This window comes from Triturus cristatus, chromosome 7 (genome assembly GCF_964204655.1).
Source record: "Triturus cristatus chromosome 7, aTriCri1.1, whole genome shotgun sequence".
Classification (NCBI taxonomy): Eukaryota; Metazoa; Chordata; class Amphibia; order Caudata; family Salamandridae; genus Triturus; species Triturus cristatus.
The window spans coordinates 93,725,460-93,869,638 of record NC_140590.1 but is presented as its reverse complement, the minus strand read 5'-3'; the positions used below and the strand labels follow the sequence as shown (position 1 = coordinate 93,869,638).

At 44.6% G+C, this 144,179-nt stretch overlaps 1 protein-coding gene across 1 annotated transcript; it reads right to left on the bottom strand.

Annotated features, from left to right (window-relative positions):
* Positions 1 to 48,965: 48,965 nt before the first annotated feature.
* LOC146808903 (phospholipase A2 inhibitor and Ly6/PLAUR domain-containing protein-like) lies at positions 48,966 to 127,800 on the bottom strand. The gene is made up of 5 exons (XM_085615715.1): positions 127,672 to 127,800; positions 112,668 to 112,787; positions 92,792 to 92,941; positions 76,602 to 76,751; positions 48,966 to 50,579 (listed from the first exon to the last, which is right to left on the bottom strand). The coding sequence occupies exons 1-5, from the start codon at positions 127,721 to 127,723 to the stop codon at positions 50,419 to 50,421; spliced, it is 633 nt and encodes a 210-aa protein (XP_085471841.1). The 5' UTR covers positions 127,724 to 127,800; the 3' UTR covers positions 48,966 to 50,418.
* Between the last annotated feature and the right edge of the window lie 16,379 nt (positions 127,801 to 144,179).

The window sequence follows — 144,179 nt, the reverse complement described above, 5'->3', positions numbered from 1 at the left end:
CCTCCCTCCTGGGATCGAAGCACTCTGGGGCTTGGAGTCCCCACAACAAATTTCGGGCTGAGGCAAAGGCACGTCCCCGTCAAGAGTTATATCAAGAGGACCAGATACTGACAACCATACAGAGTAGTGAGGCAAGAGATACAGAGATGAGGATGATTGACGAGGAAGCCAAATTAAAACTTGAGGAGGAGTTTAAAATGGAGGAAATATGGATAGCAATAACCTCGCTATCCAATGGGAAAGCTTGTGGCCCGGATAAAATCCTGATTGAAATATATAAACTTCTTCAGTCAGAACTGGCTCCATTAATACTAGATCTATTTCTAGATGTACAATATCGAGGTATTCCACCCAGCTCATGGCAAGAGACGGATATTGTTGTTTTTTCAAAAAAGGACAAACCACCAGAGCTACCGGGTTCATATAGACCGATTGCATTAATAAATTCGGATGCAAAGCTCTACTCTAAAGTCCTTGCAAATCGGTTACAGAAAGTGATTGCTCAACTAGTCTCGCCATGGCAACATGGCTTTATCCCCGGCCGTGGAACTACAGATCACATTAGAAGGGTAATATCGTTATTGGATATTGCCGAGGCCAACAACGAAAAAATAGCTATAATTTTTTTGGATGCCGAGAAGGCTTTCGATCGTGTGGCCTGGCAATATCTATGGGATGTTCTATCGGCAAGGGGGTTTGGACCACGACTTTTAACAGCTATTCGAGCAATGTATTTCAACCCAATAGCTAAATTACAAATTATGGGCAATACTTCAACAATCATAAAAATAGCTAGAGGAACAAGACAAGGATGTCCATGTTCTCTGATTCTCTTTGCCCTCTATCTAGACCCCTTTATTGAACAACTACTCAGAAATGTCAATATTAGGCCTATGAAAACTAGTGGGTATGAAACAAAAGTACTGGCGTACGCAGACGATATAGCCATCACGACGTCTGATCCAGAGGTCGCAATAAGAGAAATTGAAAGGATGGCGGAGGAATTTGGAAATAGATCTGGATATCTACTTAATAGAACTAAGACACAAATTATTTGTTCAAAGAAATGTAATATTTCAGAATGCACATTTCAGTGTTAAGAGGACAGACTGTATGTATAAAAAATGTAAACTTAATAAAGTTCAGTGTGAAAAAAAAGACGACAGATCCCTACTGCAGAAACACAAGGTAGGTTTGCCAGCTTTATTTAGTCTGTGTATTTAGTTTTGAACGTACATATCAATTACAATAGCTATCAGAAGACGTTCAGAAGCAGAACTTATGAGCAAAATGGTGTTTACAGGTTTGGTTACTGAAACAAGCATTGAAAAAGCCTACCAGTCTGCTCTTCAAAAGCTTGCAATTTGCAAACATATGCAATAAGCATCACACGAAGTGCTTTGCCAATAGTTTTTAGTGATTCTGAGGCAGTATCTCTGATGTTGTGCAGCATTGCTAATGAAACAAGCCTTGGCCGCGCGGCCGTGAAAATGACACGGCCGCGCGGCTCGCGAAAGTGAAAGTGATCGCAAACACGATCAAGCACAAGCATGGCGGAGTAAGACACATGGTGGCTGCGCACGTGCACGCTCACGTGCACGCAAGCTTTAGGCCACCAACAGCACTTGGAAAATCCACATACAAAATGTCTCGGCCAGACCAGCGCATGCGCTGGATCAGGCGAGACCTAAAAAGCTGTTGTATATTTTAAAATTGACTCGCTCACCTGCACGCATCTTCCCAGCCCAGCTGCTGCTGGCTGTCATGCCCACTCGATAGCCAATCAGCGCGAAGGGGGCGGGGCTAAGGCTGCCACCGGCTACTTCACACCGGTCGCAGAGCGGGAGCGGCATTTTGGTGTGATTTCCTCGCTCGCAGAGCTTGGGATTGGGAACTGCTTGCTTTTAACTAACTTTGCTGCTATTTTGTAAAAAAGGTGCTTTATATTTTAAAATTTACTCGCTCACCCGCATGCATCTTCCCAGCCCAGATGCTGCTGGCTGTCACACCCACCCGATAGCCAATCGGTGCGAAGGGGGGCAGAGGTAAGGCTGGCACTGGCTACTTCATGCCGGTCGCAGCGCGGGAGCACAGCGGACGCGCGCAGCGTACGCAAGCCCGTCTGCGCCCTTCCGAGACCTGGGGCCTCTTACTATGCTCAGAAAATTAGCTACACCTCCATTGAATTGTTAGCACTTCACAAAGTTTCTGCTAAGCTCAATCCCCTTACATATTCTAGCATTGTGGAACAGGGAATCTTGGAATCTAGAACTATCTTTACAGAAATTTGTAGTGCCCATATTGCTGGTCCATCTCGGATTCAACATGGCCAGGGTCATAACACAGGGAAGCTCTCTGTTATTTACCTGAACACACGCTCGCTGGTTAAACACCAGTTGGTTATCTTTTTATTGCTCAAATGTGAACAGCCCAATCTTCTCCTGCTTACTGAAACCTGGCTATCTCAAGAGTCATCTCCTGACATCCTTGCGGCACTACCCTCTGATTACCACATTATCCAGGCCAACCGTCCCCTGGGGAAAGTGGGCGGAGGAGTAGCTGTTATAACACACCATGACTGCAACTATACGGCTCTAACCCCGCTTGACCTACCCCTAGTGGACAACATGGTGATAAAATTCGAGTTTGAATCTGGCACTGCCCCCTTAGTATGCGTCCTGCTCTACAGACGTCCACAAAGGATGCCTCTTTTTCCCCACTCCTCGGGTGCGCAGATAGCTCACTTGGTAACCAATTTTGGGAAGTTTCTGCTGATTGGCGATTTCAACTACTGGGCCAATGATATCCTTGGTGGCCCCCAAACTGCTGAGCTGACCAAGCTACTCTCAGGACTAAACCTCACCCAACAGGTATCCACAGCCACACATATCAAGGGACACACTCTTGACCAGGTCTGGACCGTCAACATCACTATGTCTGATCACCATATAATTCACTTCACTGTTCAAGATAACTTTGTGAACAAAAACCCTAGTCTAGTTGGGTGCAATCGTAGGAACTGGAACAAGATCGAGAAATCTTTATTTTTTGATTCACTCACAAATTTGACTCCTCCAGGCAACTCATCACTTGACCTGGCTGATGCACAGCTTACTAGCTGGCTTTAGGCTGCCAGCGACAAGTTTGCTCCCCTCAGGAAGATCCACGCTCCCCGCCGCCATGACGCTCAGAAGTGGTTTTCCACTGAGCTGAAACACCAAAAACTAGCCCTAAGACAATTGGAAAGAAAGTGGCGAGGTGACTATAAACCTGAAGACAAACAGTTCTACTTAAGTTTCTTTAAAACTTATAAAAAGTTTATTTTAACGGCCAAAGCGGCGCATTTCTCATCTGTGAGCCACTAATCATTCTCAATTATTGTGAATGAGTTATCCAACCCCTTAAGAACCTCATGTAAGCCCCCCCACCCAGACCTTTTGCGATCTACTGTATCTTTTTTTGTATTGACAAAATCAAAAAAATCAAGTCCAGCATCCTGGTTAGTCAAAAGCTGACCCCTAGGCCCCTTCCCATTTCAAACCACAGCACTTTCTCGCATTTCCTCACAATATGTGAGCGCACTTTTATTAATCTTCTTTCGAAAGTTAAATCTGGCTCTCCCTCCGACTGCTGCCCTTCTAGCCTTCTGAAGGAAATTTTTACTGCCCTTCCTAGCCCTGCCCTAAATCTCTTAAACAAATATTTATCCCAAGGCATTGTCCCTGCTACCTTTAAAGAGGCTATTGTTGTTCCCCTCTTAAAAAAGGTGGGATCTGATCCATTAACTTTGACTAATTACTGCCCAATCTCCCTCCTTCCCTATTTGGCCAAGATATTGGAAGCATATGTCACAGGCTGTCTTACTGAGTTCTTGGAGGAATCTGAATTCCTTGATCCTCATCAAGCGGGCTTCCATCCAGTGCATTCAACCGAGGCGGTAATCCTCACAGTATTGGAGACCCTCCATAGTGAGGTTGACAGTGGCTCCTCACAGGCCCTTGTCCTGCTTGATCTCTTTGCTGCCTTCGACACGGTCGACCACCTTCTTTTAGTCGACCGTGTGAGGGATGCTGGAATCTCGGGCCCTGCCTTCAGCTGGATCAGCGCCTTTCTGGAAAATTGCTCTCAGGCAGTCTGCACTGCCCAGTTTACTGCCCCCAGAGTTAAAATCTCTTGTGGCATCCCTCAGGGCTCTTCCCTCTCTCCCTTGTTGTTCAATCTTTACCTCCTCCCTCTTGTCCGAGCCCTAAAGCAATGCACAGTCTGCACTTTTAATTATGCAGATGATTTTCAACTCATTTTTTCTATCAGTAACTCTTCTGAGACGGTCCATGCTTTTCAATCCACCATGCTGTTCATCAGTCATTGGATGAACGAGAACCATCTGAAACTTAATCCGGACAAAACAGAGCTGGTTCTAACAGGTGGCACTGCAAAAAATCCATGGGGATCCCAGTTTTGGCCCAGAGAGCTGGGCCAGCCCCCCGCTCCCTCTAGTTCGACTAAAAGCCTTGGGGTGGTCATCAGTCAGGATTTTACTCTGAAGCCCCAGATCAGATCAGTGATTTCCACCTGTTTTTATCAACTCCGCAAAATAAAAAAGATCTGTAGATTTCTCACCCACGACGCCCGGATTCAGGAGATCATCGGCATAGTCATGTCCCATGTCGATTATGCCAATTCACTATACTTTGGCATCCCTCTCTATCTCTTAAAACGTTTACAGATGGTACAAAACCAGGCTGCGCATCTGATTGCTTACCAGCCTAGGCACCATCACATCACTCCCCTCTTGAAACAACTTCATTGGCTTCTGGTTGCTCAGCGGTGCACCTTTAAGATTGGATGCCTTATTTTTAAGTCACTTAACGGAAGGAGCCCGACATTTTTAAACAATATGATTAACAAATATGCTCCCACACGTAACCTTCGCTCTGCGCATAAAAATCAACTTCATACCCCTCATTTTAGATTAAAGCGCACCGGTGGTGCCAGGTTTTCTACCTTGGCCCCCGTTTTCTGGAATTCCCTCCCCTCCGAAATCCGTCTCGGCACCAATCTTCTTGGTTTTAGAAATCTCTTAAAAACTTGGTTCTTCCGGCAGGCTTTCTAATCCTCTCTCTGGGACTTGGATTTCAACCAAATTAGCGCCATGAAACCTCCCCGGTGTACACGCGCTCTACAAATTCTTTTTGACATGACATTACATCACATTACATTAAGGCAGAACTAATTGACTTGCAGCTGGCATGGCTTCAAGGTGTTTTTTTACAGTTTGATTTTTTTAAAATTTTAAAAAAAAATTATTTTATCACCAGCAAATTAAATACATACAAATTTCATGAGGATTGGAGAGAAGACATACAGCAATCTTAGGGTTAAACATATGGCATACAATTTACAAGATAACAAATTCATTATTATAGAAGACAATTACAAGTAACCTGGAAGATTAGGCATCTGTCTTTACAATATTCCGATAGAGTGCCGGTAATATACTATATACATTTAGTTTCCTTCCTTTCATCTTTTAATGGGGGCCCAGATGTTTTCCCCCAATCTTCTAGCTTTCAATCCCTTTTTTTTCATATACCCCTTTTTCTAAATTGTAGATGGCTAATAGCCTCCCTAGTCATTGCTGAAATCCGGGTGCCAGGGGATCCAACCAAGCTGAAGCGATGCATATACTGACCAATGCCATAGCTATAAAAGGAAAATTATGGTGGTCTTCTGGTGCATCATCGTTACTAACTCCCATCATTATAGGTTGTGTTGTAAGGTTCGTTTTTATGTTCAGCTATAACTTCAGGAACTATTCAATTTCTCCTAACCAGGTACCTAATAAGGGGAAAGTCATGAACATGTGCACTATGTTGGCATCAGTACTATTGCAGCGGGGCATGAAGTCCCATCCTGCCTGTTGGACAGGCCACATGAAGGGCTTGCTCCCTCCCCGCACGACAGGAACTCCTGCCCCCGGACATCCATGTATCATGGGGCCGAACCACTACCGGCTCCCCCGGCCGGATCAGCCGCCATCTTGGACACTGCGCCACGAGGCCGCGCGGCCTCAGCCCGACCCTAACCCTGGGCCTGGCCGGCCCCGACATCCCGGCACCACCATCCACCCAGGAGGTGAACGGACCACTTGGCAGGTCAATGGGAGAAAGAAGCGTCGAGGGCTCTCCCCCGCCAGGTGCCGATCACCCTCCAGCTCCCCCAGGCGCTGGCTCCACCCCCTGCTGGGTGTCTGGACTCCCTCATCCCGGACCCCCCGACCTCCAAGTGCGAGGGTCCGGACATCAAAGGGCGCCAGACCTATAACTAGGGCAACTCCAGAGCAGGAAGGCAGTTGTATCCTGGAGTCGAGAGACACCGAGAGAACTCATCCTTGACGGACTACTGGCGCTGCCGTAGCCCTGCCTTGTGAACTATCGTCCTGCCTGCTGGCGCTGCCGCGGCCTTCTGCAACATCCATCCTCGTCGGGACCTGCTGGCGCTGCCGCGGACCGTTGTAACGACCACCTTCATCGGGACCTGCTGGCGCTGCCGCGGACCGTGCAACAACCATCTTCACCGGGACCTGCTGGCGCTGCCGCGGACCGTGTAACGACCATCTTCACCGGGACCTGCTGGCGCTGCCGCGGCCTGTCCAAGCTAGAACACCGAGCTCGAGGATTGTGAGCTATCCACCATACCATCTCAGCTACCAGACTGGTAACCAGACTGTCCCGCTACCCCCTTTCCCCAAACCAAGAGACTCGAATCGAGGGGACCCCTGAGTCCAGACCTCCTTGTACCATTTCATCGTACCTTAAGAAATCACCTATAAAGAACGCTAAATCTTATCCTTGTGTGGTGTATATCTGTGGGGGGGAAGTTATTCATCTGTACGATCGCTGGAGACGGCTCTCCCCGGAGACCTCTCCCCTTGTCCTCGGCCGACCCTCCCGGTCCGTCTAACATTGGTGGCCAGCGGCGCGATCCGAATCAACGCGTAATCGTACAGAGAGTAGCTCACCCCACGACAAAACCACGATGTCAACCAAAGAGAGCGGTTCCACCGAGAAATTCCAGATGGATAAATTGGAAGAGTATAGCCATCGCGAACTTAAACAATTCTGCATGGAACTAGGCATTGCTACCACCGGCCTGAGTACCAAAGACGATTTGAAGCACGCCCTTGAGTCGTGGGCGGAAACCGGGGTCGCCGGATCCCCCGACCAAAACGGTGTAGCACCAGAGGGGAACGCCACAGCTCCCGAGGAGCGAGGAACGGGCCTCTCGCAGGGAGAGATCCAAGAAAGAGAAAGAACCAGATTACATGAGTTGGAAATGGCACGACTCAAGATGGACGGTGAACTAAAGTTAGCCGAGCAAAAACTAAATCTAGAACATCTGCGGCTCCGAGAAGAACGGGAAGAAAAACAGAGGCAGAGAGAGCTCGAAGAAAAAAGACTAACATTCGAACACGAGCGCAAACTGGCGGAAATAGAACTTCGGAAACAGAATAAAGAACCGGGGGTGCCTGAGCGACCGCACACCCCGGGAGCAACCGAGAAGAAAGTCCACATCCCCAAGGATGTTGTCCGAGAGTATGTCCGAGAGGACGACATACAACAGTGGTTCAAAGCCTACAAGATCGCCATGACCTCCCACCGGATCGATCGGAGTGACTGGGGAGCCGGCCTATGGGGGAGGTTCGTCAACGAAGGCCGCGATGCCCTACTACAGCTCCCAGATCATCAGATGTCATCCTATGACCACATGAAGGCTGCCCTCCTCACCCGATATGGGCTCACACCCGAAATGTACCGCCAGAGGTTCCGAGACTGCACCCGGATCCCGGGTACAACTTGGGTGGAATACGTCAACTATTTCAGCCGAGCCTTCGAGGGTTGGATCAAGGGAAGCCACGTAACGACCTACGAGCAACTCTTTAATCTTATGGTGTGGGAGCACCTGTCTAACAACTGCTTCGTCGAGCTCAGGCAGCACCTCCTCGACAGTAAATTGACTGGCCCACGGCAACTCGCCGCCGAAGCTGACCGGTGGGAAAGCACCCGAGTGGGCCGGAGAGGGCCACACGAGCAAAACCGAAACCACCAAGGTCAGCACCGTCCCCGAGGAGGAGGAGGAGGCCAGGGGCGAGGGAGAGACACCATCCCGGCCACTCCCGCGGCCAGCACCCCGCCCCCGGCCGGCCGGGGCAACCCCCCGATGCGCCCGGGGTTCCGAGCCAACGTCACGTGTCACCGATGCCAGCGAGTCGGCCACTACGCCAATGACCCGAGCTGCCCGCAGAACCAAACGCCAAAGCCCCGCCAGGTAGCTGCCGCCGCCCTGGGGGGAGAACAAATCTCCGAGGAACAGGAAGAATATGAGCAGGCACAACAAGAGTGGGAACCGGCCGCCATGGTTCTAGCGTGCCTAGGGGGAAAAGACATGGTCCCGCGGGCTCCCCTACCCGCCAACACCCGGAAATATGGCCAGTGGGTGAACATTAATGGGCGCCGGGCCGAAGCCCTACGTGACACAGGGGCCAGTGTGACGGCCGTCCGCTGTCACCTGGTGAAACCAGAGCAGATCCTGCCGAACATTCTCTGCCCCGTCCGCTCAGCCGACAATTCCGAAAGTCTGTGTCGGATGGCCTGCGTCCCCTTCGAATGGGGAGGGGTCTCCGGCATGTTGAAGGTGACGGTCCGGGATGATGCCCCGTGGACTGTCTCCTGGGGAATGACCTTGAGAGTTCCCCGTGGGCTGCCGTCGAAAGAAGAGAGTACCTAGGGTACCTTTAGTGGTTTTCAGTTAGTCACTCAATTGAGAGTATCAGGTAAAACAATAGCAAGCGGGAATCCCACACGTTGCACACCAATTTGAGACGTTGGCCTGGTATATGCTGTCCACTACTTATAGTGGGCACCCTGTACCAGTCCAAACAACCCCTTATTGGTTATAGGTTAAAGACAACCTTTATTGAAAGCTATCCTAGTGGTAGCTATGGAGAGCAGCCTTCAGGCTAAGTCTTGAAGGAATGTAAAGCAGCTTGTTTTACCAGTCTATAATCTCTTGAGTGCCTAAATGATTGACCAGGGTTGGAGCTAATTAGGTATGCCATCCTTAGTGGGGTACCTGCATAGTCATAATCTTAAAATGTATCCCTCATATATGCTGGAAAATAGATGGTCAAATAGGGCTGAATGTGCAGAGTCTGAAAAGAATTAATCACTGACCAGGCGTTTATTTTGCCGCTAAGGCCTCATTATCCGCAATACAATAGTTAGTTTGCATCTGTCTATTTAAAAACTGTTTAAAACTAGACTTATTCATTTCTGAAAACCCTAACTGCAGGCCAAAACTCTGGAAACATGTTAAAATATAAGATCTCCAAGCGCCAGCATATTCAGAGTGATTTATTTCATACCACCAGTTATTTACTAGGAAGCCATGATCAGATAAAAGCAAAGAGTATGACCCTTGCTCCACTAGGGACAGTCTTCAGAGGCCAAACTCCAAACAGATTTCTGCTTGGCCAGTTGACCTAGGAATTTCAAAGACTAACTTACACTCCATAATAAATCATAAATCCAATATTTTAGCATCATTTCCCCTGATGATATGTGAGCCATATTCAATAGTTGACGTTCACTTGGCTTCCTTGACTTTAAGAAGGTGCTCTTAGGATTGGCATCTCAAATAATTATGTAGTGATTCAAAAGGATACATTAAAGATGACGTTTTTGCCCTTAAAATATTGAAATGTCTTTTAAATGAGACATTCTTGTCAAATAAAGTACCCAAGAACCTGAACGTCTTTGCAGCCTCAATTGGCCTACCTCTCATTATCTAGTCTTAAACTTCACTGGGCCAATTTCTTTATTTTTTTTTTCTTAGCATTCAGCTCCAAACCATTAGCTAGAATGTATTCATCAAATGCACTAATTATTAGTTGTAGACGTATCGAAATTTGATTCAGCAAAATAGTGTCGACAGCATATAGAAGATATTCAAGATGGCCATTAGTGAGGGGGGATGGGCATTAACAGTTTCGAAGTGCTGCAACAAGAGGACGTAAAGAGATTAAGAAGACAGGGGGCAAGTACACAGCCTTGTTTAAGACCATTAAAGGTTTTAATTTTCAGAGACAAAGTAAAACCATCACCTGGCTTAACCTGGAATTAAGTATTTGTCTATAAAAACCTATTCTAGCACTAAGCAGACTTTGGGATATACCCCATCACGCCAGTTTTTACCATAATATATATCATGGGACAGAATCAAATGTATAGGGTTTGCTTTTTTTTTAAAAGTCCACTCTGCCAATATAGTAAGGGTCAATAAATTATTAATTGTAGATGGCCATTACGAAATCGCTACTGTTAATTGGGATTATTTCCTGTGATATTTCCCAATCTTCCAAATCAATCAATAATCAGGACGCAAAAACCTTAGCTTCTACATCAGTTAGGGCAATTAACCGATCATTTGAAGGATTATCTGCTGGGCCAAGTTTATAAATTGGCTGCACAATACTTCCTTGCCATGACTCTGGTAAATATTAGTTGCTAATACCTCATTGTACAAAAGGGTTAAAAACCTCAGTCCACATTTCAATGTTAGAATGAAATATGGCATTAGGGAAGCCATTTGGGCCGGGATCCTCATTTGATCTAATATGGCTCAAAGGATAAGGCATTTCTTTAATACTTGTATGGCGCCAAAGTTGAGCTGCTCCCTATCACTACTGGTGACTTACTAAATGTCTCATGCTGATGGCTCAGGTCAAAGCTACCTATATTGGTAACACTAGAGCCATACAGGATAGCAATAAACCTCACCCATACTTCCTCCATAATGTTGACATTTTAGGCCCTGTTACCTCCTCTTTCCAATTCATTAATGACCTCCCAAAAAGCTTTAGCATTATTAGACTTAGGGGCGTTTAATAACCTACGCCATAGCAATGCTCGATACTGGGATTTCGCCATCAATACTTCCTGTCTATAGGACCTTCTCAGGGACCTCATTTTTTATTTGAGAGAGTGATAAGATGGCCAGTATCGATGGTTAAAAACTTCCCTTAAAGCCCTATTAAGTGACTTTTACAACTTAAATGAATACCACTTATTAACAGTGGGTTTCAAGGGGTTTGCTGTTACTGAATTCCGTGTGGTAAATGTCTCCACCAATGATGCAGAACTATATATAAACTTGGCCATCATCAATCCTCCTCATAGTGTACCCACATCACCATGATTGATCAAAGCTTCAGCAAACTTCAAGATTTCTATTTGTTTATCCGAATGCCAAACCTTTTAAACTATATGTCAAATGTGCTGTATGTTTAAACACATTAGCTTTATAATTACAGCTTATTGGAAGATGAAGAGTTAATGTTAGGAGGTTATGCTCACTTTCTATTCTTGGGAACACCTTATAGTCAACAATTTTAGGGCCCAAAATGTCTGATATAAAAGTATATTTGATAATTGATCCATATTTTGAATGTTTGAAACTTAGAACTTCCCTTAATTTACACGGATGATTCATTTAGCATAATTAAGCCAAACTGCTGTAAATTATAACGACACATCTTAGTGGGACTATTACTTGACCAGAGATGATTAAACCGCCCATTGGGTATCGAAGTGCTAGCGTTTTTACTATGTCCCACAGGGTAACCAACTGAGTCATTTAATTACTTTTCCTCGCACTTAGGTAGACATTCAATATTACATTCAGATAAGAATCAAACTGCACAACTATATTTTCTAGTTGTGACTTTAACTCCCCATATCTCTCGTAGTCTGCACCTGATCTAGTTTGGGCATCCAAGATGTTTTCAATGGTTTTCAATACTTTCCCTATATTTCTTCCTTATATAAGAAGCTCTGCTCATAATACTCCCCCTCCAGAAGGCTTTTAAAGCATCCCACATAATGTGGATTTCCGTAGAATCTATATTTGCCTCCAAGAAATACCGGGTCTCTAATCGTAGAAAGTTGACCTCCTCATTTTCTAAAAGAATAGTACGATCAAATAACCAAGAAGTATGACTATGTTTGTGTCCTGGTTTCAATATAAATGAGATGGCCGAATGATCGGAGAGATGTGAGGACCATAATACCCGACCATGGTGAAAGGAAAGCCATCTAGCATAACCCTTACAATGATCCACCTGCCACTCCTATCCTCCCTATACTCCACAATTTGTGCTTTTGCTTGTTTTTAGAAAATAAAAAGCACCCCCCTAATGTTTGCTGATTGGTCGGTGCAAGTAAAGTTGTCTACCCATTTCTCCTTTTTTTAAATCTCTGCTGTTTCACCCTTGAGGAGGCGTGACTCCTGAATGACTATGACCTGTGCCGGGGAGTCTTTCAAGCATTGAAAAATCTTTGCTCTCCTACTCCTAGCGCGCGGGCCATTGACATTCCAGGATAAAAAGTTTAGCTGAGTCATTTCCTCAAACAGTCATCACCTCCCCCTACCTCTTCCAAATTCCCTACCACCTTATTGTCATATCTTTCTCTACCTTCTTTGGGGCATGAGACCAAAAAAGTCAATCGATAGGCTAGACTGTTTACAATAAAGTATCTTTTGGGCTCAGACATTTGAGGATTTTTTTTATTTTTATCCTTGCCACCCTGTGCAGCACCCTCCCCCCCGGAAAACCCTACCCGACCTACACTGGACAGATGTATTGGCGTGTTTCCAGGCCTCTGGGAAAGTGGCAGTTCTAAGGCAGTTGTTGAGTATCAAAGTGAGTGTGGTGCAGATGGGTGTGAGTACTTTGTTGAAGATGAAGTGTGGGCAGGAATCCAATGGGGTCCAGTGTTAATGGATTGAAAGGTGGAAGTGTTTTCTGTCAAGGTAAAAGTGGTGCAGCATATCATGGTGATGTGCAGGGTGTCCGTCTTGTCAGGAAGGAGAGCAGCAAGGATGGAGAGGTCCTTTAAGGGAGCAATTTGTTGAAGCATATGGTGTTAATTCTGTTGCTGACATAGGTGGAGAGCTGGTTACAGAGATCCTGTGATGGGGGACTGTTGTGGAGCTGGAGGTGGGAGAGGTGAAGTTCTTAACTATGCCCAAAAATATGTTTGCATAGTCATAGTACTTCTTTCCTTGGGGTGTTGATGGTCTTTCCCAGGGCCAGGATGTGTGAGCAGAAGGTGATCCATGCATTGAAGTTATTGATGGAATTAGAGAGTTTGTCTAGGTGCAGCAGGGAGCAAATTTGGAGCACTGTTGTCCAGGCCATTGTGATGTTGTTCAAGTTGCATCAGCCATTTTGTTGGGTGCAGTTCTATGCTGGTGTAATAGGTGCAGTTTGAAGAAGAAAAGGGAGTGATTTATTCAAGTCACAAGGGTGGGCTTGTCCACTTTGTCTACTGTGATATCAACGGCCTTTGTCAAAGAGATGTGGTCAAGGAGATGTCCGCTGGTGTGGATGGGGTACTTCACTCACAGGGCTAAACCAATGTGTTCAAATTGTCTAGGAATTTGTTGGTGTTTGAGTAAGTGAGGTCTTCCACGTAGTAGTTGAGCTCTCAGAGGAAGATGAAGGAGCTGAAGTTCAGCGCCAGTGAGGCAATGAAGTCCATGACGGTGCTTCTGAAGTTCGATCCCAGTTCGAGGGAACTGGCAAGTAGTGCCTCCCCTAAGGCGGTATTGCAAGAGAGACTGAGCTTCGAGGAGGTCATTAGAGTTTGTGAAGGTCATGGAGTAGTGGATTTTTCTTAGATGATGGCTAGCCCTCCTCTGGGTTTGCAGGTTCTGTCCTATCATGCGATCACGAAGTGGGGTAGTTAACATAGAATAAAATCTTATTATGATAGCTAACTATAATTTGACTTTGACCTACTTTTGTTTTCTAATGAAAATGGGAAAATAGATGACAAAAAAGGGAATGTTGGACTTAAGCAGAGGCATCTCTCTCTAACTATCTGTCTGCAAAGGAGAGCCATAAGCTTGCTGCCCACTGCTCCTGGGGGACCCTTTGAACTTTACAGGCCCTCTCCAGTGCAGTTATCCATTTGTGGATGTCATCCCCACTCTAGTAGGGAGGGACAATCATATTCAGGTTTCTATGGTCATGAGACCTCTCCCTATCTCTAGGGATGTTGCTGCCACCATGGGACTCTAGTACCAACTTTTTTCTAGCTCTGTAGAGCTCTAGGGCCTCCTTATCAACGGCTACCTGCTTCTTTCTGATTTCAAGCGGAGCTTCCTCATACTTAAGCAGTCTCTCCCTCCTCTCCTGAGAGGTTTTCCTCTTATGAGAAGAGATAGAGGTCCCTATAGATGAACCAGAATGGTTAGACTCCACTGATGGAGAGCTAGACCTTCAAGGCCCACCACCAACTCTTCCTGGAGGGACAAAGACGGGGCCAGTGTGGCCCTCCCCCTCATCTTCCAGGGGAGCTGGGTTTTGCAGGTCAAGATCATTGTCATCTTCCTGGTCAGCATTAGAGGTCAGGTCATGGGGATTTTCACCCCTATGCCCTTCCTCATGTTCTGTCCCACCCACTCTGCCTACCCCTTCAGACCCTAAAGGTCTTCTGAGATCATCCAGTCTGAGTACCTCTATGAGATGCTGGGTGGTTGGATTTTTGCCTGTCCTCAGTTTCCTAGCTGTGCATACTGCTCTCAGTTCCATAAATGGGAGGTTATCACACTTGGAAACTAGAAGCCCATTGGCTTCTGGCAGGGACCCACTGGTTCCAGGCCTTGAAGACATTACTAGTGAGGTGTGGTGCATTGCACTACCTACTCTAGTGTGGCCTACTAAACTCTCTTGAGTTGTAGAAAGGGTGTGCTAAGTCCTTAACACACAACTCTAAGTTCAGTAGAACTTACTGTATTCCAAAGCTTGTATTATATGTACCTAGGGTACCTTTAGTGGTTTTCAGTTAGTCACTCAATTGAGAGTATCAGGTAAAACAATAGCAAGCGGGAATCCCACACGTTGCACACCAATTTGAGACGTTGGCCTGGTATATGCTGTCCACTACTTATAGTGGGCACCCTGTACCAGTCCAAACAACCCCTTATTGGTTATAGGTTAAAGACAACCTTTATTGAAAGCTATCCTAGTGGTAGCTATGGAGAGCAGCCTTCAGGCTAAGTCTTTAAGGAATGTAAAGCAGCTTGTTTTACCAGTCTATAATCTCTTGAGTGCCTAAATGAAATACAACCACACCACCTATATATATAAAATATATGTATTTATTACTAAACACACCCTCCTAGTCTCTTTATGAGAGGTCAAAACACATAAGTTACACCATATACTAAAATAGTGGTATAAGAACCACGACGTAACTAGACACAAGGCCTAGACCCTGTAGAATCACTGGGACCCCAAGGAACCACCCAAGGTAGTGACACAGGGGACCCATGGGGGCCGTGTGTAGTGTGAGAACACAGCAGCGAGCTCCCGTTAGCTTCTATGGGGAAAGTCACGGTTAGATTTTGAAAGATTAGGGACACTTAGAAATGAGTCAGGATCAAACCCTTTGGGACTTAGGAAGTTCTAGGGCCAAAACCTACGGGATCACCAGAGTACTCATGTTACCTCTCCCAGGGAAGCCGGTTGCATAGGTGTTAAATGGTGTCAGGTCGCGTCTTCGATTTCAGTGGGAGCTGGCAAAGAAGTGCTGCTGCCGGGGAGATGCGAAGTGTCCGAAGAGATCCAAGCCTGGATCGAAGAGGAGAAGAACCTGAAAGCAGAGGGGACAGAGTCTGGGTCACTTGCCAGTGACCAGGAAGGTGATAGGCGGATGCCCACCTATGTCGGGTGATTTCAGGTGAAAGAGGTGAAGCTTGACTCTTCAGCCACGAAGACCAGGGGGTGTCGAGGATGGCCACGAGCTGGATTTGAGCTGTACCACAAAGGATGTCAAGTGCTGCAGCGTCGGTGCCCAGATTGGACACAACAAGCCTTGGCAACGGCAACCCACGCAGAAAGGAGAAAGATGCTTCGGTGCAGACCAGCAAGGTCTAAGGGACTCACCACTTGGTTGGTAGTCGGGGCACGTCTGGAGCAACTAGGGAAGCCCAAGGAAAATCAAGTGCTGGACTGTACTGACTGTTTACCAGTAAGGACAGAAAGTGTGGATGTAGGAGCCTGTGGCCCCAGCAGACCTCCAGGACAAATGGAGTGGCCCCCATACAATTGTTGAACAGAAAGGGGAGGTCACCTACTTGGTAGACCATGGAACCCCTGGGAATCCCCACAGGGTACTTCATGTCAACAGACTTAAACCATATGTTGACAGGGCAGACATGGGCTTGCTCATGGCTACTGATGAAGGACAGGAGGAAGAGAGTGACCCACTCCCTGACCTGCTTTCTCAGAACCCTGATGATGGGTCAGTTGATGGTGTAGCCTTGGCAGGCAGCATCACTGTCCGGCAGCAAACTGACTGCAGAAAGCTTCTCAGCCAGTACAGACATATGTTTTCTCTGACTCCAAGTCAGACCACCTGGTGCACTCATGAAGTGGACACTGGGGACAGTCTGCCTGTGAAGAATAAGATCTACAGGCAACCTGACCATGTCAGGAACTGTATAAGGACAGAAGCCCAAAAGATGTTGGGTTTGGGAGTCATTGAACCCTCAGATAGCCCTTGGGCTAGTCTAGTAGTCCTGGTACCTAAAACTCACACCAAAGATGGCAAGAGAGAAATGAGGTTTTGTGTGGACTACAGGGGTCTCAATGCAGTCACTAGGACAGATGCCCATCCCATCCCAAGGGCAGATGAGCTAATAGAAACTTTGGCCTCAGCCAAGTTTCTAAGCACATTTGACTTGACAGCTGGCTACTGGCAGATCAGACTAGCTGATGATGCAAAGTCAAAGACAGCATTTTCTACCCCTAGTGGGATCTATCAATTTGTGGTAATGCTCTTTGGTTTGAAGAATGCACCTGCCACTTTCCAAAGGTTGGTGAATCAAGTCCTTACAGGCCTGGAAGACTATTGTGCAGCATATCTAGATTATATCGCTGTCTTTAGCTCCACCTGGGAGGATCACCTGGTCCACCTAAGGAATGTTTTGGAGGCCCTGCAAAAATCAGGACTAACTATCAAGGCTACCAAGTGCCAGATAGGGCAGAGTCAGGTTGTGTATGTGGGCCACCTTGTAGGTGGAGGCCAGGTTCAACCATTACAGAGCAAAATCCAGACCATTATGGACTGGGTTGCTCCCACTACCCAGACTCAGGTGAGTGCCTTCTTAGGCCTGACTGGGTACTATAGAAGATTTGTCAAGGGGTATGGATCCATAGTGACACCCCTGAATGACTTAACCTCTAAAAAAATGCCCCAAAAGGTTCAGTGGACAGTTAGCTGTCAAAAGGCATTTGATGACCTGAAGCAGGCCATGTGCGCTGCTCCCATTGTGCAAAGTCCTGACTACTCCAAAAAGTTAATTGTTCAAACAGATGCATCTGAGTTGGGGGTAGAGGTTGTACTGTGACAGTTGAATGATGAAGTTCAGGATCAATCAGTAGCTTTCATAAGCAGAAGGTTACCCCCTCAGGGACCCACCAGTCGACGGACCAGGGATCGCGAAGGGACCTCGAGAGGAAACACAAAATGGCAGCCCATGGGTCACTCGGGGTGACCAGGCCAACAATCTTAAGTGGATCTTCTGCTCGAGGTGGGGGCTACAAATAACCCCAAGCATGACTTCAAGAGACGTCGAGAATTCAATGCACTTGCAAAAGTGCATGGTGACCAGGAGTTCCGGTTCCACGCTGCTCACGAGGGCTGCGGGTCTCAGCTTTGCTGGGGACTTGGTTCCTCCTCTGAGATGTCTGGAAATCCTCTTCCTGGGCTGCAAATACATCGGAGTCCGGTGGGAGCTTCGGAAATGCAGACCGGCAAATTGCTTTGTTGGTGCCTGCCAAGCAGGGAAGTCACTCCTTGACCCCAAGGGAGATTTCTTCAGTCCTCTAGTCTTTAGTAGAGTGTCGAAGGTCCAGGATGTAGCTTCAGAGTTTCGTCCAGGGATATCTAAAGTTCTGGTTACAGAGGCTCCTTACTTATACCTAAGGAAGGGGTTGGACTAGGTCTAGGGACCCACCTATGGGAGGGTTTGGAAAGAGGGGTGGGTACACCCATTTCCTTTCTCCAGTTTCAAGCCAGAGCAGGGGCTGGAAGCCCCTGAACCAGTTTGAGCTGGACTATGCACAGGGACACCAAATGTGCCCCCAGTGCAGGACTTCAAAGCACTCTGAGAGTGCCCCCACCCAGCCCCAATACACATAAGCCTGTCTGTGACGCAGGTTTCAAGTGGCGTAGGGCTTTACAACGTGACGCATCTCCCTAGATGTGTCACGTTGTAAATCCCCCGCAGCATGGCGCTAGCTTTACGCCGCCGCTGCGTCACAGAAGTGACGCAACAGCGGCGCAAAACTGGCGCACGGGGCTTGTAAATCTGCCCCTTTATATTTAAATATCCACACGTAGGCAACAACATCCAATATATATGACTCACCCGCACTTAGGGGCAAATTTACAAGCCCCTTACTCCAGATTTGCGCCGCCGTTGTGTCACTTTTGTGACGCAGCGGTGGCGAAAATCCAGTGCCATTCTGCGGGCTATTTACAACGTGACGCATCTAGGGAGATGCATCACTTTGTAAAGCCCTGCGCCACATGTGGGCGTTCTTGCACGGGGGGGGCGTTCTGGCCATGCTGCATCAAAACCCTGTGCCTGCTTGAAGCAGGAGTAAGGATTAACGCAGCATGTTAGGGATAGGGGCCTTGCTGGAGCTGCGTCACGCTTGCGACGCAACTCCAGCAATGCGCCGCCTTTCCACGGGGGGGATGCAACACACATCTGCCCATCTGTGCGCCACGGTGCGCCGCATTGTAAATGCGGCGCACCAGTAGTGGCGCACGGGTGGGTAGATGCGTCGCGACACTTCTGGCGCATCCCTGCTGATTAGCAGAGATGCGCCAGAAGTAGTAAATCTGCCCCCAAGACCCTAACGTTAAGCTTTGCTCTCCTCGGCATAACAACTTCTGCACCACGAGATACATGCCTCATTAAAATACACTTCCCCAATTGAGTCAGCAAGTATAAACAGATTCTTCTTCTGTATGCCACCATACCACAGGTCTGTTGTCTATTTCCATTTAGGATGCTAGAGCACCGAGTTACATCGACAGAAGTAACAATACAGCCAGGTCTAGTTTGAAAATTCAGTGCGTTTCTGGCGGGAACACAACCCCTTAAATACTCCCAATTAATCCCAGGCCATTAGTCATTGAACCAAGTAGACAGACACACGCTCTTCTGCTATGAAGCGGTCGAGGTGCAGGCCAAAAGAGAATTACGATCGAATAAGGTGAGAAATATTAAGACATTCGGGGCATATTATCAAGGCAGGCAATAAAATTATCGCCATTTAGAAAACTGCAGCTAAAACAGCGATAATGGGCTTGATAATATGCTCTATGGAATTCCAATTGAAGCTCAGGTTAGATGGCCTTCACATCTAACATGGGCTTCAATTGGAATTCCATAGAGCATATTATCAAGCCCACTATCGCCGTTTTAGCTGCAGCTTTTCTGCCGCTAAAGCGGCGATAATTTTATCGCCTGTCTTGATAATATGCCCCTTAGTTGGTAATTCCTAGACAAACAGTGCCACCCAGTGGGTTTTAGTGTGCTCAGCATCTGATTTTCATTATGCCTTTTATAGAATTCTCCACCAGATGCAAGTGACAATCATTTTTAGGGAGACGGAGCGGCCGCCCCTGCAGTGTCAAACTGTACCAGCGTGTTTCAGTATTTAATGAAGAAGCCTGCACTTCCAGCTAATAGACACACAGTCTAGCTAAGCCTGTAATATTAATGTTAGGCGTCTAACAGCTCACACAAGTTCTAGCTTTACTTGAAAGTAATAGCCCTTTACACATGGCTCCTCTTCACAGAGTACGCGCACGGACTGCACATAACCTGTGCTTTTCTGATCTGTGCCCATCACGGAACCTTGCCAGCCTACCTCTACCCTTACATGGGGTAAGTTTCTTAGGGGCATATTAGCAAGGCGAGGCGATAGAATTATCACCGCTTTTGCGATAATTTTATTGCCTAATTAGCAAGCTCATGCTAACGCGTGAAAACTTGCGTTAGCGTAGGAATTCCTAACGCCCAGCTTTGCATCTCTAATGAGATGCAAAGGGGTCGTTCCTGACCTGACATGACAGGAGAAATGTCGCTAAGCAACATTTCTCCTATCATCAAGCCCCACGCTATGAAGCATAGCGGCAAGAAAAGTAGCGATAACCCCTGTTATCGCTACTTTCCTTACGCCTGCTTCAGGACTGACTTAGCCATGATATCCTATGGAAGGTGGATATTATGGCAAAGTATGTGAGGCCCTATCAGCAAGCTAACGCCACATTGCGTGAGATTATCGCTGGGTTTCCAGCGATAATCTCACGTTAGGCAGTTAACGTGAGGATTTGTATTGCTTTTGAGATAAGCGTTGCTAATAGCACGCTATCTCAGCGATAAAAATCCACGCTAGCCGGCGATAATTATCCTAGCGCTAAGTGCGCTTAGCGATAATTATTGCCGGTTGTTGCTGATATGCCCCCAAGTTCTTTGTACCTCCTCAGTGTAGTGTTGTATCACTAATTTATGGGCCTGGTAACAACACGCAATCATTATCTTACATGTAAAGCGCCCGGCTGGGTCCCATGTAAGTATTGTGGCAACACTGCAGTTTGCTCAATATTCTTAGATGACACACTCGTTCACACACACATGCACAAGAACACACACACATACATCAAGGTGCTGTATGTCACATGGTGTGAAGAGCTCACTCAGGCCTTTACTAACTGATCTCTCTGTAGAATCAGTACAGACCCAACAGTTACACATCAACATTTTTCTGCTAAGCCCATTATTCCCATATGAAACATAGACTCCCAGGTATTCATTTAGAATCAGCTTTATTCATCGACATAGATCAATCACAGACAAAGAAACAAGGCTTTCATTGCCCTACATTGAAAGTTCTCAAGCATGACTGGAAGGGTTTGGGCGCCCATCATACTGCTCACGATTCCGGTTGAACTCAACAGGTAATTCAACATAAAAAGGGGGGTGAGGGGGTTTGTAATATTCCAAGTCATGGTCTGCGATAGGCCACCTGACTTCTGAAGGATGTGGTAGAAGAGAACAGAATATCTTATGTCAGTCACAGAGCCACGTCATGATATTCCTTTACAGCCACATCTCAGAGGCTGGCTTTGATTCAAGGGCGGAGCAAACTGTGTTAGATCAGGGGACTTTCTCCAACTTTATGTGCAGACTTGTAGGACATGAGACTAACTGTGCCCCAGCACTGGTGGATGTTAAGTGGAACCAAAAGGTATGAAATCCTTTGATCCTTGGAACTGCAAAGCTGCAATAATATGCCCGCTCTGGGTGAAGCCAGGAGGCAGTGTGCAGATTATCTGTAAAATCCTACCTCTTGGGCGGATACATGAAGTCCACCCTGGAGGTAGTATTTTACAGACAATCTAGGAGTCAAGGACATTGAGGTAGTATTTTACAGATAATCTATGGGAGTGAACACATTTTTGGTTGTCTCCAGTTACCAGGTCAGCCCACATGATTCTGCCAGCTACCACCTTCTTGGCACCTGATGACAAGTCAGACGGATATTTGAGCAGACACACCTGGTGGCTGGAATTTCACTTTTCGGATGGAATCTCCGCACATTTATTCACTTTTCCTACTTAAACTCACAGACTGGGCGATTAACAGTTCCAACTCAAATGTCCCCGTGGAGTGAGCAAGTGCCAACCGTGACTCAGGGCAACAGTGCAGGGCGAGTAATAGGGGAAGAAGGCTGATAGAGGTGTAAGATGCCAGGCAAGGCTAAGCATTAGATGTTTCTCCCTTGCTACAGAAGGTGATGGAGGGGGCAACAGCGCATTTATAATGGAGCTGAGTAGATTTCCCCCCAGCTTGTCATTGGGGCCTGAATGCATACAGCAGGACTGTGACAGATCAAGCCAAATACATACATAAAGCAGGGCTTTGCCTTGCACTTGGTGTGTGTGTGCCTGCCTCCTGCTGGGTGTGCAGAAAGCAGCATGGAAGCTATGTAGACCTCCAAAACAAGAGCTATGTAACCTCCAGGCCATATTGTAAAATGTAATGTCTGCAAGCAAAGATGCAGTTTAATTTGCATGTTTCCTATTAGCAATAGCACTACTCCTGGTGACTAGATATTCGTTTTCTCAGCACTGGGGTGGGTTTTAGAGGCTGGTCTGCACTTAAACTCAGCTTCAAAAAGGATCACTTTTGTTCCTGGCAAGACAGGCATGAGAGAACAAGCGTTGGGTGTTGAACATCCTTTAAAGGAATAGGACCTCACATCCAGTTCTGCAAAAAAGAAAAGAAAGACATTTACTCTCACCTAAGTATAATACAACACTGTTAGAACTTTTCATCATTGTGTAACACACTGCTTGTGGAATGGCTCATTTTATTTGATTCTGTGCTCCAATATTTGGGTGGAAGTGCAATATTTGGAGAATTAACCAAGGGGTATTATGCATGATAAAGTTACAGTTGAAGTTGTTACTGTTAGAATTTGAACTAACTAATATTCACATTACAAAACATGGGTCTGACTTAGAGCTTGGCAAGAAGAATACCATATTGTAGGAAGCTGGATTTCTGTTGCCATACCACTCCCATACCAATTTTCCCTGGTATTGGATACAACTTTGACTGAAGTGTACTGGATTCCTGCTAACCAGGCCCCCAGTACCAGTGTTCTTTCCCTACAAACTGTATAGTTGTTTCTCAATTGACAAAACATTTAGCACCCTCTGTAATTCCCTAGTAATGATACCCTGGTACCTAGGGTCTGATATACTTAAGAGGGTCTCTAAGGGCTGCAGCACGAATTGTGCTACCCAAAGGGACCCCTTCCCAAGCACATGCATGACTGCCATTGCAGGCTGCGTGTCTTGGTGCAGACAAAACTGAAAACACATGTCACACATGCCTTACTACTGCATATTTGTAAGTCACCTCTACAGCAGGCCTCACAGCCTGTGCTCGTCAGCCCTATTGGCTGCCAGTTCATGTGACCAGGTAATCCATCTTAAACCATGTACTAAACACTGGTGAAAACGAGTTCCCACAGCTACATGATGGCTCCACTGAAAATGGGGATGTTTGATAACGAACATCTTTTCTTGATAAACCTACACTGATGCCTTTGTTTGGAGTTATCAATACATGCACCCAGAGTTCACCTTAGAGGTTACCCATGAAAACCTACCAGTCTCTGGTGTGCTTGATGAATGGATTCTGCCAGACCGCCACCGGAGACATTGTTCTGACCTCCTAGGGTGAGAGCCTTAGTCTCAGGAGATCCATAACTAAAGCCTGTCCGGGAAGAGGGTTTAACACCACCTCCAACAGGAAGGCTGCTCTCACAGGAAGGGAAGCCATCCTCAAAGTCCAGAGCCCACTTGGCACCTGGACAGGTGGGAAAACTGGCTAGTCAGGTAGGCGTGCCACCCCCAGGCTAGTACTCCCCTAAGATGGGCTAACTCCAAAGTGGATACGTTTTTTTTAGATTTAGCCATCTTTGTGATGGCATACATAGGAATTCTGGGGCAGGGTTATGCTCACTTCCCACAGGATGCGGTCATATAGGCGGCATAGTGACCCCAAGGGTCAGTATCCCATTGGTATCTACCCTACACTTCCTTAACTCCCCAAAATTCTGAATTTAGGTGAGCCCTGTCACCAGAGAAGCAGACCCTGATGACCTAAGAAGAGAGCCGCGAAAGAAGAGAAGCCTGAAAAGAGCACCTGACTTGGCTACAGCCCTGCCAGCCTGTTTGTAGCCCTCATGGAAAACTGCGCCAAAGTCGACTCGTCCTGCAGCTGCAACTCAAGAAGCCTCACATGACTGCCTGCTTTGAAAAAACTCAAGACCTACCGTGAACAGCTGACCTGTTCAGAAGAAACTCTAATGAAGAGAATCTGAGGCTTCCAAACTTCCAAAACCCAACAGCTGAAGCAACCACTGCTCCCTCCTGGTCTCCTGTACATTCTTCACAGCCTCTGCGCACAGCCTCTGCTCGAATGCGATTGCTAAGGTAAGGACAAACCTGATGCCTAAAGGTACCTCTGCACCCGTCGCACCTAGGCCTTGGAAAAGAGGATCAAAGGTGTCCCCCTGAGCATTGCAAGGCCTGAGCCTGCTGGTTAAACCCGACTGGCTTCCTAGCCAGAATCTGTAGCCTTGTTTTACAGAGACCATTCCATATTAAAAGGCATCGTGCTCCCAACGCTGATTTGCACCCTGCACCCAACTGCCCTGGTGCTGCTGTTGGTGTACTGCTGGTGCTGCCTTGGACCTTGCCCAACACTCACCTTAACTCCTGGGGATTGGTTTTGTAGGTTGCTGTACTGTACCATAGGATAACATCGCAGAGCTCAGAAAGTGCAGTGTCCACTTTTTAAAGTGAAAATAATTTATATTTGTAAATATACATACCTGAACAATTTGTCTATGATGCCAAATCATATATAATGGAACTATGTATTTTCATAAATTGATGTGCATCTCCTTCTTGAGTTGTATTGTCATTTATTTATCATTGCTTGTATTTTGCAAATGTCTTACGCTTGTGTTAAGCCTAAGGCTGCTCGACCACACTACCCCCTAGTAGAGCACTTTGGGATTGTTTACCAAGCCCTACTAGTACAGGAACCCCCTATCAGACTAATGATATAGCAAATAAAGAGACAGCTTTACACATATTGTAAAGAAATAAATCATTATTTGGGATGGGAGGTTGCTCACCTCAAGAAATATTGTCACTAAGGGACAGATTTACCGGTATCTAATGCAGTACAGTGCAGCAGCTGCAAATGTACAGAAATATGGTACTCTTCTCCCCTTCCCTTCTGTCAGGTCTGAAATCAGCTGCTGTGTGCCACGGAGACACCTTTGCGCCGTAGTGCAATGGTATCTCTGTGAGTCTAGCATAGGTTTTGTACTAGAAGAATAACCTTCCAGTACAAAATACTCTCCTTAGGGGTAATTTTAAACATTTTCCCACTTTATATATGTGATGTACATTGCAGCACACATGCAAAGTAGGAAAATAAAGGAGAAAAAAGCAAGTGTGCGCTATTTTCTGATGCTAAACCGTGTCTACGTTTTTAAGTAAATTGTGTTTAGCAACAGAAACCTTGGGTGGTTGTAAGGGAATGTCCATTCACCATCCATGGCGCAAAGTAAGGTTTAGGGCTGGTATATACATTGGAAAAGATGATTTTGCGATGATTTGCGTCACTTTTGCGACACTTAAACAGCGTAAAAATCTTAATAAATGGCACAGAGCAGACAGGCTTAACTTGGGCAATGTGTAAAGTATTTCTGCAGCTCCAAAACAGTAAACAGAATACAAAATACTAATTAGAAAAAAATAATTTTCTAATTAGAAAAATAGAATGAATTTTAATGAACAAAATGACAGCAAAACAACAAAAATCCATTTACAATTCTAAGTAAAAAATTTGCTATTAAGCATTTAGTACCAATGAAAGTCTGTGGAAGTGGTGGACAGGGACCTGGGCAATTATTTCAGGCTAACTTCAATGAAGTGCTGGTAAGATACGCCAAGCAGGTTCATCCTGGTGAAAGATTTCACCTTCTGACTTTGTCTCTCTTAAGAAGGTCATAATCCACTAGTGAGGAAAGCTGGAAGCTGTATAAAAGGTAGTTACATCAAAATCCTACTCCTTAGAGATTAGGTCCTCTGGGTGGCTCTGAAAGTCTTGAAAGTGCAAAACGTTCCAAATTTTCACGGTTTCTGGAGCAGCTCCTCTGGAACACTTCTAAGGCTCCCAGGAACCAAGGTCAGCACCTAGGGGGCAGGATTGATTCTAGCAGAGGTCACCAAGAAGGTTCAGTCCAGGTGTAATTATTACTGATCAACAAATCACATTAGAAACAAGGCTTCTGGATGCTTGATGTATCCCTTTACCCACACAGGAAGTATCCTAACTGCCCCCATTTATTTTTCCTGGCTAGAAGAGGGAGCAGGTCAAGTCCTTCAGGTTTCCCTCAAGTCATTCCGGAATTCCTGCCGAGCTGAATCCTGTTTACCTCAAGAGAAGGATGGTGCCGCACTCTACACCAAGGCGGGCTTTCAGATTAAACATGCCCCTAAGTACATTGGGAGTTAGATCACCCTACAGTGATTCTGGCAGATTCACCCCCCTAAGGTATACTAGGATAAGGAGCATAACTAAAACTATTCTCATAAGCAAGCATTTAATCTATGTAACAGCACAATGGTTGAATTGTTTGTTTTCTTTACCATTCTTGCGCTGCTGGTTACTTTGTTTGATTTCCTTCTACTGGTAATTGCAGCTCATGTATTCTATACAAGAATCATATTGCTTCAATAAATATTGAAACTCCAATTTGAGTATTTCTTCTATCTCTTTGGTCATGCATGAGTTACCAAGCAAAAAGGTTGTAGATCTTTTACCGCAATTTCCTTGGGCAGTCAGTATTGTCATGTTCTGAGGTTGCGCATACCACCTGTTACCTTTCTAGGGGGCATATCAACAAGGGCTTTATCTCTGCTTTTTTGGCTTTAAAAGCCAAAAAAGCAGAGATAAAACTAGCACCCTATCAACAACAGGGTGCTAACATGCAAATTTGCATGTAAGCATCCTTTTACTCTACGCTTCCCCTTGCATCTCTAATGAGATGCAAAGGGGGCGTTCCAGAGTAAAATAATAGGAGAAATGTCGCTAAGCGACATTTCCCCTATTATCAAGAATATCGCTAACCCTGTTAGAGACAAAAAAAGCAGCGCTAACCGCGGTTAACGCTGCTTTTTTACGTCTGGTATTTTTCTGACTTAGCCATGATATCCTATGGAAGGAGGATATCATGGCTAAGTTTGTCTGTCCCTATCAACAAGCTAACGTGAGATTATCGCTGGGTTTCCAGCGATAATCTCACATTAGCCAGTTAGCGCCAGGATTTTTATCGCTGATGAGATAAGCGTTGCTAATAGCACGCTATCTCAGCGATAAAAATCGGCGCTAGCCGGCGATAATTATCCTGGCGCTAAGTGCGCTCAGCGATAATTATCGCCGGTTGTTGTTGATATGCTCCTAGGTTAGGGGTACAGATGGTGTACTGTGAGTTAGCCAGGACCATGGATAACATATCCTGATTGCGTGTGTGGACCTGCACAGTTTTTATTTTTATGTTGTTCAGCAAATGAACAGTTTTACTGAGAAAGTATAAGCTGTAAGGCAAGAGGTGTCACCGTAAAAATGAGTAGTCCCTCTTCTGTGATCACTCCGAACTGGTTACCTGAGCAGCTTTCCTTCCACTGGGCTTGGTGCCAGACTGGTCTTCTTGTATGGGTAAGAAAAAACTATGTTTGCTTCTCCACCCGGAGCAGTTAGTTTTCATACCTCATTAAGGACAACCACTGACTGGGCAGCAGCTCAAGAGTTAAAGCAAATTCGGCTCCAGGAGCTTTAGGCAGGGAAAAGCTACATTTCTGAAAGTTACTCTTCTTTAATGTAAATATTTATTGAAAATCTAACTTCATCAATGAATTGAACATTTATTAAATGGAAACAGTCTATTAATTTATTTTAATTTTATTTGAAGAGTTTTATATCAGAGCGCTTTACAATTGTTAGAGAGAATATAGTTATGCAACAAAACTAGGCATAAGTAGAGCATTACAAGATACAGCGGCACTGGAAAAAACAATATCAAAATTATCAAGTGTTAAAAATGGTGTCATAAACTAGAACTGTACAGTCTGAAATAACAACCCGGCTGAGGGTAGTATCTTCTCTGTGATAGGAAAATTAGATCAGGCAAGACAACTTAAAAGGAGGCAATGATCATAATATCATAATATAGCACAATAGAGGATTCAACAGGCAGCATTACCAATAATGGAGGGGTCCACTCATTGTTGACACAGAGAAATCATAGGGACAATAGTTAAACAGGCTAGCAGTAATCTTCAGGTGTGGTTGATAAGTAGAAACTGCTACTAGGGTATAGGGCAGACATTTTTTCATGAGTAATAGTTTAACTCCTTTCTTGAAGGATTCCAAATTCTTGGTGCGATACCAAAGAAAGATCTGTAATAGCCTTTCTTTTTAAAGAATCTCTGAGGTTTTCAGTATTAAAGTGCTGGAGTTTTTAGAGAATCTAGGACCTCCTGAATGTTCAAGCTTCTTAGCGAGATAGCTAGGGGTATTGAAGTGTATAGTTTTATGGGTAATGCAAGCTATTTTCAATTGAATTCTTGCATCATAGGGGAGCCAATTGAGGGCTTTCAAATCAGGGGTGATGTGATTGTTCCTTTTTGAACCTGTGAGGAGCCTTGCAGCATATTTAAGAGCCGTTTTTTATTTGGGGAAGACCGCAATGAGTCGCACTTCCATAGTCTAACCTGGGCATCACTAGGGCTTGGACGGCACACTTAAGGTCATCACAGGGTAGGAAGGGTTAATAATTTCCTTAGGATGTTCATTTGATGGTTTGTTCCTTTAGTGACAGCACTGATGTGTTTCAGCATATGAATGTTCTTATGAAGGATTATTCCCAGTGATCTTAGTAAGTCAGTAACTTGCTGTAGGTATTTGAAGGATGATAATTTCTTCATCCATTCATTAATGATGGGAGATGATATTGGGTGGGGTGATTAGGAGGTATTCAGTTTTGAGTATGTCAAATTTGAGGGTTGCAAGTTAGCCAAACTTAGGGTATTTTAGTAGAGTTGTGTTTAGGGATAAAGTTGGACATCCTTGGCATACATGTGATAGTAGATGTTAGATGAACTTACCATTTCCGTTAGTGGGTCCATGCACAAGTTAAAGAGAGTCAGTGGGAGAGAGGAGCCCTGAGGAACACGTAATGTGACCGGAGCAGTCTTAGACAAGGACTGATTTACCTTGACTTTTTGTGTTCTGTTATGGAGAAACAAGGTGAACTAGTTTAGGATGAAACCTGAGATTCCCATCCTGCATTCCAATAGATCTAGTAAGTAGTCATGCTTAACAGCATTGAATGTGGAAGATAGGCTAAGGAGTGTTAAGAGTCAAGATTGATTTCGATCTATCCTTTTTAGCGCATCATCCACTATGTGTGTAAGGGCCAATTCAGTGCTGTGCCCCGGGAGGAAAACTGATTGGAATTGATCAATGTGGTAACATAGTTGGACATGTGCACATTGTTCAAGGAGCTTCGCCAGAGTTGGGATGTTGGAAATGTGGCGGAAGATATCTAGGTCAGTTAAGTCTGTCATTGTTTTTTTCAGGATTGGGGTGACCTGCCCCAGACTAAAGGCAATCAGGGATTGGGCCATGAAATAGGGAGGCATTTACTATCTTGGTCGAAAGTGGGAGTATTGAATCTTTGAGCTCATTGAAGAAGTTGGGGGGAAGAGGGTCGCTGAACTGTTTTGATGGTTTCAAATCTGATGGAATTTTGAGAATGTCGAGATCCATAATAGGTTTTGAAAGAGTTCCATGTAGAGCTGTTTGTGAGAATGTGTCCGGGACAACCAGATGGTACCACTGTCACGGAGGTGGGAAGACTAGGGTGATGTAAAAGAGGGCCATGCCCCAGTGCTATCAGAATGTCAGTTCTAATGTGATCAGCCTTCTTGAGGAAGGAGGCACAATCTTTGCAATTAGGAAGTAGATTAGCTCCAGTAGTGGAGGAGTTGGTTGGGCCATACGATTGAAGTTTAATTAGCTCAAATAGTTTTCTGGCTCAATTTCTAGCTTTTTCAAGTTGGTTTCTGAAGAAATTTGCTTTCTGGTTTCTCATGCTTTTGTAGTATGTATTCCTCAGGGACCCCAGATGTTTGAGGATTACAAGGGAAGGTGAGAATCTCCATCTTCATTCAGTTAGTCTCAAATTGCGTTTTTCGGTATTGAGGCTACCATTTAACCATGGTTTCGAGTCTTTAGTGTATAATCTTTTTATGTTTTAGGGCTGCTATTGAGTCTAGAATAGACTTTGTGAAGTTAGTGTAGTGGTTTCTAAGATCTTGAACATCTGACATGTCTCCAGGAGGTGGTATAATATTATTGCTAAGGGATGTCAATTCATTTATGATTTTTTTTAAAGATATCTTCATTGGCATCTTGAAAGGTGTATATAAATATATATATATATATTTTATGTGTACAGGTAGTCAAACTATAATAAACGTTTGGGTGCCGATTACGAACCGGTAAAAACCGGGTACGAACCGTCGGTCGGAGCGTTTTCCCCGTCCGACTCGTACCCGGTCGTAAAACTTTACAAACATGGAATTACGATTCGCACGGAAACACCATTTCCGTACGAATCGTAAAAAACACCGACCGACGAAAATATACATACGAATGTGATCCGGGAATGCTGCGACGTGACGTCGGGACGCTTTCAGGCAGCGTTTCACGACCCAGGAATTACGATTCGAACCGACAGCAGTCCGGACGGCAATATTTTCACGGCACCCAAAAAGTGCCGGAAAAGCGAAGTACGGCGCGAATCGACCAGAGTAGGTGGCCCGGTACGCACCGTACCCCCCCCAGCCCCCGTTAGTACGCGCCGAACCCCCCCCAGCCCCCTCAGAGGCTGGCTTTGATTCAAGGGCGGAGCAAACTGTGTTAGATCAGGGGACTTTCTCCAACTTTATGTGCAGACTTGTAGGACATGAGACTAACTGTGCCCCAGCACTGGTGGATGTTAAGTGGAACCAAAAGGTATGAAATCCTTTGATCCTTGGAACTGCAAAGCTGCAATAATATGCCCGCTCTGGGTGAAGCCAGGAGGCAGTGTGCAGATTATCTGTAAAATCCTACCTCTTGGGCGGATACATGAAGTCCACCCTGGAGGTAGTATTTTACAGACAATCTAGGAGTCAAGGACATTTAGGTAGTATTTTACAGATAATCTATGGGAGTGAACACATTTTTGGTTGTCTCCAGTTACCAGGTCAGCCCACATGATTCTGCCAGCTACCACCTTCTTGGCACCTGATGACAAGTCAGACGGATATTTGAGCAGACACACCTGGTGGCTGGAATTTCACTTTTCGGATGGAATCTCCGCACATTTATTCACTTTTCCTACTTAAACTCACAGACTGGGTGATTAAAACAGTTCCAACTCAAATGTCCCCGTGGAGTGAGCAAGTGCCAACCGTGACTCAGGGCAACAGTGCAGGGCGAGTAATAGGGGAAGAAGGCTGATAGAGGTGTAAGATGCCAGGCAAGGCTAAGCATTAGATGTTTCTCCCTTGCTACAGAAGGTGATGGAGGGGGCAACAGCGCATTTATAATGGAGCTGAGTAGATTTCCCCCCAGCTTGTCATTGGGGCCTGAATGCATACAGCAGGACTGTGACTGATCAAGCCAAATACATACATAAAGCAGGGCTTTGCCTTGCACTTGGTGTGTGTGTGCCTGCCTCCTGCTGGGTGTGCAGAAAGCAGCATGGAAGCTATGTAGACCTCCAAAACAAGAGCTATGTAACCTCCAGGCCATATTGTAAAATGTAATGTCTGCAAGCAAAGATGCAGTTTAATTTGCATGTTTCCTATTAGCAATAGCACTACTCCTGGTGCCTAGATATTCGTTTTCTCAGCACTGGGGTGGGTTTTAGAGGCTGGTCTGCACTTAAACTCAGCTTCAAAAAGGATCACTTTTGTTCCTGGCAAGACAGGCATGAGAGAACAAGCGTTGGGTGTTGAACATCCTTTAAAGGAATAGGACCTCACATCCAGTTCTGCAAAAAAGAAAAGAAAGACATTTACTCTCACCTAAGTATAATACAACACTGTTAGAACTTTTCATCATTGTGTAACACACTGCTTGTGGAATGGCTCATTTTATTTGATTCTGTGCTCCAATATTTGGGTGGAAGTGCAATATTTGGAGAATTAACCAAGGGGTATTATGCATGATAAAGTTCTGACTTAGAGCTTGGCAAGAAGAATACCATATTGTAGAAGCTGGATTTCTGTTGCCATACCACTCCCATACCAATTTTCCCTGGTATTGGATACAACTTTGACTGAAGTGTACTGGATTCCTGCTAACCAGGCCCCCAGTACCAGTGTTCTTTCCCTACAAACTGTATAGTTGTTTCTCAATTGACAAAACATTTAGCACCCTCTGTAATTCCCTAGTAATGATACCCTGGTACCTAGGGTCTGATATACTTAAGAGGGTCTCTAAGGGCTGCAGCACGAATTGTGCTACCCAAAGGGACCCCTTCCCAAGCACATGCATGACTGCCATTGCAGGCTGCGTGTCTTGGTGCAGACAAAACTGAAAACACATGTCACACATGCCTTACTACTGCATATTTGTAAGTCACCTCTACAGCAGGCCTCACAGCCTGTGCTCGTCAGCCCTATTGGCTGCCAGTTCATGTGACCAGGTAATCCATCTTAAACCATGTACTAAACACTGGTGAAAACGAGTTCCCACAGCTACATGATGGCTCCACTGAAAATGGGGATGTTTGATAACGAACATCTTTTCTTGATAAACCTACACTGATGCCTTTGTTTGGAGTTATCAATACATGCACCCAGAGTTCACCTTAGAGGTTACCCATGAAAACCTACCAGTCTCTGGTGTGCTTGATGAATGGATTCTGCCAGACCGCCACCGGAGACATTGTTCTGACCTCCTAGGGTGAGAGCCTTAGTCTCAGGAGATCCATAACTAAAGCCTGTCCGGGAAGAGGGTTTAACACCACCTCCAACAGGAAGGCTGCTCTCACAGGAAGGGAAGCCATCCTCAAAGTCCAGAGCCCACTTGGCACCTGGACAGGTGGGAAAACTGGCTAGTCAGGTAGGCGTGCCACCCCCAGGCTAGTACTCCCCTAAGATGGTCTAACTCCAAAGTGGATACGTTTTTTTTAGATTTAGCCATCTTTGTGATGGCATACATAGGAATTCTGGGGCAGGGTTATGCTCACTTCCCACAGGATGCGGTCATATAGGCGGCATAGTGACCCCAAGGGTCAGTATCCCATTGGTATCTACCCTACACTTCCTTAACTCCCCAAAATTCTGAATTTAGGTGAGCCCTGTCACCAGAGAAGCAGACCCTGATGACCTAAGAAGAGAGCCGCGAAAGAAGAGAAGCCTGAAAAGAGCACCTGACTTGGCTACAGCCCTGCCAGCCTGTTTGTAGCCCTCATGGAAAACTGCGCCAAAGTCGACTCGTCCTGCAGCTGCAACTCAAGAAGCCTCAGATGACTGCCTGCTTTGAAAAAACTCAAGACCTACCGTGAACAGCTGACCTGTTCAGAAGAAACTCTAATGAAGAGAATCTGAGGCTTCCAAACTTCCAAAACCCAACAGCTGAAGCAACCACTGCTCCCTCCTGGTCTCCTGTACATTCTTCACAGCCTCTGCGCACAGCCTCTGCTCGAATGCGATTGCTAAGGTAAGGACAAACCTGATGCCTAAAGGTACCTCTGCACCCGTCGCACCTAGGCCTTGGAAAAGAGGATCAAAGGTGTCCCCCTGAGCATTGCAAGGCCTGAGCCTGCTGGTTAAACCCGACTGGCTTCCTAGCCAGAATCTGTAGCCTTGTTTTACAGAGACCATTCCATATTAAAAGGCATCGTGCTCCCAACGCTGATTTGCACCCTGCACCCAACTGCCCTGGTGCTGCTGTTGGTGTACTGCTGGTGCTGCCTTGGACCTTGCCCAACACTCACCTTAACTCCTGGGGATTGGTTTTGTAGGTTGCTGTACTGTACCATAGGATAACATCGCAGAGCTCAGAAAGTGCAGTGTCCACTTTTTAAAGTGAAAATAATTTATATTTGTAAATATACATACCTGAACAATTTGTCTATGATGCCAAATCATATATAATGGAACTATGTATTTTCATAAATTGATGTGCATCTCCTTCTTGAGTTGTATTGTCATTTATTTATCATTGCTTGTATTTTGCAAATGTCTTACGCTTGTGTTAAGCCTAAGGCTGCTCGACCACACTACCCCCTAGTAGAGCACTTTGGGATTGTTTACCAAGCCCTACTAGTACAGGAACCCCCTATCAGACTAATGATATAGCAAATAAAGAGACAGCTTTACACATATTGTAAAGAAATAAATCATTATTTGGGATGGGAGGTTGCTCACCTCAAGAAATATTGTCACTAAGGGACAGATTTACCGGTATCTAATGCAGTACAGTGCAGCAGCTGCAAATGTACAGAAATATGGTACTCTTCTCCCCTTCCCTTCTGTCAGGTCTGAAATCAGCTGCTGTGTGCCACGGAGACACCTTTGCGCCGTAGTGCAATGGTATCTCTGTGAGTCTAGCATAGGTTTTGTACTAGAAGAATAACCTTCCAGTACAAAATACTCTCCTTAGGGGTAATTTTAAACATTTTCCCACTTTATATATGTGATGTACATTGCAGCACACATGCAAAGTAGGAAAATAAAGGAGAAAAAAGCAAGTGTGCGCTATTTTCTGATGCTAAACCGTGTCTACGTTTTTAAGTAAATTGTGTTTAGCAACAGAAACCTTGGGTGGTTGTAAGGGAATGTCCATTCACCATCCATGGCGCAAAGTAAGGTTTAGGGCTGGTATATACATTGGAAAAGATGATTTTGCGATGATTTGCGTCACTTTTGCGACACTTAAACAGCGTAAAAATCTTAATAAATGGCACAGAGCAGACAGGCTTAACTTGGGCAATGTGTAAAGTATTTCTGCAGCTCCAAAACAGTAAACAGAATACAAAATACTAATTAGAAAAAAATAATTTTCTAATTAGAAAAATAGAATGAATTTTAATGAACAAAATGACAGCAAAACAACAAAAATCCATTTACAATTCTAAGTAAAAAATTTGCTATTAAGCATTTAGTACCAATGAAAGTCTGTGGAAGTGGTGGACAGGGACCTGGGCAATTATTTCAGGCTAACTTCAATGAAGTGCTGGTAAGATACGCCAAGCAGGTTCATCCTGGTGAAAGATTTCACCTTCTGACTTTGTCTCTCTTAAGAAGGTCATAATCCACTAGTGAGGAAAGCTGGAAGCTGTATAAAAGGTAGTTACATCAAAATCCTACTCCTTAGAGATTAGGTCCTCTGGGTGGCTCTGAAAGTCTTGAAAGTGCAAAACGTTCCAAATTTTCACGGTTTCTGGAGCAGCTCCTCTGGAACACTTCTAAGGCTCCCAGGAACCAAGGTCAGCACCTAGGGGGCAGGATTGATTCTAGCAGAGGTCACCAAGAAGGTTCAGTCCAGGTGTAATTATTACTGATCAACAAATCACATTAGAAACAAGGCTTCTGGATGCTTGATGTATCCCTTTACCCACACAGGAAGTATCCTAACTGCCCCCATTTATTTTTCCTGGCTAGAAGAGGGAGCAGGTCAAGTCCTTCAGGTTTCCCTCAAGTCATTCCGGAATTCCTGCTGAGCTGAATCCTGTTTACCTCAAGAGAAGGATGGTGCCGCACTCTACACCAAGGCGGGCTTTCAGATTAAACATGCCCCTAAGTACATTGGGAGTTAGATCACCCTACAGTGATTCTGGCAGATTCACCCCCCTAAGGTATACTAGGATAAGGAGCATAACTAAAACTATTCTCATAAGCAAGCATTTAATCTATGTAACAGCACAATGGTTGAATTGTTTGTTTTCTTTACCATTCTTGCGCTGCTGGTTACTTTGTTTGATTTCCTTCTACTGGTAATTGCAGCTCATGTATTCTATACAAGAATCATATTGCTTCAATAAATATTGAAACTCCAATTTGAGTATTTCTTCTATCTCTTTGGTCATGCATGAGTTACCAAGCAAAAAGGTTGTAGATCTTTTACCGCAATTTCCTTGGGCAGTCAGTATTGTCATGTTCTGAGGTTGCGCATACCACCTGTTACCTTTCTAGGGGGCATATCAACAAGGGCTTTATCTCTGCTTTTTTGGCTTTAAAAGCCAAAAAAGCAGAGATAAAACTAGCACCCTATCAACAACAGGGTGCTAACATGCAAATTTGCATGTAAGCATCCTTTTACTCTACGCTTCCCCTTGCATCTCTAATGAGATGCAAAGGGGGCGTTCCAGAGTAAAATAATAGGAGAAATGTCGCTAAGCGACATTTCCCCTATTATCAAGAATATCGCTAACCCTGTTAGAGACAAAAAAAGCAGCGCTAACCGCGGTTAACGCTGCTTTTTTACGTCTGGTATTTTTCTGACTTAGCCATGATATCCTATGGAAGGAGGATATCATGGCTAAGTTTGTCTGTCCCTATCAACAAGCTAACGTGAGATTATCGCTGGGTTTCCAGCGATAATCTCACATTAGCCAGTTAGCGCCAGGATTTTTATCACTGATGAGATAAGCGTTGCTAATAGCACGCTATCTCAGCGATAAAAATCGGCGCTAGCCGGCGATAATTATCCTGGCGCTAAGTGCGCTCAGCGATAATTATCGCCGGTTGTTGTTGATATGCTCCTAGGTTAGGGGTACAGATGGTGTACTGTGAGTTAGCCAGGACCATGGATAACATATCCTGATTGCGTGTGTGGACCTGCACAGTTTTTATTTTTATGTTGTTCAGCAAATGAACAGTTTTACTGAGAAAGTATAAGCTGTAAGGCAAGAGGTGTCACCGTAAAAATGAGTAGTCCCTCTTCTGTGATCACTCTGAACTGGTTACCTGAGCAGCTTTCCTTCCACTGGGCTTGGTGCCAGACTGGTCTTCTTGTATGGGTAAGAAAAAACTATGTTTGCTTCTCCACCCGGAGCAGTTAGTTTTCATACCTCTAAGGACAACCACTGACTGGGCAGCAGCTCAAGAGTTAAAGCAAATTCGGCTCCAGGAGCTTTAGGCAGGGAAAAGCTACATTTCTGAAAGTTACTCTTCTTTAATGTAAATATTTATTGAAAATCTAACTTCATCAATGAATTGAACATTTATTAAATGGAAACAGTCTATTAATTTATTTTAATTTTATTTGAAGAGTTTTATATCAGAGCGCTTTACAATTGTTAGAGAGAATATAGTTATGCAACAAAACTAGGCATAAGTAGAGCATTACAAGATACAGCGGCACTGGAAAAAACAATATCAAAATGATCAAGTGTTAAAAATGGTGTCATAAACTAGAACTGTACAGTCTGAAACAACAACCCGGCTGAGGGTAGTATCTTCTCTGTGATAGGAAAATTAGATCAGGCAAGACAACTTAAAAGGAGGCAATGATCATAATATCATAATATAGCACAATAGAGGATTCAACAGGCAGCATTACCAATAATGGAGGGGTCCACTCATTGTTGACACAGAGAAATCATAGGGACAATAGTTAAACAGGCTAGCAGTAATCTTCAGGTGTGGTTGATAAGTAGAAACTGCTACTAGGGTATAGGGCAGACATTTTTTCATGAGTAATAGTTTAACTCCTTTCTTGAAGGATTCCAAATTCTTGGTGCGATACCAAAGAAAGATCTGTAATAGCCTTTCTTTTTAAAGAATCTCTGAGGTTTTCAGTATTAAAGTGCTGTAGTTTTTAGAGAATCTAGGACCTCCTGAATGTTCAAGCTTCTTAGCGAGATAGCTAGGGGTATTGAAGTGTATAGTTTTATGGGTAATGCAAGCTATTTTCAATTGAATTCTTGCATCATAGGGGAGCCAATTGAGGGCTTTCAAATCAGGGGTGATGTGATTGTTCCTTTTTGAACCTGTGAGGAGCCTTGCAGCATATTTAAGAGCCGTTTTTTATTTGGGGAAGACCGCAATGAGTCGCACTTCCATAGTCTAACCTGGGCATCACTAGGGCTTGGACGGCACACTTAAGGTCATCACAGGGTAGGAAGGGTTAATAATTTCCTTAGGATGTTCATTTGATGGTTTGTTCCTTTAGTGACAGCACTGATGTGTTTCAGCATATGAATGTTCTTATGAAGGATTATTCCCAGTGATCTTAGTAAGTCAGTAACTTGCTGTAGGTATTTGAAGGATGATAATTTCTTCATCCATTCATTAATGATGGGAGATGATATTGGGTGGGGTGATTAGGAGGTATTCAGTTTTGAGTATGTCAAATTTGAGGGTTGCAAGTTAGCCAAACTTAGGGTATTTTAGTAGAGTTGTGTTTAGGGATACAGTTGGACATCCTTGGCATACATGTGATAGTAGATGTTAGATGAACTTACCATTTCCGTTAGTGGGTCCATGCACAAGTTAAAGAGAGTCAGTGGGAGAGAGGAGCCCTGAGGAACACGTAATGTGACCGGAGCAGTCTTAGACAAGGACTGATTTACCTTGACTTTTTGTGTTCTGTTATGGAGAAACAAGGTGAACTAGTTTAGGATGAAACCTGAGATTCCCATCCTGCATTCCAATAGATCTAGTAAGTAGTCATGCTTAACAGCATTGAATGTGGAAGATAGGCTAAGGAGTGTTAAGAGTCAAGATTGATTTCGATCTATCCTTTTTAGCGCATCATCCACTATGTGTGTAAGGGCCAATTCAGTGCTGTGCCCCGGGAGGAAAACTGATTGGAATTGATCAATGTGGTAACATAGTTGGACATGTGCACATTGTTCAAGGAGCTTCGCCAGAGTTGGGATGTTGGAAATGTGGCGGAAGATATCTAGGTCAGTTAAGTCTGTCATTGTTTTTTTCAGGATTGGGGTGACCTGCCCCAGACTAAAGGCAATCAGGGATTGGGCCATGAAATAGGGAGGCATTTACTATCTTGGTCGAAAGTGGGAGTATTGAATCTTTGAGCTCATTGAAGAAGTTGGGGGGAAGAGGGTCGCTGAACTGTTTTGATGGTTTCAAATCTGATGGAATTTTGAGAATGTCGAGATCCATAATAGGTTTTGAAAGAGTTCCATGTAGAGCTGTTTGTGAGAATGTGTCCGGGACAACCAGATGGTACCACTGTCACGGAGGTGGGAAGACTAGGGTGATGTAAAAGAGGGCCATGCCCCAGTGCTATCAGAATGTCAGTTCTAATGTGATCAGCCTTCTTGAGGAAGGAGGCACAATCTTTGCAATTAGGAAGTAGATTAGCTCCAGTAGTGGAGGAGTTGGTTGGGCCATACGATTGAAGTTTAATTAGCTCAAATAGTTTTCTGGCTCAATTTCTAGCTTTTTCAAGTTGGTTTCTGAAGAAATTTGCTTTCTGGTTTCTCATGCTTTTGTAGTATGTATTCCTCAGGGACCCCAGATGTTTGAGGATTACAAGGGAAGGTGAGAATCTCCATCTTCATTCAGTTAGTCTCAAATTGCGTTTTTCGGTATTGAGGCTACCATTTAACCATGGTTTCGAGTCTTTAGTGTATAATCTTTTTATGTTTTAGGGCTGCTATTGAGTCTAGAATAGACTTTGTGAAGTTAGTGTAGTGGTTTCTAAGATCTTGAACATCTGACATGTCTCCAGGAGGTGGTATAATATTATTGCTAAGGGATGTCAATTCATTTATGATTTTTTTTAAAGATATCTTCATTGGCATCTTGAAAGGTGTATATATATATATATATATATATTTTATGTGTACAGGTAGTCAAACTATAATAAACGTTTGGGTGCCGATTACGAACCGGTAAAAACCGGGTACGAACCGTCGGTCGGAGCGTTTTCCCCGTCCGACTCGTACCCGGTCGTAAAACTTTACAAACATGGAATTACGATTCGCACGGAAACACCATTTCCGTACGAATCGTAAAAAACACCGACCGACGAAAATATACATACGAATGTGATCCGGGAATGCTGCGACGTGACGTCGGGACGCTTTCAGGCAGCGTTTCACGACCCAGGAATTACGATTCGAACCGACAGCAGTCCGGACGGCAATATTTTCACGGCACCCAAAAAGTGCCGGAAAAGCGAAGTACGGCGCGAATCGACCAGAGTAGGTGGCCCGGTACGCACCGTACCCCCCCCAGCCCCCGTTAGTACGCGCCGAACCCCCCCCAGCCCCCTCAGAGGCTGGCTTTGATTCAAGGGCGGAGCAAACTGTGTTAGATCAGGGGACTTTCTCCAACTTTATGTGCAGACTTGTAGGACATGAGACTAACTGTGCCCCAGCACTGGTGGATGTTAAGTGGAACCAAAAGGTATGAAATCCTTTGATCCTTGGAACTGCAAAGCTGCAATAATATGCCCGCTCTGGGTGAAGCCAGGAGGCAGTGTGCAGATTATCTGTAAAATCCTACCTCTTGGGCGGATACATGAAGTCCACCCTGGAGGTAGTATTTTACAGACAATCTAGGAGTCAAGGACATTTAGGTAGTATTTTACAGATAATCTAAGGGAGTGAACACATTTTTGGTTGTCTCCAGTTACCAGGTCAGCCCACATGATTCTGCCAGCTACCACCTTCTTGGCACCTGATGACAAGTCAGACGGATATTTGAGCAGACACACCTGGTGGCTGGAATTTCACTTTTCGGATGGAATCTCCGCACATTTATTCACTTTTCCTACTTAAACTCACAGACTGGGTGATTAAAACAGTTCCAACTCAAATGTCCCCGTGGAGTGAGCAAGTGCCAACCGTGACTCAGGGCAACAGTGCAGGGCGAGTAATAGGGGAAGAAGGCTGATAGAGGTGTAAGATGCCAGGCAAGGCTAAGCATTAGATGTTTCTCCCTTGCTACAGAAGGTGATGGAGGGGGCAACAGCGCATTTATAATGGAGCTGAGTAGATTTCCCCCCAGCTTGTCATTGGGGCCTGAATGCATACAGCAGGACTGTGACTGATCAAGCCAAATACATACATAAAGCAGGGCTTTGCCTTGCACTTGGTGTGTGTGTGCCTGCCTCCTGCTGGGTGTGCAGAAAGCAGCATGGAAGCTATGTAGACCTCCAAAACAAGAGCTATGTAACCTCCAGGCCATATTGTAAAATGTAATGTCTGCAAGCAAAGATGCAGTTTAATTTGCATGTTTCCTATTAGCAATAGCACTACTCCTGGTGCCTAGATATTCGTTTTCTCAGCACTGGGGTGGGTTTTAGAGGCTGGTCTGCACTTAAACTCAGCTTCAAAAAGGATCACTTTTGTTCCTGGCAAGACAGGCATGAGAGAACAAGCGTTGGGTGTTGAACATCCTTTAAAGGAATAGGACCTCACATCCAGTTCTGCAAAAAAGAAAAGAAAGACATTTACTCTCACCTAAGTATAATACAACACTGTTAGAACTTTTCATCATTGTGTAACACACTGATTGTGGAATGGCTCATTTTATTTGATTCTGTGCTCCAATATTTGGGTGGAAGTGCAATATTTGGAGAATTAACCAAGGGGTATTATGCATGATAAAGTTCTGACTTAGAGCTTGGCAAGAAGAATACCATATTGTAGAAGCTGGATTTCTGTTGCCATACCACTCCCATACCAATTTTCCCTGGTATTGGATACAACTTTGACTGAAGTGTACTGGATTCCTGCTAACCAGGCCCCCAGTACCAGTGTTCTTTCCCTACAAACTGTATAGTTGTTTCTCAATTGACAAAACATTTAGCACCCTCTGTAATTCCCTAGTAATGATACCCTGGTACCTAGGGTCTGATATACTTAAGAGGGTCTCTAAGGGCTGCAGCACGAATTGTGCTACCCAAAGGGACCCCTTCCCAAGCACATGCATGACTGCCATTGCAGGCTGCGTGTCTTGGTGCAGACAAAACTGAAAACACATGTCACACATGCCTTACTACTGCATATTTGTAAGTCACCTCTACAGCAGGCCTCACAGCCTGTGCTCGTCAGCCCTATTGGCTGCCAGTTCATGTGACCAGGTAATCCATCTTAAACCATGTACTAAACACTGGTGAAAACGAGTTCCCACAGCTACATGATGGCTCCACTGAAAATGGGGATGTTTGATAACGAACATCTTTTCTTGATAAACCTACACTGATGCCTTTGTTTGGAGTTATCAATACATGCACCCAGAGTTCACCTTAGAGGTTACCCATGAAAACCTACCAGTCTCTGGTGTGCTTGATGAATGGATTCTGCCAGACCGCCACCGGAGACATTGTTCTGACCTCCTAGGGTGAGAGCCTTAGTCTCAGGAGATCCATAACTAAAGCCTGTCCGGGAAGAGGGTTTAACACCACCTCCAACAGGAAGGCTGCTCTCACAGGAAGGGAAGCCATCCTCAAAGTCCAGAGCCCACTTGGCACCTGGACAGGTGGGAAAACTGGCTAGTCAGGTAGGCGTGCCACCCCCAGGCTAGTACTCCCCTAAGATGGTCTAACTCCAAAGTGGATACGTTTTTTTTAGATTTAGCCATCTTTGTGATGGCATACATAGGAATTCTGGGGCAGGGTTATGCTCACTTCCCACAGGATGCGGTCATATAGGCGGCATAGTGACCCCAAGGGTCAGTATCCCATTGGTATCTACCCTACACTTCCTTAACTCCCCAAAATTCTGAATTTAGGTGAGCCCTGTCACCAGAGAAGCAGACCCTGATGACCTAAGAAGAGAGCCGCGAAAGAAGAGAAGCCTGAAAAGAGCACCTGACTTGGCTACAGCCCTGCCAGCCTGTTTGTAGCCCTCATGGAAAACTGCGCCAAAGTCGACTCGTCCTGCAGCTGCAACTCAAGAAGCCTCAGATGACTGCCTGCTTTGAAAAAACTCAAGACCTACCGTGAACAGCTGACCTGTTCAGAAGAAACTCTAATGAAGAGAATCTGAGGCTTCCAAACTTCCAAAACCCAACAGCTGAAGCAACCACTGCTCCCTCCTGGTCTCCTGTACATTCTTCACAGCCTCTGCGCACAGCCTCTGCTCGAATGCGATTGCTAAGGTAAGGACAAACCTGATGCCTAAAGGTACCTCTGCACCCGTCGCACCTAGGCCTTGGAAAAGAGGATCAAAGGTGTCCCCCTGAGCATTGCAAGGCCTGAGCCTGCTGGTTAAACCCGACTGGCTTCCTAGCCAGAATCTGTAGCCTTGTTTTACAGAGACCATTCCATATTAAAAGGCATCGTGCTCCCAACGCTGATTTGCACCCTGCACCCAACTGCCCTGGTGCTGCTGTTGGTGTACTGCTGGTGCTGCCTTGGACCTTGCCCAACACTCACCTTAACTCCTGGGGATTGGTTTTGTAGGTTGCTGTACTGTACCATAGGATAACATCGCAGAGCTCAGAAAGTGCAGTGTCCACTTTTTAAAGTGAAAATAATTTATATTTGTAAATATACATACCTGAACAATTTGTCTATGATGCCAAATCATATATAATGGAACTATGTATTTTCATAAATTGATGTGCATCTCCTTCTTGAGTTGTATTGTCATTTATTTATCATTGCTTGTATTTTGCAAATGTCTTACGCTTGTGTTAAGCCTAAGGCTGCTCGACCACACTACCCCCTAGTAGAGCACTTTGGGATTGTTTACCAAGCCCTACTAGTACAGGAACCCCCTATCAGACTAATGATATAGCAAATAAAGAGACAGCTTTACACATATTGTAAAGAAATAAATCATTATTTGGGATGGGAGGTTGCTCACCTCAAGAAATATTGTCACTAAGGGACAGATTTACCGGTATCTAATGCAGTACAGTGCAGCAGCTGCAAATGTACAGAAATATGGTACTCTTCTCCCCTTCCCTTCTGTCAGGTCTGAAATCAGCTGCTGTGTGCCACGGAGACACCTTTGCGCCGTAGTGCAATGGTATCTCTGTGAGTCTAGCATAGGTTTTGTACTAGAAGAATAACCTTCCAGTACAAAATACTCTCCTTAGGGGTAATTTTAAACATTTTCCCACTTTATATATGTGATGTACATTGCAGCACACATGCAAAGTAGGAAAATAAAGGAGAAAAAAGCAAGTGTGCGCTATTTTCTGATGCTAAACCGTGTCTACGTTTTTAAGTAAATTGTGTTTAGCAACAGAAACCTTGGGTGGTTGTAAGGGAATGTCCATTCACCATCCATGGCGCAAAGTAAGGTTTAGGGCTGGTATATACATTGGAAAAGATGATTTTGCGATGATTTGCGTCACTTTTGCGACACTTAAACAGCGTAAAAATCTTAATAAATGGCACAGAGCAGACAGGCTTAACTTGGGCAATGTGTAAAGTATTTCTGCAGCTCCAAAACAGTAAACAGAATACAAAATACTAATTAGAAAAAAATAATTTTCTAATTAGAAAAATAGAATGAATTTTAATGAACAAAATGACAGCAAAACAACAAAAATCCATTTACAATTCTAAGTAAAAAATTAGCTATTAAGCATTTAGTACCAATGAAAGTCTGTGGAAGTGGTGGACAGGGACCTGGGCAATTATTTCAGGCTAACTTCAATGAAGTGCTGGTAAGATACGCCAAGCAGGTTCATCCTGGTGAAAGATTTCACCTTCTGACTTTGTCTCTCTTAAGAAGGTCATAATCCACTAGTGAGGAAAGCTGGAAGCTGTATAAAAGGTAGTTACATCAAAATCCTACTCCTTAGAGATTAGGTCCTCTGGGTGGCTCTGAAAGTCTTGAAAGTGCAAAACGTTCCAAATTTTCACGGTTTCTGGAGCAGCTCCTCTGGAACACTTCTAAGGCTCCCAGGAACCAAGGTCAGCACCTAGGGGGCAGGATTGATTCTAGCAGAGGTCACCAAGAAGGTTCAGTCCAGGTGTAATTATTACTGATCAACAAATCACATTAGAAACAAGGCTTCTGGATGCTTGATGTATCCCTTTACCCACACAGGAAGTATCCTAACTGCCCCCATTTATTTTTCCTGGCTAGAAGAGGGAGCAGGTCAAGTCCTTCAGGTTTCCCTCAAGTCATTCCGGAATTCCTGCTGAGCTGAATCCTGTTTACCTCAAGAGAAGGATGGTGCCGCACTCTACACCAAGGCGGGCTTTCAGATTAAACATGCCCCTAAGTACATTGGGAGTTAGATCACCCTACAGTGATTCTGGCAGATTCACCCCCCTAAGGTATACTAGGATAAGGAGCATAACTAAAACTATTCTCATAAGCAAGCATTTAATCTATGTAACAGCACAATGGTTGAATTGTTTGTTTTCTTTACCATTCTTGCGCTGCTGGTTACTTTGTTTGATTTCCTTCTACTGGTAATTGCAGCTCATGTATTCTATACAAGAATCATATTGCTTCAATAAATATTGAAACTCCAATTTGAGTATTTCTTCTATCTCTTTGGTCATGCATGAGTTACCAAGCAAAAAGGTTGTAGATCTTTTACCGCAATTTCCTTGGGCAGTCAGTATTGTCATGTTCTGAGGTTGCGCATACCACCTGTTACCTTTCTAGGGGGCATATCAACAAGGGCTTTATCTCTTCTTTTTTGGCTTTAAAAGCCAAAAAAGCAGAGATAAAACTAGCACCCTATCAACAACAGGGTGCTAACATGCAAATTTGCATGTAAGCATCCTTTTACTCTACGCTTCCCCTTGCATCTCTAATGAGATGCAAAGGGGGCGTTCCAGAGTAAAATAATAGGAGAAATGTCGCTAAGCGACATTTCCCCTATTATCAAGAATATCGCTAACCCTGTTAGAGACAAAAAAAGCAGCGCTAACCGCGGTTAACGCTGCTTTTTTACGTCTGGTATTTTTCTGACTTAGCCATGATATCCTATGGAAGGAGGATATCATGGCTAAGTTTGTCTGTCCCTATCAACAAGCTAACGTGAGATTATCGCTGGGTTTCCAGCGATAATCTCACATTAGCCAGTTAGCGCCAGGATTTTTATCACTGATGAGATAAGCGTTGCTAATAGCACGCTATCTCAGCGATAAAAATCGGCGCTAGCCGGCGATAATTATCCTGGCGCTAAGTGCGCTCAGCGATAATTATCGCCGGTTGTTGTTGATATGCTCCTAGGTTAGGGGTACAGATGGTGTACTGTGAGTTAGCCAGGACCATGGATAACATATCCTGATTGCGTGTGTGGACCTGCACAGTTTTTATTTTTATGTTGTTCAGCAAATGAACAGTTTTACTGAGAAAGTATAAGCTGTAAGGCAAGAGGTGTCACCGTAAAAATGAGTAGTCCCTCTTCTGTGATCACTCTGAACTGGTTACCTGAGCAGCTTTCCTTCCACTGGGCTTGGTGCCAGACTGGTCTTCTTGTATGGGTAAGAAAAAACTATGTTTGCTTCTCCACCCGGAGCAGTTAGTTTTCATACCTCATTAAGGACAACCACTGACTGGGCAGCAGCTCAAGAGTTAAAGCAAATTCGGCTCCAGGAGCTTTAGGCAGGGAAAAGCTACATTTCTGAAAGTTACTCTTCTTTAATGTAAATATTTATTGAAAATCTAACTTCATCAATGAATTGAACATTTATTAAATGGAAACAGTCTATTAATTTATTTTAATTTTATTTGAAGAGTTTTATATCAGAGCGCTTTACAATTGTTAGAGAGAATATAGTTATGCAACAAAACTAGGCATAAGTAGAGCATTACAAGATACAGCGGCACTGGAAAAAACAATATCAAAATGATCAAGTGTTAAAAATGGTGTCATAAACTAGAACTGTACAGTCTGAAACAACAACCCGGCTGAGGGTAGTATCTTCTCTGTGATAGGAAAATTAGATCAGGCAAGACAACTTAAAAGGAGGCAATGATCATAATATCATAATATAGCACAATAGAGGATTCAACAGGCAGCATTACCAATAATGGAGGGGTCCACTCATTGTTGACACAGAGAAATCATAGGGACAATAGTTAAACAGGCTAGCAGTAATCTTCAGGTGTGGTTGATAAGTAGAAACTGCTACTAGGGTATAGGGCAGACATTTTTTCATGAGTAATAGTTTAACTCCTTTCTTGAAGGATTCCAAATTCTTGGTGCGATACCAAAGAAAGATCTGTAATAGCCTTTCTTTTTAAAGAATCTCTGAGGTTTTCAGTATTAAAGTGCTGGAGTTTTTAGAGAATCTAGGACCTCCTGAATGTTCAAGCTTCTTAGCGAGATAGCTAGGGGTATTGAAGTGTATAGTTTTATGGGTAATGCAAGCTATTTTCAATTGAATTCTTGCATCATAGGGGAGCCAATTGAGGGCTTTCAAATCAGGGGTGATGTGATTGTTCCTTTTTGAACCTGTGAGGAGCCTTGCAGCATATTTAAGAGCCGTTTTTTATTTGGGGAAGACCGCAATGAGTCGCACTTCCATAGTCTAACCTGGGCCTCACTAGGGCTTGGACGGCACACTTAAGGTCATCACAGGGTAGGAAGGGTTAATAATTTCCTTAGGATGTTCATTTGATGGTTTGTTCCTTTAGTGACAGCACTGATGTGTTTCAGCATATGAATGTTCTTATGAAGGATTATTCCCAGTGATCTTAGTAAGTCAGTAACTTGCTGTAGGTATTTGAAGGATGATAATTTCTTCATCCATTCATTAATGATGGGAGATGATATTGGGTGGGGTGATTAGGAGGTATTCAGTTTTGAGTATGTCAAATTTGAGGGTTGCAAGTTAGCCAAACTTAGGGTATTTTAGTAGAGTTGTGTTTAGGGATAAAGTTGGACATCCTTGGCATACATGTGATAGTAGATGTTAGATGAACTTACCATTTCCGTTAGTGGGTCCATGCACAAGTTAAAGAGAGTCAGTGGGAGAGAGGAGCCCTGAGGAACACGTAATGTGACCGGAGCAGTCTTAGACAAGGACTGATTTACCTTGACTTTTTGTGTTCTGTTATGGAGAAACAAGGTGAACTAGTTTAGGATGAAACCTGAGATTCCCATCCTGCATTCCAATAGATCTAGTAAGTAGTCATGCTTAACAGCATTGAATGTGGAAGATAGGCTAAGGAGTGTTAAGAGTCAAGATTGATTTCGATCTATCCTTTTTAGCGCATCATCCACTATGTGTGTAAGGGCCAATTCAGTGCTGTGCCCCGGGAGGAAAACTGATTGGAATTGATCAATGTGGTAACATAGTTGGACATGTGCACATTGTTCAAGGAGCTTCGCCAGAGTTGGGATGTTGGAAATGTGGCGGAAGATATCTAGGTCAGTTAAGTCTGTCATTGTTTTTTTCAGGATTGGGGTGACCTGCCCCAGACTAAAGGCAATCAGGGATTGGGCCATGAAATAGGGAGGCATTTACTATCTTGGTCGAAAGTGGGAGTATTGAATCTTTGAGCTCATTGAAGAAGTTGGGGGGAAGAGGGTCGCTGAACTGTTTTGATGGTTTCAAATCTGATGGAATTTTGAGAATGTCGAGATCCATAATAGGTTTTGAAAGAGTTCCATGTAGAGCTGTTTGTGAGAATGTGTCCGGGACAACCAGATGGTACCACTGTCACGGAGGTGGGAAGACTAGGGTGATGTAAAAGAGGGCCATGCCCCAGTGCTATCAGAATGTCAGTTCTAATGTGATCAGCCTTCTTGAGGAAGGAGGCACAATCTTTGCAATTAGGAAGTAGATTAGCTCCAGTAGTGGAGGAGTTGGTTGGGCCATACGATTGAAGTTTAATTAGCTCAAATAGTTTTCTGGCTCAATTTCTAGCTTTTTCAAGTTGGTTTCTGAAGAAATTTGCTTTCTGGTTTCTCATGCTTTTGTAGTATGTATTCCTCAGGGACCCCAGATGTTTGAGGATTACAAGGGAAGGTGAGAATCTCCATCTTCATTCAGTTAGTCTCAAATTGCGTTTTTCGGTATTGAGGCTACCATTTAACCATGGTTTCGAGTCTTTAGTGTATAATCTTTTTATGTTTTAGGGCTGCTATTGAGTCTAGAATAGACTTTGTGAAGTTAGTGTAGTGGTTTCTAAGATCTTGAACATCTGACATGTCTCCAGGAGGTGGTATAATATTATTGCTAAGGGATGTCAATTCATTTATGATTTTTTTTAAAGATATCTTAATTGGCATCTTGAAAGGTGTATATATATATATATATATATTTTATGTGTACAGGTAGTCAAACTATAATAAACGTTTGGGTGCCGATTACGAACCGGTAAAAACCGGGTACGAACCGTCGGTCGGAGCGTTTTCCCCGTCCGACTCGTACCCGGTCGTAAAACTTTACAAACATGGAATTACGATTCGCACGGAAACACCATTTCCGTACGAATCGTAAAAAACACCGACCGACGAAAATATACATACGAATGTGATCCGGGAATGCTGCGACGTGACGTCGGGACGCTTTCAGGCAGCGTTTCACGACCCAGGAATTACGATTCGAACCGACAGCAGTCCGGACGGCAATATTTTCACGGCACCCAAAAAGTGCCGGAAAAGCGAAGTACGGCGCGAATCGACCAGAGTAGGTGGCCCGGTACGCACCGTACCCCCCCCAGCCCCCGTTAGTACGCGCCGAACCCCCCCCAGCCCCCTCAGAGGCTGGCTTTGATTCAAGGGCGGAGCAAACTGTGTTAGATCAGGGGACTTTCTCCAACTTTATGTGCAGACTTGTAGGACATGAGACTAACTGTGCCCCAGCACTGGTGGATGTTAAGTGGAACCAAAAGGTATGAAATCCTTTGATCCTTGGAACTGCAAAGCTGCAATAATATGCCCGCTCTAGGTGAAGCCAGGAGGCAGTGTGCAGATTATCTGTAAAATCCTACCTCTTGGGCGGATACATGAAGTCCACCCTGGAGGTAGTATTTTACAGACAATCTAGGAGTCAAGGACATTTAGGTAGTATTTTACAGATAATCTATGGGAGTGAACACATTTTTGGTTGTCTCCAGTTACCAGGTCAGCCCACATGATTCTGCCAGCTACCACCTTCTTGGCACCTGATGACAAGTCAGACGGATATTTGAGCAGACACACCTGGTGGCTGGAATTTCACTTTTCGGATGGAATCTCCGCACATTTATTCACTTTTCCTACTTAAACTCACAGACTGGGTGATTAAAACAGTTCCAACTCAAATGTCCCCGTGGAGTGAGCAAGTGCCAACCGTGACTCAGGGCAACAGTGCAGGGCGAGTAATAGGGGAAGAAGGCTGATAGAGGTGTAAGATGCCAGGCAAGGCGAAGCATTAGATGTTTCTCCCTTGCTACAGAAGGTGATGGAGGGGGCAACAGCGCATTTATAATGGAGCTGAGTAGATTTCCCCCCAGCTTGTCATTGGGGCCTGAATGCATACAGCAGGACTGTGACTGATCAAGCCAAATACATACATAAAGCAGGGCTTTGCCTTGCACTTGGTGTGTGTGTGCCTGCCTCCTGCTGGGTGTGCAGAAAGCAGCATGGAAGCTATGTAGACCTCCAAAACAAGAGCTATGTAACCTCCAGGCCATATTGTAAAATGTAATGTCTGCAAGCAAAGATGCAGTTTAATTTGCATGTTTCCTATTAGCAATAGCACTACTCCTGGTGCCTAGATATTCGTTTTCTCAGCACTGGGGTGGGTTTTAGAGGCTGGTCTGCACTTAAACTCAGCTTCAAAAAGGATCACTTTTGTTCCTGGCAAGACAGGCATGAGAGAACAAGCGTTGGGTGTTGAACATCCTTTAAAGGAATAGGACCTCACATCCAGTTCTGCAAAAAAGAAAAGAAAGACATTTACTCTCACCTAAGTATAATACAACACTGTTAGAACTTTTCATCATTGTGTAACACACTGCTTGTGGAATGGCTCATTTTATTTGATTCTGTGCTCCAATATTTGGGTGGAAATGCAATATTTGGAGAATTAACCAAGGGGTATTATGCATGATAAAGTTCTGACTTAGAGCTTGGCAAGAAGAATACCATATTGTAGAAGCTGGATTTCTGTTGCCATACCACTCCCATACCAATTTTCCCTGGTATTGGATACAACTTTGACTGAAGTGTACTGGATTCCTGCTAACCAGGCCCCCAGTACCAGTGTTCTTTCCCTACAAACTGTATAGTTGTTTCTCAATTGACAAAACATTTAGCACCCTCTGTAATTCCCTAGTAATGATACCCTGGTACCTAGGGTCTGATATACTTAAGAGGGTCTCTAAGGGCTGCAGCACGAATTGTGCTACCCAAAGGGACCCCTTCCCAAGCACATGCATGACTGCCATTGCAGGCTGCGTGTCTTGGTGCAGACAAAACTGAAAACACATGTCACACATGCCTTACTACTGCATATTTGTAAGTCACCTCTACAGCAGGCCTCACAGCCTGTGCTCGTCAGCCCTATTGGCTGCCAGTTCATGTGACCAGGTAATCCATCTTAAACCATGTACTAAACACTGGTGAAAACGAGTTCCCACAGCTACATGATGGCTCCACTGAAAATGGGGATGTTTGATAACGAACATCTTTTCTTGATAAACCTACACTGATGCCTTTGTTTGGAGTTATCAATACATGCACCCAGAGTTCACCTTAGAGGTTACCCATGAAAACCTACCAGTCTCTGGTGTGCTTGATGAATGGATTCTGCCAGACCGCCACCGGAGACATTGTTCTGACCTCCTAGGGTGAGAGCCTTAGTCTCAGGAGATCCATAACTAAAGCCTGTCCGGGAAGAGGGTTTAACACCACCTCCAACAGGAAGGCTGCTCTCACAGGAAGGGAAGCCATCCTCAAAGTCCAGAGCCCACTTGGCACCTGGACAGGTGGGAAAACTGGCTAGTCAGGTAGGCGTGCCACCCCCAGGCTAGTACTCCCCTAAGATGGGCTAACTCCAAAGTGGATACGTTTTTTTTAGATTTAGCCATCTTTGTGATGGCATACATAGGAATTCTGGGGCAGGGTTATGCTCACTTCCCACAGGATGCGGTCATATAGGCGGCATAGTGACCCCAAGGGTCAGTATCCCATTGGTATCTACCCTACACTTCCTTAACTCCCCAAAATTCTGAATTTAGGTGAGCCCTGTCACCAGAGAAGCAGACCCTGATGACCTAAGAAGAGAGCCGCGAAAGAAGAGAAGCCTGAAAAGAGCACCTGACTTGGCTACAGCCCTGCCAGCCTGTTTGTAGCCCTCATGGAAAACTGCGCCAAAGTCGACTCGTCCTGCAGCTGCAACTCAAGAAGCCTCAGATGACTGCCTGCTTTGAAAAAACTCAAGACCTACCGTGAACAGCTGACCTGTTCAGAAGAAACTCTAATGAAGAGAATCTGAGGCTTCCAAACTTCCAAAACCCAACAGCTGAAGCAACCACTGCTCCCTCCTGGTCTCCTGTACATTCTTCACAGCCTCTGCGCACAGCCTCTGCTCGAATGCGATTGCTAAGGTAAGGACAAACCTGATGCCTAAAGGTACCTCTGCACCCGTCGCACCTAGGCCTTGGAAAAGAGGATCAAAGGTGTCCCCCTGAGCATTGCAAGGCCTGAGCCTGCTGGTTAAACCCGACTGGCTTCCTAGCCAGAATCTGTAGCCTTGTTTTACAGAGACCATTCCATATTAAAAGGCATCGTGCTCCCAACGCTGATTTGCACCCTGCACCCAACTGCCCTGGTGCTGCTGTTGGTGTACTGCTGGTGCTGCCTTGGACCTTGCCCAACACTCACCTTAACTCCTGGGGATTGGTTTTGTAGGTTGCTGTACTGTACCATAGGATAACATCGCAGAGCTCAGAAAGTGCAGTGTCCACTTTTTAAAGTGAAAATAATTTATATTTGTAAATATACATACCTGAACAATTTGTCTATGATGCCAAATCATATATAATGGAACTATGTATTTTCATAAATTGATGTGCATCTCCTTCTTGAGTTGTATTGTCATTTATTTATCATTGCTTGTATTTTGCAAATGTCTTACGCTTGTGTTAAGCCTAAGGCTGCTCGACCACACTACCCCCTAGTAGAGCACTTTGGGATTGTTTACCAAGCCCTACTAGTACAGGAACCCCCTATCAGACTAATGATATAGCAAATAAAGAGACAGCTTTACACATATTGTAAAGAAATAAATCATTATTTGGGATGGGAGGTTGCTCACCTCAAGAAATATTGTCACTAAGGGACAGATTTACCGGTATCTAATGCAGTACAGTGCAGCAGCTGCAAATGTACAGAAATATGGTACTCTTCTCCCCTTCCCTTCTGTCAGGTCTGAAATCAGCTGCTGTGTGCCACGGAGACACCTTTGCGCCGTAGTGCAATGGTATCTCTGTGAGTCTAGCATAGGTTTTGTACTAGAAGAATAACCTTCCAGTACAAAATACTCTCCTTAGGGGTAATTTTAAACATTTTCCCACTTTATATATGTGATGTACATTGCAGCACACATGCAAAGTAGGAAAATAAAGGAGAAAAAAGCAAGTGTGCGCTATTTTCTGATGCTAAACCGTGTCTACGTTTTTAAGTAAATTGTGTTTAGCAACAGAAACCTTGGGTGGTTGTAAGGGAATGTCCATTCACCATCCATGGCGCAAAGTAAGGTTTAGGGCTGGTATATACATTGGAAAAGATGATTTTGCGATGATTTGCGTCACTTTTGCGACACTTAAACAGCGTAAAAATCTTAATAAATGGCACAGAGCAGACAGGCTTAACTTGGGCAATGTGTAAAGTATTTCTGCAGCTCCAAAACAGTAAACAGAATACAAAATACTAATTAGAAAAAAATAATTTTCTAATTAGAAAAATAGAATGAATTTTAATGAACAAAATGACAGCAAAACAACAAAAATCCATTTACAATTCTAAGTAAAAAATTTGCTATTAAGCATTTAGTACCAATGAAAGTCTGTGGAAGTGGTGGACAGGGACCTGGGCAATTATTTCAGGCTAACTTCAATGAAGTGCTGGTAAGATACGCCAAGCAGGTTCATCCTGGTGAAAGATTTCACCTTCTGACTTTGTCTCTCTTAAGAAGGTCATAATCCACTAGTGAGGAAAGCTGGAAGCTGTATAAAAGGTAGTTACATCAAAATCTTACTCCTTAGAGATTAGGTCCTCTGGGTGGCTCTGAAAGTCTTGAAAGTGCAAAACGTTCCAAATTTTCAGGGTTTCTGGAGCAGCTCCTCTGGAACACTTCTAAGGCTCCCAGGAACCAAGGTCAGCACCTAGGGGGCAGGATTGATTCTAGCAGAGGTCACCAAGAAGGTTCAGTCCAGGTGTAATTATTACTGATCAACAAATCACATTAGAAACAAGGCTTCTGGATGCTTGATGTATCCCTTTACCCACACAGGAAGTATCCTAACTGCCCCCATTTATTTTTCCTGGCTAGAAGAGGGAGCAGGTCAAGTCCTTCAGGTTTCCCTCAAGTCATTCCGGAATTCCTGCTGAGCTGAATCCTGTTTACCTCAAGAGAAGGATGGTGCCGCACTCTACACCAAGGCGGGCTTTCAGATTAAACATGCCCCTAAGTACATTGGGAGTTAGATCACCCTACAGTGATTCTGGCAGATTCACCCCCCTAAGGTATACTAGGATAAGGAGCATAACTAAAACTATTCTCATAAGCAAGCATTTAATCTATGTAACAGCACAATGGTTGAATTGTTTGTTTTCTTTACCATTCTTGCGCTGCTGGTTACTTTGTTTGATTTCCTTCTACTGGTAATTGCAGCTCATGTATTCTATACAAGAATCATATTGCTTCAATAAATATTGAAACTCCAATTTGAGTATTTCTTCTATCTCTTTGGTCATGCATGAGTTACCAAGCAAAAAGGTTGTAGATCTTTTACCGCAATTTCCTTGGGCAGTCAGTATTGTCATGTTCTGAGGTTGCGCATACCACCTGTTACCTTTCTAGGGGGCATATCAACAAGGGCTTTATCTCTGCTTTTTTGGCTTTAAAAGCCAAAAAAGCAGAGATAAAACTAGCACCCTATCAACAACAGGGTGCTAACATGCAAATTTGCATGTAAGCATCCTTTTACTCTACGCTTCCCCTTGCATCTCTAATGAGATGCAAAGGGGGCGTTCCAGAGTAAAATAATAGGAGAAATGTCGCTAAGCGACATTTCCCCTATTATCAAGAATATCGCTAACCCTGTTAGAGACAAAAAAAGCAGCGCTAACCGCGGTTAACGCTGCTTTTTTACGTCTGGTATTTTTCTGACTTAGCCATGATATCCTATGGAAGGAGGATATCATGGCTAAGTTTGTCTGTCCCTATCAACAAGCTAACGTGAGATTATCGCTGGGTTTCCAGCGATAATCTCACATTAGCCAGTTAGCGCCAGGATTTTTATCACTGATGAGATAAGCGTTGCTAATAGCACGCTATCTCAGCGATAAAAATCGGCGCTAGCCGGCGATAATTATCCTGGCGCTAAGTGCGCTCAGCGATAATTATCGCCGGTTGTTGTTGATATGCTCCTAGGTTAGGGGTACAGATGGTGTACTGTGAGTTAGCCAGGACCATGGATAACATATCCTGATTGCGTGTGTGGACCTGCACAGTTTTTATTTTTATGTTGTTCAGCAAATGAACAGTTTTACTGAGAAAGTATAAGCTGTAAGGCAAGAGGTGTCACCGTAAAAATGAGTAGTCCCTCTTCTGTGATCACTCTGAACTGGTTACCTGAGCAGCTTTCCTTCCACTGGGCTTGGTGCCAGACTGGTCTTCTTGTATGGGTAAGAAAAAACTATGTTTGCTTCTCCACCCGGAGCAGTTAGTTTTCATACCTCATTAAGGACAACCACTGACTGGGCAGCAGCTCAAGAGTTAAAGCAAATTCGGCTCCAGGAGCTTTAGGCAGGGAAAAGCTACATTTCTGAAAGTTACTCTTCTTTAATGTAAATATTTATTGAAAATCTAACTTCATCAATGAATTGAACATTTATTAAATGGAAACAGTCTATTAATTTATTTTAATTTTATTTGAAGAGTTTTATATCAGAGCGCTTTACAATTGTTAGAGAGAATATAGTTATGCAACAAAACTAGGCATAAGTAGAGCATTACAAGATACAGCGGCACTGGAAAAAACAATATCAAAATGATCAAGTGTTAAAAATGGTGTCATAAACTAGAACTGTACAGTCTGAAACAACAACCCGGCTGAGGGTAGTATCTTCTCTGTGATAGGAAAATTAGATCAGGCAAGACAACTTAAAAGGAGGCAATGATCATAATATCATAATATAGCACAATAGAGGATTCAACAGGCAGCATTACCAATAATGGAGGGGTCCACTCATTGTTGACACAGAGAAATCATAGGGACAATAGTTAAACAGGCTAGCAGTAATCTTCAGGTGTGGTTGATAAGTAGAAACTGCTACTAGGGTATAGGGCAGACATTTTTTCATGAGTAATAGTTTAACTCCTTTCTTGAAGGATTCCAAATTCTTGGTGCGATACCAAAGAAAGATCTGTAATAGCCTTTCTTTTTAAAGAATCTCTGAGGTTTTCAGTATTAAAGTGCTGGAGTTTTTACAGAATCTAGGACCTCCTGAATGTTCAAGCTTCTTAGCGAGATAGCTAGGGGTATTGAAGTGTATAGTTTTATGGGTAATGCAAGCTATTTTCAATTGAATTCTTGCATCATAGGGGAGCCAATTGAGGGCTTTCAAATCAGGGGTGATGTGATTGTTCCTTTTTGAACCTGTGAGGAGCCTTGCAGCATATTTAAGAGCCGTTTTTTATTTGGGGAAGACCGCAATGAGTCGCACTTCCATAGTCTAACCTGGGCATCACTAGGGCTTGGACGGCACACTTAAGGTCATCACAGGGTAGGAAGGGTTAATAATTTCCTTAGGATGTTCATTTGATGGTTTGTTCCTTTAGTGACAGCACTGATGTGTTTCAGCATATGAATGTTCTTATGAAGGATTATTCCCAGTGATCTTAGTAAGTCAGTAACTTGCTGTAGGTATTTGAAGGATGATAATTTCTTCATCCATTCATTAATGATGGGAGATGATATTGGGTGGGGTGATTAGGAGGTATTCAGTTTTGAGTATGTCAAATTTGAGGGTTGCAAGTTAGCCAAACTTAGGGTATTTTAGTAGAGTTGTGTTTAGGGATAAAGTTGGACATCCTTGGCATACATGTGATAGTAGATGTTAGATGAACTTACCATTTCCGTTAGTGGGTCCATGCACAAGTTAAAGAGAGTCAGTGGGAGAGAGGAGCCCTGAGGAACACGTAATGTGACCGGAGCAGTCTTAGACAAGGACTGATTTACCTTGACTTTTTGTGTTCTGTTATGGAGAAACAAGGTGAACTAGTTTAGGATGAAACCTGAGATTCCCATCCTGCATTCCAATAGATCTAGTAAGTAGTCATGCTTAACAGCATTGAATGTGGAAGATAGGCTAAGGAGTGTTAAGAGTCAAGATTGATTTCGATCTATCCTTTTTAGCGCATCATCCACTATGTGTGTAAGGGCCAATTCAGTGCTGTGCCCCGGGAGGAAAACTGATTGGAATTGATCAATGTGGTAACATAGTTGGACATGTGCACATTGTTCAAGGAGCTTCGCCAGAGTTGGGATGTTGGAAATGTGGCGGAAGATATCTAGGTCAGTTAAGTCTGTCATTGTTTTTTTCAGGATTGGGGTGACCTGCCCCAGACTAAAGGCAATCAGGGATTGGGCCATGAAATAGGGAGGCATTTACTATCTTGGTCGAAAGTGGGAGTATTGAATCTTTGAGCTCATTGAAGAAGTTGGGGGGAAGAGGGTCGCTGAACTGTTTTGATGGTTTCAAATCTGATGGAATTTTGAGAATGTCGAGATCCATAATAGGTTTTGAAAGAGTTCCATGTAGAGCTGTTTGTGAGAATGTGTCCGGGACAACCAGATGGTACCACTGTCACGGAGGTGGGAAGACTAGGGTGATGTAAAAGAGGGCCATGCCCCAGTGCTATCAGAATGTCAGTTCTAATGTGATCAGCCTTCTTGAGGAAGGAGGCACAATCTTTGCAATTAGGAAGTAGATTAGCTCCAGTAGTGGAGGAGTTGGTTGGGCCATACGATTGAAGTTTAATTAGCTCAAATAGTTTTCTGGCTCAATTTCTAGCTTTTTCAAGTTGGTTTCTGAAGAAATTTGCTTTCTGGTTTCTCATGCTTTTGTAGTATGTATTCCTCAGGGACCCCAGATGTTTGAGGATTACAAGGGAAGGTGAGAATCTCCATCTTCATTCAGTTAGTCTCAAATTGCGTTTTTCGGTATTGAGGCTACCATTTAACCATGGTTTCGAGTCTTTAGTGTATAATCTTTTTATGTTTTAGGGCTGCTATTGAGTCTAGAATAGACTTTGTGAAGTTAGTGTAGTGGTTTCTAAGATCTTGAACATCTGACATGTCTCCAGGAGGTGGTATAATATTATTGCTAAGGGATGTCAATTCATTTATGATTTTTTTTAAAGATATCTTCATTGGCATCTTGAAAGGTGTATATATATATATATATATATTTTATGTGTACAGGTAGTCAAACTATAATAAACGTTTGGGTGCCGATTACGAACCGGTAAAAATCCGTCGGTCGGAGCGTTTTCCCCGTCCGACTCGTACCCGGTCGTAAAACTTTACAAACATGGAATTACGATTCGCACGGAAACACCATTTCCGTACGAATCGTAAAAAACACCGACCGACGAAAATATACATACGAATGTGATCCGGGAATGCTGCGACGTGACGTCGGGACGCTTTCAGGCAGCGTTTCACGACCCAGGAATTACGATTCGAACCGACAGCAGTCCGGACGGCAATATTTTCAAAGCGAAGTACGGCGCGAATCGACCAGAGTAGGTGGCCCGGTACGCACCGTACCCCCCCCAGCCCCCGTTAGTACGCGCCGAACCCCCCCCAGCCCCTGTACGTACGCGCCGACCCCCCCAGCCCCCGTGAGTACGCGCCAAACCCCCTGTGTATGTACACCCGTGTACGTGTCGAACCCCCCCGTGTATGTACACCCGTGTACGTGTCGAACCCCCCCGTGTATGTACACCCGTGTACGTTCGAGTCGTACCGCCACCCGTGTACATACACGGGGGGTTCCAAGGATACCTTATTTTGCCTCCCGTCCCAAACTAACTCTTGGAGTATCGGATTTAATTCTGAGAACCAGGATGGTGTTATTACCACTGGCAAATTCACAAAATAGTATAGTAGTCTGGGGAGCATGATCATTTTTTAGAGTCCTTTGCGTACCATCAGTGGAAACTTTAGTGAGTGCCAGAACTGTACGCATATCTTTATTGACCCATAGTGGGTTCAAATTACCTTTTCGTATGTCTTCTAGATTATGAAATACTTGTATTCCTGGGTGTTAGAAATGGGATCTCTGGTTGGCTAAGGCCTGCGCCAAAGCCAGGCAGAGACCACCACTCTAGTCAGGGCAATGGAGTTACACGCCAAAGATAACCCCTGCTCACCCCCTTGGTAGCTTGGCATGAGCAGTCACACCTATCCCGGAGGCAATGTGTAAAGCATTTGCGCAACACACACCCAGCAACAATATACTAGGCACACCACAAAAGGGACTCCACATAATGTTATATCAAAAATAGCCTTTGTATTATCATAAAACACATTAGAATAGTAATCACACGATATACACTGTGCCAACTGACACTGGGCAATATTTACAGGGGATTATATACACATGACAGGGCCACGTTGGCCACTGTCAGAATCATCACTTAGTAAAGATAATAAATGTAGACATATAAGAAACGTAGAACACAACAAGTAGTTATTGGCAAACACTGTACTCAGCATCATCCTGTAACCATAAATCGAGAAATACTTCTACGCCAACTTCATAAGCCTAAACATATTAGACAATAACCTTCTACGCATAACTCACATTAGGAAATGCTCTTACTAACATAAACCGCAGTAGGGAATAAATCATACCTAAACCACAGTCGAGAAAAACTCCAACATAACACAGTATGGAAAACCTCATAATCATAAAAACACATTTAGAGGCATCAATCAGGGTGCATAAATCATTGTATATAAATTACATTTCCTAGCACCACATAAATTACCTTAGGGCCTGGCGCCCTATTAACCTAACGTTGCAGCTGTCCTCGGTCTGGTGGGGTAGCTGTGAATACACAATTAGACCGTGGCACAAATGTGCCGTGGGGGCCTCACTGGGGTGCTTACATTAACTCTGCCCCCATAATGTTGCAGACATGGCAGTGGCGCTATACGTTCCCTCTAAGCCCCCAATGGGGCTCTGTGAGACAAATCTCGATCAGTGCAGCTGCCCTCTGTCAGGTGGGGCAGCTGAGAAAATCGCCAGTACCAAGGCCCTGGGCACAAGGTTGATACAGAAATGTGCATATTTTCATGGAAGTGCATTGATTTATCTTCTGCTAGTGTTCACAGCATTGAAACCTGGCAGGCATTCAAGCATGAGTGCATATTTATCCGTTGAATAAATGTGGAAATATACTAATGTCAGCGTCATTTATCCACAACCGAAAATAAATATGGATAAATACAGATAAAGCTAGCAAAAAATAAATATGGATAAATACAGGCGGAAATGTCCAAAGAATAAATACCATAAAACAGGTAACACTAATTATATGGTTCCGAGATCACCCCATTGGTTCTAACCCATGCTGTTGGGTACTTGTATAATATTTTCACCCATTTAATCCATACCTCTCCCAGTCCCTTTTGTTCCATCGCGACCTCTAAGAAATTCCATCTCACTGAATCAAACGCCTTCTCCTGGTCTGCTGATAGGATAAGCGCTTCCGGGTATTGGTTCTGTTCAGGTTGATGCATGAAATAGCCTCCGCAGGTTCCCAGATGTAGATCTGGTTGGCACAAACCCATTTTGGTCATTACGTATCAGGCCGGTCAACTAGGGTAGGAGACGTGTGGCCAATACCTTGCTCAGAACTTTAAAGTTTTCATTGAGCATAGAAAGGGGATGTTGGTCTGACACTTGCAGTTGTGACGTTTTAGTCTTTGGAAGCGTTATGACCAAGACATCCCTGGTCTAGAGAGGTAACTCCCCTTTGTCCCAAACCTCTTTGTATATCTCTTCTAACTTCGGTGCCAGTGTCTGAGCGTAGGTAGAGTCGAATTCCACCGACAAACCATCTGGGTCAGGTGTCTTCCCTCTGGCCATCTACTTAAGTGCAGTAGAGATTTCCAGCGTGGTCACCGGACCTCCCAAACCCTCTTGCCAGTTAGGAGCTAGGGCTTCTAGGGGTAGGGGTGCTAAATATCCCTTTAGGTTATTCCGCCTCTGTGGTCTCAATTTAATGTACAGTCTAATCCGGGTAATGGGAGATCCCACATTCTCGGTGCACACTAACCAAGCGAGCAACATACCTGCCCTACCCCTTTCCATATGTACCCGTCCCTGATATTCCTGTACTTCTAAACATCTCAACCTCCCCAATGTGTCATCACATTTCTGTTTAGTTTCACTTAGTCTTTTATGTGTAGCAATGTTTTGTGGTCAGATAGGGTATGCTCAAGATATTCCATATGGGTGAACAATAGTGGCATAGCAGACATCCTCATGTTCTACCCCACCAGCACAGTCAGCATGTAACAATGACAACCACTTGGACTCCACCAATGTTCCACAACAAGGTATTCCCTCTCCCCAGGGCAGCTTCGCAACGGCTGACCGCCTAAACTGGTTCAAACTTAAAACCATTAGTGAAAGATTGCCCACTCTATCTGCCCAGTGGGGATTATCTGGAGGGGGGGTGCAAAGTATTAGTCACTGCGTGTATCTCCACTGCCGGGCCCAGTAGTCTCTGACAGGGACAGAGGTCCTTCCTGCGGCGGTTAGACCTCACCTCCCCCTTGTCAGCAAATCCACCTCCCCACTGTCAGAGTCTTCAAAGGCTCTAGTACCAGGTTCCCTGTATGTCTGTGTGTATCTCACTTCGGGTAGAAAGGAGCAGTACTGTCTCTTACCCTTTGTAAGTTCCAACCGTTTTCCAAGGAGTTGTTAAATCATGCTATCCGCTGTTTGTGGAGTCACATCCAGAAGTACTAGCTTGCTTCTTGCCAAATCCCCTTACTCAGACTCCTCTGCGCTGTGTTCCGATGTTTTCCCGGAGCTTTCCTTCTCCGTCTTCTGTGTCAATCAACACCTCCGCCACTGCCTGTAGCGCCGCCATTCTTTCCTGTGCCTTCTGGGATGCGGAGGGTTTCAGCAGTTGTATCCTTCTGGAGCACCCTTTCAGTAAGTCTCTAACAATGCCCGTAGGTATTCCGTTAAGGTAAAAGTGTGTTGCCCCACCCAGTGTGACTCTTAGTTTCAGTGGGTACAACAGGGTCTATGTTATGCCTTCCCACTTTATGCTTTCTTGGCCTTCAGGAAGGCACGTTGGGCCTGTACTTTCGCCATACGGTCTGATAGTTACTATGTCTGTGCCCCCCGCGGCTATTGTACTCTCCATGATCTCTGGCAGATGGCAAGGCACATGTCCTGAGGGCTCCGTATTTGAGGCTTACAGTGCCCGTAGCAGCTCTACTGCCAGTGGTCGAGTCCTCTACTGAAGCATTCCACCGGTTACCGTTTCTTACTCTGCTCTCCAATCCATCTGGGATGCGAAGCGTTTTCGCAGTTGGATCCTTCTGGATGAGCACCTGGGTCATTTCTGTTGTTGTTTAGGTGGTCTAGGGGCATGTTCCCCCCATGAGACACAGGATCACCCTTTTGGTAAGTCTCTAACCAAGCCCATAGGTCTTTCGGTGAGTTGTAAAAGTGTTTTGCCCCATCCAATATGACTCGCAGTTTTGCTGGGTACAACAGGGAGTTAGTTATACCTTACCCTCTTAATGCTTTCTTGGCCTCCAGGAAGGAGGTATGATGGGCCTGTTCTTTCACCATAAATTCTGGGAAGATGGACACTTTGCTGTTTTCAATCACGTAGGCCCCATTGTTACGAGCATTTTGTATGAGGGTATCACTGTCTTTGTAGTGTAGGAGGCTCACTACCACCGGACGGAGTATAAAATAGGAAGTGCGTAGCCGGGCCTATAATGCTGTCTGTAGTTCCAAAAATAATCAATGAGAGGCTTATTTTTCTTGCAGCCTCAGTATACTTGAGATAGTCTTATTCACTGCGTCCCAGAATTCGAGAATAGCCGGACACTGTTGGAACATGTTGATTTGGCGGGGCTTCCTTTTAACATTTTTGACAACCTTTGTGAAGTTAAATAGGCCCAATGGAGAGAGAAAAGATGGTTCCTCCTGAACCAAGCAGGCTTGACAATAAAAATCAAAGTCTCCATCTATGGCTTCTTGGGTCGCCCAATATCATGTTGATACCTCCTTCTTCCCCTGTGTTTCATCACCAGTTGTTCTTCCAGAAAATTTCCTGCACCAATTGAGGACCTCTGATTTTGCGTCCAACTCCTTCATTGAATGTACTTGCATTTTGAGATTTCCCCACTCCAGTTTGTTAGTCAAGTCTGCCCATGATATGAGGTTCCCGTCCTGGACAAGGTCTCTCCAACACCCTAACCACGCTTTCCTCAAAGGGATTGCTAGTTTATCCTTTAGGCAGTCAGGTGTTCCTGGAGAGTCCCATATCAGAGACAAGCTGGAATAGCAACCTAAACCGCTGCATCATCTAATGCTTGCCTAAGTTCTAGCTGTTGCTTGTAGCACCTTAAGTCTGATCTTTTTGAAGTATTTGGGGTCCCCATATGTAAATAGAAAAGTTTGATTGTAAGTTAGCCCCCTTCTGCATTGCTGGGAACCTGGACCCTACTGTGGAGCAATCTGAAGAATTTATCAGCATTCTAGAGTGGGAGAGCTGGGAAGCCCATGCATAATATTGAAGATCAGGGAGGGACAAACCCTCATTCTCACTTCTGAACCACAGCTTTTTCCACAAAATTCTTGTACCTTTATGGGCCCATATGTAATAATTGATGGCCTGTTGGAGTTTATCAATAGATGGCTTTACAAAGTGTAAAGGGATAGTATTAAACAGGAAGGTCATTTTTGGCAGTATGAACATTTTAACCAGATTCACCCTCCCAAAGATTGACAGAGGGGGGTGCATCCAACTCTTCATTAGCCGGGTACAGTTCCTTATGCCATCATTTAGATTAACCTCTGGAATTTTTTCTATATCCTGTACGATCTTCACCCCTAAGTATCTCATTTATTTTTTAATCAGAGAGTTTCCTGTTCCCAAGTTCCAAGCCATTATTTCTGTCTTGCTGGTATTCGCTTCGAACCCTGACACCTTTCCGAAGTCAACTGCATATTGGAATATGACTGTCAGAACAGCTGAGAGGTCTGAAGTGAATTCCATCAGATCATCCGCGTAGAGTGCAACCTTTCTCTTCCAAACTTCATGCCTAAAGCTTGGGATGTTCTCGGCCTCTCTAAGCTTTTGTGCAAAAGGCTCAACATAGAGGTTAAAAAGGAGGGGGGAAAGAGGAAAACCCTGTCACGTGCCTCTAGATATTTTAAACAACTTGGTCAGTTTGCCATTCACTAACAGTTTCATTGTTGGGTTCTGATATATTAATTGGACGACCTTACGAAAATTCTTTCCCAAGTTATATTTTTCCAACATTACTTCCAAATGCACCCAATTTACTCTAGTGAATGCTTTGGTAGCATCAAGGGTTGTAACTGTGCTCAACCTGTCTGCTAAAACCTCTGCAAAGATCTTATAGTCTGTGTTGAGCAATGAAACTGGCCTATAAGTCTCATAGTTAGCAGGGGTTTCCCCTGGTTTTATTATTAGTGTGATAGTCGCCTCCCCTCAGGATGCTGACAATTATAGATCTGCGTTTGAGATCTCGTTGAACATCTGGGTCATAAAGGGAATTAGTGCGTCCCCCAAGTTATTATATAGTTCTGTTGGTATCTCATCTGGCCTGCTGCCTTCCCCTTTTTACTAGACTGCAGAACTTTCTAGAAGATTTTGTTGTGTTGCATCTACTGATTTTGTTGCTGTAGGGCCCAACAACTTCAACACTTCCTCCTCAGTGATTAGCCTATCTTCAGTGTACAGCTTTTGGAAGTATTCAGAGAAGGCCCCCTGTATTTCTGATTCTGTTGTTAGTTTATTCATATTTTGTTTGCCCTCTATTGCTTTTATAAGATTACGATTTTTATCTGCTTTTACCTTCCAGGCCAATAATCTCCCAGCTATTTCCCCATATTCAAAAAGCACCAACTTACTAGCTTCACAATGCTTCAAAACCCTTGTCTGCGATATCGCTTCTATCTGCTCTTTCAGACTCTCCAACTGTTCCTTCTCCCTACTCCTTATTTCGTCATTTCTATTAACAGCCCTGCCCACATCTACAGTTTTTATTTCGCTTTCCAAGCGGCTAACCTCCTCTCTGTACCGCCGATTTTTAGTACAGAGGCTGCTCATAATTCTCCCCCTAAGGTAGGCTTTAAGCGTCTCCCAGAGTACCCAGGTAGATGCTGACCTCTGTTGTGTTCTAGGAACTCCACTGTCTCTCCCTGCAGATAATTAATTTAATAGAGTAGGGTCCGATCTAACGTCAAACATATATCCAAGTGCCAACTATTTATTCCCTGTCCACAGAGACCACCGAATGATCCGACAAGTGGGCAGTCAGATACTCAATATCCTGTATTACTGCTCTCAAACTTGAGCTGACCAGAAAGTAGTCTATTCTGGATCTATGCCCATACATCTTGTTGTGATAAGAAGCGCCTGGCAACAGACAAGATCTCTCACTCCAAACATCACAAAGCCCAGTATGCTTCATAATCATTCTCAAATAACTACGTGATTTGGGGGTGGGCACCGCTCTACTGTTCTTTGATTCATCCAGTTTTAGATCCGAAACTATATTAAAGTCACCAGCCATGATTCCCGGATCAGGAAAATCCAGTAAATTTGTGAAAACTGTTTTCAGCGGCTCTGGATCATGACATTTGGGACTGTAGTATCCCACCAACGTTACCAACGTATCCAGCAGATTAATTTTAGCAATGACTCACCTACCAAACTTGTTTATTGCCGAGTCAATTATGTTTGCCTTTGGTTGCCTTTCAATAAGTATAGCAACTCCTCCTATGTTAGCTCTTTAATCCGTACATACCATTTTTTTGACCCACCTTAGATTTGAAAAGATTGACACAGACTCACTTTTTAATAGGTGGGTCTCTTATAAAACAATTATTTGCTAAGGGGAATCTCTAAGATATTGTAGAATTTTGCCCTTCTGCCTCTTATTCGTAGACCATTGACATTCCAAGTTAGAATCTGAATAACAATCTTAGCCCTTCATAATCACAGCATAATATTTGGATCTTTATAAACTTTTCTACCATGAATATTCTAACTGATGTATATGAGTGTTTTTTTACTTTTTCCCTTTTGCTCCTCACCCTATGCACCCCCCACATACCCCCACATTGCCCCCCACCCACTCCTTGGACTTGATGTCAGTCCTGATTGCTACGTCTTGAGACCACCCTTTACCAATATTCAGACTATCACACGTTACTTAAAAACCGCACAAAAAACTCCTTGAAACCTATAGCAAATCAAGCCTAGACCTTTTTCTCATTCAGGTCAGGTTGCGTAGTAATATTTGAGATATACAGTAAGGTGCTTACGTGACAACTTACATGTTTGAATCTTGTGTCTTTCAGATCTCCCTCCCAGCTGTCTCCCTTCTTTGCTTCCCTTCCCTCACTTGATCCTCTCAATTGACTGTGCTTTTACAGCAATCAGCATTTGGGGATATGAAAATGTGGACCCACTTGAGCATCACATTGATCCAGAGGAGTTCGTCCAGTTGACAGAATAACAAGCCCACACATTATTCTTATCTCGGTCAAGGCAATTTTAGTATGGCTCTCTTTAAGATGTCCTTAAAGCTTTGTCCATGGTCCAACAGGACATGGTGGCTTCTGGACCTAAGACAGCATCCTTGCGGGATCGAGTAGATCGCTTCCAACAAAATACTTATGATGCACGATTGTCCTGTTTTGTGGGCAGTCAAGCTTGGCCTCATGGTAGTACTACAACTCCAGTAATGGTTCCTCCTGTGTCTGTTGAAGTACCAACAGCAATTCCATTGGCAGCACAGGAAAGGTACATGGGAGATATTAATTAAGTCCAGGTATTTCTCACCCATGTCCTGGTATACTTCACATGTTGGCCCAAAGCTTTCCACATGACCCAGGCTAGGGTGGCATTCTTGATTTCCTATATTGGAGAAGATGCTGCTCAATGGGCAGTATCTTTAGTGAGATGAGATGATGCCATCATCAGGATGACTTTAGAACTGAATTTAAGAAGACCTTTCATCAGCAAGCTATGTCCTTTTTGGCTGACCTAGAAATGCAGGCAGGGCAGTAATGTTTTACTGACATGCCTTAGTGTGTTCCAATGTCTGACAGATGAAACAGATTGGCCAGAGATGAGGAGAAAGGACAACACCGAGATATGACAGAGGAAAATCTACAATACCTGCTTCAGAAATACCTGTTGAACCCATAGAAACAGTTATGGTTTGTGCCTCCTTGTCCACGGAGGAGAGGGAACACAGAAGGAACATTGTCTATGTTTGTATTATGGGCATAAAGGCCAGTTTGTCAAGGAATGCATGATGAAACCCAAAGGGAAAAATATGTCACCAAAAGTAGCGATTCTTGATAGGGAAAAAGACTCCCCTCAGGAAACCTTTGAGCATCTATTTAGTCCCTTCTTTGAGTGTTGACAACAAATTGCTGGTTGAATATTTCAAATTGCCTCTCCAGCATCCACGGTCGTGCAGGTAACAGTGGTGGGGCTGGGTAAGGGGGGATTTAGAGGGACGATGCAAAGGGAATATTAATTATTTATTTAATTTTCCTTCGACATCCTCCCTCGAAATCACGCCTTACCCACCCCCTCCACCCCACCGCTGTTACCTGCACGCCCGCGGTTGCTCTCCAGGTGTGTGTTAATGACATGTGACTTCCAATACAGGCAATAATAAATTTGAGAACAACTGGGAATTTCATGGATAGCCCCATAGCAGCAACTTTACAAATCCCTTTGTTGCATAAATCCCATGATGCATTGCACCTCTCCCTTATGAGTCACTATTCAGAAAAAACAATTTAACCCATTGAAATTCTATGTTATAAATGGCCCACAGTGTGGCATCATTTGGGGCAACCCATGGCTCAATAAGGAGAGCCCCACTATTGACTGGTCAACTAGGAAGGTAAGGTTTGAGTCAGAATTCTGCCTGAGAGAGTGTAAAGAGTCCAAATAGTCAGCAGTAAAAGTCTTAACAACGTGTCTAAAGATAGTGACTGCAGCTGAAAAAGAAACTGTATTACCCTATCAATACTCATAGTACCAGTATGTCTTTAGTGAGCAACAGGCTGAACACCTACATCAGCAGTAAGGCTGTCAAATAGATCAGGTTCCTGGGGCAGTAGTATCATGTGGAAGGATCTATGCTTTATCTGACAGTGAAAATGAGTACTTGTGACAATATATGGATAGGTATTTGGCAAATAGTTTTATCTGACCATGAAAGTCTCCAGCTGCATCACCTCTGTTTTTCATTACAAAGGCCAACGTTTAGCTAGGAACTTGTATTGATTATCATGCCCTAAATAAGGTGAAGGTAAAAAAATCAATACTCGTTGCCTTTGATACCTCTCTTACTGGATCAGGTAAAAAACCGGTCATTTACAATAAATTTGACCTAAAGGGGGCTTACCACCTAGACCGAATACGAAAAGGAGACAAGTGTAAGATGACCTTTCACATGGCTTATTTGAGTACAGGGTTATGCCCTTTGGACTATGCAATGCTTTAGCAGCATTTCAATTCTTCTTAAATGACTTGAATTCCTGGATTTGTTTGTCATCGTCTATATAGATGACATTTTGATCTAATCATCTACAGAAGCCAAACATTACTGTTGTGTTTGTGCTGTGTTACAAGCACTCAGGAAGCATCAACTGTTATGCAAAATCACAAAGTGTGAATTTCATGTGTTCAAAGTGGTGTTCTTGGGGGTGCTTTTGTCACCTACAGGATTGGAAATGGCTGAGCAAAAGGTGCAAGCTGTCAAACCTGGCCAATCTCTCAGAATGTATGTGATGTCCAATTTTTTCTGGGGTACGCAAACTTCTGCCATTGGTTTATAGACCAGATCTCAATGGTGGTGACTCTGATTATGAAACTCCTGCTAAAGAACACGTCATTTGCATGAACACTGGGGGCAGATGAGGCTTTCCATCTCTTAAAGGTCACCTTCACAACCGCACCTATTCTGGTACACCCCGACCCTGGCAAACCATTTATTGTAGAGGCAGATGCCTCCAATAGTGCCATCGGGGCAGTTTTATCCCAAAGAAACTCTCAGACAGGGCAACTGCATCCCAATGCTTACATGTCTAGAAAGTTAAATGAAGCAGAAGTTCATTATACCAGTACTGAAAAAGAATTGCTTGCCATTTGAGATGCCTTTCATAAATAGAAGAATTATTTACTGTGAGCCAAACATTCCATAACTGTATATTCAGATCCCAGGAATCTCTAGTTCATGAGGTTTGCAAGGTTACTGATGCCCCATCAGTTAAGGTGGATATTATTTTTCGCCAAACTTAACTTCATAGTAACCTATCGTCCAGGCATGGAAAACCGGAAAGCAGACACACTGATACAACAAGACGGTGAGCAACTGTTGCCTGATGAACAACTAGAAGCTGTCATTCATCTTCATTAAGTACTTGGCTTTCAGAGTATGTAGATTGGAAATGAAACAGGAATTACTGACTAAAGAATTTCAGATTCTAATATCCATAAAAGACTTAAGGGCCAAGGAGCTCATTTGGTGCCACTCTGTACCCTGTGCAGGGCATAATGGTTTCAAAAGACAATAGAATGGGTAACTAGACAATTCTGGTGGCCCACTGTGACACAAGATGTTGAACGTTTTGTGAAAAGATGCAGTAATTGTGCTCAGGCAAAAACAGACCACACCAAGCTGCAAGGATTGCTTCAACATCTACCAACTCCAAATTTGCCTCAGGGACATATCTCTGAGGCTGTACTCTAACTGTCAAAATGGGGTTCCCATTTCATATTAGTATTGAATAAGTTGCCCCATAAGTTTTTAACATTTTCTATCTCCTTTTCCTGTATGACGAAGGTTTCGGTTTTTGTGGTCCGAGGACCACAGACCATGATATATGATATATTAAAATTAACTTTGAAATCAAGAGATGTCATGAATTCTGTAATGGTGTCAAGTGATTTTTGCAGGCTTATCCCTGTCCTTGCCAACAACACAGTGTCATCTGTGTATGAGAGCAGAGGGACAAAGTTCCTACCAATTCTAGGAAAGTCAAGCTCCCTTTTTTATAAAAAGGCCTCCAACACTTTGGTGTAAATAAGAAATGAAAATGGGGCTAAAATGCAGCCTTGACGGACCCCCTCCGTAGATATGATGGATTGAGTTTTTCCTCCTTGCTGCCATATCTTACAGTCACCAATGTATTTGTATGACACCTACGTAGGAGGGTCACAAATGCTTTTTCAAACCCATATCTTCCACCATAACCCACATTTTGTCCCGGCTGACAGTATAAAAAGCACTAGATAAGTCCATGAAGGCCAGATGAATAGAGCTCTTCATGGACTTCACATGCTTATTAACACTCAGGGACAAATTGAGAAATTTTTCAGTCACACCCATGCGCCTTCTAAAACCATATTGTGTGTTCGACAAAACCCCTTTTGTTGATGCCCACTCTTCTAATGGCATAAGGAGGAACCTACCCAGGACCTTACTGGTGCATCAATCAATAATATAGGTCTGTAACACACAGGGCCATTCCTAAAAACGGGGATTACTAATGCCTCTTTCCAAGATTGAGGCAATGTGCCAATAATGGCTTCTTTAAAGATGCTGGTAAACAATTGTGCACACAAAGTTGTATTTCTCTCAGAAAAAAGTCAAGGGCATGCCATCTGCACCGGGGGCCTTCAGATGAATGCCTTGAGCAATAGCCACCTCTACTTCTTGAACTGAGATGGACAGACTAAGCTGTAAAGCTTGGGCCGGGTCATGGAGCGATTCACCTGCTACCATATCTATTATCCTAGGCGAGCGATTAAAGATGCAGGTCAAGTGAGCTTGCCAGGCTTCACCCAGGATCAGTGAGTCCATCGGTCTCACATCTTCACTGAACATTAGGCAGTTTATAATTTCCCAGAATGTTTTGGAATCTTTATGGAAGCCTGAACATGCCAAGTCCTCCCACCTCCTTCCTCAATTCCTTTTTCCTATGTTCTATCACTGTTTTAGAATGACTCCTCAAGGTTTTTATTCACTCTCTGTCCTGAGGGGTAGGTTGTAGAGCCCTTTTTAGCTTCTTATGTGCTTTTGTGCATTAGTTATTAAACCAGCGCACCGGTGGGGCTTGCTTTTGGAGGATCTTCTTAACCAGCCTCGGGGAGATTTCGGTGCAAAGCGCCTCAAAGTCCTGTACTAATTCACTTGGGATAGAATCTAGCTTCAAACACCCAACTATAAGGTTACAGTTAACAGAGATAATTACTTGTTTACATTTTTGGGTGGCTACCTGGTCCCATTTCAAACTAATTCCCTTATTGGGATTATACTGGATCACACATTCTTCAGAGGACCCTGTTTCTGCCAAATTGTTGAAAATAGCTATGAGCAGATTGTGAGCACTTGAACAATTTGGTATGAATTTAAACTCCTGAACCAGGGAGATATAGGGGCTGATTATGATGGCAGAGCTACTGCCACCGACAGGCTGTCGGTGGTGGTTCCTCCACCATCGTAATGCAGTTTTTCACCCACCAAATTCTAATGGCGGGTGGAAGTGTGGCGGTCAGAAAGACTGACCACAACGGTCCAAATGGGCAAAGTCAATCTGACCTCTCGTCGGTATGACTGCTAGTTGCTGCATTGTGGAAATGCCTGCCAGGTACCGCCATAGGGTATATGATATCCTTTTCCGTCTGTTCTTCCACAATGATCAATCCACTGTGAAACGCCTGGTAAAAATGGATTTGGGGGCCCGTAGTAGGCCTCCCTTTATCCCTGGGGCTGGGACATGTGCCCCCTACATATCCCTACACTATGAGGCAGGCACCGCATGGTGCCTGCCACGTACTGCAGGGATATGTAACCTGTCTTTGTTTTGCACTACAGCACCCGCCGCAATACAAAACATAGGCAAGCGTTCGTATTTTAATGCATACTATGGGACAGCATCCTTGTATGTGGGTGGTCTCAAATACGAAACGATGGCTGACGGATTGTAGTCCGTCCGCCAGTTCTTGGTCATTAACATAAAATCAATGAAACTATCCCCACAGCCTCCAACGTAAGTTGGACACTGCATAGTGGGGTTATGGACACGATCATTTAAGGGTGCTAAGTCATTTACATTCAGACTAGTGTTTAAAGCTTCCCCGTGCGTGAATGATTAAAATAAGCCATAGGTTGGCCATCATTGTCTTCCAGCCCACGTGCATTTCAAGTGTCATGTAAAATATATAAAGGGTGCCTCTTATCGGATACATTACTGATTTTTTCTTGTAATTCCTCTGTTAATTGACAGTTGCCCTTATCAAAAATGTTATAATAAAGGTTCACCAAAAGTAGATCAACTGGTGCCAAGCCAGCTATCACTAGTAATTGGTACTAAGGGGATGAACAGATCCATTTAACTTTTGCAGAAGTATATTTTACTGCTATAAGTACCACAATACCATCATTTGCCCTTCCTGAAGTGGATGGGATCGCTAGAATACATAAAGAACAATACCCATTTATTAAAAAATCATTTGCATTGATGTTTTGTGCCCCCTAGCATAGTGGTAGAGTCCGCTGTGGGACAGGGGCCCTGGTAGGGGCCCCCAAAGCCATTTTCTGACAGCCTTTCCATGACAGAAAGGCCGACATAGAGAGGCTGTCAGAAGTGGACATCATAATCTTGATGGCGTAGCCTGAGCAGGCACCACTGCCATTTGGGGATTATCTTTCTGACCGACGCCACAACAGGTTCTCCAATCCTGTAGTGGGCGTCAGTGTTTCCTCCAGCATGCAGCGGTCTGACCGACTGCATCATAATGAGGATGTCGGACAGCTGCTTCCGATGTCTGGCGGACTGCAACCGACAGCCTGTCAGTGCAGATCCGCCCTACATCGTAATGGGCCCCATATACTAAAAACCCATTTGGATAAATGGTGAGCAGGAATATGTAGTCAATTCGATCCTTGACTCAAAATTGAAAAGCACCAAACTGTGGTATTTATTATTCTGGAAAGGTTTTGGCCCATAAGAACAGCCTTGAGAGCCCGCCACTGGCATTCATGCCCCGTGATTACAACAACTTTTCTATAAAAGGGTCCTTTCCAAACCTGGGCCCTGTCAGCATTCTCCAAAAGGGGGGTTGTAATGCCAAGCCTTCGCCTCCAGCATCTAGGAACACTGGCAACCTAACGCACTTTACCACTCTGATGAGGTGTTCTTAGGATGCACTTACAGTGCTGTTTTAAACTGTTTATTTAGTTGCATATCATATAATCCTCACAGTACTGACTGAGCAGCTCAGCTGAGTGCATTAGAACTTTGCATTGAGATTGGTTATGCCCAAGTTTGCCCAAAAGGCTCCAGTTTCTTTTTGTGTGCATGTACAGTTAATGAAGGTTGTTGGAACTACAATACCCATGTGCCTGTGCTGTCTAACAGGAAGTACAGCAACAGACAGCCATGTTATGTGGGGCGCTTCTATAAATGCAGCCCAGCCAATCAGCATGTTAGAAGTCCCACATTTATAGAGTGAGCCGCATCGGAGGAGCACCGGGTCCCGAGAATCAAGACAGCAAGCCAGCTGAGGCAGGACAGATTGAAGTCATCAGAATAGTAAGGCTGCACCTGCACCTCACGTAGCGCCCCTTCGCGCTGCTTCACAGATGACGTCCGAGTTAAGTGCTGTCTTTTTGGTAAATGTGGGTGGGCTCTGCTATCTTGGATATACTTGATGATGTTTGTGGAACAGTCGAAACAAGCGAGTGGGCTCTGCTATTTTTTTATTTGAATCTGTTACTTGGGCATATTTGATATGTATTTCTGGACATCGGTACCGAGTGAGTGGACTCCACATACTGATTCCCTGAACAGTCCTTGCAAGTCCTGACTAGGGCAGGATGGCTCTGTCAGCCCTAATTAAAAGAGTGAAACACAATAGGAAATGCACCCAGTGCTACAAGGATACTACATAATTACCAGAATGCTTTCCTATTGTGTTTGAACAGGGAATTGATGCCAAGATGTTTCTTGCAAGGTACTAGCAACAGTGAATAAAGAGCGGATCCGGTCTATATAGCATCTCAATAGTTGTCTTGTTAAAGGTGATTGGCATAAGATAGTGATGCTTATATGTCACTCCTTAGGTTAGAATCAGCCTCTTATAAAAGTCTTTAAAAGCTATAGCGAATCAAGTCCACCCTTTTTCTCTTTCAGGTAAGGTTGTGTAGGGGGAACAACCTTTACAACGCAACTATTACAACGCACTACACTTACAATGCAATTTTTACGACGCAACATCCACTACAACGCATTCCATTACATCGCATGACACTACAACGCATTTTTAAACACTACCTTCACAACGCATTCCATTAATCGTATACTACCTTTACAACGCATACCATTACAACGCATAATATTACATTAAAACCCCTACACTATCCAACACTTACCCTACTGTTGCACCCCCTGGAGTTAGAATAGTAATTTTTACCCCCATACTATCCAACACTTACACTACTGTTGCACCCCCTGGAGTTAGAATAGTAATTTTTACCCCCATACTATCCAACACTTACCCTACTGTTGCACCCCCTGGAGTTAGAATAGTATTTGTTACCCCCATACTATCCAACACTTACCCTACTGTTGCACCCCCTGGAGTTCGAATAGTAATTTTTACCCCCATACTATCCAACACTTACCCTACTGTTGCACCCCCTGGAGTAAGAATAATAATTTTTACCCCTATACTATCCAACACTTACCCTACTGTTGCACCCCCTGGAGTTAGAATAGTAATTTTTACCCCTATACTATCCAACACTTACCCTACTGTTGCACCCCCTGGAGTAAGAATACAAATTTTTACCCCTATACTATCCAATACTTACCTTAAATGCAATGTAATATTATGCGTTGTAATGGTATGCGTTGTAAAGGTAGTATGCAATGTAATGGAATGCGTTGTAAAGGTAGTTTTTAAAAATGCGTTGTAGTGTCATGCGATGTAATGGAATGCGTTGTAGTGGATGTTGCGTAGTAATAAATGCGTTGTAAGTGCATGCGTTGTAAAAGTATGCGTTGTAACGACATACATCCGTTGTGTAGTAATAGGTTTGAGCTGTCCCCTTCCTCTCCTCCCCTCCCCTCGCTTGATCCTCTCAATTGACTGTGCTATTACAACAATCAGCAGTTGGGGATTTGAAGAGGTGGACCCACTTGAGCATAGCATTGATTCTAAGGCGTTTGCCCGGCTAACAGGTTACCAGGAAAAACAGAGCAGAAGAATACAATTCCAGGTTTGCTTTAATTTTTAAAGTACAGCTTCAATTATGCTCTGTCACCTGCTGTTTCCCTTGGCTGATGGCTCTGGCAGCAGTCACTGTGACATCAGAACTCATCTATGATGAGTAACTACAGTTGAGCTGCCACGTCATTTCTTAAGTCAAGACAACTAAGGCTGTCTCAAGTACAGCCAGCAATAAGGAAATAAGCCAATGGGAGAAAAGCAGAAAGTTCTGTTGATTAAAGTGGTAAGAATAGATCGTACACAAGAAAGGTTTTACTTTCAGTCTCACAAGTGGTCTCTAGGATAGACCATCATCAAGTAAGCCATTGTTAAAGACAGAAAAAATAGGCAGACAATGTAAAATGTATGCCAGATTGCTGAGAGTCTCTGCAAAACCCCTACACCAGAGGGACATGGTATGGGTTGGTGGCTAATCTGCTGACCTCTGAATTGTAAAACCTGGGCGCTACTTCAGACTAGACCAAATTTGAAACAGTATGATCTCTGGCAACTCCTTTAAACTCCCCTGTGCTTCATTTTCTAATTATGTGTAATGAGCTGGTTTGAAGTGTAGTTGTGTAAAGTAAGAAATGTGTAAAGCAGCAATGTCAAACCACACTTATGCAAGATCTTGAATTACCCCAAGTCCACCCTGATCCAGCACTAAATCACAGTGCTCTGGTGCTCCCTGTGTAGGTGTGTCCTATATAAATCCCAGTGCATACATACTTCAAGGGTTATGGAGGAAGTTATACATCTGAAGAGAGAGCTACTCATGGACATTTCCGTTACAATGCTATCATCACAATATGGTCCACTTTTTGCTATTTCTCATGTTTAGCACTGCCTCCACAAAGGACATTGTCTAAACCGAGCCAATTGTCTTAACGTAACTGAGGCTCTGCAGTCTAAAAGGTAAAGACACCTCAGTTCCTTCATCCTTCAAATCAAACTAATAGACCTTTGGGGTCCAGACCAAACCTAAAATGGACACCACTTAGACCATGATGCTGTCTGGTTTAGAGCATTTGAAGTGTCATTCCCATGGCTGGGATCCAAACCTCCACCACCAAGCAACCTCGACCAATCTTTTCTAACATCAGCATGCAAATACTTACGTGGCCGGCTGGCTTTCCCATAAAACGTTAAGCAGTCTGTTTCACGTCCCATACATTCTATTTCTTTATCAGTTTTACATTCCTCGTCGGAGCCTTCGATGAAGCACTCTGGGCACTTGTATCCATTGCGGGTCAAATTAATAGGAGGAACTAAAACCGACAGAAGAAAAGAATTAGACAGCTAGACTGTAACCAACATCACTAACGACACCTAAACCATTGCATATGAACAACAGAAGGCAAAATATGATCTCAGACTGTGTTGATGCTGGCATTTAAAAGTGATGTGATGCATGGAGCAATGCTTAGTATTAAAGATCACATCTTGGACACATCTGTGGATTTGATCAACTCAATAAGTAGAAAGATAATGGGCCATGGAGCTGGTAACTTTCCTCCAAGGTCTTAGCTCTTGAATAAATTCAAAATCTCTGAGTGACAGTGTAAAATGTGAATTTACAGGTGAATTGGACCCAGAATTACTGATTGTGGTGGTAATTTGTAATTACCTCCTTGTAAGTCTTCCTCACCGCAGTATTAACGAAGTGAGTTCAGCTCCACACCAGAACCCTCCAAAGCAAAACAGTTAGCCTCCCATGCCTCCCATCCCTTCCCAATATGGCCGACCCATTTTAACCATGACCTCTATAAAAGGCAGGCCAGCCCAACCCTTCAGCCTGTTTTTTTGGTTCTGGGCTACAGATTCTCCGGAGCGTGTCTTCAGGTAAGTTGGGGTGAGGTCCTGCTCTAGCAGGTCCCTGGGCCCTGGGGGGGAGGCCCTGCTCTAGCGGGGTCACGTGCTGGTTCCCCACCTTCTGGCACTCGAACTGCCCTTTTGGTTTTCCCGCTCTGCTCTAGCGGGCTCTGGTGGTTGCGGGCTCTTGGGATTTAGTCTGCCCTGCGCTCCCCCTTGTGGCTTTATGCCCTGCTATAGTGGGCTCTGGGGTTTGGGCTCTGCTGTCTGGCAGACCGGCACAGGCGGGCTCTGGCCGGAAGTTTTAAGCCCTGCTCCCGGTGTGGCTGTGGGCACCACTTTTGATTTTGCTTGCATTCCGGTCTGGGGCATGAGGGCCTTGCTGCTTCTCAGGGAAGTCCGCTTGGCTTCCCAGCCCTAGTTGTTGCTCCAGGTCGGTGCTGGGTTTTTGGTTCGGCCCTGCTCCTTGCTGCCCAAGCGGACTGGTTCTGGCTCTGCCTCGGCCCGGCTCGGCCTGCTGCTTCCTTTGCCGATTTGGGTTGCAAGACGCTCATTAAGCCTGAAGGAGCAGCCAACACCAGTCTTACATTGTCACTCATTCACATGGCGGAAACAGGTTTGGTTCTCATGTCGACTGCCCTCTCATCGCCACTGTCATGTTTGATGTAGTAAAAGTAACACGTTATATTTCAAATATATTGTTAGAACTCGTACTCGTCTTTGTTCATGTGGCTGCGGTGGGCATTCTGAGGTTCCCGCCCTGCCCCCACGTCTTGTGGCGTTTCTGCCCTGCTTTAACGGGCTCTGGGATATGGTGCTTTTCTTAGGCAGCCCTGCGTGGACAGGCTCTGCTGGGGGACTTACCTTGCTTGCCCGGCTCCTGTTGTGGGCTGCTGCTTTTGCCTCTGAGGGTCCCAGTCCCATTGGATGCCGCACCCTCTCCCGTTCCTCTGGCCGATGACATGTGGCTTGTGAATTATTTGTGTCCTTGGTGTGATGCCATTCCTTGGTTGGGATTCTTTCAGGTTCTTTTGTGTGCATTGGGCATTGTGTGCCTGTCCCCTTCCTGCACGATGCCTTCAATATTCATGTTTGTTGCAGGTGTGTTGCTAGCGCACGTGCGCCCCTCATTGGTCTCCCGCAGTGTGACTGGATCCCTGGTTTGCAGCTGACAATGGGAGTGGGCAAGTGCTGTTGGGGGCTCTCGGGTCCACTTGGATGGGTCCTGGTGTCCCTGTGCTGTGTTGCGGGTGCAAAGTACTGTGGGTGAGTGGTCTATGTCTATATTGGAGAATTCCTGGTGGGGTTTCAGTCACCGTTTCTAGCGGTATGTCTGTGTTTACCTTGCTACCTCTAGTGGGAGTGTTTTTTTTTTTTCCATTCGGGGTGCGTTGGTTTCCCCTGTTCTGCCTGGTGTTGGAGAACCTGCTTCTGTACGCTGTGTGTAGATGGGAAGGAGTGGGGATGTGGCCTTGTGGCTGGAGCGGTCGGTCCGGTGGCTGGGGTAGCCGGTTCAAGTCTCGGCTAAGGCGCTCAACATCCTGTGATTCTGGCCTTATCACCATCAACACTGGTACTCTACGTACTACATTTCCTGCAAGATTTCTTTCTTTTTTGTCTGCTGGCCGGTTCTGTCTGTGTTTGTGGTGCGGTGTGGTGATTTTTTTGCTGCAGCATCAAGGGGCCTTGTGTGTACTACAAATAACCAACAGAAGGTGTGAAGTCCGTGGAGAACAGAATAGTCAACCAGTAACCGCTATAAAAAAGTGCATGAGATCCTACAGGTAGTCGGGACACCACCTAACAGGAGGTGAGAGTCCATCAGCCCACCCTTACTGGCGGAGCATCGTCATTTGGAACTCTAAGGAATCACGGTCTGTGCCCACACTAGCGGATCGCCAGGGGCTTCGCTAGGTGCACAGGTCAGTGATTGCTAAAAGAGAACACTCCTGCCAGGGTTTATACCTCAGACCTGGGGACTCAAGGAATGTGCAGTGCTCATGTGTAATGTGAGGTTAAAAATGAATACTTGGTCAAAAAATTTGTTTATTAGGCATTAACCAAGTTTCATATCTAAAAGAGCCTATAGTCTTTTCAGAAAGATATATAGACTAATCTCTGGCTCAGTTATGGTGTGGTCGACATGTTTCAGCCGTAGTGGTCAAATCGACCCGGCTTTCTTCAGGACCAAAAAATATATTCTAAGATGCTACTGCTCCAAAAACACGTGATTTGTGAAAACAAAATACATGCAAACATGTGAACATTGAATAAGATAGTGGCAATAGCCACCCTACCAGACATACAGTCTCGTGTTTGAGCGCAAGAACAATGTCTCCTTTCCTAAAAAGAGTCAAAACAGGTCAAACATCAGGGATCGACACCATGCACAAGAAAAAAGCACCACTGGTTACCATTCGGCAAAGCTAATTCTGCACTGCCATTACTTTATAAAAACTCAAATGATGTTAACATCACAACAATATATAAATTATGATGAAAAAACTCACCCAGCCTTATGTGGGAGAACTGCCTCACCTCACCCGGCTGACTGCTCGGAGAAGGAGGCACCGCTCTGTTTAAATGTGGAGAGAAAACAGACACGTTGCACATGGATACCTGTCCGCTTCATACTCAACACATATACCTTTAAACAAAAACCCAAAAATTAAAAAGTCAAAAGACCTCAAGACCACCCATGAGAAGCGTCGAATGCAGGTCGCAAAAGCGTGTTGGCAAATCCTACCCTCGTCTGGAACATAAGACTCAGGATAGGATTGTAATTCAATATGTTTTAATGGAGTTTGAGATGGCAATATATTTCTCCAATAAATAGGCAAGTTGGCTGGTCAGGAAAATCCAAGGCAGGGTTGATTTTAAGAATCCAGGGCATAGGGGTGTAAGCCCTCAACTCTAGAGAGCTGCAGAACCCTCCCTCGGTTACAGTTAAAGGACCAATGTACCTTAAACAAACATTGTGAACAAACGGGTCCAAGCTTACGCGACAGCTTAGTCCATACACGACCTTTGTCACATCCTACAGGCAGGACCAATACCTTGTGGTCATTACCTCCAGTCCGAGGCCACTTTCCTTGCGGCTCATGCAGTGTTTGTCCTCAGACTATCAAGGCCACATCAGTGGACATAGGGACAGGCCGCCCATGGATATTACATAATCATACGAATTGTAATTCAGAATGTGTGATTTACAGAATTACGTGCCCCTGTGCTTTACACTATATAGGGTACACCACACGTAAAGTCAAGCTCCGCATTAGCGAGCACAAAAGTACCATTCGCTGTATGAAACAATCTACCTGTCTGACTGATCATTTTCTAGCCAAGAAACACAAGGCCGATGACCTCAGGTGGCTCGTGCTGGAACGCCCTTTCATTCCTCAACATATAGCAGACATCCCCAAGTTCTTATTCTCTAGAGAACAAAAATGGATTTTCAAATTGAAGACAGACACACAGGGCTTGAATGATAACATACCATGGGCCTCTCTTTGAAGCCCTATGGCTGAACATTGATTTTGCCTACTTTGGGATATGTTGAGATATAATACTTTTGATATTTGACCCTTGCCACCGTCATTTGATCTTATAAGGCATTCCCTAGAGAGGCATACTTTAGCATAGCGTGAGTATAAATAAGTCTACACATATATGTTTTCACTCATCGTGCCTCTTGGCACGTGTAGACGATGTTACCTTTACGTATGTGTATACCATGGCTATACATGGGCTATGCTTGATAAGCTGTCTTTTTAAGCAAGCTTATTTCGTCATCTTTGTTACGTTGGGCACGTTCCAGCGACATTATTTTCTGCTAAATACCTCTTGGAGACCCTATATGTCCTGATATGCAGTTCTATAACTAAGAATGGTATTTATAATCAGCAGGGATTGATTTATCAATATGCTAAACACGGGCTATGTCTTTGTAAGCTGTCTTTTTAAACAGGCCCCTCCCCTGTTTTTGTCAATTTTTGGTGGGCGCGTCCTAGCGGTACATGAGGATATAAATAATCCCTTTAAATCTCCGTCCCGCCTTTCAACACGTATTCATAATTGAGAGAGGGACCTACAATATTGGCTCTCAGTCATAGAGTTATGTATATCTTTGCCATTTTTGTTTTGGGATTGATGCGGTGCCGCCCCCCCATTATTCTCTACATGTGCACTTGCACTGACTTGTGGTATAGGATTGCAGCTTGTGTTTATACAATTATAAAACTTCAACAGAGCGTCTGCTGCGAAGCGTTAGCTTCTTCAACACGCATGCACTTTTCAGTGACACTGCTTGCTTGCATCTGCGCCCTAGGACTTGCACAAATGCGCATGCTCTATGGCATGCGTTCCAGTCACGCGCATGGTCTCTCGTTCGGCGGCTGCCTGACGAACTTTGGCGGACCTGCACCTGATCGTAATCAACAATGATTATTCCGTTTGAAGTGGACATAAAAGGAACCCTCCCCTTCCTGCTGATACCTCCCAGACGGCTCGTTGGCAAGTCTGAGGTATCGACGGACAGGTAAGGGGAGAGTCAGTGCTGTCAATGTTCCGTTTGTTCACAATGTTTGTTTAAGGTACATTGGTCCTTCAACTGTAACCGAGGGAGGGTTCTGCAGCTCTCTAGAGTTGAGGGCTTACACCCCTATGCCCTGGATTCTTAAAATCAACCCTGCCTTGGATTTTCCTGACCAGCCAACTTGCCTATTTATTGGAGAAATATATTGCCATCTCAAACTCCATTAAAACATATTGAATTACAATCCTATCCTGAGTCTTATGTTCCAGACGAGGGTAGGATTTGCCAACACGCTTTTGCGACCTGCATTCAACGCTTCTCATGGGTGGTCTTGAGGTCTTTTGACTTTTTAATTTTTGGGTTTTTGTTTAAAGGTATATGTGTTGAGTATGAAGCGGACAGGTATCCATTTGCAACGTGTCTGTCTTCTCTCCACATTTAAACAGAGCGGTGCCTCCTTCTCCGAGCAGTCAGCCGGGTGAGGTGAGGCAGTTCTCCCACATAAGGCTGGGTGAGTTTTTTCATCATAATTTATATATTGTTGTGATGTTAACATCATTTGAGTTTTTATAAAGTAATGGCAGTGCAGAATTAGCTTTGCCGAATGGTAACCAGTGGTGCTTTTTTCTTGTGCATGGTGTCGATCCCTGATGTTTGACCTGTTTTGACTCTTTTTAGGAAAGGAGACATTGTTCTTGCGCTCAAACACGAGACTGTATGTCTGGTAGGGTGGCTATTGCCACTATCTTATTCAATGTTCACATTTTTGCATGTATTTTGTTTTTGGAGCAGTAGCATCTTAGAATATATTTTTTGGTCCTGAAGAAAGCCGGGTCGATTTGACCACTACGGCTGAAACATGTCGACCACACCATAACTGAGCCAGAGATTAGTCTATATATCTTTCTGAAAAGACTATAGGCTCTTTTAGATATGAAACTTGGTTAATGCCTAATAAACAAATTTTTTGACCAAGTATTCATTTTTAACCTCACATTACACATGAGCACTGCACATTCCTTGAGTCCCCAGGTCTGAGGTATAAACCCTGGCAGGAGTGTTCTCTTTTAGCAATCACTGACCTGTGCACCTAGCGAAGCCCCTGGCGATCCGCGAGTGTGGGCACAGACCGTGATTCCTTAGAGTTCCAAATGACGATGCTCCGCCAGTAAGGGTGGGCTGATGGACTCTCACCTCCTGTTAGGTGGTGTCCCGACTACCTGTAGGATCTCATGCACTTTTTTATAGCGGTTACTGGTTGACTATTCTGTTCTCCACGGACTTCACACCTTCTGTTGGTTATTTGTCGTATTCTGATGGGATTGGAGGTGTTTTAGTCCTTAAACTAAGTATCCCTGTTTTGACCCCTTCATAGAGTGAGTTTTTTGCCTTGTGTGTACTGTCACGTGCACTGCTTGACACAGCGTTGGGCCCTTCCAGGTGTTTTCTACCAGGGAGCTTTAGCTCAATGGTATGTCTTGTGCCTCTGATGCATGGGCTCCCACAGGACAAGGGTTAAATTCCTGCCATTGCCTTCAGGTATCCCAATGTGGTACATGTTCATGCCATCATTTTGCATTGTGTGTTCCGGGCTTTGGGCCTGCGGTCCTTCCGTCCTGTATGTTCCTGTTCCCGCCTGATCTCCTTTGGGGTGCGGGATCTGGCCTGGTTGGTCATCCACCTGGTGGTTCCGGGGGCTGTTGGCGGCTGCGGGTCTGATGGGTGCAGGGTGCTTCATGCGCCTGTCCGTCCTTCTCTGGGCTGCTTCAGTGGTCTGCAAGTTTTTTTTTACTTCTGCTTCTGCTTCTTTGTGCTTGCCCTCTCCTGTCCGGGACCGCGGCCATGGTGCCCCTTTCGCATCCGGATTCTTGACTCGGCAGGCGGCTGCTATGCCTCTTGTCCGTGTCTTGCTTCTCCTCGGCTCCTGGCCATTGGCCGCCCACTGCCGTGCCACTCCGTTGTCGGTCTGGGCAATCTCTCTGGTGCTTCTCCGGGTGGGGGCCCGTTCAGGTAGGGTCTTTGGGCTCTTCCTATTCCTGGCTGTCCTCCTTGGTTTTTCCTTTGGCCCCCTGGCTTTGGGTCGGCGTCTGGGTCCTCGTCGGGGTGTGTGTCGGGTGTCCTTGTGCCTTGTTGGCGGGCAGTGCTTTGTATTGTCCTTATGTTGGGGGCTCGTACCATCCGGTGGTTCTCACGTGCTGCTGGGCCATCCTGGGTTCTAGTTCGTGCTCGTCTTCACCTGTTCCCATGAGTGGACTTTTTCTTGTCCACCTCTCGGTTCCGTTCTGCCGGTGGTTGTGTCTCCACGGTTTCGGTCCAGTCTGGGTTGGTGGTATCTCTTCCCCTTGCTTTTGGTCACGGGTCAGGCACACGGCTCTTTTTCCGCCCTGTCTGCTGGTGCGGCTAGCGATCTTCCTTTTCTGGTGTCCCCCTGCCGGGTGGTTGCGCCCTTTTCCGGCCTGTGGGGCATGCTTGGGTTCCCGGTCAGTCCAGGGTCGATTGGTCCCCCTGCTGGCAGGTTTCTCATCTGGTTCCTGTTGCCCATTCCTTGGCTTGACTGGGGATTTCCCCGGCCCTGCAGAGGCTTCTTGTTTCTCTTCCGGGCTGTTTCTCGCCTGCCTCGTTCTCCAGGGGGTTGCTGGGTTGGCCCCTTTGGCTTTTTGGCACAATTGTGCTGTTCCTTGACTGGGTCGCTTTTGTTCCAGTTTCGGTTTGCGTCTCCGGTGGTGGCTCTCTCTGCCTTCTCGACCAGGCTCCCGGTTTTGTGGTCTGGGCTTGTCTGGCCTGGGTGGAACATTTGACCTGTTGGTGGTGCCCACCTGGGTGCTTCTCTCTTGTTTTCTGCTGCTGCGAGTGTTGGCCCATGGAGCTTTGGCTCCATGGTGAGTATTGTGCTACTGGGGGCACAGGCTTGCTCAGGGCAGGGGTTTGACTCCTGCCCCTACTTTCGATATATCCCACGTTAGTATATGTTCGACAGGTGCCTTTGCTTGTCCAGGGGTGCTGGGTTTTCCCGGGTCTCCAGCCCCGGAGGGGGCCCTACGATTCTTGTGCGGAATTTGCATCCTTTTCTTCTTGTTCCTGGTTTTGGAGTACTAGGGCCTGCTGGCTCGGGTTTGCTCCATGGTGTTGTTGACGATGCTCGGGCTCATTTCGCCCGGCTCTTCTCTCCTTCTCACCTTGGCTGTGTTTCTGCCTGTGCCCTTGCCTCCCTGTCCACTCCTGTTCCTGTCAGCTTTCCGTTGTTCGGCTGGGTCAGTCCTGGTTGTTGGCTGGCTGTATGGCCTCCTAGGTGCCCGCTTAAGCGGCTCGCTTGCTACATGTAGACCGTTCTGGGATGGTTTGCTTGGCCCCTGGGTGGGGCGGTCTCACTCCTCCGTGCTACGTTCCTCTCCCTGCCAGGTTCTATTTGCTTTCTTGTGCAAGGTTGCCCCTGGTGAGCATTCACTTCCTTTCTGGTGGCTGGACCCTGGGCCTGGTCCCTTCCACTCTTTGGGCTCCATGGGCGGCCTTCTGGGATTTCCACTTTTTGCTGTTGGCCGGTTGGGTTCCCTTGGGGACTGGGTCGTTCCTGCGGCTTCATGGGTCTTTTTGCCTTTTTGCCTTGTGCCTGCCTGGGTCCTTTGTGCGACTGGGGTCTGTGTCTCGCCTGTTGCTCTCCTTGCTGGTGGGGTTTTGGTGGCCTTCATTTTTGTTGTTGTTCGGTTGGCGTGCTGGGTTCCTTTCTGCGCCTCATTCCGTTCTTGCAGCTCCTGCCTGTCTGTTTTGCTTGCATCTGGTTCCGCTGCTTCTGTCCTCGAGTGGGTTCGCCTCTATCGCTGTTGGTGGTCTAACGTGCGGTGTTGCTGCGTTTCGGTCGTACTGCTTCTCTTTACTACTGTAGCTTTTTGTTGGGTCACTGTGGTAGGGTTGCCCTCCGTTTTCTTCGGTTCCGCTGTCTGGGCTGTTGCTCCTCTATTGCTTGTGGCTGTCTGTTGGGCGGTCTTGGTGTGTTTGGACTGGCTTTCTGTTTCCTGGACTTATTTGTTGTTGCTTTTGACCCCGTACGGTCTGATTCCATGCCTTCCCTGTCCTCCTTCGGTGGTTGGTTCGGGCAGATTTTCTGGTGGCCCTACGAGTCCTGGGCGTCCGGGTTCTTGGTCCTTCCGGTGTCTCTCTGTCCCGGGCTGGTTCTTCCTGCTCGTGGCTTACTCTCTCTTGGGTGGTCCTTCCGCTCGTCTGGTCTTTTGGGTTTGCCTGCTTCGTTCGCATCCCCTTCTGGTCCGTTGGGTTCTTGTGAGTGTCCATGAATCCGCTCGGCTTTAATATGTGCTCACTTCGTTAATCATGTGGCGATGAAGACGTATGAGGAGGTAATGCCCCAGTTACTCACCAGTAACCTTCATTACTGCAAGTACAGTCTTCCTCGCCACATGAGCTCCCATCCCTCCCTCCCTGTCTGGCTGTCGGCTTCATGTTTATGCTTGGTAGTTTCAGGCTGAAGGGTTGGGCCAGCCCGCCTCTTATAGAGGTCAAGGTTTAAATGGTTCAGCCATATTGGGAAGGGATGGGAGGCATGGGAGGCTAACTTTTTTGCTTTGGAGGTTTCTGGTGTGGAGCTGAAGCTCACTTCGTTAATCATGTGGCAAGGAAGACTATACTCGGAGTAATGAAAGTTACCTGTAAGAAACCGGGGCATTTCTTAGTGGACTCTCCCACCCCAACACATGAAGAGCAACATTTTGCTTCTTCATGTGTTATGTGCAAGTCGTAATGAGGGCCTTGTCGGCCTTATGTTTTCTCTAAAATAATGCATAATGATTTGTAGTCTTACTTACAGAAAATAATGTGCGGCTCAGCCCCCTTCAGTTATTGTTCAGAAACTGTGTCAATCACATGTTGTTTAGTCCCCAGATCAGCACACATACAACTGGGCAAAGGTACTGCCCAGTGACTTTGTTTCTAATCTTTGACTCAGCCCAGTGGACAGACATTGATGTTTTGGATGTCAGACAGTATGAATGATGACATTTTGCTTGGTTAACCTTTGCCACTCTGGATTCAAAGCTGTCTGGCACCAGAAGACCCTGTTCAGTGCATGACCAGCAGCTCCCTGCAGCTGCAGAAGAATTCTAAATTGAGTAATGATAGCAGTGGAAGGCCCACTGGCTCAGTTCTTATGGAGGGCAGTGGTGGCCCTGCTTGCTTCAGAGTGAGCCATAGTCTTCAAAGTGATAGCTGCTTTTAGAAGGACCAGCCTTTACAACAGTCTTTACCACACACAACCTTAAACCAAGCAGCCTTAAACACAGGTAAGTCCAAGGTATAGGTTTTTCATCTTTATCACATGTCGTTTACCATGCAATAATAATAATAATTTTTATGTTTTTTCACAAAATGGAGTTAAGATATTAGTAGGGGTAAACAGAGGGATGGGTGATTTTAGGGTTTTAGGAGTGGTAAGAGGTGAAGGGCAGCTTGGGTAATTTTAGGGTTTATGGACAGTGGTAAACAGCCGGAGAGTTTTTTTTAGGTTTATAGGATAGATCGTAATAAAGAGATGTAAAGGTGATTTTAGGATTTGGAGGTAGGAAGAGATAAAGAAAGATAAAGGTAATTTTAAGGTTTAGGAGTGGCTAATGGTAAAGGAAGGTGAGGGTAATTTCAGTGTTTTAGGGTTGTGTAGAGGTAAAGGGATGTAAGGTGAATGTAATGGTTTAGGGCTGGGTAGATGTAAAGGAAGGTAGGAGTAATTCTAGGGTTCAGGAGCGGGAAGAGGTAAAAGGAGGTTAGGATGCACTAAGGAGGCAGGAGAGAAATCTTCAAAAATAAACGTCTCTCAAAGAAATGGATATACGTGTGGTTTGCCTTAGAGATTTGAGAATTACTACAAATACGTGGGGATTTCCAAACTTCTTCCCTCCCTATGGCTATGCCTATAGATTTACTCCAATATAGGGCTCAAGTAACTTCCTTTCCAGAATGGAAACAACAGCTCCCCACCCACCCCCACACACTGATTTGTCTGGGATATAGGACAAGAGCTTTCTCCACAAGGCAAAATGTTTCATCCGCTGAGAAAAAAAAATGCATTTGCACAGGAGGCTCCATTTCCCCTGTGCAGAGTTAGCGAAATGCAGAACTATGGGTAATGGGAGCCCCTGGTACCTGTTACATGACTTTTCCAGCGCTTTGCCTTGAAACGTGCGCCTAGTACAGTTTGCTAGGTATACTCAAATTCAAAAGAAGCCGAAGACGTTAGACGGGAGAGGAGGAGTCAGGACAGGAGTGAGGAGGACGCAGGAGACCGCGGGAACACGACACGAATACAGGTCGAACCAAACTAATCTTGTCGGGAGACTTTAATTGTCATCTGTGCCCAAATTTGATGATCACCAGGGGAGACTGGTCGACTTGTCTGGTGCGTAAGGGCCTACATATGGAACACTCGCAGGCAGGTCTAGAACTTACTACTGTTACAAGTTCCTTGGGCTTAGTTAACATAATGGAAACGCTCTCCGTCACTGGAGATAGTTTAATCCCCCCAACTTTCAAAGGGAGGGGTTGTAACTCATTCATTGATTTTGTTTTTGCCAACCCTTTGTTGGCAAGTAGAATCTTAAACTTTCTCATTATTTCTAGCCCATTCAGTGATCACAACCCTTGTCTTTTTGCTCCCTACTATCGTCCGTGCCACATCGCTGACTAGTCACCTTAAGGCCTCCTCCCTTTCAACCACGGGTCAAGGGCGGCGAGTAAGATGGGCACAAGTAGATACGGACTTATTTACTTCTTCTCTTTTTAAAGATGGACTGGAGCACATTATGAATTGTTTAGATCCCACTGTGGGGGGGGGGGGTAGAAATAATTACTTCCTTTGAGGCTCTTGCAAATTTGATTAGCACCCTCCTCACTGTCCCTGCAAGGAAATTTAACCCGCCGCAAAATAGATGGTTTGATGCCTCATGCTCACTTGCTCTAAGGAACCTTAAAATGGTTATGAAAGAATTCCCGCGTGTAAAGGCAAAAGTGGCTGAATGTCGGAAACAGTATAATAGGGTGTTAAAGGAGCGCAAGAGTCAAATTCAGCACGCGGCCTGGGAAGACTTAACAGAGGCTGCAGAATTACACGATACTACACGCTTCTGGCAGGTGATAAATAGCCCCTGCTTTGCAGATCCAAATAAGCCAGACATTTCAACAGTAATTTTACCGGATGATTGGCAGGTGCACTTTAAAGGGCTTTATAACCACCCCACAGATCAAGTGGCCTTTTTGGCCCCAGTAGTCTCTGCGGATTCCACACAGTCACTATTTTTTTCTATGGAGGAAGTCAGTGTAGGTATTGCCGCCCTAAGCCGTAACAAGGCCCCGGGTCCTGACGGTATCCCATCAGATCTTTATCATAGCAATCTTGAAGTGTGGATCCCGCTTCTGACTAGAGTTTTAAATGCTGCCATTACAAGTGAAATGCCAGCCTCATGGTCCTCTGCAATAATTGTCACAATATATAAGAAGGGGGATAGGGACAGCCCCCACTGTTATCGTCCTATCTTGTTAATAGATGCCACCATGAAGGTTTTGGGTGGGGTGATTTTAAACAGACTGGAGGACTGGGCAGAACTTAAGGGGGTGATTACCAACACCCAGTACGGGTTTCGGAAGGGAAAGTCCACAGTGGATCAATGTCTCAACCTATATTTAATTAGTGCCAAATACACCATAGCCAAAAAGGGATCATTATTTCTGGCCTTTATGGACCTCTCAGCTGCGTTTGATCGTGTGAATTGCTGCAAATTGTGGGCACTGCTTGGCGATATAGGGATTGACCCCCCACTAATAGGCATACTGCATACTCTTCACTCCGACACCTCAGCCGTAGTTAGGTACTTGCCCGCGGGGCATCTAACCAAAAGTCTTGAATGCTCGAGTGGGGTGCGCCAAGGTTGTATTCTTGCACCTTTTTTATTTGTGTTATATATAAATGGGTTGGACTCCACTCTTAGCAATATTGCGACAGATGTCCCTAGGATAGGCTCACGTAAAGTTCCAGTCCTATTATACGCAGATGATGCTGTTCTCCTGGCCCGTACTCCCTCTGCACTACAAATTTTAATATATGGTTTTACAACTTTTATGACAAATCTGGACATGTCTACTAATCTCACTAAATCATATGTGATGACGGTAGGGGAAAAACCATGAAGACAACAGAACTTTACAAATGGCACACATGTACTAGGAAACGTACTTACTTAGGCATAACCTTCGATGTAAAGCTGGATTTTAAAAATTTAATAGACGAAAAATGTCTTAACATGTCCAGGATTACAGGGTCCATCAAGGGATATGCCACACGGTTGGGGTACTGGATGCCCGGTCTTATTTTAAAATTGTATAATTCCATTTGTTGTCAGCGGTTCTATATGGTAGCGAAGTTTGGGGTTTCACAGCAACGTCGAAACTTCAAACTCTGGAAAATAAATATTTGAAAAGCTTGCTGAGAGTTCCGCCTAGCTCACCTACTTTTAGCATTCACGAGGAGTTGGGGGTCAGTTATATCTCTGACTTGGTGGCCGTCAGACCCCTTCTTTGCTGGCTTAAAATTTGGCTCAATGAAGACTCTGGACTAACAAAATCTGTTTTATTGGACTGCTTGAACTTGGATCATAGCAGCAGAATCCCGTGGCTGCGATACGTCAAAACCACCTTTATGAAGTTGGGACGTGAGGAACTGTACAGTGCACCCGAGACAATTAGGCCCAGCAACAAGGGGAGTATTAAGATCTTGCACTCTAATTTTCTGGTTACCACTCGTGAAAAGACGGAACTCTTTAAGCGGACTGTGACAGAACATGCCTTGCTCAAAACCACTGGTATAGAACCCTATCTGTCTTTTGTATTTAACCCACATGAAAGATTTTTAATAACTCGTTTTAGATTTGGTCTTATCCATTTTTTATTAGCAGTGTCAGGGGGATTTACTGATAAACTTAGTGATAAAGGGCCCTGTGGCTGCGATTATAGATCTCCACATGATACCCTTCATTTTATATTTTTATGCTCTTTTTATGCTGGGCCAAGGAGACAGTATCTGAAAGATCTGCTCAAGAAACTCAAGTTTAAACATGTAAGGGTGGCATTACTGTTAAAAATGTCTACTGATCACTTTACATTATTTTGTGTTTTAAACTTTTTGAAGGCTGCAATGAGATTACGTAAAACTAGAGGAGTTGTCTATTAATCCATTGTAATGAACTTGAAGATTGTGTATTGTATTGACTGGTTGGGAGGTTTTTCTTTTAAATGTAATGCTTTTATGATTTAATTTTAAATCGAAATAAAGCTTATTGATTGATTGATTGAAATTCAAAAGTATGTTTTGTAAATAAGGCACAATGTGTTTCATGTATGTATACACATATGTGTTTGGGTATATTTATACAGCACACACCTAGCCTAGGGCACCAAAGCGCAGTACAAGGCCAAAGGTAAGGAATACAATCAGTTTTTTCAGGGTGGAATAGAGGGAAAATATTAAGGACAGGCTGTCTGTGGATCCCACAACCATCATAACAGGGATGTCTGGCTTCTGAACAGGCAGCGTTCAGAAACACCGACCGCCGCGGTCCAGACAGGTGGTGTTTATCCGACCAACAGTCAGATCTCCCTGTAGTCCCAGAATGGCGGCAGTGCTGTTCAGGCAGCCACTGCCATAGGGATTACAATATCCCTTTCTGCCGGTCATTTTGCAGCAGTAAAACTGCCGACAGTGAGAAACAGATTTGGGGGCCGATAGTGGACCCTCTAATACCCTGGCCAGGGACATGGGCAATGGGGGGCACCATAGGGTGCCCCCTACATATCTCTGCACCATGTGGTAGGTACCGCATTGTGCCTGCAATGTAGTGCAGGAATATGTATGGGGTGTCTGCTTTGTCTTGTGGCGGCTGCTCCAGAGCACAGCACCGGCCCAATACAAAACATGGCCAATGTGACCACATCCTATCGCATCCTATCAAAAATGTAAATTTTTCTGGAGGAAGATTGATAGCAAGAGAACCGGTGGCAGCTATTACCAGCCTTATCGGAATTATCAGATATGCAGGCACACTGACTTCTTTACTTTCGCCTGGAGATTTTAACTGCTACAATCTCAAATTAAAAGTAAGGGAAAGTGAGTAACTATTAGGTGAATCGAACAGGGAGGACTAACTCTCTGGTAATTTCCCATTTCTCCGTGGTCCACCTTGTAAATAGCCAGATTTTGCAATCAGAAAATATTGACAATAACTTTCCTAATCAAAAGTAGAAATAGAAAGTACCTTTCATCCCAACCCCCCCTCCATATGCAGTTCAGAAAATGGTGCAAAAGCCCTTTTATGAGTCGGAAAGATGTTTTACTTTGTAAAGAGCCGTTCTGCGGTAACAAACCAAGTGATTTACCGAACTGCAGGGTTTGTCCCTGCAGAAGGGCTTTATACCTCAGGCACACACTTCGCTGACGCAGCTACAGTTTAATTTAGCAAAGTTGCTGCCACTGATAGTTACGTAATGCTATATCGTGCTTAAGGGCCTAATTTAGATCCCGGTGATGGATATCCGTTCCGCTGACATATAAATCTCATAGGATATAATAGGATTTATATTCCAGCGCAGTAACCCGTCCAACAAGATTCAAATCAGGCGCTACATTATCTGGGGGGCAGGGTAGAGGGGGACTGGCATCATCTTTCAATCGATCAGTACTCACAGTGGGCCAGAGGGGCCCGGGCCTCTTGTGGCGGCTCAGGCGTAGAGGCATTGGCACAAACCAGCTTCCTGCAAAAATGTACCGATAAAGTAGTTCTCAGAAATCCCTCAAAAGTCTCTCCGCGAAGAAGATATGTGCCCCGCTCTCATCGTGAGTTTTGGTTTTCAGACAGACACACAACCCCATTACATCACAAGGGTATCAAGAGCCCCCCAACCCCGGACAGGACCTACCTTCCAATGGATGCATGTGTTGGCCACACTCTAAAACAAAACGCATGTATAGTTGGGAACACGTGAAGGAGTGGTCCTTGAATTCACAGGCCGCTGAGGGCATCGCGGGAGAGTGGCAAGCCTTGATCGCTGTTAGACGCACATCATCATCTGTTGCGAAAAAAGGTTGATGAGAAGGCTGCAATGACCCTGGATTCAAGCATACATGTTACCTACTAACTTACATTTATACAATCATAATGTGATGTCACATAACACGTCTGCTGCTAGGCGAACCTACGAAGCTGCATATTAGGGATTTGTATGTGTTTAATGGCTCTGAACTCATTTTAATAAGAGGATTTGTCAAAATAATAAATGTCGCTTGAAAAAGTATGGACAAATGATATGCTAATGAGTGGTTTTAATTAATTACAAATAACATGTTTCAAATGATAAATCTGCTGCTTCTAAGCCCAGAAAATACCAGATGCTGCTTTTAGTCCAAACAATGAGTGACAGCAGCTTGAGAGTTGCCATTCATGTATCATCCCTAGCGGATAGTTTGCCGCTTATCTCCTGCAGCCACACTCCTCTGTACCCCCACATTCCAGAATGAAGCCCCAGACTCAAAAGATGCTTGGCTGCACTCTGGCAGCCTTTTTTCACACATTACATCTTCCCCCACTTTCGAAAGAGAAGAAAATTGATAAATGAAATGAATAAATAATTTTAAATACAAATCCAATTATTGAGTAACTATCATTCACATTTCTTCAATTGGTCCTTTGGTCGGCACCTGTTCATTGCAAACTTCCTCTTTGCTTCACTTTGGAATTTTTTTATCATTCAAGGTATATTTATTATTTCTGTTTTTTATGTCGCCCGCGTAGGACTTTCTTACTTCTTCATTTTGACTGATTATTTTCTTAAAGTAAGAAACATTCCTGGTGATGGACCTATTTTGGAGATACTGAAGAGATCATAGTTTCTTTTACCTGCCAAGCTTGCAAAGGCTCTTTATGAACCGAAGGATTGGTTTTCCTTTCTTTAATTTGTTTTACAATACCCCAATCATCCAAAGCAATATCTGACCTTTTAGCATGCCTGCTTCATTTTGGACATTGCAAGGAGATCTCTCTGTGGAATGCTGTCATGTCCTTCCACTACAGCCAACAGCATCTGTGGAAGCATAGGCTGTCATGCCTGTATAAACAATAACTCTGTAGTTACCTCCTTCCTATTGAACTATGGGGAGATCCTCTATAACCTCTAAGGGTTGATATATTGAAATTTGAGACATTTTTGTTCGCGGAATTGTTTTCTTTATGTTGCTCATAAATCTTTCCACCTTTCCATTTGCTTCTAGCCACATTTGAGTGATCTTCCTAAAGTTTATTCCTAAATATTGCATGAACCGTTTAAAGTAGTTCCCATTAAACAGAGGTCCATTATGCAACTTGAGTGTGGTGGGTATACCTCACTCTGCAAATACCTCATGTATCATAGGAAGTACAGAGGTTAATGCTGTAGATGTCACTTTTTTTTTGACTGAAAAATGTGAATACTCATGTATTAAAAGTTGATATTTTCCATAACAATCAAGAGCTACTGAGTCCCATACAGCATTAGAAACTTTAGACATAGCTAGTTGGTCTGGAGATGGATGATTCCCAGTACACTAACACAGATGACATGATTAATCAATGTTTTCCACAAGCACATCTAAACCAGGAAACCCAACTTTATCCCTTAAAAATATTTTTGTTTTTACTACACCCATGTGGCTTTTGGGTGCTCTCTCAACAATCTGTTCCATAAAGATTGTGGGACTATAATTTGAGTACCTCTGCCCAGTAGAACACTTTCAGATTTTGATAGTTCATTTTGGATCTGTTTAAATATCAATAAATCTTTTGAATAACATATTTTGTAAACTTGGTAGCATTATTGGCATGTTTCTATTTGTTGTTCTTTATTATGTGAATCTTTTCCTTCAGTGTGTTGTCTTCCATCCAGTGGCGGCTCCTCCCCTAAGGCGGAGGAGCGTCGCCCCACTGCTATTAAGCAGCCTAACTAATGGAAAAATAAAATGATAACAACGTTATTATAATTGTATTTGTTCCAGCTGCTTTGCAGCCGGTGTGGGCGGGGCTGACCTGGCCTCAGAGCAGGGCAGGGGAGGAGTGGTTTGCCCACTCCAAGTGCTCATGAATGTTTAATGTTTGAACGTCTCTCTGGGGCCGGCCAAACATTCATGCTCACTCTGCATGTTCTCCACGCTTGGCTGCATTACAGCCTGGGTAAAGAACATGCTAAGGGCCCCAGTCCCCATCTGAGAGCCGAACCACGGTGCTCAGACCAATCTAAATGCTGCATTGCAGCTTTATGATTGCCAGTGGAGCTTTGGTGCTTCCTGGGTGCTTCCTGCTTCCTTTTCTGGCCTGAGTCTGACGTGGAGGATAGATAGAGAGATGCGGCAATAAGGTACATTTTTTATTTTAAAACTCCCACTCCCAATACATGCAGTCCGCCACTGCTTCCATTATTACTTTTACAAGTTTAGTTTCCAAGATTCTGTCTGGAGTCGAGTGCTCAAATGTAAAGTTGATATATTCTTTTGCCACTGTTATGTTGTTTCTTATTTTTGGAAGTTGATTTTGAAATATATGACCAGCTGACTTATGGTCTTTACCTGGCTTGCGTACTATTTTGTAGTCCTATTCAATATGATGAATTCCCCATCTTTCTATCCTTGAAAGTATCTTTGTGTTAGGGCTCACAAATATAGTCAAGAGAGTGACTATTGTAAATGGTTTTCCAAATAGATACAAATGATAGTGTTCACAGGCCCATACAATGGCTAGATTTTCTTCATAGGTGCCCCCCAACTGCAAAACTAGAGTGCTCCTGCTTAAGCAGGGCCCGCTACGGGCCCCCAAAGTACATCCGGGGATGCAGCATCCTAATCTGGCCACCGCCACCATTTTGTGGATGTGGGGTGGGTCCAATCGTATCTATTTCCTGTGTCGGACCCATGGCAGACGGACTTTCCGTCCACCAGCTATCCGCCCCCCATCCTTCTCAGGCGGACGGAGAATGGTTGCATGATGGTGCTATCGTAATGACCTCTATAGTCTTTTATGCTAAATTACTCCTATACAAAGACTGCCTCTCCCATAGTCAATGGCATGGAGAAAGGAAATTCCAAGCTCCTTGGGCGGTGGAATCTTTCAGAAACGTCTCCTACTACAAAGTGGGCACCAGGTAAAAATATTTGACCCTCAGAATGAACTCTTCTGTACACTCCTGGACTTGTGGATAGTACAGAAGAAGAAAGTCCTGTTGCACTATTGCTTGAGGCCTCTCCTGCTTGCTGAAAGGAAAGATTGGAAGTGCACCCTTCATCCCAGGCTGAAGAGATTCCAAAAGTCAGTGAACTGATCTCCCGTTCTAAACATAACAAGCTCCAGGGGCATCCTTGACTCTGCCCAGCTGACCTGCTGCCTGGACCTGCAACTGGACCAACAATTGGACATGCCTGAGCCCTCCTGATCTTTGCTGGAGTGAGTTCCTGGTGCCCAAGAGGTGCCCCCCAGGTCCCGGATCCTTAATGTGGCATCAGTGGAGCTCCTTCTCAATGCAAAATGGCTGGTTTATGATAATCTTGCCACCCATGCCAGGAATATGACACACAGCTGATCTCCTTCAACAAAGATCTGGCTAAAATAAAAGATCGGTTTGCCTAGGGAATCTTAGCTATTTTATGATGGATGACAGACAGCTGTTTACAGTTGAATGTCGGTAAGAATGATAATATGCTGTTTGACAAGGCTATTTCACTTTGCTTTGATGAGGGGTGGCTCCCTGAACTGGGCGCAGCTCCGACTCCCACACAAGCAGTGAAAAATCTTGGGGTAAATATAGACCAAGCACTGTCTATGAAAGAGCAGATCCAGACTACAACAGGTGTCTTTTTTGATACCATGCACCTTCTACGAAGAGCCTTTCCTTACCTCCCCATCTCAGCCTGAAGAACCATTGAACAAGGTCTAATAATTCACAGACTGGACTATGGTAATGGTCTGCTGGGCGCAGCCAATGTGACCCTTACGGCCATACTAGTACAGCAGAACATGGCTACCAAACTCATTTTCAACCATCTATGTGCGACATATGGCACTTTTAAGTGCCTTTTTAAAGAAAACCGCAAAATTACCACAAGCTTAAAGTTGATGGTAATATGCGATTCCTTAAGGCCAAATCTTACTTTATTTGTGCTTCTTACATTGCAGTTAAGGAATCACAATTTGCGATTCCTTAAATGCATTCGCAAAATAGGGAATTGCAAAGTTTGTGATTGTTTATTTTGCGAGTGTTTTTTTGTGTGATACATTGCACACTGCTAAATTGCGATCGCAAATGCTGAAATTCTGCGAATTTCAGCGTTTGCGATCTTAATTTAGCTTGATACATATGGCCCATGGTCTTTCTTCTAAGTACCTGATAGGAAATGTGGCTATCTCATCTTCTCCATTTTAGCTTTCACACACGCAGAGTTGTTTTCGTTACCTGGCTTTCTTATTTTGTAAAATTATCTGTTTTTGGCATCTGAGTATTTGCTTTACATAAACTTCCAAACTGACTGTTTTTTATCACCTTTGCGACTCCTTTTCTCTATAGCTAGACACATTTCTGAATGTAGAAATCTGTAGCACAAATTCAAGTTGTAACTTATTTATTTTCATATTTATGGCATCTGTCGGACCCATCATTTTAGTTCATCCGACGAGAACTTCCGCTCTTGCTTCTTAGCAAGCAATTTGTGCTATCTTTGGCTGATCAAATGCTTATTTTCAAAATTTTGTTCTCAATGCATGGAAATGACAACCTGCAATTACTCACAAGCATATTGGTTCTGTATTATTTAATTTTTGAAAATCACAAGGTGCTACTAATTTTCATCCATGGTTTGTTTTGCTTCTTGGCATGTTCTCTTCAAAGAGTAGCTTTCAAAATCAATGTTTCTTTGTGGGTCAACTCTTCCACATCATCTCCCATTATTTCAAATAGGAAATCTGTTGATTGTTCATCAGTGTGTTTTTCCATGTCGCTTGCAAATAATGTTCAAATCACCAGTGGCATTTCTCCCATCGTGACCCCATACTATGTGGATCTGACGTCGAAAGGTTGTGGGCTTCTAGATACCACTCTTTATATGGTGTCTTTCATGCTGTTATCTGCCATAAGATGACTTGACACCGACATTTATTATACTTATCGACATCTTGATTATGTTTCTTTAATATATATGTGTGTGTTTATATTTGTGGTAATATTTTGTACTGTCTGATAGCAGTAATAATAATTTCAGTCTATCATAATTCAATGTAGTTCTTTTCGGTAGGTTGTATATGTGTTCTTTTATTATGGCTGTTTCCATTTATTTTAAATTGATTATTTTGGGTTGTCTTGCTTTCTCACTAGATGGGAAAGCAAGGCACAGGCACGCCATCGAGATCTGGAACCTTCTCGACACCACAGCCCCAGACGTCGCCTTCTTCACGGAAACCTGGATGAACGCCTCCTCAGCGCCTGACATCGCCATCGCCATCCCAGACGGCTACAAGATCATCCGAAGGGACCGCATCAACCACACCGGAGGAGGCATCGCCATCGTCCACAGGAACACCATCCGCATCACGACCAACACCGACGACACCCTCGCAACCGCCGAGCACCTGCACTTCCAAGTCCACATCAACCCCAAGACCACCCTCAGAGGCACCCTCATCTACAGACCCCCGGGACAACGCACACAATTCAGCGAAGACATCGCCGACTTCATCAGCCCACACGACCTCGGTTCCGCTGACTACATCCTCCTCGGGGACCTCAACTTCCACCTGGAGAACTACAACGACCGCAACACCACCGCCCTGCTGGACAACCTCGCCAACCTCGGTCTCAAGCAGCTGGTCACCACCCCCACCCACTACGCCGGCCACACACTCGACCCCGTCTTCTCATCCAGCAAGGACATCGCCTTCAGCCACGCCACCGGACTCCACTGGAACGACCACAGCTGCGTCCACTTCAGCTTCGGCAGGACCACGATCCACCACCACCAGCAACAGGTTGCACGCAGGAGCTGGAACAAGATCACAGCCGACCAGCTCGCGACCTCCCTGAGCATGAACCCGCCCACCAGCACAACGAACCCCAGCCAGGCGGCCACCAACCTCACGAAGTGGGTCAGCGACTGCACAGACGAGCTCGCCCCCCCTGAGGAACCCGCCTAGCAGACCTGGTTGCAAGAGAGCCCCATGGTTCACCGACAAACTCAAAAGCTCCAAGAAGAACTGCCGAGCCCTCGAGAAAACCTGGCGCAGAGACCCAACACCGGACAACATGACTGCCCTCAAGCTCGCCACCCGAAAACACCACCAACTCATCCACGCCACCAAGAAAATCGCATTCAAGGAACGACTGGACAACAACGCACACAACAGCAAGGAACTCTTCAACATCGTCAAAGAGCTCTCCAACCCCAACGCCGGAAAGAATGACATCACCCCTTCGCAAGACCTCTGCAACTCCCACGCCTCCTACTTCCACAACAAGATCACGGACATACACAACAGCTTCAGCACTCAACCAATGAACACCACGACCGAACCACCGCCCCCCACCACCACCCTCCGCGCCTGGACCCCGATCAACACCGAAGACACCGTCCGCACGATGAACTCCATCCACTCCGGATCTCTGACCAATCCCTGCCCTCACCACGTTTTCAACAAGGCCGACGCTGTCATCGCACCCCACCTGCGGAACATCATCAACACCTCCTTCGACACCGCTACCTTCCCGGAGAGCTGGAAGCACGCCGAACTCAGCGCCCTACTCAAGAAGCCATCGGCCGACCCCCACCGACCTCAAGAACTACCGCCCCAGCTCGCTGCTCCCATTTCCCGCAAAAGTCATCGAGAAGACCGTCAACAAGCAGCTGGCCACCTTCCTCGAGACGAACGGATCCCTCGACCCCTCGCAGTCTGGCTTCCGGGCCAACCACAGCACCGAGACCGCCCTGATCGCAGCCACGGATGACATCCGAGCGCTACTCGACAACGGAGAAACAGCGGCCCTCATCCTCCTCGACCTCTCCGCGGCCTTTGACACTGTCTGCCACCGTACCCTAGTACAACGCCTCAGCAACGTCGGAGTCCAAGAAAAGGCACTGGAGTGGATCATCTCCTTCCTCGCCGGAAGGACACAGAGAGTCCGCCTCCCTCCGTTCAGATCTGAAGGCACCGAAGTCATCTGCGGTGTCCCTCAAGGCTCCTTGCTCAGTCCTACTCTCTTCAACGTCTACATGAGCCCCCTCGCCGACATCGCACGCCAGCACAACCTCAACATCATCTCCTACGCCGACGACACCCAGCTGATCCTCTCCCTCACCAACGACCCCACCACCGCCAGAGCCAACCTTCACGAAGGGATGAAAGAGGTAGCCGAATGGATGAAGAACAGCCGCCTGAAACTGAACTCGGACAAGACGGAAGTCCTCATCCTGGGATCCTCACCCGCCGCTTGGGACGACTCCTGGTGGCCCCCCGCCCTAGGCAGCGCACCCAAACCAACAGACCACGCACGCAACCTGGGCTTCATCCTGGACTCCTCCCTCTCCATGACCAGACAAGTCAACGCTGTCTCCTCGTCGTGCTTCAACATCCTGCGCATGCTACGCAAGATCTTCCGGTGGATCCCCACCAAGACCAGGAAGACGGTCACCCAGGCCCTCGTCACCAGCCGTCTGGACTACGGCAACTCCCTCTACGCTGGAACCACCGCCAAACTCCAGAAGAGACTCCAGCGGATCCAGAACGCCTCAGCACGACTCATCCTGGACATCCCCCGTCGCAGCCACATCTCCAGACACCTGAGAGACCTGCACTGGCTCCCGGTCAACAAGAGAATCACCTTCCGTCTCCTCACCCACGCACACAAAGCCCTACACAACCAAGGCCCAGGATACCTCAACAGCCGCCTCAACTTCTACGCTCCCAAACGCCAGCTTCGATCGACCAGCCACGCCCTCGCCACCGTCCCCCGCATCCGAAGAGCCACCACAGGGGGACGATCCTTCTCCTACCTCGCCGCCAAGACATGGAACTCCCTCCCCACCCACCTCCGCCAGACCCAGGACCACTTCGCCTTCAGGAAGCAACTCAAGACTTGGCTGTTCGAGCAGTAGCGGACCCCCCAGTGCCTTGAGACCCTCTGGGTGAGTAGTGTGCTATATAAATGCGATGATTGATTGATTGATTGATGGCATCATAGGATAAGCTTGCCCACTAAATGGCAGCCTAGGACAAGTTTTAAGAAAAGTGATCACTTCCCGTGTTCTTTCTGCTTCTATGAAACGATTGCCTGGGATTCGGCCATGTGAGATGGTAAGTAGCATATTTGTAATGTGCACTCTCTGATGTTACACACTGATTTATGTGATTGCGCTGTGAGTGCAGACTCGTGGTATGTCACACACGCGCTGAGGGGCACATTATCAAAGAGTTGTGTAACTCTTGCGCCACGCAAAGGGGCTCATGGTCAAAACAAGTACTAAGTTAGATTCATCAAACCTTGAGTAATGGAACATAGCTCAAATCTCTGCATTGAGTTACTCTGCCCTCCTGGAGGCATTCCATGGATGCAGCATGGGTGTTCCCACGAATCCACCCATGAATTTTGATTCACTCACAGATTTTCCATTACTGGTAGACCTGGGAATGCATCAAAATGCTACGACTCCACAGGTGAGGAGTAACAAGAAGATATATCTTATTTCTCCTTGTTTTTTCCTTATTCTGTAGCACACATAGAAAGAGGAAAATGCCTCCGGGTATTGTTTTTGTACCATGCATTATTTATGCGATTCAGTGCCAACGGCAAAGCTGTAAAAAACAATATGTAGGCCAAACAGTGAATGACCTCCGTACACGATTCAGGAACCACAAATCGGCAATAATTAATAAGAAAGTTCACCAGCCTGTAGCCAATCATTTTAACCTTGTGGATCATTTACTATCAGATTTGAAGATTTTCCCAGTGGAACATGTCTCAAAGGAAGAACTACTGGACTCCAGAGAAAACTTCTGGATGTACCGTTTAAAATCTCTGCATCCACATGGACTGAACATTACTGTGAATACAACCTGATTACTGCATATCTCAAGAGCTCTCAGAACTGTTTTGATTCCACATTCCAAATGGAATCTTCACTCATGATGCTTTTTGAAAGTTCAGCTGTGTAATCTGTGCAGCCACTGAGCAAACCAGCTTGTACTACCTGAGGAAGGCGGAAGCTGAAACGTTGTAGTGGAAATATATTTTTGTTCTGTGGTGAATCTATCTGTTTCAGTCACTTCTTTCTTGGATATATATATATATCCACTGAAATTCGCCGGTTATAGTTAGTTGAGCTAACTATAACTCGCGCGCCCGCAATGCACTGGTGATGACATCACATATTACATCACTCATGACATGGTCAGTGACATCACTCATGACATCACTGATGACATCTCAAATTACATCACTGATGACATCATACAGTGAATGTGTGTTTCTGTAAAGTTTAAATATTTTTCATATATATCTATGCCAAGGTCTATTGAAGAATGAGTGGATGTAGAAGTGCCTGAATGGATTATTTAGTAGATGCATGACTGACTGTATAAGTCACTGATTGAACGTATGTTACTAAATGCATGGGTTAGTGACTAAACTGTGTGAATGTCTATATTAGTCTCTCAGTTGGTGTGTAAGCAGGTGCATGGGTTGGTGAGTAGCTATATCAGTGTCTATATGGGTTATTGATTGATTGTATGAGTATCTGTATGGGTGTCTATGTGGGTGGGTGGGGGGTGTCTGACTCTGTGCATACATGTCTGAATGGCTGATTTATTGGTTGTATAGATTAAAAAGTGCATTTCAGAAGGGCTGTATGGGTAGCTGACTGTGTGTACAGGTGTGTTGATTAGTGAATTGATGTCTCAGTTGTATATATGTGAGTAACTATATGTTTTTTAGACAGTATATGTGCGTGTTGGGGTGTATAATTGACTAAGTGAGAAACAGTGATTGCAAGAGTGTCTACATACATGAATGTGTACTTGTATTAGTGATTGTATAAGAGAGTAAGTATGTGTTAGTATCTATATAAATAAGGGAGGTGGTGTGTGTATATATAAGTCAGGTGGTGTGTATATATCTGCATAGGTGAGCACATGGGTGTGATTGATTTTTGGCATGACTGAGTAGATGTGTGAGTAACTCTATGGATCAGTAGCACTGTGTGAATGTATGTATAGGTGTATGAGTGGATATTATACTGATATAATGATGAGTGACAGCATGTATGAATGACTGTATGAGTGTATGTCTAGCTCACAATATATAGATAGGAATCAGTGGACGGGTATCTAGTATCTGGTATTGGTGTGTTTATGGTTTCAAAAATGGTAGTCTGTTTTTTAGAGTACGTGTTTCAAAGGTTATATTAGAGTGTGAGGAGGTGTGTCAGACTATCACATGGATGATGTCATCAGTGATGTCATCAGTGATGTCATTTGAGATGTCATCAGTGATGTTATGAGTGATGTCACTGACTATGTCATGAGAGATGTAATATGTGACGTCATCACCAGTGCATTGCGGGCGCGCGAGTTATAGTTAGCTTAACTAACTATAACGAGCAAATGTCTCTGGTTTTATATGAGTCAAATGTCCAAGTAACTACAACGTCCCTGAAACCTATTGTTTTTTCAGTGAATTTCTAAGGATTTTTAAAGGCTAATTTCTAACTATAACATGCCTCAAACCTATGTTTTTTTCAATGAATTTCAAAGGTTTTTTAAATGCTAATTTCTAACCATAACGTGCCTGAAACCTATGGTTCTTTCAGTGAATTTCAAAGGTTTTTTAAATGCTAATTTCTATCTATAACGTGCCTGAAACCTATTTTTTTTCAGTGAATTTCAATGTTTTTTATGCTAACTTCTAATTATAATGTTCATTTAACCTATAGTTTTTTCCAACACCCAAGAATGAACAACACCCTCCACAACCCTCAGGACCTCCCCCCCCGTACAACGCCTCTCCCTTCTACCACCAAGGCAGTGCAGAACAGGACAGCGAACCCTCCAAAAATGGCATGGTCCCTTAGCCATATAAAAGCTCATTGTTGGGAAATGTGGCAATCGTTTTTTCAGTAATTATTTTTTTTTAAATACTAATTTCTAAATATAATGTTCATAAAACCTATGTTTTTCTCATAATTTTATTTTAAAATGTGATATTTTGTAACTTTAATATCCTAAAAATTGTTTTATATTTTTTAATTCATTATTTAATGTCTTCTTGTTTTCTAAACATTAAACAACTACATACAGTATGAAAGAGACCCCAGCCCAGAGCCACATCTGAAGACCAACACATGTCATAGACCTACTGATCAAGCAGCTCCGACTCCCATGAACGCCACAACACCCACCACCACCCCTAGAACCCCCCCTCTACCACCGAGACAGCGCAAAACAAGACAGCAAACTTTCTGAATACGTCATAGCTGAATATTGGGACAGGTGTGAACAAACTATATGTGAAGAAAGCAATTCACCCATAAATAACAATGCACACAATGCAAAATGTAGCGGTGATGTGCTGGACACATCTCAGTATGCAGAACACACACCTCTCCAGCTGCACAAATACTACTGGTGCTTATAGTGTTGTTGACTGTGGACCCAACCATGTTACGTCAAACACTAGGGACGATCTCAGTCATGTAGCTGTATCATCCCCCCTGTAAGCATCAGCGTAACCGGAGTGGGCTGGTCCGACATACGCCACTTCAGCGTAGGAGTGTGAATAAATAGGCTGGGGCTCTGGGCTTGGTTCACTTGTGAACTGTAAAGACCAACGACTGTGTCAGAGTGGCAGGCCTTACCCTGCTACGAGGCTGCCGCCATGACCTCGACACAGGCCCCTTGCGAACCCAGCGGTACAGCACCGCAGACTTATGTCTGTATAGACTACTGCCTTCGATCTACACTGCGGACAGCAGGCATCACAATTCAGATGGAGTAGTGATTGCAGATGATGCAGTCCAGTACGCAAGATATATTCCTCCCAGTACGGCCCTCTCGGACCACGCATCATGCCAGGGTGCGCACATGCTGAACGCCAAAGGTACCACTAACTCAGTGCACCACAAGTCATCGACACGTGGCCTTACTGAGGCAGAATTCAATAGACAAAAGACATTGCTCCGAGTGCGCCCCCCCCCGGACCACGCATCATCGCAGGGTACGTACACGCTGAGCGCCAAAGGTACTACTAACTCAGTGCACCATAAGTCATCGCCACGTGACCTTATTGAGGCAAAATTCAATAGACAAAAGACATTGATCCGAGTGCGGCCCTCCCAGACCACGCATCATCGCAGGATACGTACACGCTGAGCGCCAAAGGTACTACTAACTCAGTGCAACATAAGTCATCTCTACGTGGCCTCATTGAGCCAGAATCCAATAGACAAAAGACATTGGTCCGTGTGCGGCCCTCCCAGATCACACATCACCGCAGGGTACGTACACGCTGAGCGCCAAAGGTACTACTAACTCAGTGCACCATAAGTCATCACAAGGAAGAGTGAACAATTTTATGTCAGCAGTGAGGCATACTATCATTGGAAAATCACCCAAAAATACTTATAATATAAAAAGAACACAAGAATTGAAGTACATTAATGATTACAATCCAGTAATTTTGAAGATGTGGAATGCAAATATGGACATACAATATGTTGCAGATAACTCAATTACTGTTTCTCGCATACTATCCAAATAGAAGTCCATACCTGGAAAACATATGTCTGTATGAAATACTGCAACATTATAGTTTTAGAAAAAATGTTACAGAAAAATAAATGAAGGGAAATATGCTGTAATTGGATCTGATGGATGTTTCTTAAAGAATGCCAAAGGAAATTTGATTAATCACAGGAAATTAAGTTGTGATACTCCAGATAATAGAGAGTTTTTTTATTTAGCTCTTCTGCAACTCTTCAAACCTCGGAGGACTGAAATGGAAATTCTAGGAGATTTTGAGTGCTATGAACATTCTTTCAAAGCATGTAAAGACATTGCTATTAGTGAGGCCCGCCTGGATCACGCAACATCTCAGGATGCGTACACGCTGAGTGCTTCAGGTGCCACTAACTCACTGCACCACAAGCCATCACCACGTGGACTTATTGTGGCAAAATTCAATGCAAGCTGCAACATATGGTGCCACTAACCCTGTTCAACAGAAGCCGGCAACACATGGTGCCACTAACCCTGTTCAACACAAGCCGAACGATCCCACATGTGGAACTGTATCCTGAGTCCTGAATGGCAGTGACCCAAAGTCTGTGGCAGCGACCCCAGCACCAGACTCCCTTTCATCAGTTAGGCATATTTCTATATGCAAGGCCGGCGACACATGGTGCCACTAACCCTGTACAACACAAGCCGAACAATCCCACATGTGGAACTGTGTTCTGAGTCCTGAATGGTAGTCACCCCAAGTCCGTGGCAGCGACCACAGCACCAGACTCCCTTTGATCAGTTAGGCATATTTCCAAATGCAAGGCCGGCGACACGTGGTGGCACTAACCCTGTTCAACACAAGCCAGTCCCACATGTGGATCTGTGTCCTGAGTCCTGAATGGCAGTGATCCCAAGTCCGTGGCAGCGACCACAGCAGCATACTCCCTTTGATCAGTTAGGCATATTTCCATATGCAAGGCCGGTGACACATGGTGCCACTAACCCTGTTCAACAGAAGCCGGCAACACATGGTGCCACTAACCCTGTTCAACACAAGCCGAACGATCCCACATGTGGAACTGTATCCTGAGTCCTGAATGGCAGTGACCCAAAGTCTGTGGCAGCGACCCCAGCACCAGACTCCCTTTCATCAGTTAGGCATATTTCTATATGCAAGGCCGGCGACACATGGTGCCACTAACCCTGTACAACACAAGCCGAACAATCCCACATGTGGAACTGTGTTCTGAGTCCTGAATGGTAGTCACCCCAAGTCCGTGGCAGCGACCACAGCACCAGACTCCCTTTGATCAGTTAGGCATATTTCCATATGCAAGGCCGGCGACACGTGGTGCCACTAACCCTGTTCAACACAAGCCAATCCCACATGTGGATCTGTGTCCTGAGTCCTGAATGGCAGTGATCCCAAGTCCGTGGCAGCGACCACAGCAGCATACTCCCTTTGATCAGTTAGGCATATTTCCATATGCAAGGCCGGTGACACATGGTGCCACTAACCCTGTTCAACACAAACCGATCCCACATGTGAAACTGTGTCCTGAGTCCTGAATGGCAGTGACCCCAAGTCCGTGGCAGCGACAACAGCAGCATACTCCCTTTGATCAGTTAGGCATATTCCTATATGCACGGCTGACAACACATGGTGCCACTAACCCTGTTCAACACAAGCCGATCCCACATGTGGAACTGTGTCCTGAGTCCTAAATGGCAGTGACCCCAACTTCGTGGCAGCGACCACAAAACCAGACTCCCTGCGATTAGTGACGCGTATTTGCATATGGAAGCCCAGCGACACGTGGTGCCACTGAACCTAAACTACGCAGGCTGGTGGGGCCACCAACGTATGCATGTGGCTGTGGGCCCTTGCAGATGACGCAGTAGGCAACAGACATAGCTCCCACTGCAGACCATCCGCACCAAGCAGCATCACAGGCTCATACACTTCGACAGTGTGTTTTATACATGTTTCATCTTTTCATGATACGCCTACACTGCGGTCAGTAGGGTTCACAATTAAAATTAATTCTTCATTCATTAATTAGAGAGTCCTCTAGGCAAGTAACTATCACAGGCCTACAACCTACATAATATTCTTTTAGTATCCTTGCTTCAAGAACTTTTTTTATATCAGTCAAATTCATCTTCAAGTGCCAACAAACACTCAATAACACTCTACACTGCGGGCAACAGAGCTCGCAATTCGAATTTTTGACACGTGGTGCCACTAACCCTGTTCAACACAAGCCATTCCCACATGTGGAACTGTGTCCTGAGTCCTGAATGGCAGTGACCCCAACTTCATGGGAGCGACCACAGCACCAGACTACCTCTGATCAGTCAGGCATATTTCCATATGCAAGGCCAGCGATACGTGGTGCCACTAACCCTGTACAACACAATGCGCAACACGTGGTGCCATTAACCCTGTTCAATACAAGCCGATCCCACATGTGGAACTGTGTCCTAAGCCCTGAATGACAGTAACCCCAACGTCGTGGCAGCAACCACAGCACCAGACTCCCTTCAGTTTTATTTATTGTTGTTTTCTTTAAATAAAATATGTTATATGTAAATCTATACATGACTAAGATTCTTGTTTGTCCAACTGCACAGGGATAATTCTGGGCCCAAGAAGGTTGTTGGGGGTATGTTGGTAATGTGGAAAGAGGGTGAGTTACCTACTGATGTGAAAGGGGTATCTCTCACAGAAAGAACTCCGGTATGTTTTCAGAAATGCCTCGGACAGATGCGAGCTGACTGACTGAATCACAAAATGGCTTTTCAATGCTTATGTAGTGTGACTTGTAAACAGTTCGCACCGAGGCTCGCAGAGGGACAACTGAAGCCCGTCTGGTCGACTCACAGACGCGGTACTACGAGCCATCCGCTCCCAAAGGAACAGCAGCGTAGTAGCTCGCAGAGGTACAGGCACAGCAGCGTACTAGCTCACAATGGTAGAGAGCTGCGACCTGACGGACTGGCTTTTAACGATATAGCTGCGAAGTGGTGATGTTGAGAAGAGGAAGCGTGAAAGATCTCACACAGACAGAGCTCCTGTATATTAAATTGCCCCTGGGAAATTTATTTTATATTTACACTCGATGCAAGAAAGCGCGCTTTCTGGACCATGACCTTTCTCCCTACCAAACTTGCCGTAATTCTGTTCATCAGTTTGACCTGTAGCCTTGTCTAAAGTTTCCTATGGAAAATCCATTGAGAAAACACGTTTTCACACCCCCACATAGCTACCTGACGCACGCGTACTCACTGTTGGTGTGCAGGTCAGTGCTCTAGTTGTCAACATGTCACAGCCACTCCCTGAGGGCAGGTTTGCACACAAACCACTCCCATCCGGCACATACGTCACAGACCATGTGACCATGCAAATATAATACATCGACAACATCACAACGTGACTGGATGATGGACGCTCCACGGGTCTCAATCATAAAGAGCCCGTGAAAAGTTGGGCAGAGGATTAGTCGCACCCTGAGCTGTATGGCCATCAGGGGCCTACTACCACGTGGCACGAACTTGACTTGCACAGGGTTAGTGCCACCCGAAACTGATGTGGCCATCAGGGGCCTTTCACCACGTGGCGCGGACTTGAGTTACACAGGGTTAGTCGCACCCTAACTTGTATGGCCGTCAGCGGTCTACCACCACCTGGCGCTGACTTGCGTTGCACAGGGTTAGCGGCACCCAAAGCTGATGTGGTCTCCGCCATTGATGACTCAAGACTCAGCGACATGTGTGGGATCTGCTGGGCCGCGGAGAAGCTGATGTGGTCTCTGCCATTCATGACTCAGGACTTAGCGACATCTGTGAGATCTGCCGGGTCGAGGAGTTTTGACGGGCACGTGGAGTGCCCACTGGTACACACTCCGGTGACAGCAGGTCATTATTTGGTCATGGATGCGCAGGGACGGCAGTATCTAACTCTCTTTCTCTCTCTCTCTCTCTCTCTCTCTCTCTCTCTCTCTCTCTCTCTCTCTCTCACTTCCCTCTCTTCACTCTCCCTCTCTCACTCTCTTCCTTCCTTTCCTTCTCTTTCTCCATCTTCCTTCTCCCTTTCTTTCCTTCCCTCTCTTTTTCTCTCTGGCTTTGTTTTCCTTCTCTGTGTCATGCTCCTTTGATATGCGCATTACACACATCCTTATTTTGTGCTTTATTTTCCAGGGTGTGTCGTCGTCATTCATGCTCCTGACAGGAGTCTTCCGCATTTTTGTTTTCTGTTCATTTTGATAAATTTACTTTATCCTTTATATATACGTTTGCGAAAAAATAAAGTTTGGAAAAAAAAAATTCAATCAAGTTTTTGGTTGTTAGTTAAGTGCTGTAAGACTCTTTCTCGTTCTTATTACTGTTATTTGGTGGTGTCCACCATGGTGTTAAATTGCGTTGCAGTTATCGTGGGAATACTGGTGATGTCTACAGTTTGCACCAGCTTCTGAATAGTGTGTTCGATTTATCTCAACTGTAGTTGCATTAAAGTGCTGATAATGAGATGCAGAGTAGGCGTTCCTGTGCAAAAACACACAAGGTGCACCTTTCCGATTTATTCTAAATACTAAAATCCTGTATTGAATAGCACTGTGGTAGTGGGTGCATTTACAGAGTACACACAAAATCAATGAAGAAATCTCATATTTCTACTGATTGTGAATAGTGGGTCAGGTGCTGGATCTTGACGGGATACATGGCCCAGTTCATTTATTTTTCTGTACACGAAAAAAACCACATCACAACTTTCACAACGAAAGGCAAAAACTGCAATGTGAAACAAATTCCAGCGATAAGCTGCGTCAGCACCAGAGATTTTACACCTGCTTTCTGCTGGTGTTAAGCAGGACCACTACCTGCAGCATGAAAGGGAACACAGCCAAGAGTCACTCACTGCTCCTACCTGCAAGGGGATTTCTAATCTCCTTTAAAAGTTCAGACAGGCTGCCGCCTGCACAGTGAAACACGGAGCGGCTGCTTCAAAGTTGCTCTGTATTTCACTTGAATGCGCTGCCCACAGGGCAGCACGGGTTTGCGGCTGCCCTGGGAGCAGCACATTCTATGTAATAGAGTGCACTCTCTCTTGCAAACAGGGAAAGGGCGCCCAAACATAATAGGGCCCCATATGTCATCCAGAGCATTTGATTTGATTTTAATTTATAAAGCACAACAACTGGCTGTAGGCGTCAAGGTACTGTAATCACAGCAGTCCACTTCAGTCTCCTGGCAAATCAAACACTTATAATGCTAAAAAAGGGTCTGCCTACATAGTGTGCAACCAGGACTTTAATGCCTTTCTGAAAGTCAGGTGCCCTTTATTCGAAGTCAAAGACTGGGTGAGTGAGTTCCAAAGTCTGGCTACAGCGACTGAGAAGGCTCTGTTCACTCCCATCTCTTCTTATTGGTTCTAGGCAAGGTAACCTAGTTGCGATAGACTGGGGGGAGATTTGTACCTGGAATGTCTCCCTAATCTCGGCTGTGCTAGCTTGATAGAGAGCCTTATGTGCAATACAGATAGCCTTATATGTGATGACCTTTCTGATAGGGAGCCAGGGTATCTCAAGCAACCCTGCAGAAGCTGATTGACGCTAAGGGGATGGCAAGAATCGCCCTAGCGAGAGCTACCTGTAATTTTCCTGGGTAGTGATGTTAGAGTCCGGATAAAGAGCGTTACAGTAATCAACTCTGGACCTAACCAGCGCCAGAGCAACTTGCTTCCACACTGAGAAAGAAATGAAGGGGAACATTTTCTTTCATCTTCTTATGAGCTGGAAACAGGTTTCAACTGTGCAATCAGCATATCCATGAAGAGAGAGTTCACCAGCATGAATCACCCCCAGATTTTGGGTCCTTCTCAGCTGGAACAGGCAGGGTGCCTAATGTGTCTGGCCACCTGTTATCTTTCCAAATTGAGACATGTGTTCCAAAGAGCAACACTTTTGTTTTCTCACCAGTGACTTTCTGGAAATGTCTTCCCACCCATTCTGCTACCAAAGACAAATTAGCTGCAGTAGTTGCAGAGTTCTTAAGGATCGACGCAATGATCTGGGTGTCATCAGAGTATGATATGGCATGCAGCCCATGAAACCCTTAGGAGTGAATAATGGTGGCAAGTGGAGAAACGTAAAGATTAAATGCATTAGGCTATCAATGAGGAGCCATGCTGTACTCTATATGCAAGGAAAAGACATCAAAGTGGTACTGGTTAAGCATAACCCTCTGAGAGTGATCTTTGAGGAAAGAGGACAACAGTGCCAGGGCTCTGTCTGTTATGCCCATTTCTTGTAGGCGTTCAATCAGAGATGGTATTGAAGGCTGCGGACAGAACCAACAGGATTGGAGCATTGCCTTGCCTTTCATCCAACAGCCGCCTAATACAATCCGTGTCCGACAACAATGCAGTTTCAGTTTTGTGATGTAGCCGGAAGCTGAATTGAGAAATGTCCAACCATCCCTGATCTTCCACAAACTCCTGTCGGTGGCCTTTCAGGTGTCTCTCAAGAATCTTAGCAGGTAGTGGAAGTAGCGAGATCGGATGAAAGTTTTTTAAATCTTCACTGTCAAAATTGGGCTTTTTAAGAAGAGGCCTGACCTATGCCTCCTACCATAGCCGTGGATAGCAGTCAGAAGTGATGGCTTTCAAACTCCCCGACTGTAGTAAACATTTAAAAGAAAACAATTGACAAAACAGAATGAGCTTTTAAGATTAAAGGAAGGTAATGTGTCAGATGGCACACGATGAGTTAGGGATAGAGTGCCAAACATGACCACGTGTGCACAGTAGCAGAAACAGTGCCCATTCAGTTTGGCAACTGATGTAGACTTTGGAAATTTCCTTTATCCCTGTTGGCTCCACTCTCAGACTCCTTCATATCAGCTTCTGATGCTACTCTTAGGCAGCAGGAGGTGAGTTGTCGATGTGTTCATATATGAATGAGTTCCCCTGTTACATCCATTTGTTCAGGATTGTCATTGAACCTGTGATTAGGGTCACTCACCAAGGGTGTTGTTCTCAAATCCCTGGATGCACGTGTCACTACCAGCAATGCACTTATCTTCAGGGCCTTGACAGCTGGTTACACCATATTCCAAGCACTTGTTACAGCTCAAAGAGTGTCCTAGAAAGGAAAGAAAGATGTTATTTGTAAAGCTCTGACGCCAGACACGTTCTTCAACAACACAGTATCCTTCACTCCAAATGTAAGCATGTGAAACATACACTGCACACATATTTAATGCAGAATCATAGACCCCATAACCAGAATCTCAAGCTATGCAAATAGTTCTCTACATACATTTTGATATGCACTAAATACACTATTAATCAAGCACTCAACGCTCAAATAGGTTATAAGCCAGACATGGGTCCTGTTCACACTGTGCTACTGGAACAAAGCTATATCTGACTAATGAGCCCTAATAAGGATGACCCCAGTTTTCCGGTTCTGAGAGGATCTGGCCTGGTAGTCCAGGGTGGACTAGGGTCAATGCTGATTTACATATGGCTAGGTCTCAACTGAGGCGGCATGGTATGCAAAACAACAATGGATTTGGATGTGGCCTGAGTAATTACTTTTTGTATATTTTAGTGAGACATCCTACGTGCACAGGGTCTCTCTATATGTGGTGAAGTGCACACTGTGCCACGTGAAACAAGTTATATACAGATGATGAGCCTTAATAAGGACAAAACCGGTCTTGGGTTGCTTGAGTTTCAGATCAGGGAGGACCTGGCCTGGTAGTCCTGGCTGGACTGTTGCTATTGGAGGTGGCATTGTGTGCAAATGTATACTTCAGTATTATAGATAAATAAAAAAGGAACAGTTCCAAACTGAATATACCGCATCCAGGCAAACAAGAAAATTGTTTGTATGTTTTTAGGGAAATTGTTTAGAAGAACCCTCACCCACCAACCTAGTTGGTGGCATGCTTCATCTTCGGGTTCTAACCTGGGACACTGAGTTCCTCCCAGGTGTGCTTCGACGCCTGACTGTAGCGGAGCGGGTTTTCGTTGTGCAAGACCATGAGGAGTGAGTTTTTCTAAAATTGCCTCAAGGATCCCCCTCCACACTTGGAGACAATACGTCTTTAATAGTGGGATCTTTGGGCAAGGTTAAAAAGTGTAAGAATGGATGTTTTGTGTGATTAAATTGATCTCAAACATAGGTGAGTTGGTCTACATTTTTCGGCCTAAAATGTGCAATCGCTAGGCTTTCTCCAGGACCAGTGGTACAAGTCCAAACACTATAAGGTGTACTTGATGGTGAATTGGGAACCGAAAACATACGTTTTACTTAATGTGTTCTATCAGGAAAAGAAAATTGGTACAATTATTGGGAATAAAACAAGTTATTTGCTCATTTAGATGCAGTATTGTATGGTTATACACATAAAGTGTCATATCAACCATCACACGCATTCGGGGATGGTCTATGTCTGCATTACACCAGTGACTATAGTTTCATTTGTCTATAATACTGTGCCTCCATGAAAAGTGAACTGGAGACCAAGCACATGCATTAATATTAATTGCACCAAGGGTGGATATATTATTGAACTTTGTTGATTCAGCAAAGTCGATTCAAATTACATTCAACCTAAGGGAGTGACCTGTGTCTTCCTTTTAAACTATATTTAGGCGTGGTCACTAGATGTCTAGTTATTGTTAAAATTATTAATTCATCAACTCCGAAAAAGAATTAGTGCATGGCAGAATGAGAAACAAGGTTCAAAATGGCATCTTACAGCATTCGCGAATCGGCAAAATGACATAGGTTGGGGGGCGGTGCCTATAGTCACACCCTGGGGATCGAGGAAGGGAAAAAAGGAATGGGTCAGTCCAGAAGTAAATAACAATCATTTAAAAGGGGCAGAAATACTGCCAGATATCACTGGCCCAACTTACATCATCAAGGTCAGTTGCCCGTGTCTCTCACCTATTCTGGCCTGGACAAGAGGTCCCGGAGATACTCCATTGTCTGTGTCTCTCATGGTAAGTAAGCCCCGGCTCGAATGAAAAAAACTTCCTGTCACGTGAGCACGTGGGCATGCTGAAGTGATCGGGTTGAAGCTGATTCATCCAATAGGACATGGGTCATCCCTTAGTATGCTCATGTCTTAGCTGAGGGTTGGAGGTGACTACGGGGCCTCAACGGTAACCATCATCATTTATTACAATGGGATAAGGGAATTAATAATAAAGTAGTCGCTATGTCCTTGTTTCTATGGCTTAATGGGAATGTGGGGAAGATATCTTTTCGATTGGCAATTCTCTACGTATACAATGTGGCGGCTACGGAGACTCTTCGATATTGGGTATGCTGTTGTCCCGCCGTATTTGCCTAAACCTTCTTCATTGGCTAAAGAAGAGAGTAGACTTATTTACTTTAATAAGTTAAGCGCCCTTGTGTGTGTTATACTGATCTGTCTGCTAAGAAGCATAAGTGTGTGTTTCATCTCAGGTTGAGTGCATTCCAGGGAATGTTATCATCTAGTCCATTTTTATGTGTTGAAAGTCCGGACACCCATCTTTGTTCTTTTTCCAGGAGTCTGTTCTGTGGGTTTGCTGCTGTTTCCAATTGTTCAATGATGACTAGTTTGTTCTTTTTGCAGGAGTTTGTTATGTGCCCAATTTTTTTAAAATGGTCTGTCATTTTAGTTGTTTTTCAATTACACGTATTGTTTGGTTCCAAATCCAGACTTTTAGTGGTGACAGTGAGGTGGCATACACTGCAGTTTCCACATGGGAAATGTCCTGTCCTGTTAGTTACACCCCAGGCGTTGAGTACTGTCCTGGTAGAGAGGTTCATTGGTCTTTTTAGGGCAGCTAGAGACCAGCGCATCTTTGAGGATTCTCGCTTTTCTAAAAGAAAAGAGTAGTTTCCCCCAGTTCAGATTTCCTGTTTATAAAATCTGTCAATGTTTGTTAATGGCTTTAGTTACTTTGTTCGAGATTGCGCTAAAAGTTGTTTCGCAGGTCAACCAAACAACACTTGGTGCTTAAGGACTCATACAGCAGGAGGTTCTTTGTCCGTCTTTGAAAGGCAGACCAAATTACAAGCTGAAAAAAGAAAGATGGATTGTCAGCTGCATACAGCAGATCCAACTTTCACTAATGAGCTACACTCATGGATATTAGCAAGCAGACTGGCCCCTATAGTGCCACAACTAGTACTTTCAGGTCAAAATGGATTTGTGACCTATTGCTGTACATTGATGAACTTACATGGTTTCTTCCTAGTGGTTTGTTTATCCAGTGACAGCTGGGCACACTCAGGTTGCCTAGTGCTCGATTTAGAGAAAGCGTTTGACACACTAGAGAGGGACTTTTTATTCGCTTCTCTTAGTAAGTACGGGCTGGGCGAAAAATTCCTGAGTCTGGTTAAACTACCATACGCTCAGCCCACAGCTAAAATTAAGACAGGCCCTTAAGTATCTAAGGCGATCTCAATTGAGCGCAGTACTAGGCAGGGTTGCCCGCTTTCCCCGCTGTTATTTTCACTAGCCATAGAGCTGTTGGGCGAATCTCTCCACCAGACAGAAGAATGGGGTATCCCTCTGGGTGATGGCACGCACACAGTTTACCTATATACCTATACCTGATATACCTTCGAGCTATTCGTGCACCGTGTGCAGCAATAGTAACGACATTGCCAGAGTTCACCTCTTTAACAGGACTCCAGGTAAATTGGGGAAAGTCAAGTCATGTCTGTACCCGTTCATTGATGCGACCCCGACCCAACATTAGCATTGGGTGGTGTACCAGTAAACTGGCTACAGTCGGCATTTCACTACCTAGGTATCCGCATCTACTATCAACAGGAGGATCTTCTGGATGGCAACCTCTCATGAGCTATAACAGCAGTAAGGTCGCAAATGTCTTTTTGGCATACCCTCCCGCTGGTCACCATGCGTCTAATTGCGCTCTTAAAGATGGTGGTGCTTCCAAGGCTACTTGCCGCTATATATCAATCCCTCGCTCTTTCACATGCTTGGGCAAGACCTGAGGCAGTTCATATGGCACGTCACACGTAGCAGAGTAGCACTGGCAAAACTCTATTTACCCGTCAACTGAAGTAGATTAGCTGTACCTAACATGGAACACTATTATTTAGCAGTGCAGCTGCAGTGGGTGGCCCGCTGGGATAGCGGCCTGTACTTAACAGACACTGCCATGCAGCAGCCTGGTTACACTCACCCCAAATCGCAGCCCTGTTCCACCCCGGCAGAAGGGGGCAGCGCCTGCTAAGCTTCTGACGACCATCGCCTACAAGTGCTTTTGCCGCAGTCTAAAGCACACAAAAGGGACATACTAAGACTGTTGTGCAGAGCCACAGAGTTCCCTACCTGGGAAGCTGCAGGACGACAGACTTTAGGAGACCTGTATCACGATAAGTACTTGATGGCATTTGACACACTAGCTGAGCAATGCGGCCTACCTCAAGGCCAATTAATTCTACACACCACGCTAATATGGGCGTTGCAAGTATTGTGGGGGCACATGACTCAGGAACCCACAACACACCTCAAAATTCAATACCTGCATGTGATGGGTACCTGAAGGCATCTTACCAAATGATTTGCAGCCTCGCTACGAACACATCCTAGAGGGACCAACGCATATCCCAAGGAATGCCAGGTTCCGTTTAATACAGTATTTTATTCTACAAAGGGCTCATATGCCACCAGCTAAGATTAACCAATACTTACGCCTTATAGATGCTAAATGTCCTAGATGCAAACTAGTAGATGGAGACTTTTTGCATATGTTGTGAGCCTGCACAGCTCTTGCCTCTTATTGGGAAGGAGTTACAATGCACTTAGCACATTGCACTGGTCCTGCCGTGGAGTGTTCCTGGGCGATCTGCCTATTGGGCCTATACCAGAGATCCAAGAGGCATGAAGTGACGTCCTGAATTATAGATCTTGGGCTCATTGTAGCCAAACGCCTAATCACTAGGTGCTGGAAGTCTCCTGAAACCCCAACCACAAAAGCCTGGCTGCAATCACTAATATGTTGGGCCCAAGCAGATAGAGAATTGCTGCACCGTGAAGATACCCTAGGGCTGTGAACACTGCCACTGGCAGCGGCATGGGATGCACTATTACTAGATTTCCATAAATTCTGGCTAGAAGGCCTGGACCAGACTTCCCATGACACAAACGAAGCACAAGAACCAATAGCTAACATAGAGTAAGGCAGACACTGCCGGGTGACCTAGATTAAAAAGATTCACACTATCTCAAGAGCTATGCACCTCACGTACATATCCAGGATACATCGTGATACAGCTGCGGTCCATGCCGGTAACAGCAGTGGGCCCGGGTGGGGGGGGGGAGATTTCGAGGGACAATGCCAAGGGAAAATTTAAATAAATAATTAATTTTCCCTCTGCATCGTCCCTCAAAATCCCTCCTTACCCGGCCCCACCGCTGTTACCTGCACAGATTGTGGCTGTCTTGATTGTTCATCAAGTCAGGGTAAGCATTACACACCCTCAGCACATGGTTAATATACATAAGCGGAAGCAGCACACACTACCGGGGTAGCAACTGAACATCGAGCTGGGCGAATGTTTTTTTTTTTTAAACTTTATTTTTCAATTCGCATTATACAAATACAAAAAAACAAATCGGCATCAATACAGCGTTCATAGACATACTATTGGTGTTATCATTGGCATGTAGCACAGATGATCGTATCGGGGGGGGGAATACCATGGGGTCACACAAGTATTCAGAAGCATTCTACAGTGAGGAGAAACATGGGGCATAACATCGAGTCCCAGTGTGCATATAACCGGGGTCAGTACCCTCACTCCGTGGCAAGGGGAGGTCCGCTTTCCTCATCCAACCCACTCTCCTCGCCATCAGTCGTATCCTGCGAGGAGGACTCCCTCTCCGCCAACCCTAAGGAACACAACACCAGCCAAACCATGAGGTCTTCTTGCAGTTTCTCATCCCTTCGGGTGAGTTGCATATGTGTTTCTTCAGCTAGAGACCACTCTTGCACATCTTTAAGCCAGATGGACACTTTTGGGCCCCTCTGCCCCATCCAGGTTATAGCTACCCTTCGCCTAGCAAGCACTAGCATTAACTGCAGAAGCTTATATGGGAGTTTCCTATTCTTTGGCTTCCGGACAAATGCAAGTAAACAATGTAAGGGTTCAAGCTGCATTCGAATACCTGTAGCTGCAACTATCCTGCCCACCACCTCCACCCAGAACTGCCTGACCAGAGGACAATCCCAAGCTAAATGTAAAAAGCCCGCCTTTTCTGTGGCACATCTAGGGCATCTATCTCCCTTATCGGGCGAAATGCGGTTCAGAGATACCGGGGTACGATGCAGAAAGTTAAAGTGTGTTGATTGAAACCTGGCATTGCAGGAGACTTTTCGCGTGAGGGCGCCTATGCGTGCCCACTGTTTCTCTTCCAGCTGAAGAGAGAGATCCCTCTCCCATGCAACCCGAGATGGTGGCACTGGCTGGGCAGAGTCTAGTTTCATAGCCTTGTAGATGAGAGATAGCAGCCTGTGACCTGTACCGCACATAAGCAGGATGTCTAGGGTGTGTGTGAGGGGTGGAATATCTGGGTACTGTAGCCTGGTGGTTTTTACTATGTCCTGAATTCCCTGGAAATGTAGGAACTGACCCTGTCCGAGGCCAAAGTTCTCTTCTGCTTGCTCGTAGGTGATAAAGGTCTCGTTGGGAAAAAGGTCGGCAAGAACTTCGCATCCACCCTCCCTCCAAGGTTGAAAAGACATATATCGTCCCATGTCTATGAAGAGGGCCAGTATCCAAATCGGGAGCTCCCTGTGAAAGGGTGCTTTCCATAGGACTTTTTCGACAAAACGCTGCCATGTACCGGCTGTATGTTGCACTATGTAGGGAAGAGATGCTTCTGACCCTTTGCCCTGCATCAAAGCTTCCTGTAGTGCCTGAGTATCCGCCCTGTCGGAGAGAAGACTTTTCTCCCAGTTGTCCGCATCTGTCAGCCAACATGCCGCATGTTGCAATTGGGCCGCAAAATAATATAAGTCGAAGCATGGGGCTCCTAAACCGCCCTCCTCATAGCTCTGTATAATAGTGTTAAGAGCTACTCTACTACGCCGGCCCGCCCAAAACAGGAATGTCAGCAGCATGTTGAGGGTTTTGAAGACACGTGGTGGCAGCGGACATAGGGAGTTCTGGAGTACATATAGCGTCCTGGGAAGAATCACAATCTTAGAGATGGCCAGCCTACCCATCAATGACAGCGGAAGAGTGTTCCAAAATGTCACCGATTGTTGTAGAGACGCGATTATGTGGTCCACATTATGTGCTAACACCTGTGTGTCTGTTGGGGCGACCTGTATCTCAAGGTAGCGGAATCCCACCTGTTCCCAACGCAGTCCCATGTCTGGGAGATCGCCTGGAGGCACCAAGGCCAGTCCCGCTAGCGGGAAAATCAGGGACTTACTGCGGTTAAGTCGCAAGCCAGAGACCTCACCAAATCTGTCTAGGTGATGCAGCAGGACCGGTAGTGCGTCCCGGGAGAAGTCAAATTAAACAGGGCATCGTCAGCATATAGGGAAATGATGTGACTCTTGGCACCCACTGTAATTCCCCAGAGTTCCATGTCAGTCCTGATCCGGACCGTGGCAAACAATAAGGGCGAGAGGGGACACCCCTGACGAGTGCCCCTTCCCAGTTGCCAGTCTTCCGATCTCGCTCTCCCAAGTTTAACCCTTGCTGTATACAAGATGCGAATCCAGTGACAAAATTTAGGGCCTAACCCCACAGCGCGTAAGACCTCATGAAGGTATCCCCAATCCACTGTAGTGGGGGCGGCAATTTACATACACATAATGCTAAGTGAGCATAACCACGTTAGATGTTAGAAAGCCATCTTGCCACTTCTGCTGCTTTTGCACACGATACTGCAGTTACATGTTATTATTTGAAAACTGCTTGCTCGCCTTTTCTTCACATGAGAACTGTCTGTTGTTCACATCCCTAGCCGTGAGCTGCAACCTTGGTCTGAACATTGTGTAAAAGAAACAGTCTGGCTCACTAGACAATGCATGTTTTTGAGTTCAGGTTGATCGGCCCACTATTTAGCCATAACACGCACGCAGCTGCAAATACCTGAAAGTCGAGTGCTTTTAATATTGCAGGCTGCATGTTTAACACACATTCTGAAGAAGAGCTTTCCCAGGAGAAGACCACATCTGATCCTGTGATGTGATTCCACTAAGCTGATCTTTACGGTATGGGGTTCCCCATTCAAGCCTAGAGACCTTTTATTATAATAATATTAGTTTATTAGCAAAGGGAAGGTGGCTGTAATCCACTGTCATTTATAACATGATTTCTCCCTTTATTTTCTATGGTATTGTAACAATGCTGATGGTTTTGATATTAATCATTTGTCTGCTTGTGTTAGCCAAAGTACTGCATCTTAGGACACAAGGTTTATAAAATAAACTCTTTAAACTTTACCGTGTCTTTGTTTACTCTTGTTGTAGACTGCTATGAGAATAATTACGAAAAGGTATTTCTGATTCCCACCATTCCTGAGAGTACTCTAAGTCGCTTGTTCTGGGTTGTCTATTCATTCGGACCTCCGTGCTGATACGGATAACGAATGGGACACTGATGCTGGTCGGATAAGGGGTTCTGGGTTCTGAGGTGAGTTTTTGGTACACCATAATTCACTGAGGTCCTGGTTTCCTGCACATAGTTCTGTGTATGAACAGAATCCCTGCAACACCACCATGTCAAACGCCTTGGCAAGGTAAATGGGGACCAAGACCATATGTTCCACCCGATCACGCACCTCATGCATGATATGATTAAGCCGGCGCAGATTCATTGCTGTGTTTCGTTCCGGTATGAACCCACACTGGTCCTCATGAGTTAAGTGAGGCATGTAAGGCGCTAATCGGGTAGCCAAGAGCTTGCATAAGATTTTAACATCAGTGTTTATCTTTGTAATCGGACGATACGATGAGGGCTCATGGGCATCCCCTCCAGGCTTCAAAATCATGCATATTTCCCCCCCTTGACATACTCGGGGGGAGGACTCTGCGTTCAAACGCCTCGAGGTAGACCTGCAATAGGAGACGGGAAAGCGTGCCCACGAAGGCTTGATAAAACTCTGGGGGGAACCCGTCGCTCCCCTGGGCTTTGGCACGCGGCAAATACTGCAGGGCAGATTGTATTTTTCCCAGCGTTAGAGGTTCATCGAGCTCTTTCTGTGCTACCTTAGGGATAGCACATAGTGGCAGGTCTTGGAGGTAAGGGAGATAGGATACCTCGGAGACTGCAGGGTCCGCGGTATAGGCAGTCTGCAGTTGGAACCTGAAGACCCGGAGAAGTCCCACCTCTGAGTGGACCATTCCTCCCGTGGGCTCCCACAAAGCCACAATTGTGTCAAGGGCATGTTCCCTCCAGAGTGTCCAAGCCAAAAGCTGGCTCGATTTATCTCCTTCCCTATGAAGGCGTTGTCTGTACTGTGTGATGGTGTATTTGTTGAGCCTGACCCAAATGTCATGGATGCGTTCCTGGATGCCGCGCTCCCGTCCCCTCCCCGCTGCGGCAGGGGCTTCGCGAGTCTGTAGTTCCAAGAGGCAACGCTCCTCCCGTCGAACCCCATATGTAAGGCCCATGCATGTACCCCTTACCATTGCCTTGAGGGCCTCCCACTTCGTGGCTTGTGATAAGTCCGACCCATCCCAATTAAGGTCAATATAATCGTTTAAGGCATTTTCTATGTGCTCCTTCCCTACTGGGTCCTCAAGAACCTCTGCCGGCAACCGCCAAGTCCGTGGGCGAGTTATTGGGGCCCCCCAATCAACTACACATGCCACAGGGGAGTGGTCAGATAAGAAGCACGCTTGATGGTCACCTCAAAGGACATAGCCGCATCGGGATTAGCAAGCAGAATCCTGTCTAAGCGACTGTGTGTATTATGAGTGGACGAGAAACAAGTATACACTTTCTAGGCTGGGTGTCCCAGGTGCCATTTAACATGAGCCCCTATGTTCCCCATAACCTCTCGGAGTTTCGTCGTCATTCTAGGTTTCATACCAGTTTTGGGCGGGAACCTGTCAAGGTCAGGGTCTAGGACACAATTAAAGTCCCCCATCCAAAGCAATGGGACCTCAAGTTGCGATATCAGAACCTCCTGTAGGGCAGGGATTTCGAGTTTTGCAGGATACAGTAACATGTACTGTAGATGAAGTTCACGTAGCTTCTGCTTGATGCTAAGAAAGGATTTCCTCTGCTCCTGCACCTGGCGTGTATAGTCCGGATAAATAGAGACCTTGGCGTTGTCAAAAGTGAGGTCTGTTGCTTCTCTAACTGCTTTCAGGATACAGTCCCTGTCCCGATAATTCATAATTTTTGCTATGAGTGCCCTGGGGGGGCCCCCGGCGGCAGCGGAGGGACCAAGCGCCCTATGGGCTCTCTCCACCACGAAGACCTCCGATGGGCCAGTGGGGCATAGCGTAGTTCGTATCGAGTTCTCCAGGAACCGCTCCGCGCTGCCCTGTTCTGAGTGCTTCGGGATACCCAGGATCATGATGTTGCTATGACGGGCCCTCCTAGCAGCGGCGCAAATCCTGTGCCATGGTGCGGGGTACTTACAACGTGACGCATCTGGGAGATGCGCCACGTTGTTAAGCCCTGGGCCACATGTAGGCGTTCCTGCGCAGGGGGGGGGCGTTCCGTCGCAGGAATGCCTCCTAAAATTTGCTGAGTGAAATCTACAAGATTTCACTCAGTCACTTTTAGGCCCATGCTGCGTCAAAAGAAAACCCCTGAGCCTGCCTGAAGCAGGCGTAAGGATTGATGCAGCATTAACAAGATAGGGCCCCCCAGAGCATTGCTGGAGCTGCATCGTGCTTGCGACGCAACTCCAGCAATGCGCCACTTTTACGGCACTGATGCGTCACGCATCTGTGCTGTTTTTGCCCCATGGTGCGCCGCATTCTAAATGCGGCGCATCCATGGTGGCGGAGCTGTGGCGCACAATAACTGGCGCATTCCTGCTGATATGCAGGGATGTGCCAGTTATTGTAAATATGCCCCTAGATTCCCAACTAAATAAAAATAAGTCTATTATGCACAAATAATAATTAACAATGAAGTAAGGAAGCAATTAAAAGTAATTTAATGATGCTTTTGAAATGTAATGTTACAATAGTTTTTAAATTAAAAGAAGGTTGTTAAAATACGTTAGAATTAAATAATAAATGTGTTGTATTTTTATGAGCTTTTAATGTTAACATACATTTAGTAATGATTTAGTTAGTTTACTGGCACATGCATCAACAAAGACTTTTGCGATTCCTTAATTGCGATTTTTAAGGAATCGCAATTAAGGAATTGCAAAAGCCTATGCATGTCGGAATCGCTATAAAAACAGCGATTCCTACAAATTCCTTAATTGCGCCTCGCAAATTGCGAGACGCAATTAAGGAATGCCGTCCCATTCATTCCTATGGGCCCCCAGGCCCATAGGAATGAATTGGAGATTGCATGAGCAATTTGCGAGTACCAGTAAATGACACCCTAATGCACCCCTGAAATTGATCTGTGCACATATGTTGCACACACACATGCTCTAAGGGCATGTGTGTGCGCAACATGAAACTTTGAAAAATGCACAAAAGTGCCCTTCTTGCCTTATTTTGCAAATTACCATGAAGTTCAACTTCATGGTAATTTGCTCCCCCTATTAGCGAAATCGCTAATTTTTTCACTTTCATGCATTGCATTTAAGGAATCTCAATTTGGGATTCCTTAAATGCAATCGCAATTTAAGGAATCGCAATTTAGAGATTCCTTAAATTGCGATTTTTGCATTTGGGATGATGCATCCCAAATGCAAAAATACTGGTCGCAAAGGGGCAGATTCTGAGAATCTGCCCGTTTGCGACCGGTTTTTACATTGATGCATGTGCCTGAATGTGTTTTATTTGAAGTCTCTGTTTCCATTACTCTCGATAGGAGGGTGTTGCAGTAGTAGTAGTTGGTCACGTGTGGTGCTGGGCATACTACTGTTTCTTTTTAGTAGTACTAACCTACACTCATACATTTGGCTCACTCATAAATGTGGCTCCGCCGTGTATATCAGGAAGTGGATACATGTATGTCCACGCTTTTGAATAACTTTCTATTCAGATTTTGTATACAGTTATAAGTAATAGTCACTCAAACGTGTATGATTAAACTTCTAAATATAAATTACTTACAAGAATAAGTTACCTTTTTGAACATCTCCAAAGCATTCAGAAAGTGAAAGTGCAGGTGAAATTGCACTAGCTTCAAGGAAATCTTGCACACCCTGTTGTTTTGGTCCCTGCTTTAAATATTTTTCAAGGCTTATTAGAAGCAGCCACCCCTTTACACAATGCAAAAATATATTATGCCAAGGATAATCTTGCATTGAGTATAGGGTTAAAAAAAATCTGAAGATTATAGTATATTTATGTTCGCACTGTATGTGGTGTTATTTAGCATCGAGATGTCCCTGGCTTTACCCCATGTGCATTTAGGGCAGATTTGCTAACAGTGGCGGCTGGTGACATTTGAAAGTGGTGAGGCGTAAATGTTTAGGATGCGTCCCCTGTGGCGTGCGAGTGTAGCAAATGTGCCTGATTGTCATAAGGGGGAGTTGCCCCCACCCCGGGAGTTATATTTTTTAAAGAGTGGGCAATGGTGCATTTTCAAGCAAGTTTGATAAAGCAAGAAAGTTAATAAAGTAATTATAGTTAGGCTATCATTAGGGCACAAGAGAATTTAAGCCTGTAACGCGTGACACAGACTGATACTACTTTTCATATTATGGCGCTTCTGGTAGTTTTTTAATAAAAACGCCTCTATTTTAACATTAACAAAAGTAAACATCAAGGCTCATCAAAATGAATGGTGTGTTGATAAGGCATGCAGATGGAAAAGTTTTTCTTCATGAGCAACCTTTCAGCTTCTCTTATGGGTTCTTTGAAACATTGACTTTCTAAATTTAATAAAAGTAGAAATGCTAAGCACTGGGAAACCCGGGAAGGGGGGGTGGGCTGATGGGTCTGCTCCTATTCCAGGTATGAGCAGGGATAAAGGAGACATTCAACCACGGGTATAGGGGTATGAGTGTGAGCAAGAGAAACGCAGTAGAAACTAATTCTGTGTTTCAACCTTACAAACGATTGATGCTGCAATCTTTCTATTTCAGGACTGTCAGCATATTTAGAGCAAAGTTTAATCGCACATGTGAAGTTATCTTAAGGTAACTTTGAGTAATTAATACAATCACATCCTGGAAAGATTCATTAAGCTACTTATTGTACTGTTAAACTTAGCAATCAACATGAACTGATGTGTGTGTTTTTCTTAACCGGTGCTCTTTTCTTACCAATAAAGTACAACTGTCCCCTTGTTCTCAGTTTTCCGTTGGCACCTCATTACTAAAGTACTCTGATTCCTAAAAGTCCTCTCTGTCCTCTGCTTTCCACAGACTTTAGCGTTAATGTGCTATTTGTCTTCAAACTTCTAGGCGCGCTTCTGCACTTATCAGTCTGACACCCAATGTCCAAAGCTCATGCGCTGACGTGAATGAAAAGGAGAACGCCGGATCCCTTAATGCTAAGTATTCATGCAACACAGAGTAGCAACCAAAGTTGCTACGTTGATTGAAATATCAGAACAGTGCCATTAAGTTTTTAGTAATTAGCGACTGCATGCCTTTCTGCAATTTGACTGTTTAAGCTTCTGCGCCAGGACACCCCAGGGTAACTGTTGCGCTCTAACAATGCATATGACATAACATAACATGTGTACTAACGTATGGCACTCTTTTTCCTTATCCCTCTGCTGCCATGTAAAGATGCCCGTATCCCTATACCACAAAGTCTCTGATGTCTAGAATCGGTTTCGCTCTGAAATGTGGCCTTTGCAACACAAAAAGTTATGCACTAATCATTTTTTGACTATGTATTATGTATGCTGTAATATAAATGCTGTACATGCAACACATATGCAAAGTTGGAGTTTTCCACTGCTACGCCAACCTTGAGGAGGCATCATTCTTGCCTGTATATTAGTAGATAGGCATTTGCTTCAGTATAGTTGCATGGGATTGCAAAGTAGCACAACGTGGTGTCACTATAGGTAACTTATATCACAAATCATGATTTGCTTTGGAAAGTAAATACCACAACAACATGTAGAACCTTTTTTTATGCAAACCCCGAGCAAAATGTTAGCATGAGAGGCCATACTTTGGAGGGTGGTTTCACTACTGATATCTATTGTCCCAGCTATGCAAAGTGATCATTCGTTGCATTTGTATTTGAGAACTAGTTTTAATGAGAAATTATTGTGTTTTACGGTGTCCCCAACATTATTCATTTAAGACACCATAATCAGGAGTTTAAAATAGGAATCATAAATAAAGCTTTACAAATCTCTAGTTCTTGTGAGGAGCTGTTCAGGTCTTGTGTAAATCCAAAGAAAAAGGCAAGAAGGGCAACATTTATTTGAAAACAGAGCACATTTTATAAACACAGAGCGCATTTTATAAACACAGAGCACATTTCATAAACACAAGTACATTTCATGAACACACGCACTTTTCATGAACACAAGCACATTCCATAAACACAAGCACTTTTCATGAACACACGCACTTTTCATGAACACACGCAAGTTCCATAAACACAGAGCACATTTCATAAACACAAGCACATTTTATAAGCACAGAACACATTTCACGAACACAAGCACATTTGGTAAATCGACAAATCAATACAAACTTGCTGTCATTTGTTTAAATGTGTTGTACGTTTCTTAGACTTCAGCACATTTTGAATTGACTTTTTATTGTTACACACTGCAATGTTTCATATAGTTGTAGTATAGCGAAGAGGGTGTAATGAACATACAATAAACCACGCACGCTAAAGGTAAAGTTACAACAAATACTGAATTAATGGAGTATAAAGGTATGGTGATCATATCTCACCCTCATACAAGACCGCAGCAAGGAAACCGAAGACTGCCAGAAGTGACGTCATGATGATGTAGGAAGACGCTGGGTAAAGACAAGAGTCTTGGTCTGTGCCTGTCTCCTGCTCTTCTGTGAATCACACCTCTCAGGATCTTGCATTTATCCCCCATAGAGGAGCAAACATCCTGGCTACACCTCCCCTACCTGGCATCCAACCGGATGTGGCACCTGCTATGTGGGCTGGAAAGTCGTATGACTGCTGCGTCAGACCGACGTACATTCCCAGTACACAGTTATTCTGTTATTGGCCTGAATATCTAACATGCCTCACATGTGGATTTCCAAAGCTTGTGTTGAGGATAACGCTAAAGAGCCATCATCTGTGGTCACCCACCCTTTCCTCATTGTCTAAATCGTCCAGTCTTAGCGAGGCCTACTGGGTACTTTAATGTAATTGGGGCAGATTTACAAGCCCCTTGCAACACTTTTGTGCAGCTGTTGCGGTGGCGTAAAAAATGCGGCCAATTTAGAGTGACGCATCTAGGGAGATGCCTCATGTTGTAAAGCCTTGCATCACATTATACCTGCGTCAGGTATAATATATGCAGGGTGGGCATTCCCATGCAGGAAAACCTCATAAAAGTGATGCAGTGAAATCTACAAGATTTCACTGCGTCACTTCTAGGACACCACTGTGTCAAAACCATACGCCTGCTTGAAGTAGGCGTAAGGAGTGACGCACTGTAGTGGGAATAAGCCTCAAGATGCATTGCTGGAGTTGTGTCGTGCTTGCGACACGACTCCAGCAAGGCACAACCTTTGCCTCAACAGATGTGTCAGGATTTCGGATGTATCTGTCAATCCTTGCGCCATGGTGCGCTGTATTGTAAATAGGACAAATCCAGGGTGGTGCAAGGGTCTCTCAGGGTGGTGCAGGGAAAGTGACGCATCTCTACAGATGTGTCACTTTCTTGTAAATTTGCCCCATTGTGTACTTGTAGTTTTCATACTTGCCCCTGTAGTACCTCTGCAAGTGTGCCCGCTCACTGGTCCATGGCTACCATATATCAAAAACCAATGTGTAAACTTCCAAACCCTCCAACTTAACACAAAACTAAAGTTGGGCAGTGATCCTTGGTAAATATGCCTGGTATTTGTCAATAAATGCTGCTGGTCTGTGTTATGCTAGTAAACATCTCCGCATGACTGTCTGCCAGAGGGAGGGTGCTTATTGTGCAGGTCGAGCAGAAAAGGAACACGTCTCCTCTTGAGCACACACACATTATTATCACCTTCAGACCAACGAGTGCAGAGACAGAAATGATGCTGTGAGAGCCTTCACACAGATGCTACTGTCCTTAGAGAACAAAGGGGAACTTCACTTCATCCAGGGCCCCTCTGGGAAAGGGGCCAAGACGATTGATTGACGATTGATTGTCAAGGGATCAAATTCATACCCCTGTACTTATCGCCTCACTCACTAATGGAAAACTTTGTGCACCAAACAAATACATTGTTAACTTTAAACTTTTCCTATCCTATTGAACATATCTACCCCCCCCCCCCGCTTGAGTCTTGGGTCCTACACTGAGGCAAATCCCTCTATCACCCCATCAGATTCTCATTCTATGAGCCTTAGGTTTGGCAGCTTGTGTATTGCCCACTGGACTTTCTGCTGACCTGCTGGCATTGTCCTCTCCAGGCCTTACTGGTCAACTGCAAATAAACTTGATACCTATTTGCCAACTTTCTCCTGGTGCATTTAAATGTCCCCCTCATTAAGTAACAATCAGGGAAGCCAAACATAGCCTGAATTCCAACAGTTTCTGGAAAAAAAACTACACACACACATATATATATATGTATATTACCTACTGGCGGTCGCCAGTAGGTAGTTATAGTTAGGACCACGTTTCCATAGGAAATCCGCAAGATTCTATTTTTAATAACTTTGGCGCCGGTCGACGAATCCTCGCGAATTTTTCAAAATAGGTGGGGCGCTACGCTCCGCTCCTACCCTGAAAGTCTCGGGGGGATTCGTCAAGCGGGGGCTGAGATAAAAGGGGGGTCCCAAAACGCGTTTTTCCCATGCATTTTTCCATAGGACCTTTAGACAGGGCTACAGCCCGAACGGCTGAAAAGAATTACTAGAAATTTGGCAGAGAGGTAGTCCTCAGGTCAAGGAAGTGCCTTTTGTAGGTTTGGTGTAAATCTGTTCAGTAGATTCTGAGAAAATAGCCTTTAAATCAATATATATATCTGAGCCAGCTTACGGTGCGCTTACGGTACGCTTACCGTACGCGTACGGTGGCGTGCGCGATTCTGATTGGCTCTTAGATCTTAGTAAACATTCGAATCGGCCGAAACCAGGAAGCGGCGGCCGCCATTTTCTCTCTCGCACTGAGAGTGATTTCTAAAATATAAAGCCCAAAAACATGTAAAGGGGCTGTTTAGACAGCTCCCACACACATAGCCATGTTGAGGGAGTCCCCAAAGATCCCCCAAGGCCAAAAACGGAATTTTTATTTTTTCGGTTATTTCGCCGATTACGCTTACCGTACACGTACGGTAAAAAAAAAAAAAAAAAAAAAAATTATCCACACTCTCTCCACCCCGTGTGCAATTGGTGCCCGCATGGTACCAATTGTGCATGGCTTATTAGAGATGAGATAAACTAAAATATTTAAAAAAAAATAATAAAAAAAAAAATTATCCACACTCTCTCCACCCCGTGTGCAAATGGTGCCCGAAGGGCACCATTTGCGCATGGCTTATAAAATATACGAAAAATTAAAATATTACCTTTCAAAACGAAGTGCATCATATGTCCTCCATGTGCGCACGATGGCCCATCTAGCGTAACGTGGGCACGGCACTAACTGCGTAAAGTGGGCGTGCGGTGCGCGAAGCGCACCGTGTGCTCACTGTGCGCGCACCGTGCGCGCACGGAACGAACTGCGTTAAGTGGACGCGCACGCCACGAATGGCGTAAAGTAACTTAGCATTTAAAAAAACGTACAAATTCACTGAAAAAACCATAGGTTTCACACACGTTATAGTTAGGAATTAGCATTTAAAAAACCTTGCAAATTCACTGAAAAAACCATAGGTTTCACACATGTTATAGTTAGCGGAAATTTTACTGATAAAAAACCAATGAAATTCCCCCGTTATAGTTAGTGCAGGCAACTATAACTCACGCGACCGCAATCTTCTGCTGATGACATATGTGTCTTTATGAAAAATTTGGAATAACTTTGGCGGCGGTTGACGAATACTCACGAAATTTTCAAAATAGGTGGGGCGCTCCGCTCCGCTCCTACCCTAAAAGTCTCGGGGGGATTCGTCAAGCAGGGGCTGAGAAAAGAGGGGGGTCCCAAAACGCGTTTTCCCCATGCAATTTTCCATAGGGACCTTTAGTCCAAGGTACAGCCCGAACGGCTGAACAGAATCACTTGAAATTTGGCAGAGAGGTAGTCCTCAGCTCAGGGATGTGCCTTTTGCATATATGGAGTCAATCTGTTCAGTAGTTCCTGAGAAAATCAAAAGTAAAATCATATATATATGTGGGCGGAGCCTAATCACACATCTCATCCTGAGATCTGATTGGCTGTCAGCACTTCATCCAAGAAGTGTTGGCAGCCATCTTGGGACCAATATACATGATAGCACCTCATTAAAAAGCATTGCAGTTAATAGAAGGTTTTAAGACTTTAGTTACATTATAAATCATTTGTTGATGGTACCATACTCATTTTAGGAATTGTGGTATGTTCTAAGGTGATTTCACCATGTGAAAAAGCCTTCTGCTGGGATATCATGATTGAGAGACAAATCATTTCTCATGCTTTTCCCACAGAGGTTTGGAAGGTGATCTATAAGCTAAACTGAGAGCTTATTTTCTGTAAATTCACATTATCTTTCTCAGTCATGTGAGAATGAAGTCTGACATTCTCAGTAAAACATGTACATCCAACAAGGGCAGAGACTGTCAGTTGATTCCTTTGTGTTCTACTGCAGCTTCCCAGAGTGTTCCAAAGAACAACTAGAGCGCTAACAGTCCTACTTATGATAAACGTATGGCACACCTGAAGCCATCTTGCTTGGATTAAAGTGGTAACTCTTAAAACATTTAATTTAAAAAGGAACAAAATGAGGGGGTTCATTTTGCCATAGAAATTATGATTAATGCTGAAGAAAGAAAATGAGGGCACATTTTCAGTGACTTCTCAAATTCTCTTCTATTTCATTAAAAAATTTCTGACATGCAGATTGAAACATGCACTTTTAATACCAGGAGCAGACTTCCATGGTGAACAGTAGTTTTACTACAGTGATCTAATGAGCAACTAGAGTGCTAACATTCAGAATTTAGGGCAAATGTGTGACATATCTGAATACCTTCATGATGGAATCAAAGTAAAAAACTGAAAGCATTTCCTACTGAGGAGACTGTAGTACATGAGGAAATTAGGAAACTTCATAACAAATACATCTCCCAAGATGGCCACCGGAGACAAAAGAGCCCAAATGTAGCCCAAAATCACCCAGATGTAGCCCAAATATAGCCCAATGATAGAAGTGTGCAAAACACTTATTATTTTGTGTTTTTGCAGTGTTATATAGTGCAGACTTGTCAGGTATTGGACTGATTTACATGAGCATTGGTTACATCACACAAGAACAAATTCATTTTGGTTGTAGACATGGGGAGACTAAGTGATTTGACCAGAATCACAGAATGTCGAGCTGAAGCAGAAACTCCAACCTGGTTCCCCAGTTGCAAAGTCTGCAGTTCTGGAAGTAACACCACATCCTCTCCCCTAAGTGCAACATTTAATCAAGTGGTCAACTGGATAAAAAAACATAAAGATAACAAATAATTTAAAAGTGCTTTGTCGCTATTTGAAAACTCAGAAAAGATTTCCTTATTTTAGTCTTTTAGAACACTAACCATAATTTTGATGCCAATAAGACCCTCTCAGATATGTAATTTCTAAAGGAAATGCTCTAGGTATTACAGTTTTGATTACATCAAGATGACATCAGGCGTTCCACACTTTTGTAATAAATATAGAATGTTAGCAATCTAGTTGTTCATTAGGATACTGTTGAGAGGCAGAGGCCAGGGGCTCGGACTCTGAAAATTGAAGGCAGGTAGGAGGGTGCAAAGGCAACAATTTAACCACACTGAGCAGGCAGGAAGGGCCGTGGCAGCACAACAGACTATGGAGGACAGTGGAAAGGGGGGCAGGGGCAACAAACCAACAATACAGGACTTGCAAGAGAGGCTGTGGCAATGTAATAGACCATTGTGGGCAGAAGGAAGAGGCAATGGTAGTACTGTTGCAGATCAGAGCTTATAAATTCTCCCTACTTCCACGGATAGAGTGATTCCACAGTCATGCGCATATACACTCACCATACACTGGGGCCCAACACACCGACATTCATTCCAATACTCTATCCACACTAAATATACGAGAGAACTCCTGAATCAATCTGCATCTAATCTGAGGTCAATGTAACCTAAATTATCTGTCTTGAGTCATGATTTAAACAATATAAACAATATTCACGCATTTGAGATCTCAATAAATAACAAGAAATAACCACCCGACACTGATATTCAAACAAGTAATTACTTTATCTAAATTAGTTCAAATGGAAAATTATTCAATTGCAATATCATTATTCTCATAGTTACCTATTCTAGCTAAATGTCGTAATTAGGGTCAGGACAGGTCTCTCAGTAAAATCTCCCGAGTCGCCGTCCTCTCAATCAGCATCGATCCTCTCGAGCATAAGTTCGGGAAGAAGTGGCCACAGACCCTCTCTGGTCTAACAATATTTATACCTAAACTTACACATTAAAAGTTACAAACAAGCTCCAAGCGTCCGTTGAGCAGAGCGAGCAGGAAAGGATGTTGGCTCGCAACATTTAGAAAAGTCTCCGCTCTCGAATATCTCAAAAATAAAAACACAGAAGAAGGAAGTCACAACTAGTTTGCAACATCCATGGATGCTCTTCTCCGGAATTATAGTGAAGCCACCGCAAATTCATAAAAAATAAATGTTCATTTGTGTCAAATGTTCCTTCCCAAGGATAACTGGCAACGAGCCCGGAGCTGCCGTTCTTTCATAACTTTTAGCTCCGTCAGAGGCCGAGGTCATGTTCTCAACCATATTCAGCGAGGCCTCTCTTCACATCTCATCTACTCAAATGCAGGCTGTAGATGATGGCCATCTTTCAAAAGGCCAAAATGGACAATCTTAATTTAAAGAAACACAAAACAACGTTACTACATTGTATTGATTATACAGTGTTAATTCCCAACAATACCCTTATGTGTGTGTAATTATCTAGCCATTTGCAACATAAATAAGCATTAAAGCATATTATTTCAAAAGCATTTGCGCCTAAACAAATAACAAATAGCACATTAACCACACGTATTTAATTAGTTTGCTCACCATCTTAGTTCACGTATTAATTAAAGCCACACCAATGCATTCCCACGTGTAATTCTTTCATTAGTAAGGTTGCTTAGTCAAAACCACTCGACAAAACTTAATAACTAGTAATTAATTATTAGTAATCTTAATTACGACACATAAACATATAAGCTGATGTTCGGGTTTAAATAGAAAACTCTGCTCCAGCAATCCCTCCTTTGGTGATATATCATCACCACAAAAATCCAACCCAAAATTTTAGATCGCTTCTACATGAAACACATTAAACCCCAGATTCTCTTACATTATCTTTTTTAGTCTCTAAATACATGCTCTCTCTAAATTCTTCTAATTCAATTTCTTGTGGGTCACTTTTTGACCTCTTTTGTCTCTTTTCAGTATTTTCTTTTACTATTTTCTTTTTATTCCTCCTGTATCTACAACATAAACACCCTAATCTAAGAATCAATAAAGCAACAATCACACATGTCAAAGGAAATAATATCTTACCAAAAATGGTACTTCCTATCTTAGCAATAAAATTCTTAACAGCAATTATCTTATTAGCTATTTTAGTCCAGATACTTTCAGCTTCCAGTGGTACTAATTCTTCATGCAAATCAGTAATATTTTTGATATAGATCTTCAGATCTCTGCTTTCATCAGGAATCTAAGTGCAACAATGTTGAACTTCAGCATTCCACAGACTCCACCCTCCTTTGCCAATAGAATATCAAGGGCAAGTCGATTTTGCATAGACATGGCGCGTAAGGCAACCATCTCCGTATTTACCAATAGAAACCCTCAAGCGGTGTTTGTCGATAAGCGATCCACCACTGTTGACAGCTTCCGAATTCCATATGCATTTAATGAAATTCCCACTGCTGGAATCAAAGCTCCAAAAATATCTCCTACAATTTCTGACCAAGTTTCTCTTCTAAAGCGAGTTAGTAGATTAATTTGTTCTGCATCTTCTATTCTATCTATATGAAAAATCTTTGGAAAGACCAGGCCAACATAACATGTGCCATACCAATGGTCAGGCAACCTGTAATAAGCCTTATTCCCACAGATATAATACACTCCCGGGAAAACCGGATCTTCCCCTCCTTTGAATCCCCATCCCGTTGCAATGAAGTATGTATCATGGCACTCACTAGCCCCAACAAAATAAGTTTCATATTGGGATTTCCTTCTGGTAATGCATAGTTTACCCTTCTGTGGTGCATCTAAAGCCAAAGTTGTACTGGCCCCATTCTTCAACTCCTTTCCCATCTCAATGTCCCAAATTGTCTCACTCATTTTATATCCTCCTGCCTTTTCATGCATGCCCACTCTTCTTTTCTCTACCATGTCTAGGAAAGCTTTTTCTTCTTCCTTCAAACTACAAGTTAAATTGTTTCTAAAAATGTAATCTAATGTTAATTCTTCTGTTTCAATAACAATCTCACCTAAAATGTTAGCTTCTTTAGCAGGATTCCGTCTTTTATTCATAGGCAATTGCCCAAAAATGTTATTCTTATTAGACATCTCATAATCTATTTTCCCCAGCAGATAAAAAAATACTAATCAACACACTACATGAAATCCCATACGTGGCTGGAAGATGATGATAAGTAACTCCTTCTAAAATGGATGCAGGTAACTGCATACAGACGTAGCAATCCCTTACTTCCATTGTCTTCACGTATTCATACAACAATTTTGAAAAAACATTGCCAGAAAAATCATTAATTGACCTATCCTTATGTATGTAAATATTACTAATTCTAGTTGGCACTACTTTTTGTGAACTCTTCCCCATGTTAGTCATATTCTCAGTATGTATTCCCAAAGTATCTATTGTAACTCTAAAAGTAACTAATAAAGCAAGTACACTCCATAATAGCATTAATAATCCTGTACAGCAGCAGCACATTCTGCACCATCTTTTCAAGAAGATACTTCTACTTTGATTATTTTCTATGTTAGCCATCTCATTACTCTGACCGTGTCTTTTGACTTAGCCTCTACTACTCCACTACTGAACACTGGATTATTACAATCTGTTAATTTTCAGAGCTCCTTTTCACTCCTCTCCAAGTGACTCTTTAGTTCACTCAATTTGGGGTTTCATCACTTTTCACTTCTTCTTCAGTAACATCAGATCGTATCAAATCCTCAACATCCTGAGCATCTGACTCTTCTCCAATGTCAGTCAAGATAACTTTCAGGATTCCAACACATTTCTCCTCCTCAACCACTCTCCGTAATGTCCCCTCTGGATTTCCTTGACTTTCTGCCTCTTCTTCTCCTTCAGACAGTGCCACGTACGTCCATTCTGGTGACCTATACTTCTGGTTGGGTTTTCTGATTCTCTTGATCTCCTCTGGTTCTTTTGATTTCTTTTGTTCTTCTTCTTTCACTTGATTCTGACTTGACACCTTGTTCACCTGTTCAGCTTTTGATGAATTCACTCGTGTCAGTCGATATCTCAGCCTCTTTATCTTGTTAGGCCAAAGATCTCCTCTCACACTTCTTTTCTGTTTCACTTCTCTATTGTTTCTCTCTCCGATCCAAGTTCTCTTTCTCAGAACTCGACCCTCCGGCTTCTCATTCTCACTCTCATCAGATTCTGTCTCATTTGCATCAACGATTTTCTCTTTTTCCACAGTCTTCTTCCCCACCAATTGAGATTTCCCTGCTACTGCCCCTCCTTGGGTCTCCGACACGCAATCTTCTTGCTGTCTACTTGTCCCTTCACCTAGCTTATCAGGAATGTTCCCTACACCTCCTCGGGGGTCTTCCGCAATCTGTCGCTCTCTATCTTCTTCTGACCCTACTTCTTCAGAAGTAATCTCAGGTGGATCCTCAATCTCTTCATTTGTCTCAAGTACAGTCTCTGTGGAATCTCTCTTTCCTTTCTTTTCTTTCTCTTTTCCTTTTTCACCGCTCGTTGAAACTTCAGGCACTTTTCCAGAATCTGAACTTACTTCTGAGGTTCGCAATGTTCCTCTTGAAACTCTTGAAACTTCTTCTGGTAAGAAAAAAGAATCACCTGACTCTCTTTCTCCTTCCCCCCTTTCAGGATTCTTTTTTCTTCTCACTGTTTCAGTGTCTCCATCATCACTGGAATCTGACTCTTCAAAGTACTCTTTCCCAGTCCCATCCTTCGGATTTGGAACTCTCAGAGTATGACTTGCATGAACCCAGTTCTTCACACCAGCACACTTCACAGCAGTCGTAGTAGTCAGAATGACTTGTCTTGGCCTTCCCCACCTTGGAACCAAGCAATTCCTTCTTCTGTGCACTTTTATTCTCACCCAGTCCCCTGGGCTCAAATCATGGGCCTGCTTCTTTTCAAGTGTGGTGGCGTCTTCTCCATTCTGGTGAAACACAGAATGAACTGCGTCAGCCAGGCCTTTACAGTAATCCAAAACCATGTCATCAGTTATTGTCATCAACTTGTTGACAGGCACGAATGCATGTCTCATTGCTCGTCCCATCAATATTTCATGTGGACTCAACCCTGTAGTTCTATCTGGAGTAGATCTAATAGTCATCAGCACTAGAGGCAAGACATCAGGCCATTTCATTCCAGTTGCTAAACACATCTTACCAATTCTGTTTTTGATTGTGCCGTTCATCTGTTCAACAACGCCAGAAGCCTCTGGCCTGTATGCACAATGTAGCTTCTGCTGTATGCTCAATGCTTCACAAATTAAACCCATGAGTTCATTGTAGAAGTGTCTCCCTCTGTCTGACTCAATTGTCACTGGGAACCCGTACCTAGGAATCAGCTCTCTTACCAGCAACTTGGCAACTGTTACTCCATCATTTCTCCTAGTTGGATATGCTTCCACCCACCTTGAGAACAAACAGACTACCACTAGAACATACCTCAACCTATTGACTTGGGGCATTTCAATGAAATCTATTTGCATTCTGGTAAAAGGACCTCCTTCTCTGCCTATTGTTCCTAGGCTCACCACTGTCTTCTTTCCAGTATTGAACTGCTGACAAATCAAACATCTTTGACAGATGCTCTCTGCAATCAGTCTAAACTTTGCATTGTACCAGGTTTGTTTAAAGGACCTAATCATAGCATCCCTCCCCAGGTGTCCCTGGCCATGAGTTGACATAGTAGCACATCCCTCTACTCTGCCCTTCTAACATGCATTCATTAACTGTTTCCTCCCGGAATGCTCCAAGAAGTCTCACAATCAACTAAATGCTCATACATTCACGCACTTTCACACCAGAAAATATAGTACATTTACACAGAATCCTGTCTTTCCCGAGAACAGCGAACAATCCGTCCTGCTACAGAATTATAACATACGTTAACCAAGCAGCGCTTACCTCTGCCCAGTCCTTCAAACAAGCTCAAAGAATACCTATTACCTTTCCAGTGATAAGCGATAATGGCAATCCCAAAAGGATCCCTGATACTTAAGACCAGAACTTCACAGATAACCTTCGCAACCATACACACTTCTCGTATACCGGAAATATGTCTCCAGTAGTAACACACAACGATGTCACTGATTCCGAACCTAGACAATGCGACGCGCAACTTCAATTGTCACACGCTTTTCCCTGCATACGTACAGGGCCAACAATCCCGTCTTTCCCGAGAGCAGCACTCACTTCCCTCTGCCCTACTACGGAACCGTCACCAGCTCCCTACGTTCCAGAAGCCGTACACACTACACATAACTCAATACGACGACTTCAACATTTAGTATTAGTACATGTATCAACATCAATCGAAAACCCAATAAATCCAAAAGCCTATGTACAAGCAATCTACCAGATCAAGACAATAATCAAAACCATCATACTGCTACCAGGAAACTGCTGCAGATCAGAGCTTATAAATTCTCCCTACTTCCACGGATAGAGTGATTCCACAGTCATGCACACATACACTCACAATACACTGGGGCCCAACACACCGACATTCATTCCAATACTCTATCCACACTAAATATACGAGAGAACTCCTGAATCAATCTGCATCTAATCTGAGGTCAATGTAACCTAAATGATCTGTCTTGAGTCATGATTTAAACAATATAAACAATGTTCACGCATTTGAGATCTCAATAAATAACAAGATATAACCACCCGACACTGATATTCAAACAAGTAATTACTTTATCTAAATTAGTTCAAATGGAAAATTATTCAATTGCAATATCATTATTCTCATAGTTACCTATTCTAGCTAAATGTTGTAATTAGGGTCAGGACAGGTCTCTCAGTAAAATCTCCCGAGTCGCCGTCCTCTCAATCAGCATCGATCCTCTCGAGCATAAGTTCGGGAAGAAGTGGCCACAGACCCTCTCTGGTCTAACAATATTTATACCTAAACTTACACATTAAAAGTTACAAACAAGCTCCAAGCGTCCGTTGAGCAGAGCGAGCAGGAAAGGATGTTGGCTCGCAACATTTAGAAAAGTCTCCGCTCTCGAATATCTCAAAAATAAAAACACGGAAGAAGGAAGTCACAACTAGTTTGCAACATCCATGGATGCTCTTCTCCGGAATTATAGTGAAGCCACCTCAAATTCATAAAAAATTAATGTTCATTTGTGTCAAATGTTCCTTCCCAAGGATAACTGGCAACGAGCCCGGAGCTGCCGTTCTTTCATAACTTTTAGCTCCGTCAGAGGCCGAGGTCATGTTCTCAACCATATTCAGCGAGGCCTCTCTTCACATCTCATCTACTCAAATGCAGGCTGTAGATGACGGCCATCTTTCAAAAGGCCAAAATGGACAATTTAAAGAAACACAAAACAACGTTACTACATTGTATTGATTATACAGTGTTAATTCCCACCAATACCCTTATGTGTGTGTAATTATCTAGCCATTTGCAACATAAATAAGCATTAAAGCATATTATTTCAAAAGCATTTGCGCCTAAACAAATAACAAATAGCACATTAACCACACGTATTTAATTAGTTTGCTCACCATCTTAGTTCACGTATTAATTAAAGCCACACCAATGCATTCCCACGTGTAATTCTTTCATTAGTAAGGTTGGTTAGTCAAAACCACTCGACAAAACTTAATAACTAGTAATTAATTATTAGTAATCTTAATTACGACACATAAACATATAAGCTGATGTTCGGGTTTAAATAGAAAACCCTGCTCCAGCAGTACAACCATACATGCCAACAGACCCGATTCAGCCAGGAAACATCCAATGTTTTTAAGCTCAAATGGGCTTTATTTGATCTGTCTCCTTTCTACAATCTCCTCTTTTTCAATGTAACTCAAAGGGGAAAATCAATACCCCAGTTTTTTTCAAAATCTCCCTCTTACCAAGTTCAAAATGTTCGCAAGTATGGTACATTGGATCACGGAAGGAAATGGGGTAGGGACATGGACTTGGATAACAGAGGACAGGAGGGACATGGAGAGGTGCACCAAACTGACCCTGCAGGGCAGGCATCAGGGTTTGCAGCAGCACAATACACCACACAGGGCATGCGGGACGGGAGTGCAGCACAACAATCCATAGAAAGCAAGAGGGAGGGGACAGGACCATGCACATGGACAACAGAGAACAGAGGGGCAAGAGGCAATGGTAGCTAGCTGACCATAATGGACAGACAGGAGAGAAAGCTGCAGCATAACAGACCATAAAGGGCAGGAGGGACGGATCAGGGGCATTACAATGGAACAGACAAGCCAGGAGGGAGGGAGTAGGGGTCTGCACATGTAAACAGAGGGCTGGGGGCAAGGGGGCAGGGCAGGAGCAGCAAGATAGCCATGGAGGTCAGGCAGGATGGGCACTAGAAGCAAGACACACCATGAAGAGCAACAGTGAGACTGTGATGGCATACACACAGACCATGGAGGGAATGTGGGAGGGGGTCAGGGGCAGCTAACTGACCACACAGGGAAGGTGGGAGGGGCCATGGCAGCACAGAAGACCATGCATGGCAAGTGGGAGGGTTAGTGGTAGCACAATGGCTATGATGAGCAAGAAGGAGGGTGCAGAGGCATACACAAAGGACGATGGAGGATAGAAAGGAGGGTCAGGACCTGTGCACAGACGAGAAAGTTCAGGGGAAGGGGCCTCACAACAGACCGCACGGGGCAGGCAGGAGGAGCAGTTGCAGCACAACAGACCAGGCAGGGCAGAAGGGTGTGGCAGTACAATGGACCATGTAGGACAGGAGGAAGAGTATAGGGGCATGGCATGTGGACAGTCAGGGTGGAGGTGGCAGGGACAGGTTACAGTCATCTGACAATGCTAGGCAGGTGGGAGGGGAGTGGCAGCTCAACAGAACACTCAGAGTAGATAGGAGTGGCAGGTCCATGGAACATGGTGGGCAAAAAGGATGGAGCAGGGGCATGCACAAAGACATCGGAGGGCAGGGGGAAGGAGAATAGGGGCAGCAAGCTAAGCACAGAGTTTAAGCAGGAGGTCAATGATGGGGCATAGAATTGGGCAATGGAGGGCAGGAGGAGTGGACTTTTACATCATACTAAATTGAGGGCAGTGGCAGCACATCAGACCATGCATGGCAGGAGGGAGGAGGCTAGTCCATGGATTCACACAACAGAGGATAGGGAGGAGGGGGATGGGGGAGCAAGCTAACTGTTCAGAGAAGGCGGGTATTAGGAACTTTATTGTTTTTAAAACGTGTGTCTGTGCGAACTACTTAAAATATGAACAAGTATGCAGCATAATCTCACTTTTATTCAGGAAGAAGAGGACGTTTGTGACTGTGACTCCGGGCTCACTTGGCAGAAACACCCCCTGACCCTCCACCCCCTATCGCAAAATGTAATGCCCGTGAAAGGGTAGGTGAACACAGTGTTATATAGAACATAGTCCTGAGAGCACGATTGAAAATGAAAACTAGATATAGTGTATGGTATAAACTATGCACCAAAAAGTGTGATATAAGATGAACCGGGCGTGAAATATAATATGCAATACATTGTGCGCAATGACAGATTCATTGGAGAGCGCGAGATAGCACAGGCACTAGCGCGTGCTATGCGATATGCGCCTTGGAGTGTAATATGCACAGGGCAGTGTTGTGTAACCTAACTAGTCTCTAAAGTTGTAATATAAAATATGTGCTGGGGAGTGTAACGTTGCATATGCACTGTGACAAAGATATGGATCCCAGATTGTAATATGTATGGCATAGCACTGTGCGTTATAACATAGGCATCGAGGAAGGCACGTTAGATGGGGCAATATAACCCGTGCGAAGACAAGTGTGGCATGACATATTCACGGGGTGGTGTTACAGTGCACATGGGCTAGAGAGTGTCATAGCATATGCACTAGCTAGTGGAATACAACACAGAGGTGTGTGGCACTCAGCAGGCAATGGTGGGTGTAACACAGCATTGGGCTCTGCCAGGAGCGCTCTGTGACTCTCAAGTGATGTTTGTCCCCTTTCCAGAGAGTAAAATAAAAAGTATTACACATCCGGCAGTGAATGTGTGTTTTATTAACCGTGAGCGGGGTTTCTTGCATAGTTTTGGTCGGATTTTTGTCGAATCCCCTTTGAATGGCTTGGTGTGCATGTGTATTAAATGTGCCCGTCAATAGCTACCCATGTTTGTATAAATAAACGACAAGGGTGTCTACCGGGATTAGGCACGGTAGGGCATCCGACATGTCAGAGCTTCACTAGTGGTGTAAATACATTCCACGTGGATTCATTGTATGCATAGTCGCCTTTATAATGAATATCACGCAAATCGTCATGGTGATAGGTACGTACGGTTTGTCCAGCATGTCCTAGGTGTGTCTATAAATTTATATTTTTTAAAAATAATAAAAAACAGTGGCCGGCCCTGGGGATTGGGGTCAAAAAAATATAATTAGGAGACAGGCCCTGGGGGATGGGGTCATCAGGGCCAATAAATTAGAATAAGAAGGGGAACCACACAGCCCCCCCTTCTTAAAAAATTAAAATAAATAAAAGACTGGCAACGTGCCCGAGGCCACGCCCCCTCCTTGCAGCACTCTGCAAACGCGCCCCCTGGCAAGTTGTGAGTTGGGGAATTAATTCCTCTTCAATACTGAGGATCCCTGAGGGCCAACTAGCCCAACAGGCATCTCCAGTATGCGCCAGAGAGCTGCACTGCAGACAGGTGTTCTGAGGCCAAGCCCCTTTTTACACCTCTCTGCAACGCAGCTCTGTGGTGCTTACTGGAGGTACCTAGTGGTCTAGTTTGACCCTAGGGACCCTTAGGATTCAAGGGGACTTAATCTCTCAACTTAGAACAGCCACAGGGCGCGTTTACACAGTGGTGAAGGGAGGGGACCAGGCCTGAGGTGACGTGTGCAAACACGCACTATGGCACGTTTTAAATGGGGATATAATTTCCCTTCAATACTGAACTAGCCCACCAAGTGCTTCCAGTAAGCGCCACTGAGCTGCATTGCACAGAGGTGGTCCAGGCCGTGCCACTTTTTATACCTCTCTGCAACGCAGCTCTGTGGCACTTACTGGAGGTACCTAGTGGGCTAGTTGGACCCTAGGGACCCTCAGGATTCAAATGAACTTAATCTCCCAACTAAAAACGGACACAGGGCGTGTTTACACAGTGGTGAAGGGAGGGGACGGGGCCTAAGTTAACGTGTGCAAAAACACCCTGTGGCCTGTTTTAAGAGGTAGTTTTAATCCCCCTGCCCTATTATATACTAGGGGCTTACAGAGGAGGTCATGCTAATCACAGGGGGACCCCAACGCATAATGTTCCCTAGTGTATGTAGGTGTTTTCACTGTATTCTAAGTGTCTTTTAACATAGCACTGGCTCTAGGACTGGTTAGTCAGACTCAGTTACCACCAGTATCCGTCTGAAAAAGTTGAGGGTACAGGATGATTTTGCAACAAGGCTTCTTTCTGCTCTTCTTTTTGTTCTTTCTGCACGTTATCCTTCTTCCTGCACTTTTCTTCGTCTTTGAGGACTTCTGTTGCTTCTTTCTGCACTTCTTTTTTTTCTTTCTATGCATTTTTCTTCTTTCTTTACATGTCCTATCTCTGTAGGCATAGTTAGAAATTAGCATTTACAAAACCTTTGAAATTCACAG

Excerpts from the sequence above, each read along its gene's own strand:
- LOC146808903 (XM_085615715.1), bottom strand. The coding sequence starts at position 127,723 with ATGACGTCACTTCTGGCAGTCTTCGGTTTCCTTGCTGCGGTCTTGTAT. Across the intron at positions 112,788-127,671 it reads TGCTGCGGTCTTGTATGAGG|GACACTCTTTGAGCTGTAAC; the intron begins GTGAGATATGAT and ends TTTCCTTTCTAG. Across the intron at positions 76,752-92,791 it reads ACACATGCATCCATTGGAAG|TTCCTCCTATTAATTTGACC; the intron begins GTAGGTCCTGTC and ends TGTCGGTTTTAG.